The 142463-nt window shown below is 43.2% G+C and overlaps 8 protein-coding genes and 1 long non-coding RNA gene across 11 annotated transcripts in view; 3 read left to right on the top strand and 6 right to left on the bottom strand.

The window, feature by feature from the left end:
* Positions 1–17264, bottom strand: part of LOC306977304 (1-phosphatidylinositol 4,5-bisphosphate phosphodiesterase gamma-1-like) — a 24113-nt gene extending 6849 nt beyond the window's left edge. Inside the window, exons 1-17 of one of the 2 annotated variants that reach the window (XM_079575567.1) lie at positions 16933–17264; positions 8874–9023; positions 8258–8351; positions 6638–6685; positions 5528–5612; positions 5349–5429; positions 3459–3493; positions 3250–3322; positions 2989–3084; positions 2791–2909; positions 2590–2675; positions 2384–2504; positions 2038–2206; positions 1746–1865; positions 1546–1659; positions 1278–1459; positions 143–343 (exon numbers count right to left, since the gene is read on the bottom strand). In XM_079575567.1, coding sequence (XP_079431693.1) covers positions 143–343; positions 1278–1459; positions 1546–1659; positions 1746–1865; positions 2038–2206; positions 2384–2504; positions 2590–2675; positions 2791–2909; positions 2989–3084; positions 3250–3322; positions 3459–3493; positions 5349–5429; positions 5528–5612; positions 6638–6685; positions 8258–8351; positions 8874–9023; positions 16933–17200 — 2042 coding nt within the window. In that variant the 5' untranslated portion in view covers positions 17201–17264. Of the gene's footprint in view, positions 1–142; positions 344–1277; positions 1463–1545; positions 1660–1745; positions 1866–2037; positions 2207–2383; positions 2505–2589; positions 2676–2790; positions 2910–2988; positions 3085–3249; positions 3323–3458; positions 3494–5348; positions 5430–5527; positions 5613–6637; positions 6686–8257; positions 8352–8873; positions 9024–16932 lie in introns of both variants that reach the window. The other variant, XM_079575568.1, reaches the window with a different exon arrangement.
* Positions 17265–18188: 924 nt separating this feature from the next.
* Positions 18189–24466, bottom strand: naprt (nicotinate phosphoribosyltransferase). The gene is made up of 13 exons (XM_079575605.1): positions 24109–24466; positions 23224–23351; positions 23068–23150; positions 22832–22962; positions 22646–22761; positions 21540–21730; positions 21261–21401; positions 21081–21165; positions 20937–21017; positions 20761–20863; positions 20536–20690; positions 18721–18828; positions 18189–18604 (listed from the first exon to the last, which is right to left on the bottom strand). The coding sequence occupies exons 1-13, from the start codon at positions 24353–24355 to the stop codon at positions 18518–18520; spliced, it is 1656 nt and encodes a 551-aa protein (XP_079431731.1). The 5' UTR covers positions 24356–24466; the 3' UTR covers positions 18189–18517.
* A 693-nt stretch (positions 24467–25159) lies between these two features.
* cUnh8orf82 (chromosome Un C8orf82 homolog) lies at positions 25160–27595 on the bottom strand. The gene is made up of 3 exons (XM_079574807.1): positions 27374–27595; positions 27214–27262; positions 25160–25682 (listed from the first exon to the last, which is right to left on the bottom strand). Exons 1-3 carry the CDS (start codon positions 27536–27538, stop codon positions 25216–25218), a joined length of 681 nt encoding a protein of 226 aa, XP_079430933.1. The 5' UTR covers positions 27539–27595; the 3' UTR covers positions 25160–25215.
* Positions 27596–28234: 639 nt separating this feature from the next.
* Positions 28235–30761, top strand: LOC306977097 (MARVEL domain-containing protein 3). Its single transcript, XM_079575267.1, has 4 exons — positions 28235–28261; positions 28576–28667; positions 28926–29050; positions 30011–30761. The coding sequence occupies exons 2-4, from the start codon at positions 28579–28581 to the stop codon at positions 30667–30669; spliced, it is 873 nt and encodes a 290-aa protein (XP_079431393.1). The 5' UTR covers positions 28235–28261; positions 28576–28578; the 3' UTR covers positions 30670–30761.
* Positions 30762–31562: 801 nt separating this feature from the next.
* LOC306976955 (PH domain leucine-rich repeat protein phosphatase 1-like) lies at positions 31563–46520 on the bottom strand. The gene is made up of 17 exons (XM_079575100.1): positions 44553–46520; positions 40549–40745; positions 40129–40254; positions 39894–40042; positions 38929–39075; positions 38171–38398; positions 37774–37976; positions 37640–37700; positions 37456–37551; positions 35231–35386; positions 34885–35085; positions 34600–34762; positions 34323–34453; positions 34127–34243; positions 33777–33971; positions 33449–33686; positions 31563–33362 (listed from the first exon to the last, which is right to left on the bottom strand). The coding sequence occupies exons 1-17, from the start codon at positions 46156–46158 to the stop codon at positions 32247–32249; spliced, it is 5130 nt and encodes a 1709-aa protein (XP_079431226.1). The 5' UTR covers positions 46159–46520; the 3' UTR covers positions 31563–32246.
* Positions 46521–50621: 4101 nt separating this feature from the next.
* Positions 50622–86005, top strand: tns3.2 (tensin 3, tandem duplicate 2). Its single transcript, XM_079574615.1, has 26 exons — positions 50622–50805; positions 51843–51893; positions 51983–52105; positions 52181–52245; positions 52971–53054; positions 53136–53248; positions 53638–53698; positions 54627–54702; positions 54898–55027; positions 55280–55345; positions 57305–57409; positions 63145–64005; positions 68621–68745; positions 69379–69487; positions 69580–69648; positions 82580–82715; positions 82910–83346; positions 83548–83631; positions 83777–83908; positions 84005–84100; positions 84419–84496; positions 84570–84647; positions 84741–84909; positions 84993–85061; positions 85225–85254; positions 85366–86005. Exons 1-26 carry the CDS (start codon positions 50656–50658, stop codon positions 85505–85507), a joined length of 3639 nt encoding a protein of 1212 aa, XP_079430741.1. The 5' UTR covers positions 50622–50655; the 3' UTR covers positions 85508–86005.
* LOC306976637 lies at positions 60722–114783 on the bottom strand. Of its 2 annotated transcripts, XR_013793780.1 has the most exons (5): positions 114653–114783; positions 105073–105138; positions 97367–97421; positions 78177–78281; positions 60722–60985 (listed from the first exon to the last, which is right to left on the bottom strand). It is a non-coding gene; the product is annotated as an uncharacterized lncRNA (long non-coding RNA). The 2 variants fall into 2 exon arrangements; XR_013793781.1 differs by lacking the exons at positions 105073–105138; positions 114653–114783 and having other exon boundaries at positions 97367–97477.
* On the top strand, positions 114648–127461 carry igfbp3 (insulin-like growth factor binding protein 3). Its single transcript, XM_079574627.1, has 4 exons — positions 114648–115099; positions 117386–117627; positions 119289–119408; positions 124515–127461. Exons 1-4 carry the CDS (start codon positions 114736–114738, stop codon positions 124638–124640), a joined length of 852 nt encoding a protein of 283 aa, XP_079430753.1. The 5' UTR covers positions 114648–114735; the 3' UTR covers positions 124641–127461.
* A 1387-nt stretch (positions 127462–128848) lies between these two features.
* igfbp1a (insulin-like growth factor binding protein 1a) lies at positions 128849–131374 on the bottom strand. The gene is made up of 4 exons (XM_079574628.1): positions 130853–131374; positions 130326–130495; positions 129949–130077; positions 128849–129796 (listed from the first exon to the last, which is right to left on the bottom strand). Exons 1-4 carry the CDS (start codon positions 131235–131237, stop codon positions 129686–129688), a joined length of 795 nt encoding a protein of 264 aa, XP_079430754.1. The 5' UTR covers positions 131238–131374; the 3' UTR covers positions 128849–129685.
* Positions 131375–142463: the final 11089 nt, after the last annotated feature.

Here is a 142463-nt window from a genome sequence, read left to right as displayed (position 1 = left end):
CTCGCTATTTTGATGCTTTTCTGTTTAGCTTAGCTTTTCTGGTTAGTTTAGCTTTAGCTTCTGTTTAGTTTAATGGACATATGGCCAGTCCGCCCCTGGTCAAAAAAGGATTAGAATATGAATAGGTGGTGGATGGACTCACTCTCTGCTCTCGTGAGCGTTGGGCTGCGGTACCGGGTTCCCCAGCCTCATCTCAAACTCGTTGCAGCGCAGCGGAGTGTCCCTGTAGTGGCAGATGAGGCGGTACAGGCTGTCGAACACCAGGTTGTCTGTCAGGTAGAAGCGCGTACAGCCCGACTCCTGACGAGAGTGGATCCTGCAGTGCTGCACACGACCCAGTCTCCTACCACAGAAAAAAAAAAATACTGCTTTTATATGTTACTGACTGGGTACAGTTAGGCAAAACATTTTTTTTAGGTAATACTGGCAAAATAAAAGTCGAAAGCAGGTACTGAAATACAATTACAGTTTTTACGCTGTTGGTCCAGGGACACCATTAAAGGAAGTGACTTGATTGGTTCAGCTCAAATAAATGATTTTTCTCCCCCATTTTTTTAAATGAATGTTTTCCCTATTTTTGTTTTTTCACATTTTTCCTTATTTTTTCCCATCATTTTTGGAAATTTTGATTACTAATATTTACCCTATTATCTCTCCATTTCCCCCTAATATTTCCCCAATTTTTGCCCCATTTTCTGATTTCTTTAACACAGTTTTTCCTAATTTCTTGCCACAATGTCTCACAATTTTGTCCTATTTTTTTCCAAAATTAATCTCTATTTTTCACACATTTCTTGACATTGGAGATGTACCTGATATTGAAAATTAGTATATCTTCCAAACAGTATTGTTCTGTTTTCTGGTTCTAGATTTTGGTATATCTAGGTATCGCTCCGGTATCGGTATCATAAACAAAGTATCATCAAGGTACTGGTATCGAAAAATATTTAACGGTACCCAGCCCTACCGACAGGTGAATAGAAATTTGAGTTTTGAGTATTATTTTAGCATCAGACACAAACATTCCATGGTGCACTTTAGAGAAGAACTAAGTAACTTGTTAACCTTAATCAATCTTTTTCGTAGTCCCTCTGGGGGTAATACAGTGTTAATGGGATGATTAGGCCTGGTGTCTCTAGACAGAAAACCAGAAAAAACAGAAAACCTGCAGTGGCGCTTATGGCCTCTAGGGGCATGAGTTGCTTTAAATAACAAAATTGCAACATTTTATCTCCCAATAATGACACTAAACTGTGACATCCCTGAATGTTACTGACCAGAAGGAGAGGGTGTAGTCCCCTACGAAGGTCTCGCTCTCTCGGACCAGGAAGGTGCCGTCTTTGCCCCCTCCCTCACAGTAGTCCTGCAGCAGCTTCTCCGCCACCTGCCGCCCGTCTCTCCCCCCGCCCAGCTTCCCGTGGAACCAGCGCTCGGCACAGTGCTGCTCATTGTTGTTGCACTCCTGCCGAGTCAAAAAAGAAAGGGACACTTGAACCTGCTGATGTCCTTTGACTTCAGCGATGAGCAAAAGCACCGTTGGACAACCAATACCTCTTTCCCTTCGTCCTCCTCCTCTTCATCAGTTGTCTGGTAGTGGGATGTCTCCTCTGAATAGTAGATCTTGTGTGTGGTCAGGACAAAATAGTGCGGAGTCCATGTCTGCGAACAAACACACGCAAAAGAAGTGAATCTGACACTGCTCCAATGGAGAAATATCACTAATCGGAGTCATTTCTAAATCTTACGTGATCAACCGGGTCCTCCAGGTAAAGAATGCCGTTTTTCAGTGAGTTGCTGATGTCATTCTCAGAGTAACTGGCCGTGGACACTTCTTCATACACTGTGCCCTCCACCAGTTTCTTGTGCTGTCAAAAGAAACAAATGTCAACATTTAACAGGAAAAATGTAACCAATCACAATCATCTTTTGCGAACTATTCACATTTTTGTTTCATGTTATTATAGTTTCTTACTGTGCATATATCAAATGAAGTGGAACAGTGGTTTATATCTTGTGAATAGTATAATGAAACAATACCTTTATGAGGATCTTGCGTCGGAGCTGGTGCGGTGAGGGCAGCTCCTCTGCGTTGTTGTCCACAGGCTTAGTGAGGAGCAAATCCCCAAAGACCTTCTTAAAGTGAGTCGCCATGTTCCTCTGCTGGACAACACTGCAGTGGTCTTCTATGGACAAGATGACCGGATACCTGCGCGGGCATTTTCAGAGATCACCTCACAGACAGCACCGTACAATATGCGTGTTTGTCGGATTCTTTTACTTTCTTCAATCCCCGGCATTTCTTTCCGAAGCAGCGACTCACCCGTACACTTGTGTTGTACCTCCATTTATATAGATCATGAGTTTATATTAACGTATGTCTTACTCGGATGTGACAAAGGCGTGTTCTTTGATGGTGTGCAGCACATCCAGGAACTTGATCTTTGAGGTGAGTGTGTGTCCGTGGTAGATGATGGGCAGGTCGTCCGGTCCGTCCCAGCAGTCCACTAACATCAACACAGAAAAAACAATCATTGATCATTGAGACGACAAGCATTTATGTAAGCTCGAATATTGCTTTCTGCGACGTACGCTCGATGCAGCGGCAGCCCATCCTCAGGCAGCGCGCGTAGGCCTCCAGAGACGACTCGCTCGAAAACTGGTCACCCGTCAGGTAGCTGGAGGACGAAACAAGGCAAGGGAACTTGGCAAAACCGCAACGCAGACGTTTTGTTGACAACTACGCGCTTGCAGAAGAACTGTGGGTTATTATGAAGTGTTGCCATGACATACGTGTTGTGGGATGATGAGATCCAGTATTGGGACAGCGGCCTTTTCATGTCATCGGCGACAAGGGGAGAAAGTCGAGGGTCGCACACTGAGTTTTCTTTAGAGAACAGGTACGTCAGAAACTACCCAAAAAAAAAAGCAACAACGTGGTTATGAAAAGTCTTCACAATTCGTTTGGATCCACACTTGCGTCGGACTGACCTCATCCAGCTGTAGCAGGGGCTCAAGCGTCGGACTGCCCCTCATGTAGCCCATCAGGAACTCTCTCACGCGACCCAAGTCACACGCCCAGGACTCCTGCGTGGAATCCAATCAACAGCCTGTCAAACAATGTGACCTCTTCGATTCGCTTCCCCAACAGGCACCACTTTACTATGAATGCCGGACTGACATTTATGGTGTGCTCATCTTATTATGAATACATTATAATTTTTCCATCTCTCATTTGGTCAGTCGCTGTACCTTTTGGTCCATCTGTAGAAACTTCTGAAAGTCGTACAGCGAGATCTGGCAGAGCTCGGGTCGGTCAACATTCCTATTGACAAAGCGCGAGACGTCAGAACCTAGAGCTTTTCTCAAAACTGTGTGGCTTATCAGTGCGGTGGCTTCACGGTGAATACAGGAAGGCAAAGGACCAGACGTGAGGGAGGAGAGAGGTGCAGGGGACTCACCGGAGAGGAAAGGAGAGGTCCAGCTGCTCAATAATCTGGGAACACAGGGGGTGACGGAGGGGTGTGAGAGTGGAGGGGAGAGGGGGGGGGGGGGTGAAGCATAAAGGTTCCAGTGAGCGCAGTGAGGGGAGCAGTGTCGACATCACACATGACCCACTGAGTGCATGTTTATCTACATTTCCAACAGAAGTCAAATATAGCAGGCACGTTACCGGTTGGCTGATTTTAAGTGTGGGGCGAGGCTGGCCACAAGCATGCGCGACCGGCTATAAAGCTAAATAATGTGACTTCAGTGAGCAAAACTAGTACAGTATAAAACATGCAGTCCTATACCTTATCGTCATCATAATATGTGAACATTATTCTTTAGATAAGGGGTGCCCAACCTTTTTCGACCCAAGATCTACTTTTCATGGAGCCGACCTCGCGAGATCTACCAGTTCAGGGTCAGCATCGCAAACCCGCACACATCGTTTCCAGCCGGCAGTAACTAACCGTACAACAAGTTTTCTTATTGTCACAAAACCACTAGACGTCACATCACAAACCCTTCCTCTCTCAAAAAACAAAATTCCCCTCCGGGTCAGTGTTAATTTCGTCGACTGAAATATTTAGTCTTAATTTTAGTCAATGTGATATTTTTGACGACTAAAATTGGGCTAAAACTAAATTAAAAGTTTTTCGTGAGACTAAAACTATGACTAAAATGTCCAGATATTTTAGTCGACTAAAATAAGACTAAATAAAAATGAAAAGGAGAGACTAAAATCATCCAAACTTCTATTAACCGTCTGAAAGAGCCTAAGATCATGCAAATCCCCTGCTAAAGGAACAGCTCTGAGCTTTGTTCATGTGGAGCAGCTCCATGAAGCAGAGGACCTGGATTTAATATCAATTATAATGAATATTATAAATACCAAGTCGACTAAATTCGTCTTAAATTTAGTCGACTAAATTGACATGCAATTTTAGTCGACTAAAACTAGACTAAAATTGAAAAGATTTTTCGACTAAATCTCGACTAAAATTAAATTAAATTTTAGCCAAAAGACTAAGACTAAAACTAAATTAAAATATGTTGTCAAAATTAACACTGCTCCGGGTAGCCAGTTTGCAGAGTTTGCTGTAAAGCGCAAATTCACACACACCTATCTGCATGATGGGCAACAGCCATAACTGTCCTTAATATGAACCACACAGAAAAATAAATCAACACATTAATATTGACACTTTTCTTTTCACTTTACAGCAATAGAGGGAATATGAAAAGAACTCAAGTGGGAGTCGTTTTTAAGTAGTTGTATCATCTGTAAAATAGATCTGTGCCTTTCTTCTGTCTCCGCTCAGCTGTGAAAAGTGGGCGGAGCAAACAGGCAACTGTCGCTACAAAACTAAAAGTGGAAAAGAAAGCACCTCACAAGCACCTCATGAACGCGAGCCATGTCACAAGAGAAAAGAAGCGATTTGAATGCATATTTATTCTATGCAAAAATGGTCATATTATTTCAACTGTAACTATTTTTCTATTCTTTATCTATTTCGAATGGATGTCAAAATATATTAAGTCCTGAAGGGACAAAACTATACAGAAAGTCAGCATCATTATTTACACACATCTTCTTCTTCTGAGCTCTGTAACAAGCACTTCGCGACCACTCAAATACAAATAATTTCCAATACAAAGGTTTTATAGTCAATGTTCTGGACTAAGCAATCTAAAGCAAATGTCGTAACTCAAAGTGGACACTCATTTGGCTTCTGTTGCCGTGTTGTTGCCGTGCTGTGACACCAACAGCATGGGCTCTACATAGAAAAGCTGCTATACTGATCCAATCTGCTGCCAAAGAAATTCAAATTCAAAGCTTTTGTGAGCATATTTAGACTACTCACACTCCTCTGTGCATCAAACATCAGCGTTCGGTACAGCTGTGCAAAGTTGGAATATGACAAGTCGTTCCTGGCCTCCACCTCCTGAAAAAGAAGCAACAAATTGAGAAAACACGTATGTTAGAATTTCTTTGGAAACATGATTATTAAATATCTGGAGAAAACGTTTGCTCAAGTCTGACCTGCAGTTTGTCTTTGAGAAAGCGTGTGTTTGGGACTCTGTAGTTGATTTGAGGCAGGAGAGTCTTCACATCCTTCACTGTAATGCTGGAAAAAGAACATTTCCTGCATCACCAAAAGGGGGAGCTATAGAGGTTGAAAGAAGTGTATTTGAATGGTGCTAGTTGACAGATGTTTGTACAGATTCATTGTCTTTTTCCCTGGAGCTGTGCCTCTCTAGCGCCTGAGGTAGCACATGACAGGTGTTCAATGCGTTGGCTTTTGAGTTGACATCGGTCTCTCCTGTGGACCAACGGATCACACAGTGTCCAATCAGCTCATGGGTCTTCCTGCTTCCTCCTGACACTCTTCCACTGCCACTGTTACTATTTTCAAAGGAGACAGGAAGATACTTTGTCCGAGCTGTTTGCATCATGTCCTGTCTGTTATCAGGGGCTGTTTGTCCTTGAGTGAACGATATCCCAGAATGACCCAGTGCAGAGCGGCGTGATACAGTGAATGAATGGGATGGGAAAATCAATGGTCTAATTAATGTAATCTCATGAAATGTTCCTTTTTTTTTTACTCAATGACATAATTGGATTTATGAATGTTTTGTTTAACACCTTTTATTGTCTATTCTCTTTCACTTTTCTATATCTTGCTGCTAAACCTCAGGGAATTAATTATCTATCTATTTCATTCACTTATTTATCTTTGTACTGAAAGGCCATTTGGTAATAAAAAAAAAAAGGTGAATACTGTGCCCTTAAGTGGTGTTTACTCTCACCAGTCTGGCTGCCCCATCCCTCAGACGTCTGTGTCTCATAATAAGTGAGGTCGCCCGTCTAGTTTTTGGGCCCCAAATAGAACATGCAAATATACATTTTATGTCATGGTTAATGTTCTTATCAACCCCAACAGTGAATTTTGTTTTGGTTATGGATGCATGGACATATTTCACATGTGAAATAAGCGATGAGAATTCGGAGGGGTCAAAGGTTGTGGCACTCTTTGATCACATCTGGATCTGATTCACCCCCACCCCGCCCCCGCAGAGGCGCCCGGCCAATCAGCTGCTGCTGTGTAAGTGAGTGAGGGGCTGATGACATGTTTGTTAGCACAGCACTCACCTGCCTTCACGATTCCTGTCCATCATCTCAAACTGCTTCCTCAGCCACCTACGCACACAGGAAACGGCTCAGGTCAAAAATCTGTCATTTGATTTAAAAAGCAGCTGGTGCAGGTTAAATAATGTAATTTAGAGGGAAAATGAAATTCTTTGCTGCGTAAAGAAAAAAAAAACTGTGCTATTGGTTTATGATATCCCACTTAACATCTTTAGCTTTAGTTTCTCTGTTGTCTTTGAGCTAAATTTGCATCCGCACAGGTTTTCGTCCTCTGTCTAGAGTCTTGGAGACACATCCCCAGTCAGAGGTTTGATGAGCATTAATAACTCTCAACTTATAGCCATATGCAAAGTTTTCCCCCCAATGAATAGAATAAACTGCTTTTCATTTTGGGTGACACTGTTTTAGTCTTTCTTGTGAGCGAGTTTTTCTCTGTTTTGGAAACTTTGCTGGGAGAGGGAAATCACCAGATGTTGCTGCTTTGCTTTGACAACAGGGAGCCAAATTCAAGATTTAAATATGTTTTCTGCTCCTCTTGATAACCCTTGCAAAAACGCATTCCCCCACCTTTCAGTTTTTCAGGGTTAAGGATCCGGGAAATATTTGATCTGATATAATTGTGTTTGATAAGTGTGTTCCGGCAATTGTTTTGGCCTGTACCCCGAATGCATCACATCCAAAAGTGTCCCTGAAACTACTAATTTACAAAATAACCCTTTAATAGATTGCTCAACCGTTTGGCAGAGCAAACTTTATTGGATCTTTACTGAATCTTTCTTTATTAAATCTTTCACTTTATTGAATCATGTGCCGTTTCTAATTCTGCCTATCACTACTATTTGGTTCAAGTGTGGAATACTCAAAATATCCAGTTTGGACTAGTTTAGATCGGGGTTGTACTAGTTAGGACTGATTCATGTGGGTTTGGACGGGTTTAGATCAGGTTTGGACTGGTTTATTTGGGTTTGGACTGGTTTATTCTGGTTTTGACTGGTTTAGACCAGGTTTGGACTGGTTTATTTGGGTTTGGACTGGTTTATTTGGGTTTGGACTGGTTTAGATCAAGTTTGGACTGGTTTATTCGGGTTTGGACTGGTTTAGATCAGGTTTGGACTGGTTTATTCTGGTTTTCACTGGTTTAGACCAGGTTTGGACTGGTTTATTTGGGTTTGGACTGGTTTATTTGGGTTTGGACTGGTTTAGATCAAGTTTGGACTGGTTTATTCGGGTTTGGACTGGTTTAGATCAGGTTTGAACTGTTTTTTCGGGTTTGGACTGGTTTTGATCAGGCAACTAAGAGGTCTATTTCTGTATTTCTAAGAGGTCTGTTTGTCCCCCAAATGGTTAGAAAATACTAAAAAGGTGTGGGGGTAAAAGGGTTAAGCAATGGTTGGAATCATTGATAAAAAATAGGTTATATAAATATTTTGAGGCAACACAAATTCAATATTTGTACAATGCAAATCTAAGTGTCAAAAACTTGCCCCATATTTACTCAGATCAAGGACACATTTACTTATGTCAAGAAATTTTACTTATTTCAAGATTCCTTTTTTTGCAGTGTATAAAACAGAAGTGTGATAAGCAAGACATGTTTCCATAACAGCATGCATAAACCGGCACCTGTCTGTCTGCTGCGGGGCTGGAGCTCTCTGACTGTCAGTCATGAGCCAGTTCAAACCAGTGATCCACATGTTCACCTCCTCTTCACTAAAGGCTGCAGCAGAAACACAAAGACAAGTGTCAGGCCTTGGACTCACAACACAATATGTGCACTTAAAAGATTAGATACAAGAATCACGGTACATGGTGAGACAGTGGGTCTGGTGAAAATACACATTGTTTGAAATTGTACTGACGATGAATGGCATATGTTTGTTTGTTTATTTATTTGCAGACTTTATGAGGGACATTAATAAGGAACATTTGTCCTCTCGGTACAGGGACTGAGGTCCGGTGCGATCTGGGTCAGTAGTACCAATGGAGGATTATCCTGTCTCTCTGTGTGTTTCATTGTATTTGGCTCATGTGAATAATGAAATATAGGTTTATGGAAATTCTTTGAAAAACTTGACACTGTTAATCAATTGAAAAAACAGATTATTCCCGACATTCCCAAACTTAGCAAAGATGCAATATATTTCCAGCCGTGCAGCAGTGTAGTGAGAAGATATACGAGGATAAAAATGTGCCCATGAATTTGATCTGTTAAGGCCACATGTGCGGTGCATGCACTGACCGGCCACGCTGAGAGTGCGCAGGCGGAACTCCAGGCCGTACAGGACGATGAAGCAGTGGGCGGAGTCCATTTTACGAGCCTCCTCCGGGTAGCGCTCAAAATCCCGGGATCCCTTCCCCAACCGCAGCTCCCAGATTTCTCGAATGTCGACTGGAAGAGACACACACACACACACAAAATGGGAAGGCTCAAGTTGCGTGAAGACAAACATGCATGGACCATAAATCACAGCTTTTTCCTCTGAAACATATGCGTTCAAGAGTGTGCAGACTGAGACACCCACGTACACACACACACAAGCCTATAGGTTTGAGCAGGTCTAATACTTTCAATAGTGTGTCCCAATGCCCAGAGAAGAAATGTTTGGTTGATTTTGAATTTAGAAATAAAGGCATTTTAACCAAAACAGTGATATGTGTCCACAATGGAGAAAAAAAAACATCTGTTTGTAACTCTTATACCTCTGAAATTGACATATCTTAATTTTCTTAGAACTACTGTAGATAGCTAGATTATGATGGTATTTGACAGGGACTTAATCGTGTAGTATCGATACAACATTGAAGTCACTGCACAGCCAACTGTGGACCACACTGTGATGATGTCAACTTTGGACTCCACTTCTAACAGTTGCAGCCGAAGTCCAATCTGAGACACACCCACAAAGAAACCAGGGCTTATATTGACACAGCAGATGTCCTCAGCAAATACTGACACTGTACATGTCTGCTGTAACTGTGGGACACATAACTGCATATCCAGCCTCTACTGGCACAGGGACGGGACAGGGATCCTAAAACATGGACAAATCCATGTTAAAACATGTACAACAGGGTTCTAATTATGCCACACTTGAACCATTCGGTTCAAGTGTGGCATACTCAAAATATCCAGTTTGGACTAGTTTAGATCGGGGTTGTACTAGTTTGTACTGGTTTGACTGGTTTAGACCAGGTTTGGATTGATTCATGTGGGGTGGGACGGGTTTAGATCAGGTTTGGACTGGTTTATTTGGGTTTGTACTGGTTTATTCTGGTTTTTACTGGTTTATAGACCAGATTTGGACTGATTCATGTGGGTTTGGACGGGTTTAGACCAGGTTTGGACTGGTTTATTCGGGTTTGGACTGGTTTATTCTGGTTTTCACTGGTTTAGGCCAGGTTGGGACTTGTTTATACTGGTTTTTTGCTCATTTAGACCAGGTTTGGACTGGTTTATTTATTTAATAGGGTCCACTCTGGGGCCAGAACTCTGCTGAAAAAGAGGTTCTGGATCTCAGTGGGACTTTCCTGTTTAAGTTAATCATAGTAAAGACAGAACGAACAAACTTGTGTAAAATTGTTCCCACCTCGGCAGAAAAACAATCAGCCACCTCAGATTGCCCACCTCTGTTCCTTCACCTCTTCCTGTCTATCACTAAAACTCATCTGTCTGTGCATTGTGAGTTTGAGTCCTGGTTCCGACACAATGATGAATATCTGTACTCACTCACATAAGCACTAGTATGACAGTTGAGTATAGTCAAAAGTAGCATAAAATGGTTTAAAATGAGAAAAGTCTGGGCACAGTCTTGTACATGTGGAGCCATCCCAGAGTTTGGAACGAGATTAAAGACAGCCGTAAATCGACTTATGACAAAAGCCTAGTTCGAATGAAAATAATGTTTCATCCTTTTTGATCCATTACTCTGTGTTACAATGCGTCTTGCCAGTAACTTTTGTTATTTGATTAGCTAATTATTCACTAATGGGACGCCCGATAGCTTTTGCACTGTTCCACATTCTTCAGGGCAGGACACTCAGCCCGGCCCACCGCGGCCTTTAATCCCAGTCCAGGTTGTAAACATGGTTATGATAAAGCTCGAACAAAATGAGAACTGGAGCCACTTCACAGTCAGAAGCTGTCACCGCGGGAATAAAAAGTAAAGTATGGTACACAGATTAAACGGCATTAAGCACTATGAACAAAAATGAGTTGAAGATGCCAGGCATGAAAATCCTTTTTTTATTTTTCACATGCATCGCTGCTTGTGGAGACATCTGTGTGAGTGAAGTCACCAGCTGTATGAGGAGAATTTAGCTGGAAGTCCATGGTGATTATGGGCAGCTGCCGGTTTCAGGTCAGTAGCAAAAACGAAAAAAAGAAAGAGCGTGCCGAGGGCAGACGGAGATGGTAAACACGTTAGCTTACGCATTTCTGTATGCTGATGTGGCAGGATATAAACAACAGACTGGCGTGCTATCAAACGTTTAGTCACTTACATGTACATCTAAGGTTCATTGGGGTGTTGTCAGATGAGCCACACCATGTAGAATTTTACCCAAAAAATCAAATTGAAATATAAATATTCATCATTGAAAAATACCTCATGAATGTACAAACAAACATGAGCCTTTGATATAGATATAGATATATATAGATATATAAGAGAAAAAAGTATTTTTCTCTTACAACCGGTCTTCATAAAGTAATATGATCATGGGGATAAAGTATTGAGCATGACAAGTAATAATATAATATAATAATACAGTATAAACAGCAGGGCTGGGACAAAATATCGGATCGGATCCCAATACTTTGTGCTGCAATACCGATACTTTATCAAGTATCGCAATACTTTCAATACTTGTGTTTGGAGGCATTTTTATCCTGCACTTGTTTGTTTTCCAGTAACAGCACATTTTGTGTTAATGCACTTTTCAATCTTAAAGGGACTATGCAGAGTTTAAAAATGTTCAAATTATGTATTTCCCCCCCCCCCTACATGTCCCAGCAATGTCCTAATGTGTAGAATGAGCTCAGACCTGTTCACCGCAACTGCCTCTAAAATCCTGCACTGTCACTCAAAAGGTTTTACTGGGGTCCGAATTGCCGTCATGCACAAGCTTAATATAGAAGCTGCAGTTACACACGTGACCTGAGGTGGCAGTAGTGAGTATAAAATGGCTAACTTGCATCTAGCCCCTTTAACCCTTCAATACATGTCAAATGGCATTTGACTCTCTAGACACTGTAGACTCAGATGTTTGCTGACTGTGGAGTACGCTCTTGTCCTGATGCACTTAGTCAATGTTATTTTAAATGTATGTGCAGACTAAGCAACTCTCAGAATGCCATTATAAGATCAGCTCAATGAGATTCACGTCAAAAATGTGGAATCACTGGCGCTCATGTCTTTATGTGAGTGGCAGTTAGAGTACTGCTGGTACCTTGTTTTGTTACAGTAATTATTTGGAGTATTTTGTTTTTCTACCTTCTTTTTTTGTACATAAGTATGGATCATGTGTCCGCACTTGTGTCCTTAATAAAGATTAAATGAATGAATAACCACATTATGTATCATAATTACTTACAGTATCGCAATACGTATCGGCCCCTGAGTATCGTGATAAGTATCGGATTTTGACAAAAGTGGATCATTCCAGCCCTAATAAATAGCAATAATATCTATTTGTGGACTTTGTATCACAGATTTCTACAGTTCCTAAACCTAACAGGTTAAGTTCACGTTGTAGAATTGGATGATGTTATGATCTCTAAAGGACGGCAAATATTGATGTAACTTTATGTAAGAGGTGCAGTTTTTTAAAGAAATTTCAGAATAGAAAGTCCACAAATGCTGGGCCTGATGATTACAAACCTGCCATATTAACGGTCCAAAATCAAGCACTTTTTTTTATATTGTCACCGTTATAAGATTATTATTTGACCATGGTTATTTGACAGGGCACACAATGAGCTTTGTGTCAGTTTCTGTTTCAAGTAGATAGGATCAGAAATTACAGATATTTTAGATAAACCAAGTCAGAAAATGTACTTTACTCTACGTTACTCTTCCCTGCCCACCATCTCAGAGTTAAACAATCCTTAGAAATGTGCTCTACTAACCATCATAAAAAACATCCTATTTTTCTCAAAGTGGAGCAGCCCCAGTGCTTATTGCGCCTAATTTGCCATCCACGAGTGCGCTTCCTCATCAAGATGTTGAATGTTTTGTTTGCCTGGAGCCAGCCAGTGCTACAGACAGGAAGAGGCCCTCCCTGATAACCCCTCGCTTCCTCCGCCTCAGGATTTAATACCCCCGGTGTGTGCCAGCGCTCATCCCAAAGAACAACACTCACTTCTTTTGCCTCACAGGGAAAAAAGAAAACACCAACCCCGGTGCACAACAAAAGCTGGGATTACACTCAAAAGACAAGAATCGGACAAATAAAAGAAAAAAGGCGGTCAACTGCAGATCCGAAAAAAGAAAAGAAAAAACAAGTGAAAGGGTTTGAAACAGGAGAGGAGTGAGTGGGCTGTGAGGTGGGAGAGGAGAGCTGGAGGACAGTGGAGAGATAAAGTCAGGGGAGAAGCAGAGTTCCAGGAATGTACTGAGGGGGTGGGATGGAAGGGAGGGAGGGGGGTTATGAAAGCGCATTGGTGTTTTTTTTTATATCCAATGTCCCAGGAGACTATGATATGCTGTATAACTGACCAGAGTATTAGCCATGGCACCGTTTATGTGTTTTATGATTATGTGCTAGCATAAAAAATTAACACTAGCACATAAGGACACAGTGTGTGGTGGCCACTCTACTCTAAAGGCCCAGAGTAGAGGAGGTAGGGTGTTGTTAGGATAAATTAATGAGAGACTTCCTCATATAAAACAGACGAATTGTTCTGATAGACTTGCAATATACTCCAATAATAGCCGGCTTTGTAAAGTAATTTTAGATGTCATATAATATCAATAAACATCTGTCTTGGAGCTTGTCCTTGTTTATTCGCTAATCATTGTGGGGACACTTTATATTGCCGTCTGTTATAAGGTCATGTAAATGCATAAAGAAGTGGTGTGCCACCAAATCAGAAAATACCAAGGTCTCTGACTAAAGAATTCATTTAATAATGTGGCAACATAATAAAAACATTGAAAGGAAATGTCTGGATAAAGAGACATTTAGGTCATGTTAATCACATAGGGGCCAATATGGAACTGTCAGTAAAATGGCAGAGGGATGTTTTATTATTACATTTAGTTTTGCCCTTCAGTGTGGTGACCTTTGTGCGCTGCAACTCTATAAAGATGAACAAGCAGCTAGTTGTTGGAAAGTTGTGAAAATGTACCTATATACTCATACCTTTGAAAAATATGGATACTAGAAATGCATTAGGAAATGAATAAGTTTCAAATTTAAGAATGACTTTGGAGCTCAACAAACAATTTAAAATATACAACAAAAAGGATATTGCACTCCTTTGATTGTTCTTAACTGTCTGAACTGTCATCTGCTCTTCAGCTCAAATAAATAACTTAATGTGATGAATATCTGCCAAAACAAATCTCTACAAGTTGTGCGAAAACAACCACATCTCAGATTGTTTTGTGAACAATGCACAATAAAAACGGATTTAGTATAACACGCAGCAGACAGAAGGGAAACTCTATCGTGCCAGTTGTGAAATGTTTCTTGGTTCTAGCAGACGCTGTAACAAATCCTCCCTTAGGCCACAGAATCCAGGACACGGTTAAACAATAGGCTCCACACCCAGGACCAGACAAGCAGCGCAGTCCGGAGTATAGAAACCCAGGAGCCAAGAGCCCAAAGCCTAACGTGCTGCTTTTAAATGCACCACTGCCACTTGACTGGGCTCCAGCAGTGGCCGCAGAAGCCCACAGTGGGTTGAGTTAGTGAGGCGGCACGGCAGGAAGCTCCAAGGCTGGGGGAAAGGCTGGACGCTCCATCTAGCAGTAGTGTGTAGTCGACTGTCTGAGCTATGTGGATGGGGGTGGGTATAGTGAACTATATTCAGGGAGGAGAGGGGTCACTGGGGTAATATAAACCAGCCTGTAAAAAAATGAATGTAAACTGTAACCACAGTTCATTTCAATGTTGGGCTAAATGCTGTCATTTTTGTTCTTTGACTTGATTTTATTCTTATAAAATGAGATCCAGAGACGAGAGCAAAGTTTGTGGGTGCATTGACATACGGTTAATTCTTTGCATCACGCAGGTTTAAAGTTATGTCTTGGCCTCGATCACAACTTCGATTTGTGTTATTGTTGTCAGTTAGGGCTGGGACGATCCACTTTTTCACGATCTGATACATATCACGATACTCAGGGGGCGATCTGATAAGTATCACGATACTCAGGGGGCGATCTGATAAGTATCACGATACTCAGGGGGCGATCTGATAAGTATCACGATACTCAGGGGGCGATCTGATAAGTATCACGATACTCAGGGGGCGATCTGATAAGTATCACGATACTCAGGGCCCGATCTGATACGTGTCACGATACTCAGGGGGCGATCTGATAAGTATCACGATACTCAGGGGGCGATCTGATAAGTATCATGATACTCAGGGGGCGATCTGATAAGTATCACGATACTCAGGGGGCGATCCAATTCGTATCCCGATACTCAGGGGCTGATTACTTTAAAATGTGTAAAAACATTCATGTGTCTAAAGTTTACAAACCAAATTGCATTTGACATTTATTGAAGTGTTAAGATTAAAAAGTGCATTAACACAAAACATAACAAAGCGCTGCTACTGGTAAACAAAGGAGTGCATGATGAAAATGCCTCCAAACACAAGTATTGAAAGTGATACTTGATAAAGTATTGATTCTTGGTATTGCAGCAAAAATTATTGCGATCCAATCCAATGAGATATTTTGTCCCAGCCCTATTGTCAACATCAATGGATTGAGAGAAACAAATATTCATATTCTCTACATGTGTGTTGCGTGCTGCATAATTCACAATAAAGCTGATTGAATTGAATTATTGCCTTTTAGAAACAGCTTAATCCAACTGCTTATTCTGAAAGTTCACACATTACTGTGACTGCTTTAATCCCCTCTTGCTCACTCAGAGATTGACTAGGTTTTTGAAGGAGATCTGAAACAGATTTATGCTGTGTTTTTGTATTGACCATAGACCATTATTTAAACTACAAGCTAACTCTATAGAGTCATTTGTCAGCCACTTCTCCGAGAGCTGAGGGACGTATCATTTTCCCCCACATATGATCATCCATATCATCCAATACAATATTGCAAAACACACTCTGAGCAGGAGCATATGTGTTTGTACAGCAAAGCTTTTGTTGCGTGATGTCAGGTTACCATAGTGACTAACTCTTACAATACCACCAACAATTCACTTTTCTGTTGACCCTATCTTCTTATTGTGAAGGGGAGTGAGAAATGCATTTTAAAATTCAGGAAACCCATTCTTGCTTCACTTTCCCTGCTAAAGTCATTATTGAAAGTATTTCCTAAACAAGGAGTAATACCCAAGAGATTTCAGCACACAAATCAGATTCCCATTCAGCTCCATGTTGGCCATGGCAACCTTCAACCTTAGACAGGACTAGAACAACAGCACAATTGTTGTGAACTGGTAGAATACATAAGGGTGAGACCAACTCCTAAGTCAACACAGATAAGTAATGGAAACGACCTATTTTGAAATATTGCCTTAGAGAGGACCAAACACTGCCTCAGGGACTAAAAACTGTCCGCAGTGTTTTGGTTCTGCATAGCTCAGCAGCTCATGGATTGTTTAGCTTGTGCTGGCACTTCTGCACCTCTGGAAACAAAGTATTACCGGTCCCTTTATTTACTCTAAGTGATGAAAAAAAAAAAGTGAACGTGAACTTAAATTATAACTGTAGACAAATATCGTGAAGAGTGCTGGCTGTTCAATAATACATCTAAGTTTTTGCAACCTACATTGTCCCTGAACACCAGTATTGACACATGCTGTTAATAGTGTCTGTCTAGTCACTGGTGCTGTTTAAGGTGAAGCGTGATGTGTGGTTCTGACAGAGTAACATGTATGTTATAAGCCCTTTGCGCACACACAAACATGTGTAACAGCTTTATTGTGTGTTGGCCTTTGTGCATTGATGGAAGAGGTGAAAGTTATGTCAACTTTTGCTGCACTTTTGACCCTGTAGGCAGTGACATTGTATCTTCACAGCAGTGTTAGCATTGTTTTAATGACGTTTGCATCTGTAATAAGGCGATGTTCATGTGGTTTGAAGATAAAACACTCACTTTCTCCCTCTATTTTGTCTGGGCTCCGACTCCACACTATCTGCCGGGTGTCCTGTTTGATCTGGAACGTCCTCCTCTCTGGGCGCTGAGATTTCTTCTGGTAGAACAGGGTCATGACTGTGCCCATCTCCAGGCTGTGGAGGATGCGGGAACCAGCCTCAGCCCAGTCCAGCATCCTGGAGGCCACGAGCGGGCCAGCTGCTCCCCCAGCCGCCCCTGTGGCCCCGGCCTCTTCAGCACACCCGTTTAGGAACCTGGCCGCGCACATCCTTCACTGGCACCGCATAGCTGGCACAGGAGCTCGACAACTAATGTGGGATGCTTCCACCTAAAGCCACAGGCGCAGAGGGGGGGTGGAAATGATGCCGATCCAAAGCGGGGCTGTCAAAGCAGACTGACAATAAGGCACGCTCTAAAGGACATGACTGAGCTGAGGTCCTCTGAAGTGCGAGTTATCCTTTCCAGATGCTTCTGGCAGCGCACCAGTGAAATCCACCACTGCTCTCGGTCTCCTGCTCATCACAGCTGGACTTTCCACCCTCAGTCCACGACAGCGCGCGGCCAGCTCGGCTCCCAGTCCGTGCTGCCTCTCCTCTAGTGCCACGAAGCGAAGCCTGTATGTCAGTCAAAAGCGCTGTCAAGAAGCGACGGAGACGCCAAGTTATGTAATGACTCTCCTGACGGACGCCCGGGTGCAGCAGCGCGGAGGAGAGGCGCGCGGACGAGAGCGCCAGTGAGCCCCCATCAGCCAGACCATTTTGTCCCGCAATAGGTTCCTTAGCACATCACACCGTCTGGGCTACACACTCGTCCCGACACCAGGGAATGCCGTGCGCAGTCTCTCGTGTTCGTGGTGAAAGCCGCGGAGAGGAAAATGCAGGCGCTGCGCTGTCCAGCTGTCCAGGATTTGCGTCTTCCTCCTCGTCCCTCCTTGCCCCCAAAATCTGTGGCTCTCCCCCTTCAGCCCCAGTGCCAGAGGTCTTGGGAGGAAATTGGGGCTAGCAGACCGGAAAAGCTTGATCTGATTTTTTTTCCTTCCCTTCCCAGTGCTGGCTGTAGTAGTGAGAGGCGAGACGGGAGTAATGGAGAGTTGGAAAAAGGCGACCTCCAATGGATTCAGACAAAAAGTGCAACGAAAGCCTCTGACTTGGGGTTAAAAAAAAAAGAAGAAAAAAAGAAATCTAGAGTAGGTCTGTTCTTTCATCATGATCCAGTACATTTACTTTGCACGAGTGTTGATATAATATCTTTATTACACGGCCAAACTGACATGACACAGATGGAGGCAGACTGTTGCTCTGCTCCATTTTACACTTGGTTTGATGATCTTGTTCACATAGTACACCTCAAATAATTGAACATTTCAGAAAATTACTGGTAACAGACGTGTATGTGAAACCCCTGGTTAAAACTAGCAGGATTTAAAAAAAATACGGAGGTGCTTGGAAATATGCCATAACAGCTTGTATCCGATACATGCTCCCGGGCTCTTGGTACATAATCTCCAGGACTTCTTCTGAATTAGTATGAAGAAAAAGTACTTTAAGGCACATTAGATAAATAGAACCACATTACAGAGGCAAAATTAATTGGATAAAAGAAAGTTGGAGTTAGTGGAGTTGCCTCTTCTGATTTCAGCAACCAGCTTGTAGACTTTCTCTGACACTGCCACCTGAAGACACACACACACACACACACACACACACACACACACACACACACACACACACACACACACATGGTTAGACATGGACAGCATGTTGGGGGACAATTGAAAGGTCGACCTACCGTGTACGTGTCTGGGTCCTGCAGCCTCTTGTGTTTAGGGTCAAGTGTTTGAAGGGAACTCTGCGCCTTTTCTCTGCTTTCTTTAGCGTTGCACAGAGAATATGTGACCTGCAAATTGACAGAGGTGTTATTTGTTTTTACTGCGACACGACACGACAGACTTCTTAAGTTGGGGAGACCGGAGGTATTTGTCACACTTTTTTTTCTGGAGTTCACTGCTCAACAGAGAATCGGGAAAAGAGTCAGACCTGCATTAAATGAAAGCTTGAACCCTTGACTTAAAGTAGGCCTCGCTCTCTTTCTTCGATCATATTGCGATAAATAGTTATTAACCATCAAACACAACAAAATCCACAGTGACAATGTGCCCCATGTGCGGTGCAAGTTGTCACAATGCGCGGGGTTGGTTGTCACTGCTGTTTTTAATGGAGTTTTTGATGTTAACTTGACATTTGTGAGAAAGGACAAAATCAAATTCACTCAAATTACCCAAATGTACAGCCTCTATAAAAGCTAATGTTAAAATAAAGTGATCATAAAAACATATTTGAGACAAAAGAAAAAAAATATCCCACCATGTTATACCCATGTGACAAATAACCCCTCACTCTTGTGTCATACTAACCCAGAGTGTCCACTTTACGAACAATGTAAGCTAACAAATAGCTTTAGCATGTTAGCTCTAAAACGGCTCGAATCAAACCTAACATCTCAGTGTCTTTTGTTTATGGCACTGACAAAAGGAAAGCTCTTACTACAAAAATAACCCAGACATTAAAGTTTGGGAAATGGCATAAAAACAATTCAGATTTGCCCTGTCCTCATGTCTTCAGTACAAAGGAGAAAATAATTATTGGAAGGAAAATAATTATTGGATTAAGAAGAATACCAATACATATATTATATATCAGTACCAGCGTACAGCGCCCTCAAGTGTGGCTATAAAAAACAATGTAACAAATTACCCCGTATGACAAATAGCCCCGGTCTCCCCTAAATAAAGGCTATTAGAATAGGGTTAAACCAATGGGCGAGGAAAGCGCTGCTATTTGGTCCTCATGGCCGGGAGCTGACATTGCTGTGCTGCGAAAGGCACTTGGTAATCAGCGTTTCTATGAAGACTTGGACTTTGTTTGCCCTGCTTAAAACCCTGGCTCTGAAGAGTTTTTGTTTTTCTAAAAATTGCTGTGACCCATGTGACAACGCTGGGGCAGGGAGGATGTTTTTAACCACGCTGTTTTTTGTACATAAGCAATAAAAGTAGAAGCCTAAGTCTATGATTAACAGGCTCTGAAGCTCTGTGGAGGCTCGTAGCCGGCCCGCCCCGCAAGGCTGTTCATTTCACAGACCACTCAGGATCATTAATATGAAACACCAGATCTCTTCTATCTTAAATCTATGGGCTAAACTATAAATAGCCAAAATCCCAATGTGAATGGCTGAACTTAGGTAAATCGCAGACTGCAAAAATTGGCAATACTATACTCTTTGCAAGCAACATTACATCCCTTCTCCATGGAGTCTGGTTATCTTTAACACCTGTTAACCCTGTAGTTTAGAGCTCAACAAACATTTTCTGAAATCTATTTGTTTATTATATTTCTTTACTACTTACTACAGTTTGTATTTCAGTCTTCTCTCAAATATAAATGTCTTGGATATGTTTAAGATCTGCAACGTGAGCTGAATATAGATTTCAATACATTCATCTTTCAAAATTATTTCTAAAATCATGGCCCTCCTCTGGATGAGCAAATAGATCCAATGTTGTTGGCCATTGTTGTAAATATTCAAATGTGTATGTATGCTAGTCACCTGTCCTTTGGTGAACACTTCCTGGCGCAGACACGTGACCTGAGTTGGCGTAACAGATCGGGACGAGTCCTCTCCTCTGAGGTAGTAGATCAAGGGGTGTCCAGCCGTGGGGGCAGGTTCCACTGCCAGACAAACCACATCCAAAAATGGATGACCTAAAGAGAGGGATGGGGGTTCATTGTTTCTCTCCAAAGATACCAGATAGAGCAAATCCCTCCTCCATACCCTCTGTGTCCATCAGGCGGTACACAGCCTTCTTTCCTGGGACTGTACTCTTCTCTGGGTCCTCGCTGAACTTCATCCTCGGACTTCCTCTGACCTCCACCAGCTAAATGTACAGATATAGGTAAGTAATACAGATTGCTAAAATGAAAGAATGGGTTTGATGTACACCATAATACCTTGTAAACACAACCCAGAGAAGGCTGCTTAGTACAGGTTACCAGATGTGTTCCAACACCAACCACGTCGATCTCATTCTCCTGCAATTTAAAAGTGTCGGTAACTTAGGTACAACAGCCAACATGTTTTCTTTGCCATACTACCTTCTTATTGAGCTCAGACATGGTGCTCTCTGAGAAGTTATTGGTCCCAACTATTATTAGGGAATCAAATGAGGACATGGAGAAACTAGACAACAACAAAAAGCATTTATAAATACAAATCCCAGTTTAAACGTGTTTTATACGTTTGAAAAAAGTGTGGGACATACACAGGTCACTCACTGCTGGCTGCAGAGTCTGAAGACATGCCGCACTTCCACTGACTGTCTGCAGAGGTCGCCACTGTCCAGGCGCACCCCAACCGGCCTGTATCCCAGCTCACTTAAGGCCAGCGCCACAGCACAGAAGTTAAGAAGGCCACTACTGTGATGAAAAACAAGACACAAGTTAACCAAAGACCTTACTTAAACACTTCTATATATACTAAACTCTATACCAAAATGAGGCATAACAGACTTTTGCTGAAAAATTTGCGTTGAAATAAATATTGATTTTGCGTACCAGGCAACACTGTAGCTGTCAATCACAGGCAGGAAGTTTTGTGGGTAGGCAATTGCGTAGGTGAGAAATGCAGCCAGTTCTCCCTCATGGATCTTCTTAGATTCTGCTTCAAGCCGTGCACAGACACGGCTGAGCCAGCCTTTGGCCAGAGAGATGAAGTCAACTTGGTCGCCATTTGCAGCCTTCAATGTCTGGTAATCATTCAGCACAAAGTAAATAGTAATATTCTTGCATGGGGTTGACCAAAAAGAAGCAATCCAGCTACTATAGACTCACAAACATTGCTGCTTTAGTAATAGGGTAAGGTACTACTGTAGTGGGGTGGACTGACTGAAGTTAGGAGACAATCTGTACCATTGGCACCTCTGACCACCACCAACCACTAAGTCGCACACTACATTCACACAGGCAAGGTTGGTGAAGTGTCTTGCCCAAGGAGTGGGACAAAAATACAGACCACATCACAAAAAAGGGTCGACAGAGACTATACTTTATGAAGAAACTGGTGTCCTTTCACAATGCTGAAAATGTTTTACAATGCTTTTGGGGAGAGTGCGCTGCCTTTTTATATCATATGTTGGTACAGGGCCATGACTGAGGTGCAAAAGAACTCTCTTAGGAAAATAGATACAGTCGCAAGTAAAATCCTCGGTGTTCCTATGAAGGGTCTGCAGGACATTTATTTTGCTCGAGCTCTACATAAAACACAAAATATTATTGGACTCAAAACATCCTCTGTTTAGAGAGTTTGAGTTGCTTCCCTCAGGTCGAAGGTACAGGTGCCCCGCCCTGTCTAAAAACAGGACCAGGCAGTCATTTGTGCCACAAGCCATTTTACAATTAAACAAACAAAGATGATTTAAGACGATGAACCAACTGCAATTTTTCTTTTCTATTCTGTAAAGCTGGTCTGTCAGAGAAGGTTTTAAAGAATGTATGTAATGATTTTAACATAATTTAAACTGAAACATTTAAAGAAAAAAAACTTGATCTTTTGAAATCCTTAATACAGTCTGATCAAAGGTAAACTACAATCCATGGAATGAAAACGTGTGAGATTCTTCTGTGGCTTATAAAACCACCTCATTCTTTAGACAGAAACTCACCTGAGGCCACACCTCCTCCAGGGAAGTGAAAGAGGTTACATATGAATGTGCCATGGTCCCTGCCACTGGGATACCAAACAGGAAGCCAGCCTGAACATTACTTGTCATATCAAAGCCTAAAGAAACACATGATATCAGACTGTGAAAGTAACAGTAAAAGTAGAGACAAGAGATGGGAGAGCTCACCTCCGATGTAACTGTATCTAGAGGCAGTGAGTCCTCCATCTGGTCCCTGAGCCCGACGCAGACCCATCTCCAGCAGTCTCCTCCTGGGGCCAGCTGCCAGGCGGAACCGAGCAGCATTACTGCATACAAGACTAAGAAAAAAGATTTCCAACATTTCACATGTTTTATATCTCTCCGCATAGTGTGTGTACACTGCATAGGTCTAATCGGCTCTGCGCAGACAGTTTATCTTTTACCTGGCGTAGTTGACCAGGCAGAGTAAACTGGTCTCCAGCAGTTGGACAACAGCCAGTGGACCGGCCACTTCCATCACTGGGACCTGCAGATGTGAAAGGTGAACCCATTGCTCACTATATACAGGAGATATACTTTTGACATTCATTTGAACTTACCCTGGCAAATACCACAGTGCCCTCTGGCACTGAGCGTACAGTGACACTAGAGCAGTCCAAGCCCCTCAGAAAGGTGAAGAAGGCAGGGTCAGTGGCAGGGGGCAGCACAGAGCGCAGAAACTCCACATCTGGAGACAGTGAGAAATAGTCTTCACAGCTGTAAAACATGCTCAGATCACTACACGGGTGTTAAAAACATGTGTCCTACAGGCTTCTGTCTCACATGTCTCCACACAACTACTGCGACTGGGACTATAATCTCATCATCCGCTGTCTGCCTGAAGACTTTCTATCAGCACAATACATTCTGCTAAGTGTTTCCAAAATGAAGCTTATAGTTATTGATTTCTCCACATAAACTCTGAAATCCAAATCTGGCCAATGCTGCTTTGTTCAGTGATCTTGACTGCATCAGTGTGCGGTGTCTGTCATGCAGTAGGTGTATATCATGTAAATCATAAAACAGGCCCATCTATGAGCTTTACAGTTTAGAAGAGGGCATGCACTTGCATAATACACAGTCTTCACAGTACCCTCATTATTTCAGAGTTAGTCTCAATGTTGACTCTCACTCTGCACATCCTCTAGAAAGCATTACGGCCCTGAATCCTATTGATGAATATAAATTGGACTTAAGTTTAAAATAACCAGTTAATAAGCTGTGGTACATTCCTATGGTCCGCATGCTTATGTGCTAAAGTTCATGCGCCTCAAAGGGCACAGTAGTCCGCGCACTCGGAGAGTTGCGCAACAGGATGAAGGAGAGTCATGAGACCCTGTCATGATGAGGTTATTACTGTATCAATAAAGGATGGCTGCCTTTGGAACAGAGAATGAAACATTCTAGTTGATTAGTAACTACATGGGCTGCACGGCCTTCCTCACCTTCATCTGTGAAACGAAAGCTTTGAAGGAACTGCAGACAGTCATGTAATCCTGCGAACAGCGAGAAGCCGCCGCTGAAAGGATTGTCCCGGAAAAAGAGCTCGAAGACGGCAGGCTCCTGGTGGCGTCCGGCCCGCCAGTACGCGTACGCCATCGTGAACTGATACAGGTCCGTGAGCAGTGGAGGGACCCGCTCCCGGATCGAGCGCTCCATAGCTCCGCGTGTGTCGCTGCACGGAGCTGCCATGTTCGCTGTGCGGTTCACTGAAGCCGAGCAGTCTGGGACTTGCAGTCCGTCCAACAGAGCCTCCTGTGGAGGAGGAATGAAGGCGGACTGACGAGGCGCACACAGAAACTGGAGGCAGCCTCGATGTTATGGACTCACGTGAAGCTTCAGAAACGATAGGCTAATGAATTGTAAGAAAAAACAAAATCTACACTTTAATACATTGTTTTAATTTGTGGTAACAATTCAGTGTAAAGTGTAAATGTAAAGTGCTGTGTATCAATGTGTAATAAGTTAGCCTATACCTATGGGTTAGATACACGAAGGAATAATATGTATTTGTAGTTTGACCCTGACCCTATACATTATGTACCTCCAAAGTACTAAAACACATTGTTCCATTAAATTTAGTTAGGTACAATGTATCAAGGTTGTGTAAAATAAAGTAACCAAATTGTAGAAACAAATAAAAAAATCTGAACTGTAAAATAGAAATGGACCAGAGTAACATATTTCTATTCTATTTCTATATCCTATTCAGTATTTGGCACTCATTATAACATAATAAACTGTAGACTTTTGACACCCTAACCTCCTTTTGACATAAAACGCTTCTCCACATCTCCTCCAAATGGTCAGTATAGCCTTATCACAATAATAACTCAGCAACATGTCAAATAATGAACATAGTCTATGACTCACAATAAGAACTAAACCAACACATCATTTTTGTGCAGAAAAGAGTGTTTTATTTGGCTGCAAGTAAAAGATAAACAAACCTAAGGACACTTCTCATGCTTTTGGGATGTAATGACAGTGACAGCCTTTTCAACAGAAATATGTAGTCATCACAGGCCCACAGCTTCAGACAATATGCAGCTTTATCCATCTCCTCCACGGCATCCACTACCATCCTCCTCTGATGATGTGAAATGTTCTGCCAGTTCATTGGTCAGGCTGTGTTGTTTGCCACTCCAGATAAAATGTGTGGGTTGTCCTGAATGGCTCCCATCAGTTTCATAAACAAAGTGGGGGCTCAGTTCAATGGCCAGAGCAGAGCGGACCAGTCCTACTCCCCCTGCCCTCTGTGTGCAGGGGTGGTACAGTCGGCCGCTGTCCGGGTGCATATACAGGGACTCGGGACGGAATGGGACAGTGAGCTTCTCAGCCCCCCCGCAGTATGACAGCAGCTCTGCCTCTTGTATGAGGTGTGTGAAGACAACAGGCCGGTCATCACACCTCAGGAAGTTTCTCTCCCTGCCACAAAGGGACAGGTATGGGAAGTCTTCATAACGTCCACTCTGGTTAGACCGGAGCCGGCTGAAGAAGAATATCAGGAACTGTTTATCTGCGCACAGAACCAAACATTAAGCTGGGCGTGCGATATAGCATTATATAGATTTTTTAAACTTTTTTTTTTTTTTTCATTTAATCCAAAAATGCAATAAGCCTATGATGGTGTCCAGTTGATAAATTGTGGTTGGGCAGCTGAATATGGAATAAGGCCGTAATTTCCCCTTTTTTATCCATGAGATCATACAGTATGCCTTTAAGAATTGACTACATTTTGGGGCCTCTGAAAAACTATTGTGTGTATTCGGCAGACCATAGAACAATCTCAACCTGCATTATGCAACTTTTTGTGTGGTCTATTTTTGCCTGTTCAACATGTCCCCAATTGTGAAGTGTACCCTAGAATATTTTAGAGCACGATTATTATGAAATTTAAAGGTGACTTAAGCAACTTTTTATGTGAAAACACATGTTGATATTTGTGTGTATTTGATCTTTTAGTGACCCAGCGAGTGGGCAGCAGGCCCCCCTTACTTTCAATCATGGAGATTTCTAGGAAGCTCTAAAATCAATTGTTCGGAAGGTTTTTCACTGCTGACGGACGCCCTCACCAGAAAACAAATGATCCTGGAGCGTTGTAGAGACCACCATGATCGAAAGTAAAGGTGCCATGCTGACCACTCATACAGCCGCTGGGTCACTAAAAGGTCATATGCACAAAAATATAACCTTTTTTTTTTCCCATATAAAATGTTGCAGATTAGTATCTATGGACGGATGGAGCGTGAGATGGACAGACGGATCGGTGCGGCGTCAGCAGTGACGCGGTCGCTGTATCGGTCTGTCGTGGTGAAGAGGGAGCTGAGTCGGAGGCAAAGCTCTCGATTTACCGATCGATCTACGTTCCCACCCTCACTTATGGTCATGAGATTTGGGTCATGACCGAAAGGACAAGATTGCGAATATACAAGCGGCCGAAATGAGTTTCCTTCGCAGGGTGGCTGGGCGCACCCTCCGAGATCGGGTGAGGAGCTCAGTTACCCGGGAGGAGCTCGGAGTAGAGTCGCTGCTCCTTCACGTCGAAAGGAGCAGCTGAGGTGGCTCGGGCATCTGTTCCGGATGCCTCCTGGTCGCCTCCCACGGGAGGTGTTCCAGGCATGTCCTAGTGGGACAAGGCCTCGTGGAAGACCCAGGACACGGTGGTGGGACTATGTCTCCGAGCTGGCCTGGTGTCGCCTCGGGGTCCCCCCAGAACAGCTGGAGGAGGTGTGTGTGGATCGGGAAGTTTGGGCATCTCTGCTGAGACTGCTGCCCCCGCGACCCGGCCCCGGATAAAGCGGAAGAAAATGGATGGATGGAAAATGTTGCAGAATGCGCCTTAAAGTTCAGAATAATCATGCTCTAAAATAGTATAGGATATACTTTACACTTGAGAGACATGGCCCCCACATCCTCGATATCACATAATGATTTTTTTTTTTTTTAATTTTCAGCCAGACATTTGGAGGTGAGAATTTTGAAACCATGCGAAAAGCAAGTTGATCGCATCATCACACACAGAAGTCTAAAACAATCATTAATTTAACCTTTGAAGCAGGTTACGAAGTTCTTCACTTTAGTGTCGTCAAGGAAAAGCTGAAAACAAAGACATGATGAGAAACTCCATTGAACGGCCTGTACACTGTATACTGTATACTGTATACTGTATACTGTACACTGTGAGCGTGCAGCATGTGGCAAAGTCACCTGGCCCTGGTGGTCGATGTAGTAGAAGTACTCGCGGATCCGGGGCTCGGGGCTCTGGCCCTGGGTGTAGGTAGCGGTGTTTCTGCAGGCGGTGTGGCCGGTGCACAGGCCGCGCACAGCGGCCACTGACCTGCAGGTGACCGCCGCGGTGCGAAGGAGGAACATTTCTGCTCAGCTTCTGCCGCTCAATGATCAGGCATGTTTACATCTGACCAAAGACCAGCACCCGGAAGAGCTTTAGCGCACAGGGGCTTGTTGCTGCCCCCGTGTGGGACATTTGTGGAACAGCATGGGTTATCTTTAGGTCTTAACTTATTAAACTGAGTCACGTCATCATCACAATAAACAATGTTACTGTTGTTCAAAAGAAAAAGAAAGAAAAAGAAAATTATATATATATATATATAGCCTATATATATATATATATATTATATATACAGATACACATCAATAACTGCTAGCATTATGCCCAAGACAATATAAAATACCATAAGCAAATAATGCAATTTGAGGAATTCATGCACACGGTAAAAAAAATAAAAAAATTACAACACCTCGCCATTGGCCTATCAACACACTATACACGCTATATCGGCCCTCTCCATCTTACAAACAGTCAGAGCAGAAGCAAACAAGTGCATTCCTGATGGGCACAGGCTGCACAGCAGCAACACAGTCTCACTCAGCCTAAAGGCCATTGTGCCATCCCTCAAACAGAGGCGTCGTTGGCCCACACAAAGCTGCAGTTCTGTATCACATTTGACGATTCTACAAAGAGCCACTTCTTATGTCTTGAGCAGAGCCTTAGACCCGGGTCCCTCTGGGAGTGAGCGCCGCTCTTGCACTTCTCACCTGATCAGAGCCTGCCTTTTCCGCTCTTCCTCTGCGGTGGGTGGGGTTGTTTTTGTCCTATACCTGTCGATCGATTTTACTCAACAATGGCGGAATTTTAAGAAAAATCACAAAATCAATTCACAGTAAGTTTTCTTAGTTATACTGGATTTAATTCACTGTTTGTTTTGTACTTATGTTTCTAAGCTTCCTTTGAATGTGAAAAGTTTGGCATCGCGTCTGCGCAATCATGGCGACGACAGAAAAAACAATCTGACAATGTGATTAAAGAAACGATTTAAACACCGACCAAGTAAATGTTCCGTCAAAGGAGGTCAGCGTTCATCGTGACAAAGAATGATCTTTTGCAGATTATGAGCAGTCAGCCGCGCTCCAACCGGGGGCACCGGGACAGGAATGGAGACGGACGATACTACGAGGACAGGCGCTCATCACCAGACAGGTGTGTACGAATCATAGTCTTAATGCCCCACTGCCTGAATACTAGTGTTGACCTACTCGGAGTATGTGTGGTGACAAAGTAGTCTATGTGGCAGTCAAACGTTTTTGATTTAAATACGCATTTCATATTCAATCATCATTTCCATTTGAGCCATCAGCCTGTGGTCAGTATTGTGCTCTCATACTTTCTGTAGTACTTCCTGAAAAGTTCATTTACTTTGTCTGTGTTCATGGTTTCCATGGTTTCTCTGTTGTTTAGGTCTTCATCTCAACCCCCCTACCAGCCCAGAGAGGCAGCCCACTCTCCTCGGAATGGCAGGGACGTCCCACGAGTGGATCACCGTGAATCCGACTCCAAATGCACTCACATATGTTCCAGGAGAGGTAGAGTCACAGATCCCAATAAAAGCACAGCTTTATCTTTGGCAGTGCAGTCACTGAGGACTTTGGTTTCATTCTCACTCCCTCCTCTTTCGGAGAATACTTTCTGGGTAAACCGGTTTTCTACTGTTCAGTTCTCTCTCTCTTTCCTAAACTAATCTGACCCCATTATTGGAGAAAACTGATAACCTTTAATCTCAGTGGATTAGGTCAGTGGATTAATGACATGTTCTGAAGAATGCATTTTTTACCTGTTTGCTCCGAAACTGATTGCAGTGCATTGTCATTTCAGTTAATCCTTTGTCTCTCTGTTTGACTGTGGTTTTAATCTTGTAATTTAGGCTTCAATTGATCTTTGTCATTGAATAATTATGTGAATATCAATTTCAAGCAAGTAAGATTTTGTTTTACTTTTACATTCAACTTCAACACTATTCATACGCACAATGAAAGATCGCTAATAAACCGAGTGTGAATTAAAAAGACATTTTAATAGCTACAAAAAGTAAAGCGCTTTCCGGCACACGGTTTGTGCAGTAGAGAGTGCGAGAGCAACAGTGGCTCAGAAGCTAGTGAGGGTCGTCCAATAACCGAGAGGTTGGAGGTTTGAATCCTGATTGTGTCTGTGTTCTTGGGCAAGACACTTCACCTACCGCCTGTATGAATGTCAGAATTACTGTAGAGAGTAGATCAGATGAGCAAATTTGGTCTGTTGTGATGGATTTGTCGGGACAGGCCAAACAATTACTGGAACACTCTTCACCTAATCATCATCTAAAAATCTTTATTCTTCAAAATAGTTCCTGGATCGTTTACCCTGGACAATTTAGAGATGGGGGGAATATATACTCAGGCCATTGGAGGTGTTGAGGAGCTGCCACTATCTAACAATAATACATTTTATACAATTTATACATTTATACATTTTAATAATGTTGTAATGTTTTTTTCCCTGTTTTTTAGGAATTGTCCTCATCTGTGCTGTCCTGACCAATGCCCTGGTGCTGATCTGTGTGGTGGCTGCTCACATGGTGACATCAGGCATGTCCGCCGCAGCTGGATTGGGCGGGTTCAACATCAACTCCAACTTCAACCTCCAGGGCACCGAGCTGCAGAAGGTGCGCGAGCTGGACATGCAGTACAGCCAGATGAGGGCGCCAGGCATCTACGGAGGCATCACATTCAGTCTGGTCTTTGGGGTGATCTCTCTCCTGTTCGTTGTGGCCGGGAACAAACCGGCCCACGTCATGTCCCGGAAGCTTCTGGTTGGAGCGCTGGTTTTCCAAGCAGTTGGAGCAGTAGCCTACGTGGTGGCCGTCGGACTGTTTTTACATTTTATCATAAGGGTGAACTCCACAGACGTGTGCCTGCAGCGTGAGCGGATTTATGCTCGGAATGGCTACACCTGGATGAGCTGTGACGTGAGCGGGGCAGATGCCGCGGTGGCGCTCTTCGGGCTCATCACGGCCATCCTGTACACGGCCGGGACAGTGCTGACCATTCAGACCATCAGAGGGGTCAGGCGCTACCTGCAGGAGAGAAAACGGAGGCACGCTGACAGGGCGGAGGCGCGCTCTCAGCCGCACAATGCTCCACTCAGGGCCGCAACCACCTCTGTATGAGGGGCCACACCAGGACATGCTTTCTACTGTCATTTTTAACTCTGTGAAGTTTTAAGTTTGTTTGACTGTACTGAGAGACAAATCCTGTCACTCTGTTTTTACCTTAACATGAATAATTTTTATTAAATTTAAGTTAAAAAATAATGTTTGTTATTCATTGTTCCTTTGGGCACATTAAAACAAGACATACAACCACTAAGCCATTACCAAGTGGAGAACATTCTAGGGGTCAACCCACAAGGGGGTACAAGCAGAGGGTCGTTATTTGAGAGGATTTGTCCTTAAACCTATTTTTAAATTTACGTCTTTAACTGCAGAGTTGCACATTCACTGACTAAAACGTCAGATACAGTATCCTGCAGAAGTAGACATAATTTGATTCGGGGGCTTTAGCCAGAAAAACATAAGACCCCTGACCAAAATAATCCTGTTAAACTATTCTATTCTTAGCTGTTCAAATTGCTACGTAAAATTTAAAGCACAAACAGCAAATAACGGTATATTTAGGCCTATTCAGTAACATGTTTTTGTAATAATTTAAACCACATGCAGGGGGCTCTGTCCTGTCACGTTGTCCCCTCCAGAGGTTTCCTGCCAGCGATGACCTCACTGCTGTGTCCTCTGTCAGACAATGGGCCACACATGCACAAAGGACGCCACAGTGATGGGACTGTTGAACTGTTCAGTCGAGACATAATTACTAACAAGAGAAATTCTCCAGAGGGATTCACTAAAGCCACGGCTAAACGTACCATCCCAGAGAATACAATGCCAGTATTGTAGTACACAGGCTCGAACATCACAACATGTGCACACCTTGTTACGCTGCGATTAGTTAAAAACACAAACGTGTACATTTCAGGCTCCTCTGCAATAAAGAAGAAAAACAAGTGTACAAATGCATCAGAAATCTTAATTTATTTGTCATTTTATAGCAAAAGTAGCTCTCTTGTGCGATTTTGCTATTGCCTGTAGGCTGTAACACTGTTCTGAGAACATTCATTGAGCTGGTTTTCACTGTGGGTTTGTCCCGTTCAGCTTTGACTTGCACTGCAGCACCACTCTCCACTCCAGCCCCGATAACATAAATGTGGAATATCAGTCTATGAAATAATCATCCTTTCTCTTAGAGAATATTAGTACACTCCAGTGACTATGTCACTTTAAAGTATTAAACATCTATGAGTTAGTTCTAAAGCTCACCAACTCTGGCAACAGTAAGGCCAACGTCATAATCCAAAACATTTTCTCAACACAATGGAATGGTCCATTCATAAGTACCATTTGACAATACAATTGTTGAATGAAGATCATTCAAAGTGCTTCTCTCATGAATGATATGATAAAAAACTCACTTGACAATTTAACCAACACAAATTATTATAAAATTGCATTGTGTTTTTGGGGCATACAGTAACATTAGAAAAATAAGAAAATAAAAAACTAAAAGTAATTTAGTAAAGCGTGCTCAGAACACTCTGAGGTTTAGGAGGAAGTAACAGCTTACTACAGTCACATCTTAAATGCTGAATTAGAGACAGTGGTGCTTTTAGGAATGGGGCATTTATTAATCAGAGTTAGAGGGGAGTCACAAAATAGTCCGCAGGTTTCTGGAAGGGGTGTGCTTGCTGGTTGTGTGCCTGCATTTGCTCTTGCTGCTGCTGTTGGATGATCTGGCGCACCTCCTCCTCCAGCTCAGGGGGAATAATGAGCTGGTCATCGGGGTCTGGCTGTGCAGGTGCATTGAAGTAACCTCCCTGCTTCCTGACAGGGGCGTCTGCTGCCTCCTCGATCACATCCTGGCTCCGTGCCTGACAGGCCACAGAGCCATTGGCCCGGGCCCTGCGCCCCAGAGTGCCCGTGCAGGGAGAGGAAGGGGGCACAGGGGAGGGCACGGCTTGTACAGGCTCCTGAAGTAATGTGCTGGAGGGGTGGGTGTTACTCTTTTGTGTTTGGGCACCAATGTGCGCAGAGTGACGTTCCCGGCCGTTAAGACAGTGAACATCAGCTTCTACTTCCACTCGACTGCCATTAGAGAAAACCCCTGCGATGGGCTCCTCATCCTCACTGTCCAGTCCATTGTCCGACAAAGCTCCAGAGAACTGCCTCTGGAAGCTGCCTCCTCCGACAGGCCTGCGTGACCCTGGACGCCCAGGCAGGTTTAAGAGTGGCGCCATGTGTTCGGCCTGTGGAGGAGGCTCTTCAGAGGAGGCAGTCGAGCCCACCTCACTGCTCATCTCAGACAGGCTCAACTCGCTGCTCAGCTCACTCACCGTCCCAGAGGAGGTGGGGGGTAAGGGAATGCTTCCATCGCAGGTAGGATAGGGGTGAGTACTGGTGTGTGCCCCAGGCCCAGGGCTGGGCGGAGGGGGTGGGGGCTCACAGAAACAGCAGCAGTCTTCGCTCACACTCAGTTTTACAACAACAGCACTTAAACTGTCCGCACAGCCGTAGCTCTGAGCCAGAGTTACCAGCTTCTTTGCAGCAGCCAGGGCATCCGGAACATTCCTGACAGCCTCCACTGCTTCACTGGGAGACAGCATTTCCCACAAACCCCTGCTGCCCAAGAGGAAGAACTCATCCTGTGGGGTGAGCGTAACAGTGGACACGTGAGGACGAGGGGTGACAGATGGACAAAGGAATGAGTAGCCCATAATCCGGGTACAGTCAGTCACACCACTGACTTTGTTATCCTACAGATAAAATCAAATGCAGCAAGTTATCTTACAAATCATGACAATGATCATCATTTCATTGAAATATTTTGTTATTGTAGTACCTCTGTGATGATGGCATTATGCTGCCGTACCCTCTGATACTCCACTTCCTCCTTCACAGTGTGCACAGTGGAAAGTTGCATAGCTTTGCCATCTCGACACAGCACGGCCTGGCAGCGGCCCACATTGGCTGTCTTGAGAGTGAAGCAGCCACTGTGCTCCCCAGGTGCCACAGGGTCGTGTCTAATATGACACAAAGCTGCTGAGCCGCCCATCCTCTGTCCTGCTGTGCCCAGCTTCCTGCCAAGCAGCACGTTGAGACAATGATCAGAACATTCATCACCCTCAATGAGCTTTCAGACTTCATCCGAGTGGCACAGTAATGCTTACCTCTGCATTGTCAGAAAAGTGCTGGTCATGTAGTCTTCTTGTCTTTGTGGCCTGTGAAGCTCTTCTGCCAAGACATCTCCCATTGTGCACTGCAGCAAATAAGGGATGTCCACGTTTTTGTCTCCATCAAACACTCCATACAATGCCTCTCGAATCCCACAGAAGCTGTCCAGAGCTAGAGCTGCCACACACAGCCTGAAAGAAAAAATACAATTCTTATATGTTGACAAAACCAACACCTACATAAAGTTTGTCTTATGTCAGTTCATTTTATTTACTTAACAAATGCATAGAGTTTAGAATATACAATGTTTAGCCTGCACTGGACATCATTCCACATGAAAACGCACTTGTTTTTGACTCCGGACGCCTCTGTGTAACTGTGGCTCCAGACAGAAGGGGCCCCATGACTCTCACTGGCACAAGGCGCCGAGGGAGATGGATCGACCCGGAAACAGCGGATGTTACTACACAAAGAAGAAGTAACATGAAATATCTTTAAAAACGCCCAATTCTCAGTCAAATCATACAATAAAAAACACATACTTAAGAAGCTCTAAACTCTTGTGGTCCAGGTTGAGGCGGGGATTTCCTGTTAGATCGAGTTCCTGGAGTTTTGAAGGGAGGCTCTCAGGGAGGGACACCTCTGTGAGCTCATTGCAGCTCAGGTCCACACACTGCAAGAATGAGACACAGCGAGGAGTGACAAACACTAACTAGATGTTTATTACAGATTTGAGGCAACACAGGGTAGGAGAGCACTCTGGTAAAAGCGCTTGAGTGGATTACTGGCCTCTCTTGCCCCATGTTTGGAGACACTGACCTTGATGTCGGGCAGCTGCAGGACCTCGGGGAAGGCGTTGATGCAGTTTGAGTGGGCCGCGAGTGTGTGCAGGCGCTGGCAGCTCAGGATGGTAGTAGGTACAGTCCTCAGCCTGTTCCCGCTCAGGTCCAGCTCCTCCAGCTGCTCCAGCCGGGCTAGTTTACTGCCGTAACCACCAAGTCAGGGGACAAAAATGGAACATGGAAGATACATTGGGTTAATCACACTATTCAAATCCCTTTCAGTAACTTTCTTTTCAGCCCACTGTTTGGCCGGAAGATCTACCTGGCCGTGAAGGTTTGCAGCAGGTTGTAGGCGAGGTGGAGCACTCTCAGATGGCTGTGTCCAGTCAGGAGGGGGACGCACTTGTCAGTCAGGCTGTTGTTGGTCACGTAAAGCTCCTCCAGGAGGGTAAAGCCATCTTCCGACAGGCTGGCAGGGGGGAGGTTTTCCAGTTTGTTGGCCGACACATTAAGGTATCGCAAACTAGGACAAAAAGAAGAGTCGGGGTAAAGTTGAGGTTTTCAGAACTCCTTCGATTACGTCTTTTTTATTATGCTGCAAAGTAGTTTGCAATCTAAAGAACAGTGAAATAAGAACTAAAATAACTTTGGGGTCATGTACTGTATACCTTTGTGCTTTGATGAATAAGTTGCTCGGAAGTTCAGAGAGATGATTGTGCTGCAGATCCAGCACCTCCAGCTGTGATCTCTCGAGCCTCTCCGCCAGCCGGCACACATTGTTCCAGCCAACGAGCAGTTTTCTCAAACTCCCAGAGGACAGCAGCCTGCACCGCACAAACATCCAGAGGAATGAGAAGAGGCTCTAAAAATAAACACATTTTTGACCTGCCCAACACTACTTCCTGAGACCTACGATCGACACCATGAGCAGAGACGGTACAATGTGGAGTTCGTGCTCAGGGTTATAAGGTTTAAACAAATAGACATAACACTCTACCATGTGAGCCGCCGTCACCCCAACATCACCATCATTGTAGGAGCTTTTGGTATGAATGTCTTATTTTTGCCAGAATTACTTGGTCCTGATGTGTGGTTTATGACAACAATTGGTAAATTTGGTATTGTGAAGAGCTTAGTGGTGGGACTCGATAACATTTTTAATCAACATAATTATGGCCTTAATTCAGCGCATTTAGGCATAATTTATTTAGGGGTTGTATTTCTTGTTTAGGGGTATAACTGAGATGCTTCTTTGTATCTTCCTACATTTTGACTTATTTTAAGCGGTGATGTGAGGCTTGTGTGATCATGTCAAACACTTCAAGGACAATAGCAGTTTGATTGATTTTGTCCTGCCCTAAGACATTGGAGAATGATCTTTTTAAATAAGTTTATGTGGCTTAAAGCAGTAACTCATGCCCCTTTATTTATTCATTAATTGTCCGTAAGAGTAAATACTACGCTGACAGAAAAGACAAAGGGAGAGAGGGATATTGCACATCCAATTTATACAATGGAGATAATTTTTTTCACTCAGTGGCGCTAGCCTGCAGTTAGCTTTGCCCGTTAGCCTGTTAGCGTCGTCTTCTTTTTCTTGATTCTATTAGTGTGTATTGTGCCTCCAACCCAGAGGCAGGAAAGTTGCAATTCTGGTTTTCTGGCCAGAGACACAAGGGGGAGATGAAAGACCCTCCAATCATCCCATTAACACTTGTATTACTCCCAGGGGATTAAGAAAAGGATTTATTAAGGTAAACAAGTTACTTAGTACTGATTGAACTGTGTGAATAAACAAGTTTGACAGTAAAATTATTTTTGGCTTTTTTTCCCGTCTCGAAGCAAAGTCTTGCAGGAAAAAGTGTGCCACTAAAGTCAAGTGTGATTAACTGCAATTAATATTTTTAATTGCATTAAATCTTATGTAACTAATGGGAATTAATAAAAAAAAGTCCTGGCCCTTGTATGGTTATGTTATTTTGAGCTAAAATTACTGATTATATTGAATAATGTTCATAATTTTGTAATTTAGTTTCATTGGTTACTTGAATGCATTTGGTTTATTTACATCTTGGTCCTCCCCAATGTGGGGCTGTTTTGTATTTTTGTCCATGTCTTATTCTCGCTTAAGCGTTTTTACCTGCACTTTGTTCTCCATAGATTTCTATTGATGATGGGATTTGGAGTTGAACAGTAAATGCAAAGGCTCCAGCGAGTCAAGCTGGCTTAATTACTTTGTGTAGGCCTAAACTACAAACACAAACATGAAATAGAAAGAGCCTAAGCTGCAATAGATACGTATGCACAAAACCTGCCAAAGTACTAAAAGTAAACGTGCTACTTGCCAAAATGGAATTAATCGTAATTAATCGTAATTAATTCGTATTCATTATTAGTGAAAAGCCACAGCAGGTGTGTAACACTTTAGGGTTGGTCATCATGATGGACGATATCATCGCTTCAAAAACGTAGGCTACGACGCAAATTTCAAAATATTGTCCTGCTTCTTAAACATTACGTTAAAACTGAGCAAATGCAAATAATAAGCTCCGATGTACATTTGTATTAGTGCGATAAGAGCCTTGATATTGAGGAGGAGTTGACGCTCTGAATACGTCGTTCTCCTCTCAGACTTTTCCGCATGAGTTTAACACTTTCTTTTGCAAAATTTGTGTTCCGTGACTCTGTTCAGATCATGTTTAGTTTAGATCCATTTATCCTGCAATCTCACATTTTTCCTAACATAAATAATATGCAGCATATATATAGGCTATGTAAATGTCTTTAAAAATGCTTATAATGAGAGATGGACAATTTCATCGACCATCACGATGGTTCACTGTAAACATCGTCAACTGCCAATTAAGGGGACATCGCCCAACCCTAGAACACTTACTGTATTGGTAGCTCAGTCACACAGTTATGGTTCAGGTCCAACATCTCGAGTTTACTGCTCTCACAAAGCCAGTCAGGCACAGAGCACAGCATGTTCCTTCAAGAAAAGAGTCCGTTCAATTTGGGGTGAAGCATATAGACACAAACAAACTGAAACAAAAAGAAAAGTTGAATGTGCTGCTTACCAAGATAAATCCGCAACAGTAAGATTCTCTGGGACAGGTGCCACATCCAGCAGCTTTAGCTCTACAAAAACATTAACTCAGTTCAGAGTCGCACATCACTGGTAAATATCCCGTTACGATGGATAGATTTGTACCATTATGCGCAGCGTGCAGGCTCTTGAGGGCCTGGCCACTGACTCGGAGGACACACAGGGAGTTTCTGTCACAGCGGAGGACTTCCAGCTTGGACAAACACCGAACGTCCAGATCGCGCAGGCCTGTGTCTCTCAGGTCAAGCTGGACAATGTGAACCAGCTGCTCTGGGTCCCCTGCTGTGACTGTGTGGAGCTGGTTGAGCCTGTGGAACAACCATAGTGCATGAAGAGATAAAGAGATAGTGCAGTTGAAATGATCATCATCGCTATGAATTCTATGCTCTGATCATAATGACAAAAAGGCAAAAAGGAAAGCACAAGGAACAGGTAAGTTTGTCAGGTATGTCGGATTAGGCGTTCTTCCGGTATGACTTCTATAAAAAGCAGACTTGTTTACCTCAGATCTACGTGGCGTGCAGGCAGCCACTGCAGGCCAGGCGTATCCAGGACAGAGAGTTGGTTTCCTGCCAAACACAGCCTCTCCAGGCCCCGGAGCTTTTCCAACACTGACGGGATGGAGCTGAAGCGGTTGAAGGATAAACCCAGGTATGTGAGGCTGTCCAGAGACCCCAGTTCAGCCGACAGAGAGCTCAGACAGTTCCCATCCAGGAGAAGAGTCTGCAGACTGCGCAGCAAACACACAGGATCATTAGTGCCTTCGAGCAATTGCTCCCACATGTGACTATGGCCCACAAAGACTCTTTAAAGCGGAAAACATCCACTATAGAAAATCACACAATAGTAGTCTTTCTGAAAATGTACTGCTGTTGTAATGTGTTCACTTTTTAATACCACTTAAGACGCCACAAATACGCAAACTCTCAGAACATAAGGAGCTCTAGTCAGAAAACTCTCCTACAAAAAACCTCCAGGTGAACGAACCAGTGACCTACCGGGGACAGCATGACTGTGCACTAGGGTTCTCTGAGGCTTCATGCATCAGGATTCTGGGGCCGCGCCAGCCTTTCATTGAATGCACAGAGAAACTAATCTGCTTTGTTGGAATCAAAACACAACGCCTGCCTGAAGCCAATGTCAGCAGCGAGTAGGTCACTGAGGACGCGCACAGCTCTTAGGCGTGAACTGAGGAAATGATCATCACCATCGATGAAAGCGGCTCAACGGTCTTTATTTAGGATTTCAGGGATCACCTACTTGTGCATAGTTCCGACTTCAGGGGGCAGGCATGAGAGCTGGTTTCCAGACACGTTCAGCTCCGTGAGAGAAGTGATATCGCACAAGGCCAGCGGGAATTCAGTCAAAGTGTTATTTGACAGACTGAGGCTTCGCAGCTTGCAGAACCTAAGAGCAGAAAATGTATTCATCAATGTATGTGACAATAAATGCCACAAATCCCAAGAGAACACACAAAACAAATAACAAATACATGACCGACATGGACAATGAAAAGAAGCAAACATATTCTAAACAAGAAGTAGCTTCACTATTTTAAGTTTCATGTTTACACAGTTTTCCTAAACAATACGGCAAAGGTTTTAGGTAAGAGAAGTGTGTGATAATCCACTTCAGAGGGGCCGGAGAGAGGGGCCAGGCCCACTGTGTCCTTTTGAGGAAAAGACACAAGCACAGCTCGGAAAAACATGTTCTTCAAAAGCTCAGCCTGGAAGTCCCTGTTTATAAAGGAACAAAGGCAGTATTTACCGAGTGCGTTTATTTCCATCAGACTGAATTAAGTACAACAAAAACAGAAGTAGACAATGATCTATGACTGTCTAATGTGTATTTTTGTCAATTAGAAAAAAGTAAGCTGCTCAAATAAACTAAACTAAACTATGATCAGTGGACAACACACACGTCGTTATGATTTACTGTAGCAAATGACTCATTTGACACTTATGATTTAATAAAATGGAAGAGAAAGGAAAAGCCCAGTGCCCCCGGGTCAGCCAGATGAATGTCCAATATCTCATTACAATGCCAGCTCGCTTTTAATCATTTAAACCACAGCTACCCCACACAGACATGTCATGTGTAACTCGATCTCAGCTGCTTCCTCTTTAGACCATATGGTGGCAAGTCACAATGGGACGTTCCATGACTCGCATGACAACAAAAAAAGACCGACGAAAAAATGTTTGTCCTGAACAAGCGTGGTTTACCTGGTGAGGGCCGGAACACCTTTGTGCAGGGACAGGAAGTTGTTTTTCAGATTGAGGTGTGTTAGGTCCTGGCTGTAAAAGAGCTGTGAGGGCAGCTCCTCCAGGCTGCAGCACGATAGGTCCACAGAGTTCACCCTCTGAGACGCAATCTGACACAGCAAAAACACAATGGCATGGTATGAATGAGGAAGAGAAAGGTACATTTAAACTCAGACATCGGAACATGTCCTTGTACCTTGGCTGCAGTGCGATGCCAGCGCAGGTGCTCTGTGTACGACTCATAGCTGATGTAGTAGGTCTGGCTCTGGGGACCAGCGGAACTGAACGCGAGACAGTGACTGTGTCTTTTTATCTCCTCCACCTGTGAATCAAGTTAGGTTTATATAAGCTTAGTTTCCTCTGTAAGAAGAACAAAGGTTATAGTTTAGGCTTTCTGCTCCTGCAAGTGTGCAAACTGCGCTGTTAACTGACACATTTGCATTTCTCAGTCTCAGTGTTTTTTTTAAATGTGCAGCTTCTAATATTAACACAACCTAGTGAGTGTGAACATCTTAGTATTTCTTTGAAGTATTTCCCGGATTCTACTGTACTTCCTGCCATTATAGTGTGTGCCTCTCCCCCTCTGCAAAACCAAACACACCGCTTTAGTTCATACCTTTCCTCCGATGAGTGGGAGGATGTGCATCTTGCCCGTGTGGGCGTGTTTCACAGACGAGACGATCAGGCAGGTTCCACTCAGCATGACCTGTCGTTTGGACCAGCGGTTCACCGGCAGAGCCAGCTTCCCTTTCCTCACGTTGAACACCCCGGAGAGCTGCACGCGCTCAGAGCCGCCGACGCTGCGAGGTTTACCTGAGGCATGAGCAGGACATATTGGCACGTGGTCACACTGATTATTTTTAGTAACATTTCTGCACAGTGGAGGGTTATTTTTAGGACTTTATGAATCACCATCACACTAGGCTCCTCTTTCACAAACTGAGAGGGATGTAACACAACGGTTATGCAAGTGAATGGAAGTTAACAGCCCGTGGGCAAAGAGAGTGAGCAGCCACTCAGGCGTGATTTGTTACATTAACCCCTCACTTACACGGAGCTGTGACAGTCACCATTGAGGCTGTGGACTGGGCGATCTCAGTCCAATGTGAAGAAACTATGACTTACAGCAGTTAAGACTTGTTCTCTTGCCCTACCAAAAACTGGAAAATCTATTCTAAATCCTTCCGTTTTGGGCGTTCAGGCTTTTGTCGTCTGGTGGGAGGATCACATTCACGCGACGACGACAACATGGGAAAGGGAGACACATGGAGAGTGGAATCACAAAGAGGCTTGAAATCAGATTAGCCTGTTATGTAATGCTTTAGAACGCCGGCCCCAGATCCTCTCCGCTGCCTTCTCTGGTGACTTAAACAAAACGGCACTTAGGTTTCACTGCGACTGAGCAACTCCTCCCGACTGTGACTGACCGACGGCATCACCTTTACAAGAACGGACTCCTCGTTTTGGACTTGACTCATCGATGAGCCCATGTGTTCTGCTCCTAAAGGCAGTTGACGGGCTATACAGGACGGAGGAATGTGTAAATGCACCGGCCCACCCTTCCCTGGGCTGATCCGCTCACATCAGGGTTAAAACATAGCCTTTCCTTCCGTCCATTACGCTCAACATCCTGTCGCTCATCACGTCACCACAAGACATTTCCTGTTCAGTGTCACGTGTGTGCGTCAAACTTGTCAAACACAAATAATCTGTGGGTGAAAAGTTTAAAATGCTGCATTGTAACAAGTCATGAATGTCTCATCCTGAGCCCAAACCAAATTGTTAGAAATGTGTTCATCAAATCTACGGTCAATCTCAGTTATAGCCATGGGGCCAATTAGGATTGTTCTGATCATTTTTGTTTTGTTTGATCACTTCGGCAGTTCAAAGACGCTAACCCCAAGAGCGTACAGCTAATTACACTCTAAAGACTAGGTGAAGAAAAAAAAAAAAAAAAGATGAAGGCAACAAAGAAGTACTGAATACTTCCCCTCCACAGCCCGTGTTTAAAGCTGATCTAGGTTTGAATATCACTCAGTATCAAAACAAGAGCCTGCGTTATTGTGAAGCAAGTTTACTAAATGTTGTTGACCTTCTGAAGCGCAGTGACCCCTGGAGCTGCTCTGACCACTGTCTCAGTCTGAAACACTGAGGAGGTGAAATCTGAGGTCCACCCAGCTCACTTTTCTTTACAGTCAGCATTGTGTGTGTGTGTGTGTGTGTGTACGTGTGTGTGTGTGTGTGTGTGTGTGTGACAGAGGGGATACCTGGCTATCTGCACTTTGTCAAATGTGGCATGCTGCTGAGCGAGGCGAGACTCACTTAGGTGTTAAATCTTCTTGCATCTGCGTAAAGTAGAGGACTAGGGGTGGACAGTTTTGCAGAAATATAATTTGTGTTTTTTTTCCTGATGAGTATTGGGATTAAATTTAAAACTTATGTTTAAAAATTAAGAATCAGTTCACAGAGAGCATTTAAAAAGGCCCAGGAGCATTATTTTATTGATATATTTTACAAAATCAAAGTCATGCCAATCATAAGCACCGTGTTTTTTTTCATCCGATTGCTTCAAAACAAGTCTGAGTATTGTGAAAAGCGCTGAGGTTTAGGATTGCACTGCTCTTCTCTCCCATCTTGGCAGAATTCGAGACCCCTTTTGGACCAACGACAGTTAAAACAGTGGAGTACAGCAGTGAGTCTTAACATGCAGGATGCCACTTAGGTATTGCAATGTGGGGTTTTGATGCAATAGTGCTGGTGATGTCTGCGAGCTTACATGATTTACAAATTTAATAGCTTGCATATAATTGGCGTTGTAAACATAATGAACTATTTTGCATAAAAAGGAGTGGGAAGAAGATTACTTATTTAATCCCACCCACAATTCTCAATAAATAAGTTGCTCACTTTGCTGATCTGAGACGCTAATGAGAATCCCCAGTGCCATCACTTTGGATTCTCAGGAGGGGAGGGAGCCTTAACGTGAACTTCTGTAATGTTGTTCTCACTCTCTCGCGGGGAACTTGATTGTTTACTTGATTAAAATTTCAGTCTCCTCATTTTGGAATCCGTCAGACCATCTCTTTAAATGCGTGCAGCCCTGGTGTAAAGTTATGAATTGGAAAAAGACTGAGCCGTTTTTTAAAGTCCAGTCATGAGTGAGTTTGTGGGGTGGGTTAATATTAGAAACTTCATTGTGCACATGTCAAAATAGATTTTCTAAATGAACACACCCGTGTCACAGCCAATGATACGCCTGTTTGTGAAACGCTGAACGTCTGAGTAACCAAAATGGAAGTTGTGTAATCCATCATTCCATTTACAATTTGTGTTTTTGGGCTGATGTATATTTTTGTTTTAGGTTTTGTGGGCATTCAGAGCCTCTCCCAACGTGACAGTACAGAAGTGTTTCGGCAAAGTCCTTTTGTCTTACACAACAACCTCTCATAAATCTGAAATTCATCTGCAGCTCCATCTCCAGCGTTTCCTGCCACATTCCTTTGGGCCATTTTACCCAGGGATCCCTTAGCTAGAGGGTAGAGAGGAAATAGGGGCACATCACACGCCCATTTCTATTCGGCCTGTGGAGGACAGGCTATTGTTGTGCAACTGTTGTCGGTGTGCTATGACAGAGGGAGTAACACTTTGTGTTTACACTATTCAATATGGTCAATATGTTACAGATGATACTTCTAACAGCTTTCTTGTTTACCACAGTACAATCAGCATAGTAAATACTAGGCTCACTTTCTACTGATTCAATGCTAAAATCTTGCACCCTAGTTTCTTTCTGTTGAGAATTTGTTCAGATTTTTTTCAGGTCACAATATAGTCTATTTACCACTGAATTTTGATCTGTTCTACATCTTAACTTTAACATATTATTGTTTTGGTGTTACAAAGTGAAAAGTGCCCTCGTTTAGGATATGAACACAATGCAGTAAGGCTGGTGCATTGTTAATTGATGGCTCATATGCGTGTGGAGAATTTGATACATTTGGCAGATGCACAGATATCGAACAATGAAACCAATACCATCTAAACTGATCTGCCAGAATGTATTAATAGGCCTGTGCTTGAACTGCTGGTTAAAAAAAACCCAAACAAGGTCAAAAACAGTACTTCGGCACTGTGCTAATCCGAGATCAAGCCGGTTTTCCATCCTCTTACAATAAAGCATGTCAGCGAACACAGGCTTGTGTCAATAACAACAACACAAAAGAGCACTAACCAGATTTTGGTCTTTGGCTAACCTAAAGAGCGCACCTGTTACCCCCAGATCGCCCGCACACACAGGACTGTTAGACAGGGAGGGGCGGCGCGCGAGGCTTCAGAGGCATAACACATGGGCTTTGTGTCAGCGGGACAATCGAATGTACTTGTTGAACAGTCTGACGAACCAAACACAATGACTACTTATGGTACATTGAAGGAGTGGAAAGCCGTGCACAGCGAGAGCGTGACTGTCAGCTACTAGATTAATAACATAGATAGCATTAAGTGTCAGCAATCTTACAGTAATATCATGCACATTTTGTTTTACACATTCATTTGCTACTTGAGAACGTAGAATGGGGCACAGTGTTACAGTCACCATATGTTATGTCTATTTACACTCACCGAAATAAAAGCGAATGAGACAGCCGATCTCAGGATTCATGCCCTCCTCCTGCACCCTCCCCGGGTCGTCGAAGCCAAGGTTGGTCAGATACTCGTTCAGGATCTGCAGAGGCTTTTCCTCATCCTCCAGCCGCCGCACCGCTCCACCGTGCAGCTGGAGGAACAGGGCCGGGGTGGGACTGGTATTGATGGGTTCTGGCCATGCCCTGCTCCCCCTGGGGATGTCTGGGTCAGCCTGGACAGATGCTTGGCTTGTGAGGGGCCGAGTCTGGGAGCTGCTGGGACACTTGGATGGAGGTGTGATTAATTTGTCCGTGTTATCACCCGCTGCAGTGCTATTGTCCGAGGTGCTTTTCTCCGGCGTGGTGCTGCAGGGGCCTGTTGCAGAAGGCAGGTGGTCAGCAGCAGAGGTGTCGGGCGTGTGTGTTGGAGAAGACACCAGGTCAACTTCATCCGAGGAGCTCTCAAATGGGTCTGGGTCCTCTGGAGCGCTGTCACAGTTTGTGCTCTGCACTGAGGAGTCTGTGCCCAAAACGCCTTCACTAAGCGAGTCCCTGTGTTCTGTACTCCTTGGTCCACTTGGACTGAAATCCTCACAAGTGCTGCTCTCTATGTCAGAACCAGAGTAGACGTAACAGTCTGTCGCACTCAGACTTAAATCCATGCCTATGTCATTCAAACACACCTCTGAAGAGGAATTACTTGCATTCTTGTCATCCAACAATAGGCTGGAAGACGGTTTTGCATCATAACAGTGTTTTGAGCCCTTACTATAGTGTAAATCTTCATTATTGTCAACCTTAAGGTGTTTGATATCCAAAGCCTCTGTAAGACTTCCGCTGTCACTTCCTTGTCCATCCTGGTCTTTGTCATTGGAAACAGCCAAAGTACTAGCTTTACAAGTTATTCTCAGAAGAGCTCCAGACTTGCTCCCTGCTACTTTCAGAGCCACCTCCTGAGCAGTAGTGTCCTCGATGCACAGCACGGGCCGGGGGTAGGAGGGCGTGAGCCAGTCGTGCACATGTATACAGCCACGCCGGAGGTCCGACCTCACCCAAGCCTTATCAGAAGCCTGAAGCTGCTTGGTCTGCTTCTGCCGGAGGAAAGTCTTCCTGTCCAGGCTGAGGGTGCTGAGCGGCGAGGCGGCGGGAGCGGGACTGGCCGCCTCGGTGGAGGACACACCGGGCGTGCTCGTAGTTGGCGAAGCTCCGAGTGATAAATTCCTCTTGTGCCGCTGCCGTCGTCTCCCCAGCAAAGAGTTGACAGAAGTGGTGTTATTGGCAGACGTTAGATTATAGATATTGGCGGTTTTCGCGGTCGACATGTTAATGTTTTTGGCCGAACCGCCGAGAGCGTTGGCAACTTGGTTTTGGTAGATCCCATTCCTTATCGCGATCTGGAGAAGGGAGGTGGCCGCCAGCCCTTTGCCGAAGAGTTTCGCCTCTGCGCCGCCACCCTCATCCTCTGCAATGGAGGGTCTCTTCCCAGCGGACAGCGGCGGTGATCCACTTATCTTGGCCGATGTTAAGTCACTTTTAGAGTCGGGTGACCCCTGTGAAGTCAGAGTTAAATGATCACCAACCTCTTTTTCCTTCCCACTTTCCATCCCGTAGATCCACAGCGGGGCTTGTTAGCAGTGCAGCTCGCAGGTGAACGCTAGCCTGCGTTAGCTCACAGCCGCTAGCTCGGTTTGGTTAACAGACAGATTACTCCTGCCAAAATATGTACGGGTCCACGTTAGCCTAGCATGCTAAAGGACTGCGCAGTTCTTCCACAGACTTATTCCGCTACATCATCCCATGTCAGTGTTGGCCCGTTAGCTCGCACACAGGAGCTAACCGGCGGGTCTCTCTCGATGTGGAAAATGCCTCTCTAGCTCATCGTCTCGGAGCTAGCTGAGGAAGGCGCGTCTGGAGCTGCCACTGTACACACAGATGAGAGAGACGCGGTCAGCGGTCCAACGTGGACAGGGCGGGGTCTCATTGGATATGAATTATGACGCGTTCAGGGGGCGCTTCCACACTCGAAAATTAGAAACTGTACTCGTCCCCATGTGGTTTGAGCCACTGTTAATTTTGACAACATATTTTAATTTAGTTTTAGTCTTAGTCTTTTGACATTTTAGTCGAGATTTAGTATTAAAAAAAAACTTTTCAATTTTAGTCTAGTTTTAGTCGACTAAAATTGCATGTCAATTTAGTCGACTAAATTTAAGACTAATTTAGTCGACTTTGCATTGATAATATTCATTATAATCATATTTAATCAAGGTCTTCTGCCTCGTGGAGCTGCTCCACATGAACAAAGCTCAGAGCTGATTATTTGGCAGAGAATTTACATGATCTGAGGCTCTTTCAGACGCTCAATAGAAGTTTGGATGATTTTAGTCTCTCCCTTTCATTTTTATTTAGTATTATTTTCGTCGACTAAAATATCTGGACATTTTAGTCATAGTTTTAGTCTCATGAAAAACTTTTAATTTAGTTTTAGCTAAAATTAAGACTACATATTTTAGTCGACGAAATTAACACTGGTTTGAGCAGATCGAACAAAGCAGCTTGTATTATTTCATTACCCAATTCCATGTTTTCTACTGAACATATAATTGATAATAAATGAATCACTGTAAACAAAACAAAAACATTTAATTTACATTGAATCTTTAAATATCGAATTAAAAGACAAAGTATTTATTTTTGTTGGTAACCTTTTTTTGCCCCTACTCTCTTATACAGTATGTCTTCCTCGTGTTTTACTGTGACACTGTTTAATTGATTGTTGGATTAAAAGGGGAAAAAAAATCCAACTTTAAACGTGACAGTGAAGGCAACACACGCTCAGAAATATAATAATAAAACAATGCAACAAAGTTTCTTGCGGGTAACTTCATAAGAGTCCATGTTTGGATTTGGATTTAAAAGGAAGGAGGAAGAAGAAGAAGAAGAAGAAAAAAGAAAAAAGAAAAATAACAAACACTGTTTACTCTTGCTCAGACTCAGACCTCCTCACCTCACTCTGGTGTAATCTGTCTCCTGGCGCCTCCTTCAGGTACAACGGGCACATTACCAATAAATTAAGTCTGCAGGGCAACAGGGATCGAGCGTTTGAATAGTTACTTTGCTGATTGACAAACGTCGTCCAGAGAGTAAAATCCCCTGCCTTTCGAGAGTAGGACGCCTCTGCAAGTTTGTTCATGTTTATGTTTGTGTACTGAACTCTGAACTGCAAACTTTGTTGTACACATTGTCTGCACTTTGTTGTTAGCTATGGAAGAATGAGAATGACCTTACCAACACTAGGCTATCTCCTCAACTTAGTTTACAGAGCTAAATCAATCACTTTCTTCCACAAGATAGTGATGACGTGGTGTAAATACTTTTTTTCTCGGTCGGTATGTCATTAGGTAACATTGCCTATCTGTAATTGCAGTTGACTGGGGGCAAAGTGCGCACAGGGCTGGATCAGCAACGTACTGTTGATCATGCTCCCTCTATGCACTCCTTCTCTCTCCCACCCACTGTCAAGTCTCCACCTCATTTCCTATAGCAGTCACACACAGACTTTCACTCATCTGGCTTCACGTTGCTGTGATTTCCACTTCTGCAAAAGGTAGGCCCTTTCTTTTATTTCCCTCCTTTAAGTTGCATTGCAGTTAAGTTTCACTCCTTTAAAACGTCCTTGCCATTCAACTGGAAGTGACCATTTCCTCCCTTCGCTTTCAATAGGGCAATGTTATTGAATGGGCATGTGCTGGATGGGACTTCTCTTCAGGGGATTACCAGGGAAATGTACCCCCTGGATGCTCTGAGTGGGAGATTAGTCTACTATTAAGGAACTGGAGCCTGTGAGGTGTGTTTTCTATGGGTTTTCTAGTGTCTTGAGAGCGCGTTTAATCCCTCATTAATTCATGAAAGACCACTGTTCTTATGAGAAGTGAAAAACATTGCCAGTTGGGGGAACTTTGTTGTTTCCAGTAATGCAGGAAACACTATTATCCTTAAACAATTACTGGACAAACAGATTAGTGTTCCCCAAGTTTAGAAAGTTCCCCTCAGTTCAAATATCTGAATTAATGAAGTTGAATGCTGTCAAAGGGACCAGCTGATTTCTCTTGTTCAATTCACCATGCACGTTTGTCACTGCATGTCAACCTGTGCCAATACGAAAGCAAAGACACAAAGATGGCTAATCCGTTGTGGAATGCTTTCTTTTCGAATGGGAAATAGACTATAATTAGATGTGGGCAGCTCAAGGACTTTTCTGAGCGGCAGTAAGGAACATGGGTGTATATATGTGTATGTATGTGTGGTTTAGGGGCACACACTTCCGTTTGTTTTGGTTCCTCAGGCCGCGGAACACTGGCAAATTTAGATTACAGCAGTCCCGAAAATGCAGAAAAAACACAACCCAAAATACATAATTGGGGACAAGGCGCTCATTAAAACGGAGCAGCTGCAGTTTCTGCAGTCTGTTTCAGCGATGACAAGCTGCGTATTGGATTGCAGATCAGTGTTTGGGGTAATTAGAGTTGAATTTAGAATAGCTGAAACGCAGAACAAGAAGACACTCATACTGGTTACTTTTTTAGTCTTAACTGCATGCACATTGATTGCACTTATGCAAAATGTATAATGAAAAATACATTTTAGGTCTCACGGGGTAGGACAATGAACAGTAAAACAAAATAAGACAGAACATTATGAGTATGACACACTGTAGGTCAATGATGGCAAGAAAATGACAGTATATAATGGTGGGATAATACAAAATAATAATTTACAGCCGCATCTAGAGTCTGACTGACTTTGGAGAAAGGACAATAATCTGCCTCTACAATATGAGCATACTACCATTTGGATAATCAATACCACACACACTGACAAGAACACAACTGATATGCAGGTCAGTTACACCAGTCAAACCGAAGCAGAGCTTTTCTTGAAACCGAAAGGCGCTTTACATAACATGTAAATTCATCGTGTGGTGGTAAGCTACTGTTGTAGTCACAGCTGCCCTGAGGTAGACTGCTGGAAGCGAGGCTGCCAATCTGTGCCATCATTGGCCCTTCCGACCACCACCAGCCATTCACAGACAGACACATACACAGTGTCATGCTCAAGGACACAATGGCAGTCTGCACCAGCGGGAGACAGGACCACCGATCAGGCTTTACCTTAGACGACTGGCAACCCATCAGAGCCACTGTCGTCTTGTGTTCTCACTTTGACGAAAAGGAAAATAGTATTAAATCAAACACAAGTCTTTGAAAAATAATATAATTATTGGAGAATTACAGATACATACTGCAACTTGCAAATTAACACAACGTTCAAGAGTGATTTATATCGCCTGAAAGTACCTGCCGTAACTGTAGCAGGGAAAGTGCATGCACCCCTATTATGCCAACTGTACAATCATGTTTTAACCCATATTGATGCTGACTGACATTTATACTGTGAGTAAATATCAGCTAAGATGGTGTAACCCTGGCTCGTATCCCTGTTTACTCTGCTGTGGTCACATGGTCAGGGTGAAGGCGAGGTTAACCATGTGTACACCCATGGACCAGGCAGTAACCAGACCGCTTCAGCAGCACTGCACAACCTGCCCACACCGGACAATTCAGGCTTTCCATGGTTTTGCTCAGGAATGTGGGAGTTTTCACTTTCTGGGGATCCCTAAAATAAATCCTGGGAAAATGTCAGAGGGATAAAAACTGGCAGGGGCAAATGTAGTTGAGTTTGAAGAAGAGATGGATAAAACAAAAAAAAACATGTCAGAATGTGTTCAGTGCCTTATATCAATTATGGTGTTAGGAATGCAAGTCTGATATGTGATTTAGTAAAAAATCATCTTGGTTTTGTCCCAAGGTCCCAAATGCTAACTTTTTTCCATAAAATTGCCCCGTCACTGATGTTATTACTACAGGCAATATGGCAAATAATTTCTCCATGTTCCTATTTACTCCACACAACTGTATTTAATTCAGGTTGTTGTTTTGGCACATTCTACATCTAAAAATACGTCGACCTGCAGTCAGATGCTCCGTGACTTATCTCCTTCACTTTTGTCTCCCCTCAGCCCCATGTGACTTGAGTCGGCCATGGAGGAGGCGCTGCCAATTGATTTGACCTACATCACAGAACGGATCATCACCGTGGTGTGTCCCAACCAGTGCTCCGAGGACTCCTACCTGCACAACCTGAGTCAGATCACGCACATGCTGCATTCCAAACATGGACACGACTACATGGTAAGCTCTGACGCCTATAAGCAAATATGATCCACCAAACCACAGGGCTTTCGCGGCGCATTTAAAGTCATTAAAAAGAATTATGTCAAAATCAAGGCCTTAAAAGTCATTCAAAAGAATTGTGTCAAAATCAAGGCCTTAAAAGTCGTTCAAAAGAATTATGTCAAAATCAAGGCCTTAAAAGTCTTTAAACTGTCACAGAAAATGCCGAAAGTATGGTCAAAAACATGTTGCAGTGGCCCATTTTGACCATTTCTCTCTCCTCTGTTGAATCTTAAAGGCACACTGTGTAACATTTTGGATCATACTGATACAAAACATGCTCCTAATGACCAGCTCAACACACAAATGGCTATCTTTGCAGTGGACAATCAAAGAATGGGTCTAGATGAGGACCTCACCTATTTAAATCTCATATTTGGTTGCCATTAGTCAACATCTCCATGGAAATGAGCTGAAGACGTCCCACTCCCAGTAAAGTTACAATCATGTCTGAGGAGAGGTGAAGCGCTCAGAGCAAACACAAATGTTTGTTTGTGGATTTATTAGGCATTTTACAACGATAAAATATCTGTAATAAAATAAATGAGTGAAATGTTGCACGGTGTTGCTTTAAGAAATTCACTGCGCAGAGTTTTTCTTCATTTGTGGCATTAGAATTGCATTAAAAACATTCATTTGACTGTATAAACTCTGAATCAAATGCTACATAATTTTGTAGGGTATGTGTCAAATAAATGTTAAATGCATTTTAATATATTCTAAATCATAATATATTTTATGAAGCAATAAAACTTACCAGGAAACATGGTTAGTGTTCACTTAGATAATAAGGATGCAAAATACTTAATTCCCAGCAATCCAGACCATGCTATTTCCTTCCTTTTACCATGTTATTATTATGTCATGTACTCTGAAGTAAACTGCAGCCAAAACGTGTAACATTACCATATGATATCCTTCGAAACAGTTCCCTGCACTGTGCGATCTCAATTGATGTCAATGTACATACTCACGTTCTTCTTTGACTCTTCCAGTTCATTAATCTCTCAAAGATGAACGATGCTCTCTGCAGATTGCCCCAAAAGGTAATATTTGGTTTTCCACCTATAGTAACACTGAGATATATTCAGTACATAACGTGAGCAGTGAATGGATTTCTGTATTTTTGCGTCAGGTTGTGGACACTGGCTGGACGGACCAATTGGCTCCGAACCTGGACCAGATCATCAATGTGTGCACAGCGATGGAGAACTGGCTGCACCGGCACCACAAGCACGTCCTAGTTCTTCACTGTCGGGTAAAAAGAAACACGTCGTCGCACACTATTCTAAAAGTTCTTTTTGTCATCATGATATTTCTCTGTCAACATCAGGGAGGGAAAGGCCTGATTGGAGTGTTGTTGGCTTCCTACATCCATTTCAGCAACTTGTCCTCCAGGTAATGCCACTAATGCAGTATTAATGACCAGTGGCAGGGAGTTTTAAGGAAGGCGAGTCAGGCGTTTTTTTTTAAATATATATACTTTATTGATTGTGCCAACAACTATCCTTTTGCTGAAGCATTTTGTACGCCGCAAATGATCCAAAAGTGATGGATTTTCAATCGGCTTAACAGAAAAGCAGGCTTGTACAGCAAGTCAACAGAGAGTCTTGATAGAGTCTTATTGTGCTTCTGTTATCCCTCTCATTCTTCATTGATGTCAGGGGCACCTTATTTTGTTAAACTCAGCTCAGCCGACAGACATTTGCTGTTGGACATTCTTCAGTCAGAGACAAAGGAGGCCTTTTCAGGGGAAGGGCAGCCGAGGAGACTTTGAACTTAAGGCCGTTATTTTATTTTCAGCCTCGGCTCCTGCTGTTGCCACCTGCAAATGTATTTACTTTCAATTTCGCTGCAGACCGAGTGCAGTGTTTTTAAAAGTTCATGTGAGATGTCATAGTTGAAGGAGTTGTTGGGTAAATAGAAATGCACTAGGCTGTGCTCAGGTAATGTCTTGGTGTTAATATGTATTTAATCGCTTTTCTTATCACAATAGAAAGAAGGAAAATATCTCCAGCTGCTTCCTATAACTTCGAATAACATCTGAAATCGTATTATACTGTATTTGGCATGTTATTAACAGAATGGAATACCAGCAAAATGAGAAATTCCCTCTCTCTCAGTGCAGACCTTTCTCTGGACCACTTCGCCATGAGGAGATTCTTTCAGGACAAACTGGCCTCGCTCATGACCCCGTCTCAGAAGCGGTAAGTCTCTGGCCGACCTCTGCCGCGGTCAGCTGACTATAATGACTCCAGCGCCGTCAGCTGACACACTCTGCCCCTCAGGTATGTGTGGATGCTGGGGAGCATGCTCAAAGGGGGCTTAAGGATGAGTCCCAATCCGTCCTTCCTCCTCTGCGTGGTTCTGCACAGCCTGCCCAGCATAAGACGTGATGGAGGTGAGTGCAGAAACAACTCCACTGTAGGTTTTTCACACTGACAAATTGTATTTACATTTGATTTAAACTTAATTCTTGCTTCTTTGTTAAAGTGACTTGTGCTTGTATCCGTTTTCATTCTGATCTTAAAGCTACGGTATGTTGCGTAATTTTTACATTTGATCTAGTAAAACACAATAAAACACGATCATTTTTATCCTTATGGGTGACACGACTTGTACATTGAACATCAACAGCTTGTCTCCCTGCTGCTTCCTTTTATTTAATTTCAGTTGTGAGAATTGTGTTTGCATGCATCCATCTGTTCTTTATAAAAAGCTGCTTGACCAAATGAGTAAATGTCCATGTTGTCTGATCCATCTGAATCTAGTATGTGTTACACTTTACAGGATGCTGTCTCTTTCTGCGAGTTTACCAGAGTCTGCAGGCTGTGTGCACGTCTGCTGTCTAGTAAGTCAAAGCAATTGTACGTATATAACTTCTTAATTAAGCAATGGCTTGTTTGCATAATTGTTTTCTTTTTAGATGAAAATGTGCACGTGTTCAGTTCACCCCCCCCCCCCCTGAACCAAGCACATTTCCTCCAGTTTCTCCAAAATATAACATAAAAGCGACACACGAGCGACAAGAAAGCAACAAGAAAAGCGTCAAAAACATGACAAAAGGGTCGACAAAAATCGGGCCGGAAAAGCGACAAAAACCCTCAAAAACATGACAAAAAAAAGAGACGAAAAAGAGGCGAATATGTGTGGGCTGGCCAGCAGGGGGCAGGTGTGAAACAGAGACCTCTCCTTAATCGAGGCATACTTTAAATCATTTGTACTTTTATGACTGTTCAGAAAACAGAAAATATTCAGCATAGTTTTTTTTAATTTATAAATATATAAATAAAATAAGCCTTTTTTTTTTTTAAAGGCAACAAATAATCGTTTGAATAATCGTGATTTCAACATGATAAAAATAATAAATGACAAAAATAATCGTGATTATTTTTTTTTTTCAATAATCGAGCAGCCCTATGTAAATGTAAAGTAAACATAATGCATAACTGTAAAATCATGAATAGCAAATGTAATTTACATGAACAAGAGGTAGTCACTTATAAGCTTTTCGCTTCAGTCGACTCCCTTTGAGCTTCCATTAACTGCATGATTGTGAAACCTTGGAGAAAGAGAAAATGTTAACTGCTCAAATAAACTATACTACTGCTACTACAATCAGTTTTGTAGGTCTTGGCGTTCAGATAAGGCGCTACACTATTGCTCCCCAGTTGAGGAGCTTTTAGATTTAGGTAAAGCCGAACTGGAGAAAATGCGCTCGGTTAAAAACGCCGCCTTCTGTAAATGCTGTCAAGTATTGTGTGACGTCTATTTTTCAGTCATGTAAATGCGGCACAGACTGACCGGCTTTACTTTGTGCTCCAGCCCGCTCAGCTGCTTAAAGGGGACATTATGGTAAGTGTCAGTTTGAAGGAACAAAAATAATATCCTTTATTCATCCAAATCCAATGCAAACATACTGTACGTGTAAGTGCTGGAAGTATTTAAAGGTAATGTTTGTAGAATGAGCTCTCATGTGTTTAAAAAAAGCTGCATACTTGGACACTTGCACTATGTTTCTTTCTTTTTTTTTGTTTCATCCTGTTTTAGGTGGTTTGCTACGACAAAGACAGCAGGTCGTCCAGCCGGCAGGTCGTCTTCCGCCTGCAGTTTCACACGGGCCTGGTTCACGGGCACTCTCTCACTTTCTTTAAAGCCGACTTGGACTGCGCCAGTGAAGGTATTTATGACCCGCTGCTGCCTTCTTCTTTAACGTGCTGCCAGCTCCACTGTATTGAATTATCAGCGTGTAACAGATAGCATAAATCTCCTTCCCGGCTCCTCCGTCTGTGCAAATACCTGGCCTAACCTTGGCGCCTTATCGCTGCGCTGCAGTCCAGGTGTGAGGCGCACTTGGATACAGCACCACTACCGCCGTGCACGTAGTAACTATCTTTGTGCGTATGTGTGTGTGTGTGTGTTTTAATTCCAGATCCCAGATTCCCGGAAAATGGAAAAGTGGAGATGTTCTTTTCAGACAGCCCGGAGAAGATTGCAGGTACATTCAGATCCACCAAAAGCACCTTTAAATGATCGCGTTGTTATAAAGTGGTGGTAGGAATGCATCGTTGGTATGTAGCAAAAGTCACTGCTGGAATGAGAGAGAGGAAGAGAAATATCAGAGATGAATGTGTTTCAGCTGTTGGACCAGGAGCCAGACATTGCTGCTTTTTTTTTGTTTTGTTTTCATAATTTCCAAATGTGGAGATGCCTGCATTCTCCTTTTAGTGGTTTGTGTTGGATGTGCATGTGACAGGACATACAAGAAGTTCAATCCGATTTCACATATAATAAATCACCAACCTTTGACAAATATGGGGTAGTGGCAAAAATAAGCACCATTTCAATCAGATGAATTTGCCAGGATCTACCCAATGAGAGATCGATGGTAAAATACTACTGTATATACTTTTTGCTCTATGTCGTCGTAAGTAGGGCGGCACGATATTGAAGTTACTTGCGATATGCGATACCGCTGTGCAATATCGTGATAATGATATTATTGCGATATTTCACCAAACCATTTCAATACGATATGTTCCATTCTAATTAAACACAAACAAGACTTAAAGGAATAGGTCACCGTTTTTACACACTGAGATATGTTCTTACCTGAGCTTTGACGAGTTCTTTAGGACCCGTCTGATCTTCACCCGTACCTTCAGTCATGTAAACACAGCACAGACGGCGTTAGCATTTAGCCTCTCCCCCTCTCCTCTATAGCTCCAAAACAGGTCAAGATAGAAGCTACCAAGCTCTTCCACGTTTTCCCTATTTAAATATGGTTACGTGAAGTGTTACACTACAAAGTATAATTACACAAAATTAAACAATGTGGATTTTTTAAGTGGATAAAAGGGGGAACTATATTGTAAGGCGTAATAATACCAGGAGTAATTTGGCATCCGCACAGTAAAGTGAAGATTACTGCGCAGTAAAGTGAAGATTACTGCGCGGATTTCGAATTTAATTTAATTTTGTGTAATTATACTTTGTAGTGGAACACTTCACGTAACCATATTTAAATAGGGAAAACGTGGAAGAGCTTGGTAGCTTCTATCTTGACCAGTTTTGGAGCTATAGTGGAGAGGGGGAGAGGCTAAATGCTAACGTCGTCTGCGCTGTGTTTACGTGACTGAAGGCACGGGTGAAGATCAGACAGGTCCTAAAGAACTCGTCAAAGCTAAGGTAAGAACATATATAAGTATGTAAAAACGGTGGCCTATTCCTTTAAAAAGCACAACATCAGCTCACAACGAGATTAAAATATACTTGAACAAAAAATGTATCGAGGCTTTAGTGATGTTGCGATATATATTGTGGCTTCTCGCTATACGGATATTGCATCACCTAATATCGCGATACAATATTTTTGTGATATATTGTGCTGCCCTAGTCATTAGCTGGGGGAATGGGACAATTCTATATACCCCATAGGTACAGTCTGGTTGAACAGCAGTTATGAAAAAGGTTTACATCTTGTGGACGTTTTCCAATACGTAAATTGCACAATACAAATCACAGAAAAGTCCAAATATATAGTGCTCTTCAAGTGTATAAATTTATCTTAGTGTGGCCTCGTAAAAATACTAGTGTATGAATGACTGCATTAACCCAGAAGGGGGCAGTCTTGCCGAGCCAGTTCTGTCCACACTTCTGCACGCTCGCTCCTTAACAGCCCATGCATGCTCCCAACAGGAAGTCATTTGAGACTTTATCTCACAAACTTATCTGACAAGAATCCAGATTGCGGACACTGCAGACAGGGAAGCACACACGCACACACACGCGCTGCACGGACACACGCTTTTTGTAACAACTTCTAGACTTCTGCCTTCATCCTTTAAGTGACTGAGGTAATTAATGATTTACTACAGTTTCGTCACCTCTAGGATACAATCAGATACACAGGGTCTGTATTGAAAACTGAATAAAGAATTCCATCTGTTTGGCACAGGCAGAGAGCTGTGGCACAATGGGCGCAGTGTGACAGTGGACTATGACACACTGGACCCTGTGGTCAGACGAGACTCCTATCAAGACTGCTCCAGTTTGGGAACGGGTAAGGTTGTTTTCAATCTGTGTGAAGTGAATATTGCTTTCTCAGTGTATTCTCAGTGTTATCAGCCTGGAATGGACAGGAAAGGCAGGTAGAGATAAAAAAAAAAAAAAACCCAGACACAATGGGGTATAAATAAACGGCTCAGGTGACCTTTCATGCCTTTCAAGTTAAAATGCCAATGTTCTGCTGCTTGGAGATGTAACTTTTAGATTGTTGTGGCCTTTTCTAACTGTTTAACCGCATGAAAAATAGTCCAATTTATCTGAGCGCGTTTACCTGTGTCAGTAACGGTTTTGACTGCAGCTTTTAGTTAGAGCTAAAATATTCATACAAATCACACTGTAATACTTTATACTTGAACTTTTGGGGGGAAAAAGGTTGTAGGAGTAATAGAGATGGTATGCAGATGATGTCACATAATGGCAACAATAGCTAAATGTCAATGTTGAGTGGTGACATTTTTAGTTGCCTTTTCCACATGATAACTACCACAACAGACTCTACTTGGCTGTGTCACTTTCAAAAGTCGACTGGTGTTCAATTCCTGCTCCAGCCAGTGCGCACTGTTGTTGTGTGCTTGGGCAGGGCACGTTACCTACCTAGATTGATTTGTGACTGTGATGTTGTTGGTGGTCGGAGGAGGCATACAGTAGATGCAGATTGGCAGCCACACTTTCTGTCTTTCTTCTGCCTTAGTTAAGCTTACCAGAGAGTGGATGGACGATGCATGAAATGGTAGAGCTGAGTGGAAAAGAGCTGCGACTGATGCATTATTGTTACCTGAATGAGAACCATCTGTCCCAGCAAAACATCGGGGCAAGATGACTGCATAGAAGACAGATAGGACGGAGTTCCATTGGTCATAGTCTGCTTTGTTTGACTGCTGCAGATCTCTAAAACTAATGTTGTCATGGGCCTGTTGTTTAAACTCCGAAATAGACCGCCAAGCTTTACAAACGCGATTGGATTTATTTGTCTCTTCAGACAAGATTTCACTGTGTGTATCATTCAGTCCAGCAGCAGCATGCAGCTGTTCTCTGTAAATCCTTAGATGGAGAGAGAAGAAGCTAGAGAGATTTTCTTTTCTTTTTTTCCCAGAAAAATTATATCAGGAACCATAAGGAGCTGGATTACTGTTATCTGGTGTGGCTTTGTTTTTGGTGAATGCAGCTGTTATATGCATTGAGGACTTTATGAAGTGTTAATATGTAAAATGTGTTTCCGGTGTTCTGGTAGATGTATTGAGTTTTTTCTATCTATAATATAATAGTAGATGCCTTGTACTTGATCTGGTGTTTTTATATCACGTTTGGCCTGTGGTCAGCTTCGTGGTCATCCTCCCGACTGTCGCAGGCTCCAAATGCCTCTTGCAGGAATGGCACAATGACAGTGATCTCCACAGAAGCCAGACCTATACATTTCGGGAGGCGGCTGTTATTCAGGCGTCTGTCCTCACTTTGAATAAACACACAAAGACACACATGAAGACGGAGGAGACAATCACACTAAAGCAGGGGTCTGGAGGCGGCAGTTCCAGCTGTTTTATGCCGTTGCTAAATCTGCACCATCCTGCCGTGTAATTTGGATAGACCGACCTTCGGGGAGAGACATGCCGCAAAAAGTGCCATGTAGACACACATAGAGGCACCACCATTATGCTAACCGCCCACACTCACGCATGCATTTGAAATGAACGTGCCAGCCCCCTGAGCAACTATTTTAATGCTGTTGTTGTTTTGGGTTTTTGATGAAAATGCTGTTTAAAAGTTTTGGGTTTTTTTTCATCCAAATTCATTTTTCTTTTTTTTTAATCTATAATACATTTAATCAACTATACATTTTTTCCGTACGGCCTTGACAATTTTTACATGTTGCCTATAACACTTTTCACAAATGAGCAACAAGTGCTTCAAAAGGAACAATTACTTATTCCCTCGTTGCTTTCCTGTGGTAAGGTATGTAAGTAGCTATAGCTGCCATGGGGTAGACCAGGGGTGTCAAACTCATTTTGGGTCGCGGGCCGAAATTCAGCTCCCACGGCGGGTCGCGGGCCACATATAATAGAGAAAATGTTTCCAATAAATGAATAATAATAAGTTGTGATTTGATCAAAGCCCCAACTTGACTGAAGCTTCATTAATGACAACGGCTCACACTTGTATTGCACTTTACAAGCCTGTGTCACAAGTTCCTGAAAGTGCAGTAGTCATTATTCATTCACTTGGTGCTGGTAAACTGTTATTGAAGCCACAGCCGCCCTGGGGCAGACTGTCCATTTACCACATGGCTCTATAATGTGTTGTTCATATCCTGAGCTCTTATTTTGTCAGTGCCCTCTGCTGGCACGTGTGGAACTCTATCCTTTTTTTTATTTATTTAATGCCCTCTAGTGGCTAGAATGAGCATTCTGGTTACTCTTTAAAAATTCATAACTCCACACAGGACTGGGCTAGAGACTTATTTTTTTTTTTTTACATACTCTGGAATTTATGCTCTACAGGGCAGGGGCCGGATTAAATCATCTTGCCGGCCTGATCCGGCCCGCGGGCCGTATGTTTGACACCCATGGGGTAGACTGACACAAGCGTGGCTGCCAATCTGCGCCACTGGACATTTCTCTTTCATTTTGACCTGCTGAAATGAACTCCTCCTGCCCGATTCACGGCACACGCTCGGCCGCTTATCGCTCCATCTCCTGTTTCCTCTTCTTTGCTTTATCTCCTTCCAAGCTTCCAGGTTCAAGTTGGTCAGGTTGCGCACCCATCCCCCCAAGCACCCGCACGCACCCACACCGAAAAAAATCCCCGCCTCCATGTTTACATTCCCCGCTCCATAATTGGCCGGCTCAAGGTCCTCTTGTGCTTTGTGTTTTTTTTGCTGCGAAAGTGCACCCAAGTCTTTCTCACCTGCCCGTCGCGCCTGCTGGCTGGTGAATGATCCACCTCTCTCTCCCTCTTTTTCCTTCACAAATTCTTTCTCCCTTCCTTCTCCCCTCAAGGCATAAGAGCCCCCACCCCCCCTCCTCCTCCCCCCCCCCCTCCTCCTCCTCCTGCGCTTGCTCCACGCTCTGTTACCTGTGTCAGTGCGATGGTGGGACAGGATGCGGGAGGGAGGTAGGGGAAGGGGGCATGCGCAGCCAGGAGAGAGGGGGGGGGGGCAGAGGAGTTTCAAAAGTGACTATGGAGGCGGGGATTGCAAACAGTTGAAGCTGTGACAGAGACGCAGAGGCAAAAACAGAGCTGCGTGAGTGAGTAAATGTGCGCAGGGGGTGAGAGAGGGAGAGATTTCTTTTGGGGGTGGGTGGGGGGGGGGGGTTGTTAGCACCTTAAGAGGAGGAATGTTCTTTGCTTGTCTTCTGGTGGCAGCCCGAGCAGCGCAGCGACGGACTCCCAGGGCGCAGGAGGAGACTCATTAGAAGCCACTTTTCCCACTTTTTTTTTTTTGTGGAGCTAAAGTTTAGATACCTTGACTTTATCTGTCCTTGTCCTTGCTTCCTTTCGGCCGGTCATCTGTTTCGCCTTCCTCTTTTTGCGACTCCCACCGGGACTTCTCCGAGCCAGCATCCTGTTTCTAAGGCTGCAAAACAGTGAAAGTGCAGTCATGGTAAAGTTACTCGTATTTCTCTTTGTATTTTTTAGATTCGACTTTCTCAGGTTAACAGTGTTTCCCGAATGTGCTCCTCAATGCCTGTGCGTATGTGACCAGCTGTGAGGTTTTTACCATGCGTGTCTGGTATTTGAATTTTATTGCCTCTCTGGACCTAAGGGGATGCACGCTGCTGTGGTATGCGCTGTACGTATTGTAGTAGCAAACATAATGGCTTCGTGTCTGTTCTTAAGAGGCAACCTTCCTTGTAAGATACAGTGGGTTCAGGAAGTATTTGTTCCCCTATAGGTGGTTCCTTAGTGGATATGCAATATTGGGTCTGAATGCTTATGTGTTAATACAGGGGATGGTGTCTTGGCGAAACAACTCACATGGAAGTCACATTTATAGATTTGTTTGATCATTTTTGAACCAAATAAAGAGCCAAGAACTTGTGGAACACAGTTTGCAAATAAATAAGAGAAAAAACAAACAATTTATTACACGTCTAAATGGGCAAGCACAGCCATAGGAGCTATGTTTGGCCATTTAGACATAAAAGATAAATGCATTCTAACTTTAAACAGTGTGTTTTCCCATTTTTTTCATAACTTTTCCTGCCCCTAAGAGCACCTCTGGTGTTTAATCATACTCCTTGGAGGTCCAGGGAGAAGCTCATCTTTTTCTCTTTTTAACAAACTTTACTTTACTTAATTTGTTTATTTGAAGAGGACAGTGCACATTAATGAACACTCAGTACAGTAACTTTGTGTAAATGTGCCAGATTTAGCCATGGGCTACTTTCCATCCGTAGTCCTTGTACATTTAAGACAATAAATGTTTAAAACAAACAAACAAACATGGACATAAAGTATTTACACTATTTACAACACAATGTTTGTAATAAAGTATTCAGAGAAAAGGAAACTATATCTGTTGCCTGTTGAAATATCATCTTTGCTACAAGTCCATTTCTTACGAAGGTTAAATATCACTCGTCGAACAGAAAATGTATTTGGTTTTGCTCTCAGAGGTTTTTCATAGTGTCACCTTGTCAGTACAGTCAGAGTGGAAAAAAACTGTGTAATCAGCTCCTGACCTCAGTGACACTGACAGACATGTCCTTTGCGTGACGTGTATACACAGACACACGCACATATGCACAACTGTTATATACATGCATCCGCCAGCGCCTCACAATGTTCCCCTGTGTTATCAGGCCAGAAATACGTCTGATGCGATGGCAGGGCTCCAAACAGGTATTGTTTGTGCATTTGTGTCATCATAACTCAAAGAGACGCTGGCAGAGGCACAGATAATGTTACTACCCCGTACATTGTCCACTCAGTGTAAAGGAGGAAAGGGTGTCATTCATGTTATGGAAGTCGACGAGAGAAATAACATGTTTCAACAGTTGGTTTGATGCAGGTTCTGTGTTTCATGACTTTGGCTTTTTCAGAATCAATTCCCATATGAAACATTTTTACTATTCAAGGAAAAGTAGAAATGTCAGTACTGTGTAATTGAAGTCTTGGGATATTAACACTGTGCCAGTCACATGGTGAATATCTAGTATCCCACAGGCACGAAGGCAACAACAGTAAAATGTCAGATTAAGCCAGATTTGTCATCAGTCAACATGAACTATGAATGTGTTGTGATATGGGGAATACAGTATGAGCGTGAGAGACGACGCCTCCTCAGCTCAAACAACACAGTCCAGTTGACGGCTTTTAAAACTTTTGGAGCTTTAACAGGTTCTGGAGCTACCAGTCCAGTGGTTCTCCAGCATTTTGGTGTATTTCCACAAAGATGTCATTTCCTTTTCCTGTTGAATTATGAGTGAATCAAAGTCTTTGAAGCAAAAATATCTCTTTTTTATTTCCAGATTAGAGGAGGACTAAAGCTGGTCTAAACCAGGATTTACATCAGATCACCTTCAGATCACAGTTTGCCAAAGAGCTGCTCTAAAACCATAGACCAGTGGGGTTTAAGCACATACAATATGCTGCGTGTGCGCTTTCTCAGCATCAGTGTTTTCAGAGTTTGATTCTCAGTTCTCCGCTTTAATATTGTTGAATGTCATTGGCATTTGGGAAGTGGCACTAACTTTTATGTATAATTTAATGAAAATGTTTTCCTTTTCCTAGGTTCTCCATTGAATGACGGTGTATACGCCAAAGTGAGGAAGACTAGCTCTAAAGAGGTGGCCCCGTTCAGCCTGTCCCACAGTCCTCCCAGCAGTAGTGAGCGCTTCCCCTCCGGCAGCACGGACTCGGGCCTATCAGTGGCCTCCCAGGGCCCAACCAGGACTTTTCAGGGAAGAGCAACTGCACAGGACTATAAACCTGGAAAGGTGGGATCTCATTTTCCTGATTTGGAGGTGGTGCAGTCTTATGCAAGGGTGATGACTGAACTGACATTGTCCAGCGAGGGGGAGATCGCCGGTGACGAGTCCGGCTTGGGGCACACTGTCAACGGGGAGACGTCGTCCACCGAGCGGGAGACTGACATTTTGGATGATGAAGAGGAGCTGCGATCTGCTTTGGAGAGGCCGAGCTCGAGTAGCCTGTGCTCCCTGTCGTCCGAGGAGCAGCCCGTTCAGTGCAAAGAGGACTCAACCCAATCGTGGGTCCAGCGACACCAGAAAGTTGTCAATGCCGTCGATGCAACTGGCTCTGAAATAGTGGGACAGCGCATTGAGGGAAGGGGTGACGGGCCTGGTGCTGCGGGCGCTCCTGATGCGCCTTTGAGAGGGTCCAGCAGCAGGCAGGCGGTGCAGAGGGGTTTACTGGAGGACGGGACAGACACGCAGTCCCCGTCGCCCTGCCAAGACGAGGAACTGGCAACGCTGGCTACAGATATCGATGAGTCCATAGAGCAGTTGAATCAACTCATCCTGGATTTAGACCCCACTTTTGTCCCTGTTCCGACCCGATGCGCCCCCCTGTCCCGGTCCGCGTCGCTCCACAGCAACGGCCTGAGCCACAAAGGACTCACCCATCTGTCAGGTAACAGATTTTTTTTTTTTTAAATGTCTTACTTGGTTAGCCTTAACAAATAGTAACCAAATAACAAGATGATCTTCAATAACATATTTTGTAGACGAAAGACCTATATTTGTTCTTACTCTGTTGGTTCTTCAATAGCACCTGCTTCTCTGCTGGAAAGAATATTTGCAGCCTTACTTGCGTGAACCCTGCATTACAAAACGACATCACCAATAACTAATGGACATAAAAACGGTTGATCCCTAACCGCTAACATTGCTAAAGCTAACCATATTTAATTAAATTTCGGCTGACACATGAGCTCACCACAGAAACAGAGTGCACAGGTGCTGACAGATGCAACACTGTATGAGTTTTAATGAAAGACCATTAAAGTGAGGTTCGTTTATGAGCCATTTACAGAATAAAACTCTTCTACTGCCGAAATCTGAGTGCACAAAACAATACATCAATGTAGATTGTGTTTGCTGAAAGGGTGGAAGTGTTTTATAAACAATCTGACTTGCTATGTACAGTGTGTACTGGGTGCACCAGTGCTGTGATCTTTGCGGGCTGTGTTGTACAATAATGGAAATGTACTGAAGGCGTAATGTGAGGTGTGTAAGAGTTATTTGTCTCATCATAAAGAGCGTTAAGCAGGAATATTGACCGTAGAGGTTTAGCATTAAAAGTTATTATTTGGCTTGGGTGACCAGATTTCCCTACTAAAAAACTGGGACACATTTCGGGACTATTACGCAGTGGTTCCAAATGGTCCAAGTCTTCTCCCACGCTGAATGGTAAAACTATTAACCTCTCATGACATGCACCAATCCCTATTGAGAAGGTGTTCGAATTGAGACTTTTAATTGGTTAATACTTGGTGATTAATATTCACAGGGGCCAAAAACATGAATTTTAAAGTGAAGTGTGTTATTTCGGAGACTATAAAAAACCGAGACAACTGGGACAAATCAGTGGTTTTGGAGGATCTATTGGGACGTGGGACAAAGTACTCAAACAGGGACTGTCACGGGTAAACTGGGACTTCTGGTCACCTTATATTTGACTCATGTCGTTACAGTAGCTTTTTAGGATTGATCCTACACTTGCTATAGAAAGACCAATGAATGACGTTTTGCAAACTCTACAAACAGTAGCAGTTAAATTAGTCAATAGCCTGTATTTACGCTCATGCTAACACGGCCACACATGGTTTCGGCATGCCTTTTCTCGGGTCATGTCCGTTTATTTGCTTCACCACACCGTCTCTGTTTACGCCTGGGTGGAAATGCAAACACAGTTCTTGTGGTTTAAGGACATGCGTGACCTGAACGTGAGCATCCCCGTGACCTCTGTCTCCCAGCTCTGTTTCTGCTCACAAAAGACAGATTTACGAGCGCTCACATCCACTGGGACGGGGCCTGGAGGCAGGAGCCACATTTCTGAGGCGACCCGCTCCATCCTGCTGTGTTCTATCCTCCAGCACTGAGGGTCATAGGTGCTATAGGCTTACACCATGCTGTTCCTCTCCAGCTGTCCCATCAAAGCTAACCTCGCAGTGGCCCGTGAGGCGCGTAGGGACCACTATGTGCCTAATCAAGGCCAGGGTGACAGCTCCTGAGCAACGTTTGTCATAGTCTGGGGGCATTTAACCCTTGACTCTCTCCGTGTCAGGTCCCTTGACACTATATCTTGGTTGTATTGTATTCGAATGGCAACAAAATAATATGACGCATTGAATTGAAACTGAAAAGTAACGCCCCTAAGTTACCTAAATCATTTGGATGCAAAGTTATGTTGAGCTTCCTGTATCCCCGCCCCTCCAGTTAGGATTCTTCCCTTGTTGCCCGATCACTCTGCGGCATTCGGAGCGCAGGAAATGAAACATGTGCGCTTGTATTTACATAGGTCAGCAAGTTTTTACGTTTCCCGCAGGTCCAATTTCAGAAGTAATATGTCACCGAGTGGTTAGACACTGACAGAGGCCGCCCGTAACATGTTTTGGTGGGCATGTTTTGCACAGTTTGTAAGGCGTCTGGAATGCTTTTGAAGTTTGACATAGCACTTTTCGCGGGCCCCGGCGTCCTGCGCGCCGCTTGCATCATGCTCTCTCATCACCGGCAAGACAACAGGGCTCTCTCAGATTGTGCAGCTGGTGTCAAGTGACCGTCCGCACACCAGACGGGCTCGGTGGAAGTTCCCCTTTGCCGGGCCGCTGGTGTAAGTGGATTAGTTTCACTTGGACAGGTCGGGGTTTTTTTTCATGTGATTTCAAGGTTGATGGATCAGGCCAGTGAAACCGAAGCACGCTCTCTCTCCTCTGACCTCCGCGTCACTGTTTGGACTTGGATATGCACGACTGACTGTAACTCCTTTTATAGTAAATCACATCGCAGTGATAGACGGTTGCCCGCTTTTTGCTTATGGTGTGTTTTCGGACTGTTTGGGTGGGCAGCGCTCCCGGACTTGGCCGACCATAACACCACATGCAGCTTACAGTACAGAAACAATAGGGCCTGCCAAAAAATAAAAAGATATTCGAAACCACGTCCCAAATAGATTTTACATGATGTATAGCAAAATGTTAAAGTGGCTTAGGCTACCACATGTTGAACAAATTCCCTGACCTTGCAGAGAGATAAGCATAATATAGCCTTACAGTCAATTTGTAAAAACATTGTAGGTTAGTATCAATCATTTTTTTCTTTCTCTATGATGCTACGAGTATTTTTGATACAGTGAACTCATCCCTTTGACGCAAGACAGGTCAAATTGTCCATACAGCTCGTACAGTAATGGGCCTTCAAAACGTTTCCCCCCGTGATCTGGTTGTACAAAATAAAAGATGCAGGGAGGTACTTGCTTGGATCCGGGATTGTGTAGTAGATGTATATCTAAATGGTAAATGGTCTCAACTTACATAGCGCTTTTCCACCTACATTAGGCACTCAAAGCGCTTTACAGCAAGAACCCACTCACCCATTCATACTCTCATTCATACACCAATGTACGCAGACACTGGGGGCAATGTGGGTGAAGTGTCTTGCCCAAGGACACAACGACAATGTGCACTTTCAGGAGGGGGGATTTGAACCCCTGACCTTCCGATCATGAGACGACCCGCTCTACCATCTGCGCCACTGTCGCCCCTAACAATAAATCTTCAACACTTACGACAACTGCTACTATCGAAATGTAGTTGTGGTATTACTAATTGTAGGCATTAAAATAAAATCCATCTGAATAAACAGCATTATTGAATAAGAGATATTTATATATTTCATAAACAAAAGGGCGGCACGGTAGCACAGCTAGAAGGTCCCGGGTTCGATTCCCACCAAGACCGGGCCTTTCAGTGCATGTTCTACCCGTGCCTGCGTAGGTTTCCTCCGGGTACTCTGGTTTCCCCTACCTATAAAAACATGTGCAATAGGTGAATCCTCCAGCCAGGTGATTCTGACCATCAGCCTGGCTCCACATCATGGAGATGGGTCTCCGGGCGCGGCACTGCCGTCGACCACTGCTCCTTACGGGTCGCCCCAGCGGCATCGAAGGATGGGTTAAATGCAGAGGACAAATTTCCCTACGGGGACAATAAAGTATACAAACAAATAAACCAGTCATGCATTATTATTATTTTTTTCTTTCTTTATTGGCATTTTAGCATTGGCATTTACAGTTTATAACTTAAAGGCCCTATACTTGATTTTGTAATTATTATTATTATTATTATTATTATTATTATTATTATTATTATTATTATTATTATAAACAATGAAAGAGGAAGCCACGAAATTAAAATGTTTATATACACTATATCCAAACTTGTTCCCACTTTCCTTACATATTTGTAGCATTCCAATTCTTCATAGGGACAAGTTTATCGACACATTTCACAACTTGCCAGGTCAATTTCAGGGAACTGCTAGAAAATTAGCCTGTAAGTTCATGATATTCAGTCTTGATGGAGCTGTATCGACATAAAAACAGAGGACGCAGAAGAGCATCATGAGGGGATGAATAAAAACAAAATATTTCTCAATTTATTTTTATACATTTTGTTATCTTCATGTTTTTGAACAGTGCCGTCTATTGAAGTTAGCGCTACAGCTTCTGAAACGAGCCCCTGATTGTTCAGACAGATGTTTTTCAGATAAGACACCGTGATGTTCCGCCATCTGTTCACGCTAAAGTCTACCTTAGTCACAGGGCACTGCCCTGATGGGAGCTATATACGCCTCTGCTGATGAACTTAGTGATAGACGCTTTTGTCTGAGGCACTGCATGACAAACACAGCCTCCACCTGATCAGTCAGCTTAATGTACGTTCACTAGACATAACTTTTTGCCTTTGTAGTGTGGTGTGTCACTGGTTAGATTACAGCTCAGATTAGAGCTTTAAATTGAATTACAATAGAATCAAAATTGCAATTTCAATAGTTGCACACAGAAAAAAATGCATACATAGTATCCTGTGTCAATGGGACTTATTTATTATATGTAAAACATGCTCACCATGTAGACATTTGTGTCAGTGAACCTCGAGTTGAAAACATTTCACAAAATATTGGTTTGAGAAAAGGCAATCATTTGTCAGAATTGTTGAGCCACTATTGGATCTATGTGTTTGCAGGATGGAAACAGCAAAAGCAGTTCAGTGATATGACAGATAACAGTGGAGCCTACAGTCCTGAGTGGAGAGCCCAGAGTCTGAGGAACTCCCCCGCTCCGCTTTGCAGTCCCTCATTCACATCACAGGTAAATAACAACCTCTCCAAAATGTTAGAAAATCAGACTTGGACATTAGAAGTTTGCTCTCATTTTAGTAAACTTAATAGTAATGGCATGTTGGATTGAGTGATAAAAATAAACTTGAGTAAAGATTGGCGAAGCTGACTGACTCACAAAAAAGCTAACATGCAGTTTATAAAGTGGCTGAACCTAATACAATGTGATCTAAAACAGGGTATGGCAGTTGTAAATTCTTACACAGTGTAAAAATATGCTGTGAAGAATCATGTTTTCCCATTCCCTCAACTGTCATTTTAAAGTGCAGACGCTAAACAACTTGACATGTCAATGGATAACATTGTAGGTGATGTGACCAATTGACTGTCACAGGTTTATGTTATAAAAACAAGCAGGGACTTAACACTTTAATATACAGTATTTTTCCCTTTCCTTCCGTGCTTTACTTGCCTTCATAATCGCTTTAGTTCTACTCCTCGCAGCAATGTGGCATGAATAGTCCGATTGTTTACACCAAAACACAGGCTGTGGCCATGTACAGATCACAAGATGTCTGCTGGTGTGTGTCTATGTGTGGGCTTGTCACCTCACAACACTACATTTTACTCATTGTGTTTCTGACTTTTTCTCTATTTTTCACAGCATGGGAACCTCTACAAAACCAACAGTGTGGACTATGCTGGACAAACACTAAGTGCTGACCTGGTCCCACCAACGCCGGCCTTCCCAGTGTCCCCAACAACGCCCTATGGTAAGATACACACATCTCACCCCTTCTAAAAATAATGGGTGTTAATGTTTAGTTTGCTGTGTATCTTATCATTGCTTTCCTGTTCTTTCCAGTGAAACATTTCTCAGAGTTTTCCCAGATTCGGAGCGGTGGGCAGTGGGAGCAACACAGCTGGGCTCAAGGTACATGTTTCCAAGAGCTTGTTTGTGCCTCTCTGGCCATAGCAGTGAATGTTGAACCCAAACACTCGGCCTAATTGCTGCCAGACAGGGGTTGACTGTAGGGCACTTAGCTTTGAGTCCAAAACTCAAGTAACTTTATTTTATGCATGCTTCATTTTCCTGCAGTGAACTTGCTTCTGTTTTTGTGACTGCTCTGTTGAACTCAAAACTTGTGTTTCGAAACACAGACTATAGCAAAACATTCTATAGATCTTGCAGCTCTTGACTTACCGCATTTAAGTGGGAAGTACGTGGTGTGGAGAAACACCCATGGCCAATAGCGGTGTTATGTACAACAGCCTTTTCCTCCAACCAGACTCCGCGGCCTGGAAGTGGCAAGGGTGGGTTGTGGGTGGGTTGTGGGGTAGTGAGGGGTGAACATGTGCTTTTGTTTTGGGTTTGATTACAGCTGAGCGATTGCCGATCCACGTCACAGCGGGACCGACTAAGGCTTTCTCTTTTCCTCGAGACACGAACATTGATTAGCTCACAATGGGTTAATGAAGTTTTTAGTTTGACCTATGAGAGCCTGTAATGCTTAAGGAAGAACAGAAGGCAGCGTGACGCAAATGAGGAAATGAATGTGAGGCTGCCATCAAGGCCGATAAATATTACCTCCCCAAAAACGCTTTCCTTTTTCGCCAGTGGTGCAGGCACACAGTGCAACAGCAGCGCCACTCAGAAGATAGCCATGGAGTTAGAGTTGGTGCTGTCCTTGCACCAGGCACAAGATCTGGCCCATAGTGCCAAAAGAAGTTTACTCTAATACAAGAAAATGTATCGATTTCCACAGTTTTAAGTCATGGATTAGTCCAGTTATAGACCAGATTTAGCCCTAATTTGTCCGTGCCTGGAAAAATCCAGACTCACTGTACCAGTGACCGAGTCTGGAAACAGCATTTCCCCAAGACTGCAGCGGCTGCATGGCCCCGTGCATGTTGGGAAAACGCCCACCTGTCAGCAGCTCACGCTCAGGTGTTTGGATGAGTCTGCTGTGATCCGAAACATGCTCCCTTCTCCTCACGGCAACACTTTAGATCTGAACAAATAAAATGACAGAAACTACTGTATTAAAGTTGTGTATTGTCCCCTAAAAATAGACCTCACGTTTGGTGCTTTTCAGAACAAACCCGTGATCTAAAGGAAATATTTTATCTCACAAACTTGAACAAACTAACAAATGGAAACGTATATTCTGATCATGGATGATGAAAGGAAACAGAGAAGGAGGGTAAATTACTTTTGTTTATATCTGAATAAGACGCTGAGTGGTCTGAGGCCGCCCTCGCTGTTCTCTGGAGCAGCAGGAGACTTTTTTCTCTGCTCCCGTTGCACTCGTTTACTCTCGGCGATCATCCAGGTGAGCTACGCAGCCGTATCTCCAACAAGCCTATTGAGGGGAACAACACGTGGCGATAAAAAAAAGATTCTGATTGCACGGATCCGTTTGAGTTTGGCACCTGTTACACAGCACATATTGCGACACTTGGAAAGCTAAGTATTTTCTTAAGTGGTAGGTGGAGTGAAAAGTCTGAGAACCATTGCTTTTTGGAATGTATCTGACAGCAACATTGGCTCAATTAAATGAATTCTAAATAATTCCTATTTGAAAATAGCAGAATAAAAATGTTCGTATTGTTCATGCAACTATGTAAACCACTACAAACATATTGACTGTCAAATGCATAACATTTAAAATTGTGCCATTTGAGTCAAATTGACCACTGGGAGGACTATAACTACAGCTGCAGTATGGACGGTTGCAGGTTATTGTAAAGGGAGTGTAACTAATTCACAAGTGATTATATTTGGAATTATAAATCACTCCAAATCATAATGTAAAGGCATTGTTATACCTTTATTTACTTGCCCAAACTTTTCAAAATGTGTATTGGCTGTCCTGCCAGGCCCAGGACAGCTGACTCGGGAGGCCTGCTAATAATAGTGGACGGTTACAGAGGAAGAGACCACTGCTGGCAGGATGTCCTCTCACGTCCTGCTCAGGGAGGGGACAGGGGAGAGGGGAGGGTCCTTTGTTTGCGGGGCTATCCGGAGGGAACTGTGCCTGAGAAGATACGGAGCCCACAGCTGCACAAAGAATTCAGTCTGGTGTTAAAGGAGAACTTTGAGAGCCACTTTTGCACATCTTATCTCAGTGGTTGTTTCCTGGGATCTCGCTTGTTGATTTCTGAAGAGATAGCATGATTTAAGGGGAAAAGATGCCTTTCTAAAAGAGACTTGCACGAGACCGTGATTGTCCTGATGACTCGCTCCACCCAGTTCACCCAGGGCCAAAAGGAGCAGTTCCGGATTTGACTTTTTAATGTTGTAAAATAGGAAATTGCAAAATATTTGAATTACAATTCCAATTTGTATTGTTGTTACCTGCACAAAACGGAAGGCAATGTAATTCTGACAGGGATTTTGAGTGAAATGACTAACTTCACATGATGATCACGTACTGTGTGCTTGAGAAGCTTTTACTGCAAGTGATACGTGAGATGGTGCAAGTGAAAGTTAACAAGACATCAGACGGATTTTCAAAGCGACACAGAGCATTACCGCGCTGGGATTAGAGGCCACGGGGCTCAGAGAGTTGTGGGAAACTAACCTTTAATACTTGGAGCACTACACCAGCGGTTCTCAAACTGTTTAAGTGCTACTTGGTCACTGTGCAAAGCAAGCGAAGACAAAGAGGAAAAATAGATGAAAGGCGATGAAATTATAACTGAAAAAAAAAAGACTCTTTCTTCTTTCGGCGGGATGGGCTGAAGAATTGACAAAAGACATATCTTTACTCAGTCTGGGCGGCGGACAGGGGCTTCCTGTTTCCCACGTTAGACAAATCACAGTCTGGACAGTTGGGCCACTACGCAAATCACTTGTTTTTTATTTACTGATTTTTTTTATTTTTTTTTATGAAATAAGTAGTCAGCTGGGTGGAACATCCAAATAACAGACAGTACTACAGACCCGTTTTTGTTTTGTTTGTGTTATGATTTACCTCAATCTCAGGTCAAATTCTCTGCACTGGTTTCCCTCTTGATTCCAAAACATGCTCAACAGGCTAACCTTCCACCTGATTGCACCAGACCTATATAGCTCAAGACCTGCAGATTGTCATTGTCCCCAGTAGCGTTGCATGTAACAGCACAGTAATGTCGCCAGTGTGGAGGAATGCATATCAATTTCCTTTTTCCTCCCACATTTTTAGACTGCTCTAAACGTCAAAGATACCTGCTGTCTTGTCCAGTGCATAAACTTTCATTTCCTCATGCGGCCGACATGTGGCCCTGAAATGTTACATAAGTCTGTGTATCCTGTGTGTACATGTGGTGCAGGGGGAAGAAAACAAACAGGCGTGCAGTATATATACAGTACAGGAGTGGCCCATGCCGGAGGAAGTGGGCTTCAGCCAGAGGAATGTCCATGTTATGAGCTGCTCTTCAGCTCCGGCAGATGGACCGCAGACAAACACTTGACTGTCTCAACCTCGGAGGTCACAGGTCAGGAGAAAGTACCAGGGGGCGGCTGCAGAAGCACTTCTCACATCGTAAAAAAGAAAAAAAAGAGTGGGAGAGCTGAGGATTGTAAATGTGTTTCTGGAATTCTAATCTACAGTAAGACAAGTTTTTTTTAGTCTGTGGTCTGTTTTAAATAAATAGGAATACTTAAGATGTATTGTAACAGAGCAGTAGCCGGTAAGTGCGGAGGCATTGTGGGTGCAAAGTGTGCACCTGCGGGGGTATAATAAGACAAACCCGCACTACCATCTGAGCCACTAGTATTGTTACATTTTTGGTTTGTTTTGCATTCAAAAAATTTGAACTCACAAGGGTTATTTTGTTCTATAGTTAATTAAATCTGTGTAACGACTTACTCAGATGGCCCTACGCTGTCCCACTCGGACCATTTTCCAGCATCTCGAGGGGCAACAACTTGGCTTGTGGTCTGAAAACAAAAAGTCCACTCGAGACTATTCGATCATCAGCTTCTCCGCCGTGATTTATGAAGTGGCTGGGATAGATGAAACACATGGGCAAGGAGACGCGGCCGCCCCGTGTTGTGTGTGTGTGTGTCCGCGTGCCTTTGTGGCGTTTGCGGTGACCAGATGGTGGGTAGAGGAGAGACGCATGGCCCTGACAGAGAAGCCATAGAAAGCGGAGCCACCCGCCCCCCCTCTCCTTCCCTGATCGCCCCACTACCCACCATTGCCTCTCAGCGGCCCATAAAAGGCCACATGTCACCCCTGACCCCCGCTGGAACCCGTTCTGATTGGGTGAAATTCGCCGGCAGTAGCTGGGTAGGAACAATGCTCAGTGGTCAGCGAGGAGGAGAGGAAACGGGAGTTAAAGGGGAGGGGGGGGGGGGGTGACATTCCCTACCTCTCTCCTTCTCCTCCTCTGCCTCTGTCCCACCCTCCATACAAATCCAGCTAGTGTCAAAACAAGTCGCGAACGGCACCGGGGAGAAAGAGCCGGCCATGGGGGCACACTTTTAACAAGCAAAACACCCGTTTGTTTGTTTGTTTGTTTCTTTGTTTGTTTGTTTGTTTTTGTGGGAGAGTGTGGGAAAGTTTCACTTGTGGAAGAGGTGGAATCAGAACGCACCGGGAGACTTGTCGGAGGGAGCAGCATCATGACCGCATCCCTCGGTATGTACATGCGTTTTAGTCATGCTCCAAAGAATGCACGCGTTTGCTCAAGTTAACATTCCTGTCTGTTGAATTGGTTACAGTAAATCATGCCGGTAAACTCCATGACACATGCTATGAACTGTTTGTCGCAGATACTGTGTAGGCATTGTATGAGAGAGCTGTGATTTTCCTATACGTCGTTCATGATTATAGAAAAGCTACATGTGAAAATTATGAAGTAAAAAAAAGACTTGCACAGCTACAAAGCTTAACTCCATGCCTGTATCTATCGCATACAATGGTGGTCTTTGTCCAAACCTTTTTAAACGTTTAACACCTTCTCTGCTTGTTGCTTATGGCTTCCTCCTCTCGCCATGTGATTTCCTAAGTTTCCCCTGTTGTTTACGCAGTGTCACTCCCGGGAGTTTTAATGAGGGCGCGCTGGTCTCCCCCTCCAGGACGATGGTATTTGCAGTCATTTTCAGGAATGTTTTCTGCCATCCCCGTGGGTTGTACACCTCTGCCTTTGTCCTCCCTCTGACAGTGTTTAAAGGGCTTTTTGTTGTTGATCTAGTGCGGAGCGTAAGCCCCTCTGCTGGGGAGATGAGGCGGTTTGTTCCACTGCCACATGCATGACCTCACTCTGTTTAAAAGGCAGTTTCGGCTTGAATCATGACGTCAGGAACAGCGCATGTATTAGTGGTTAACCGAGGCCCGTTTTCCTGTTCCTTTTTCAGCGAATTTAACAGAGAGTGTGTGCGGAGTGTGTGAGTTCTCAATCACCCACCAAGCAACAAACGGGACAACAGGGAGGTCGAGCGATTGCCTCTTGCTCAGAAGGTGAGGCATTGGGCTCACATTGCTTGCACAAATGTGTTGTTGGATAGATGGTGGTGGTTGAAGAAGTCATAGGATGGGCTCTACTGCAGTCTTCCCATTCGGCATTGAGGGATCGGTGGATGAATTTCCCTTAAGGGACAATAAACTACACCTTAAGAGAGTCTTTCCACCATTGAGTGTTTGATGATGTTTTTTAGGACAGGTCATTCTGTTTAATTACGAAGCATAGTTGTACAAATATATTCACTTCGCCAGTTCTCCGGGAAACGAAGGGCAAAGAGTCAAAAAACACTCAAACCGCAGTGGATGGAAAATGTTGACTACACAGTGGACAGAAGGCCAGTTTATCTTCAAAGGGCTTGGAAAGAGAATCATTAACTCCTCATTTAAAAACAGGGATGGAAAAAGCAAAAAAAAGTCTCTAGTCTCTCTGAATAGATTTCCAATAACTGATGTGGCAGTTATTGGTGACAGAATGAAGCGTTGCAATAGCCGGCATGTTCGTCAGAAGCGAATATGGCGCGAAGATTGGACGAGTTATGAGTAAGTAAGTAGGAAAAAGATGCATCAAAGGGAATTGCTGAGCACACTTCTATTTCTCACACAGACACCAATGGTTGTTATATGCCCAAGTGCAAAACTGGCACTTTATTCCATTCATTATAATACACAAACGCACCAGGAGAACCACTTACAGCTTGATCACTTCTCCAGACAGGCGAGGGAATGAGGAACTTTTTTAGGTCGGCTTCAAAACATGATCCGATTTCTGGAATATTTTTGCAGCTCAGACCGTCTTTATATGTGGAAAACGTCTTTTCATTATTCTTCAGACAAAGTGATGCGTGCCGCTTTGCTGACAACAAAAGAGGCCAGCGCCGATTTCTGGCTCCTCCGTCTCAGGCAAAACCTTGGCCCCAAGCATTGACTTTATAAATAGTTCCATTCTTTCATTTTTGACAGTCAGGACTATTTTACACTTGCCCTTCGCCCCCCGTCCCTCCCTTGGCCACTTGTCTCAAAGTGTTTTTCTTCACTCCCTCTTCAGCATACTCATAATAACTTGGCCACTCCGCCGCTCTGCCACTCTGCTGAAGTCGATAAAGCTGTCCGTCTGAAAAGCCGGAGGGATCAGGGGGCTGGCTGATTTACAGACGGACGCCTGCTAGCTCGCCCTCTCTGATCGAGGCTTGACGTGAGCGGAGGGGGAGAGACACACAGCAGGGCAGGGGCCTGATTGATACTTACCGAGGCCAGCTGCTGGAGAAACGAGCCCTTTAGCCTTACATTCATTAACCAATGGGAAAAGTGGGTGGGTGTGTTTCTAATCCTGTCCGTCAAGATTCAGGTGGACTCAAGAGGTTGGCGGCTGTGGCTCATTTGCCCACAAACTCACTTCCAATCTCTGCCATTGTGTCGTGAGGCAAGACACTGCACTCACCCTGCATGTAGGATGTAATCATTGTTGATGATCGGATGCCTCAGACTGGCATGCACACTCAGTCTACCATAGAGCTGTGACCGGAGAGTACAGTCGCTCACCACCGTCAAGTGTGCGGATTGAATGAAGGGCTTGACTTTTAGTAAGCACATATCGACCACATGGTTTGATCTTTCGTTGGGTTGCCTTTAGCTTCGATCACAGCATGCTTTTGCTTCACATCATGAAGGTCCTGGGTTCGATTTCTGTGTGGAGGTTGCATGTTCTCCCCATATCTGCGTAGGTCTCCTCCGGGTACTCTGGACTCTGGACTTTCTCCATGTGAGCCCAATGAATCCTGGTGTTGTCCTCTTGGAATATGCCCGTGCCATCAGGGAAGAAGAAATCCATTGATGGAATAACCCGGTCATTCGGGATGTTCAGGTCGTCAGCTGATCTCATTCTTCGACCCTCAGCCTGACCGACTGCAGCAACCCCAGATCAAAACACAGTTACTCAAACGGTGTAAGAAGGAAGACAAATGAGCCCGTTGTGAGTCCTATTTTTTCATTTGGAAGATTTTATTCTAGATGCCTGATCCTTACAGTCTTTTTGTTTGTTTTTGTTTTTGGAGTATAGGCCGATAAACCACATCCTTAATGGTATTATGGCTTTACTTTAAATGACGTGTTATCTTCAAGCTCATTCTACAAAAACATCTGAAGTTCATACATTTTGCAAGAAAAGATGAATATTGTTTAGTCCTACCTTTTTTTCCTGGTATAGCTTGTGCTTTCTGCTGAGTACCCCTGGTTGTTAAGCACTGGGATAGGTAAGAGCACTTGAACTTTTACCCTTCAGAATGTAATCCTTGTGGGTGTGTAATGCGGGCCGTATGGTGACAGCAGGTGTCTTCCTCCCTCTTAGGGCTGCTCTTTTCCCCCATCCTCCACCACTCTCTGTCCACAGCTGGAACATACCACAGACTGGGAGACCTTATTTTTCACAGCAACTTATACTACAATTAAAGGTTACATTTTTCTATATTCACGTTTGATAAGTTTCCCCAAAGTTTCTCGAAGTAATAATATTTTGAGGTATACGTTACATCAAAACAGTTCAGCTTATGCACCTCACTGTATTTCTTTCCTCTGAAGGCCCACGACCTGCTGAAAATGTCCTTTTTAGTTCTGTTCTACGACCTTTATAATATGCACAGACACAAATTCAAAGTCAAAGTATTCAAAGTCATTAAAAAGTACAGTCCTTATTTTTACTCAGAAGATATTTGAATCACTATTGGAATATGTATGTTAATGATACAGCTGGGATTGCATAACGACGCGCTCCCCACTGTCAGACGCTACACAGGACTTCTGTTTCTCATCACTTTGTATTTCTGCTGTCATTCTTTCATTCCAACCTGCTTATGCAACTGCCAACCTGGCCTTTGGGGGAATATGGAAAACATTACCCTCATATGAAAAAGCTCATGGCAGTTTCATTGATTTATCACGTTGCATTTTGAGCCCAGAATAGAAGTGAGGGAAGTTGAATCTGTTGCTTTGTTGATGATGGTGTGATGGGGGTTACCAGTACACGATGGCAGTGGTGCCCACATGGTTCGGTGCCATCTGGAACTGGTTTGGCCTGGTCCGACCTGAACTGAGGAGGCTTTGTGCTCACACAACGCTCTGCCTGAGAGAGAGAGAGAGAGAAAAGGGGGACAGAAGCACCGTTGATAAAGTTAATGTGGAAAAACTCTAATTATTCAGCACTAACTCGTGTGTTTTCAGACGCAAGGAGTTAATGTTGTTGTTGGCAAATGAAACGTGTAAAGTCAGATTTCCAAAATAGCATACGTACGTATTTTTTATTTGTTTAAATAGTTTCCTTAATAAGTCTAAATTGCCGCTGTTTGGTGGATTTTCTGTGGCGACTTGCTGCCTCCCATCAGCAACGAGACAACATTATGCAAAAACAGACCTACACACGCTTGTTCTTTTGTCTTTGTGAAGCAGGATTTTCAATGACCAAATCTATTTCTACTGAAGTCCCTTCTTCTTCATCAAAACAGATGAGTAGACTCAAATGAAGCTTCTAGACTTTTGGTTTGAACTGTTCTATCACTTCATTACCACATTACCAAGTTAAAGGGGCTAGATACAAGTTAGCCATTTTATACTCACTACTGCCACCTCAGGTCATACATGTAACTGCACCTCCTATATGAAGCTCGTGCATGACGGCAATTCGGACCGGAAGTAACACCGTTTTGAGTGACAGTGCAGGATTTTAGAGGCAGTTGTGGTGAACAGGTCTGAGCTCATTCTACACATTAGGACATTGTTGGAACATGTAGGGGGAGGAAAATACATATTTTTAACATTTTTAAACTCTTTATAGTCCATTTGTCCATTTCATTATTTGGTTGGGACAGTGCATGTTAATGAACATACATGGGACTCAAGCATGTAAACACACCACGCCGGATTGTAGCCTTGGGCTAATTTGCATCTATTGTCCCACACTCACTCTCTCAAACACACTCTCATTCATCCAATATTCATGTTTGGTAAGTTTTTAGTGGAAGGGGAAACCGGAGTGCCTGGAAGGAACCTACGCAGACACGGGGAGAACATGCAAACTGCACACAGAAAAGCCCTGTCCAGGTGGGAATCAAACCCGGGACCTTCTAGCTGTGAAGCACAAGCACTAACCACTGTGCTGCCATGCCACCCTTTTTACTTGCGTTGGTTCCCCATCAAATGTCAGATTCCCAAAATCGCTTTAAAACACATAGATATTTGAACATTGGGATAGCAATAATTTGGCGATGTAATCTGCAGTGTGTTATTGGATTACAGTTTCAGACTCATAGTGACCTGTCATTCACTTGCAATAGTCTGGATGGTTGTGGGAGCTGCTGACTTAGAAAGTAAACTCCTTCTATTCTCATGACATTTCACTCACTTGCAGCTCGATGTAAGTTGCCATGGATACACTGGCAACTGCAGGTCGACCAGCGTGCCAAAGGTGCATTAACGAGTAGGGGAGTCTGGCCGAAGGTCAAGGGTGGCCCTGGGGTCACCCTGCTGTTGCCGCGGTGATGACTGTTCTGTAATTATGAGCTGAAGCGAGTGGTTGAGCGGCGGACCACAGTGAGGAGAATCAGCCGTGGGAACACTTCAGCTGCTTTCTACGAGTCCTCCCCAGAGAAAACTGTCTGCAAGTGTGGGAAAATCAGAGGATCCACCAAAAGTGCATTCCCCTCTGTTTGTATTTACATCCTGCACAACTCTAAACTATTTGAACTACAACTGCATAATATATTGCCGAAGTATTGCTGTAATTTACAATAATATATCACAATTTTCTCCCCCCTCTCATATTTTGTAACCCTAATCTAAACTAAGGACACTCTATGTATTGACTTTCTTCAATGACATACCAGCTTGGAGGCTGCTGTGTGTAACCTGCTCGAGGCGCTTGGCCTTTGAACCCAGAAAGTTCAAGTTGAGGGCAACCAGTCGTTCGTTGTGACACAGTATTAGCCCAACATTGACAAGTCCGTACAAATAGGACGCCCAGTTGAGTTGTGCTTTAACAACGTGTGCTGTCAGAATACACTCATATTGAAATTTACTATCAATATATATGTTTAATAATACAACAAAACAAAAGAAACTAAGACCGAAGTCAAATCAGAACAGCACCTATAACATACATTTTCAGTCTGTGGTCAAGTCCAGCCTTGGTCAAATAAATCTAAGTCAGTTCAACCTCACTTGGTTTCCTCTGATAGAGAAAAAACACGGGCAAGAAGATATTAGTTTGTTCATCCACTGTCCCTGGCTTAGGGATACATGGTTTGGCTGAAGTTGCCGCCAGCAATACAAAATGTTTCTTATTAGAAATCAGTTTCAATGGAGCAACATCTCCGAGTCTCAAAGTTTTGGGATCAGCATCAAGGGTTATTCCTAGTGCCTCTGAAGTTGTTGTGACTGCATAGCTCCAGTAGGACTTTCTCATATTGAAATTGCAGCGAGGTCTGCAATGCTCGATAGAACCTCCACACACCATTTTTTTTTATCAAAGAAATGTGGAATGGATACATGACCTGAAGACTGTGTGCAGGCAGTTTAGATCCAGTGTTTATGCTTTATGTTGTCAGAGCTTTACAACAGCTGCCTCGGACCTCACACTTAAAGACATGTGATACACCGTGCATAATGTACGTGGGATGAGTCTGGCGGTGGGAAAAATCCGAGCCAAATTGTGTTCTTTTAAAACACACATATCTCTGTGTAAAGTTGCTTAAAACTCTGTAACAAATTTGCACCCCATTCATTGCACACAAAGAACTGCTTAATAAATCTCTCTCTGTAGGCTTTTATTCTCGGAATTATGGCATAACCTGTAGAATGACTTTCAACCATTTGTGTCGCTCATTGCTCGAACCTTAGCCATTTATCTACCCCTTAAATGAGCTGATCCAGGATAGGGCTGGGCTTTTTTTTACCATATCGCCCACCCCTAATCCAGGTCTAGATTAAGATACAATTTAAATCTCAGCAGAAACAGGTAACTTATTCCAAACCAACCATAAAATTGTCCCGAAGTAGGTCTCAGGACTTTTTCACTGTAAATGTCGGTATCTGACCTACTCTATTACATCAATGCGTTGCTGGAGAGAGTTCCTTCATCCCGGTGTCCTTGAAGGGTTGTTGAGCAGGAAAGGCGGATGGAAAGGAACTATAGCACAAGGAGCCCTTTATAATAGTTGACTGCTCAGTGTTCACAGTGACTCAGGGCACTTCACAGTCTGTCGGGGGCCGGCCCTCGTGTTTGCTGAATGACACACACTGTTGTCAGAATGTCAGGATGTCATGTCGGGGATGTTTGGGCCATTCTACGCTCCCTCTACCCCCACACACAACCCACCTTCACCTCCCCCCGCGCGCTGATGCAGTGCCCCTGGGCGTGTAATTGAGCAAACTGTCGTAGAATGTTTCGAAACACTATGTTTGCTACTGAAATGATTGCAACAAGTGATAACATTGAACACTGTATGCCACTGAAACAATCATCTGCATTTGGACATCGTTCTTAAAGCAGTATTAAGCAACTTGTTTACCTTAATAAATCCTTTCCGTTTTCCCTCTGGGGGTAATACAAGTGTTAATGGGATGATTGGGGGGTCTTTCATCTCCCTCTGGTGTCTCTGGCCAGAAAACCGCAATTGCAACTTCCCCTCCTCTGGGTCGGAGGCCCCAATACACACTAATGGAATCACAAAGAAGAAGCTAACATGCTGGCGGGCAAGGCTAACTTTGAGTAACTTTAAGTTTGAGTGAAAAAAAGTGATCTCCATTGTGTAACTGGATGTACAATATCCCTCTCTCCCTTTATCTTTTCTGTCAGCGTAGTATTTACTCTCACGGACAAATAATGAGTTAAAAAAAAACGCAACATGCTACGACGCCTGCATTGGCACTTATAGCCTCTCGGGGCATGAGTTACTTAGTACTGCTTTGGAACATTCCAGGCGACAATTTGCTATGCCACAAGATCAAGTGAACTGTCATAAAACCCTGATAGATAAACATGACATACTTGTTTACACCAACGAGCAAATTTCCGAATCAGGTCTGAGGAGAGGCAATCCCACCGTAAAGATGCTTATTCTTTAAAGGCATTCCTCTTCATTGACAAAAGCACCTGTATTGTGTTGTATCCCATTTATCAGTTGAAATGTTACACAGCGTGGCTTTAAAATCAGCTCTAAAAAGGTTGACAGGGCAGGTGTGTTTCCTCTTAAAGATAACAGGAGAATGGCACCAACGAAAACAAACATAAGAACCTGGTTTGCAAGCAGTTATTATAGTTTATGTTAAAGGCCGAGTCATATCCTGGGAATTTACGCTACACCTGGTGGCTGGAATTGACATATCGTAGACCTACCGTTGTATTAAGTCTGTTTTTTTACTCATCAGATTCCCGGAGTTTCCTGGACAGTGTGAACCATGCCAGCGGCTCAACAGAAGGAGACGCCACCTCTGCTTCCTGTCAGAGGATTTTCGGTTCCATGTACTCGGTGTCGTCAAATAGCCCCCTCCCGCACACAGACAGGTATGTGCCGGTACACGAGGCGATGCTGCATAATGTAGGTTTGTCGTACAATTGTCTGTATGGTGCATTTCTACTGGTAGAACTTTTGAACCATCAAGAAAGTGCAGAAATGTAGAAAGCCTTTTGGGGGAGCTACTTGGAAACTGGTAATTGTGTATATCCTATCTGACAGTGCTTTGTTCTTGCCCTTGCAGCTCGACTCCTCCTTCCGGGTGGCACGACCGAAGTCCAAACTCCTTAAACTCTCCTGGTCCCTCCCAGCCCTCGCCCCCGCTTTCCCTCAGCTCCCCGAAAGCACACAGTTCTCCCCGGGGCGCGCTGAAGTTCCTGGGTGGCACACAGACAGACAGCACAGACTTCTCCGCACTGTTGGGGAATGGCGGTCTTGAGCACAGCTTGTTAGAGGCCATGGAGGGCCTGGGTGGGCTGGGTCTGATTGGGGATGGAGGCTTACCCCCTCTCCTGCCTGAGAAGAGGCGGGGAGGAGAGATGGGGGACCTGGGGTCACACTCTCCTTCCATAAGTGGCTTCTCCAGCCCTCACAGCGGCAGCAGCCTCAGTATACCTTTCTCTGCATCCATGAGTCCAGACCCGCTCAGGGGGTACGGAGGGGCCCCATCACCAGGACCTGGTACGTTCAATCACATTCGCTTTAGAGCCAAACAGTGAACACAGATTACAATAGCTGAATGAATGCTTGTTTTTTCAAGGTTGCATCTCAAAATCTTTAATTGTGGTATTTTTGAAACTCTGACTAGGCCCACTCAAGCTTTTACAGTATACCTTAAAAGTAAAAGTCGATTGTCATACAGGCATTATATTTGTTTTGCAGAGTTCGGCAATAAGCAAGACACTGTGAAGTTTGTTCAGGACACGTCCAAGTTTTGGTATAAGCCTGACATCTCCAGAGACCAGGGTAAATATTGGCCTTGGACAGCAAGCCTCAACAAAGAACTAATAATAGACACTGTTGTGCAAATGTTTTCTTTTTCACAAACCAAACATGATATTCTTCTAACTGTTGCTTATCTCTGTTTCCCCTGGTGTTGACCCCTGAGCAGCTATCACTGTTCTGAAGGACAAAGAACCAGGTTCTTTCATCGTCAGAGACAGTCATTCATTTCGTGGGGCATATGGGTTGGCTATGAAGGTGGCCACGCCTCCTCCGTCTGTGATACAGCAAACTAAGAAAGGTGTGTATTGGACATATGGAGACACTCATGTTTTGAAAATAAAAATGTTTTGTTACTTGTTTTTTATGAGCTTCTTTGATGTGTGTTTGTCTGCAGTGGGAGACATGTCCAATGAGCTGGTCAGACACTTCCTGATTGAGTGCACACAGAAAGGAGTGCGTCTCAAGGGTTGTCCAAACGAGCCCTACTTTGGTATGAGCGCTCACATTAAAAACTCACATTTATGTTATAATTGTGTACTTTAACTGTAACTGTACTGGAAAACTATTTTTAATACTCTTGGGCCACATTTTTATGCACAACAAACAAGGGTCTATTGTGCATTTGCTCAGTGCATTAAATGCACTTAAAAGACATTTGAAAGTGCAGGCTTCTGCATTGTTCTAATGGTTCACCAGGACAGTCACAGTTCGAAAAACTTTTCTGGAATTGAAAGTTTCCTCTGCCTCCACCTACTGGTGACCATGCTACAGTGCAAATCTCTTTGTGATGGTCTCAATATCATTACAGGAAGCCTAACCGCTCTTGTCTGTCAGCACTCCATCACCCCTTTGGCTCTGCCATGCAAACTCATCCTGCCCGACAGAGGTACAACTCTTTTTATGGTGCTATTGTACATCTTTAATATCATTTTAATATATTACGCTCTCAATGATTTCAGACCCAATGGAAGAGATGAATGACTCCAATGCACAGACGGCAACAAATTCAGCCGCTGAACTTCTAAAACAAGGAGCAGGTAACACATTATTACTAATGACGACCGGTGCTCCAGTTATTTAGGCTTTTTGCTGATGTCAAATACATGTAACTTTGCTGTATCCCTGTTCAGCCTGTAACGTGTGGTACTTGGGCTCTGTGGAGCTGGAGTCTCTGACCGGACTACAGGCTGTTCAGAAAGCGACTACTGTGACCCTGGCTAAGGACCCTCCTGCTCCTTGCACTGTGGTCCACTTCAAAGTGTCCGCGCAGGGCATCACGCTCACGGACAACCAGAGGAAGTGAGTCGTCACACAAGCCGTGAGACGGGTCAGTGTATGTCAAGTGATCAAGGTTTCTAAGCTTGCTCTTTTTGTGTTGGCAGGTTGTTCTTCAGGAGACATTATGCTGTCAATACAGTCATCTTCTGTTCACTTGACCCACAGGGCAGGAAGTGAGTGATTTCATCCACACAAGAAACTCAAAATTTGCCTACATTTGTTTTTAAAAATGTATATTCTATATTAACGTTGCATTCTTAACTCCAAGAAAAACTCTCTGTGCAGTAACTATTATGATTTCTGCCGCGAATAACATACCTTTTCTTTTTTAAACAGGTGGAAACGAGAAAGTGGGTCTATGGCAAAGTAAGTTGCTCAAATCACTTCTGTACAAGTCTGCTCATATAATTCAATAATATTATAACAAACTTAAGCTATCCATAATGTGTTTTAAGTCTCTTTTTGCATATTTTGCAGGATTTTCGGGTTTGTAGCGAGAAAGTCCCAGAGCGAGACCGAAAATATTTGCCATCTGTTTGCTGAGCATGACCCTGAGCAGCCGGCGAGCGCAATCGTCAACTTTGTTTCCAAGGTCATGATCGGCTCACACAAAAAATAAAGCACAGCAAAAGAGGATGTGCTTCCAAATTGACAAAAAAGAGAACTTGCACACTCCAGCACTTCATCCTGCAGAATCCCGTTTTCTACTGACTACATTGCAGGATTCTGCCACTAGAGGGAGCTAAGACTGTCACAATAAAGTCCCACAGGCGGTGAAACACTTTTGATACTTCCAAGATTTGTTTGTTTTATTTTTTAAATGAAAAGCATGTAAGATACTTATTTGAAAAATGTCTATTCTGTGTATTGTTGTCATACTTATCCTACTTTTTTTTATTTGAACATATTCTGAATATATGTGAGGACAAAACGTATAATTCCAAAGACTTAATGTATAAAATGAGACTTTCTTTATTGTACAACAGACACTTTTTCAAAATGTCGCTACAAGACAAATCCAGTGCCTTGTAGAAGAACTGACTTGTGTGATGTATTTATCTCTTTTACAAAGATGTGAAAGTCTTCCCTACATTTATCTATTATATATATTGTATATTAACAAATGTACAATATTAATAAAGTCAGTTATTCTACTCTGCCCCACTGTTATGCTTTGGTATGTTACTTTCATGACTGTCTTGCAAAGCCTCAGAGGTTACATATCTCTGAAAAAAACAAAAAAAAAGCAGCATACAGTTACACTTTATTTTACACTAGATACATTGTGCATAACTAAATGTGTTACAATGTAATCTTTGTAACAGTCTGTGACCTTCTACCAACGTAGTACACACACAATGGGATCATGTGTATTAGTAGTTTAGGGGAACATAATGTAATAAGACATAGTTAGAGTTAGGGTCTTATGTCTTAATACATACTTAATACTTTGGTACACAGCATATTACACTGTACTAAATTTGGCGGGTATAATGAATCAAGCATAGGGAAAAATAAAGTGTTACAAACATATACGTTTATTGCTAGAAATTGGATGAACCCCATAACTGTGTGGTAAAATGTATATCCCTAAAACAGTGGTAATAGCCTACGCCATCACTAAATGTTTCATCACCAATGTACCAACAGGCTTTGATCAAAATCATTTTAGAAGGAAACCTAAAATAGAACTCATTTGGACGATGTCAGAAACAAATATAAATGCATTGCTTAAATCTAAAATACAAATATCTCTTAATTACAATGAGTAAAGTCTAAAGTTTCAGATGACATCCTACAGAAGCTCAATTGCCATAGGTCAGTGGGACACACACCACAGTGTGAGAACCACAGCCCTTTAACAAACATGTGGCTTGTGCTGTTGCCAATAGATGGCAGTAAGAAGCCACCCAATATCCCATTGGAACCAGACAATAAAGTGAGGGTAAATTTGCCTCAGTTCTATTGAAAAATCACCTTCACTGTGATTCTGTTGTTTTTGCTCTAGTTTATGCGATTAACCAGTGATGACCAATGTAAATGTTTGTTAAAGTTCGATAAATTATTTTGAAGCCTTATGTTTAAAATAAATAAATAAGTGAAACATGACCGAGTAGATGAAGTTGATTCTGAACAAATGTGTCTACGTTGGGAGTCCTGGGGAACCGTCTGAGAGGCAGATCACTCACAGATAGCGTGTCAGAATGGGGCTCTATTCAGAACCCTCTGTGGATACGAGTGAGGAGCTGAAAGTGGGGCAGAGATGGAGAGATGCATGACAGTGCTGTAGTCCAGCAGCACAGAGGGACCACATGAGAGTTGGTAGAGAGGAGGAGGGTGGTGGGGGGTACATGGGGGGTGTGGGTGATGGAGGATGACCTCACCATTACGCCAAACTTTCCCACAGCCGGCACACAAAGCAGGCCATCAAAAAGTAAAAAGGACAAGAGAGAACGCGGCTTAAACACACTGTGTAAAAGGAGATGTGGGAAGAATGTTTTAAACAGATGGTCATGGTCATGTCAATAAAAGCGGCGTGTCTGCCCAAACTGATAGTCACTCATTCTGCTGAGTCACCTGGTGCCATTTTGTCCTCTGCTTGCACTTCCTGCTGCACTTCCTGTCAGGCAGCCCATCAGAGGCACCTGGTGCTTTTCACAGTGGCCGCTTCTGCTGCTGCGGGACATAACATTCCTGGCATTTCTCACTGCGAATGGTGTTTGGACATCCAAATGCCAGCTTCCGTTCGGGAATGCCTCCCTGACAGAGTCCCACTCAGCCTCTGATCCCCGGCCTCCTCTCACTTTATTTGAGTTAGCTATTTAAAGCCCAGGCTGCTAAGTGCGCTGCTCCTGCTGCTCTGGCTGCACAAGGGGGCAAACACCCTCCAAATCACACTCTAGAACCACCCTCACCCGCAAATAATGCCTCTCCTATTTTTAATTTGGGGCCTGACAGCCGTCTGCCAATTGATACCCCTGACCATTGATTTCATATAAAGGAGACTCACTTTTTCCCCTCAAGCATTTAAAAGTACCCCACTTTTTACTGCTTTTCAGTAAACTCTGTGTTTTTCACCAGATCAATGGAGGTTGTGTCGGGAACGCTGAACACAAGTCTGTTGTTTGGAGTGGAAACTCTGGAAAGGTTTAGTGGATTCTACAAGTGTCATACAGCGAACAAAATAGTTGAGAAAAGCAAAAAGCATTAATAGTTGCCACCCTTTTTTATTAGACTTCAATTATGCAAAGTTTGCATCTGCCAAGGGAGAGAATTCACAAGTCTATGATTTACCTAATTCTATGCCATGCTGTTTCTCAGTGTGGGACAGTGTTCTCAGCATGTGACAGTCTTCTCAGTGTGGGACTAAGGGATCAGTTTGGGACAGTGTTCTCAGTCTGGGACAGTGGCTACTTTTACTTTAAATTCTGATCATAATCTGATTTCTGGAATTCTCAGATTATTGAAGAGACATGTAAACAGCATAATCTGATATAAAGCGGGAACCATATGTTTACATATACTTTATTATTATTACTATATTACTTTACTTTATACTTTATTTGCAGAATTAACACTTACTTTTATAGGTAAATTAGAATTTAAAAAAAAATGTATTTGCTAAATGCCAGAAGAATGAGATAGAATTTTCTACACAATTTTTTATTACTTTTTAAAACCCTAAAGTTTCCATACATTTCATTAATGTTTGGTAGCATGGCCTTTAAACTGTAAAACTTGGGTCAAATGATTTGGATTTCCTTCCACAAGCTTCTCACAATAGTTGACAAACTTGTAGGCCACCTTGAGTGCACATGCCTTTTCAGCTCTGCCCATACATTTTTAACTGGACTGAGATCAGGACTTTGTGATGACCCCTTCAAAACATCAACTTTGTTTTCCTTAAGCCACTTTGTAACCAGTATTGGCCACATGCTTTGAGAATTGTCCATCTGGAAGACCCATCTGTGCCCAAGCTTTAACTTCCTGGCTGATGTCTTGAGATGTTGCTCCAATATTTCCACATAGAGTTATTACTTTATGATGTCATCTATTTTGTGAAGTGCACCAGTCCCTCCCGCAGCAAAACAACCCCGCAGCATGATGCTGCCACCCCCGTATTTCAAAGTCGGGATGGAGTTCTCAGGCTTGCCCCCTTTTTCCTCCGAACGTGACAATGGTCATTATGGACAAACGATTCAATAAATATTTCATCAGACCACAGGTTAATGTCTTGTGTGCATTTGCAAACTCCATCCATCCATCCATCCATTTTCTTCCGCTTTATCCGGGGCCGGGTCGCGGGGGCAGCAGTCTCAGCAGACTCCAATCTGGCTTTTTGATGTTTCTTTAAAGGCTTCTTCCTGGCAGAGTTCCCTCTCAGCCCTCTGGTACAGTTGTGGGACAGTGTTCTTAGTGCGGGACAGAGGTCTCAGTGTGGGACAGTGTTCTCAGTGTGGGACAGAGGTCTCAGTGTGGGACAGTGTTCTCAGTGTGGGACAGAGGTCTCAGTGTGGGACAGATGTCTCAGTGTGGGACAGATGTCTCAGTGTGGGACAGTGTTCTCAGTGTGGGACAGATGTCTCAGTGTGGGACAGTGTTCTCAGTGTGGGACAGTGTTCTCAGTGTGGGACAGATGTCTCAGTGTGGGACAGTGTTCTCAGTGTGGGACAGAGGTCTCAGTGTGGGACAGATGTCTCAGTGTGGGACAGTGTTCTCAGTGTGGGACAGAGGTCTCAGTGTGGGACAGTGTTCTCAGTGTGGGACAGAGGTCTCAGTGTGGAACAGTGTTCTCAGTGTGGGACAGTGTTCTCATTGCGGGACAGAGGTCTCAGTGAGGGACAGTGTTCTCAGTGTGGGACAGTGTTCTCAGTGTGGGACAGTGTTCTCAGTGTGGGACAGAGGTCTCAGTGTGGGACAGTGTTCTCAATGTGTGGGACAGGGGTCTCAATGTGGGACAGAGGTCTCAGTGTGTGGGACAGAGGTCTCAGTGTCGGGCAGAGGTCTCAGTGTGGGACACTGTTCTCAGTGTCGGACAGAGGTCTCAGTGCAGGACAGAGGTCTCTGTGTGGGACAGGGTTCTCAAAGTGGGACAGTGTTCTCAGTGTCTGGACAGAAATCTGAGTGCAGGACAGAGGTCTCTGTGTGGGACAGTGTTCTCAGTGTGGGACAGTGTTCTCAGTGTGGGACAGTGTTCTCAGTGCGGGGCAGTGTTCTCAGTGTGCAGGACAGAGGTCTCTGTGTGGGACAGTGTTCTCTGTGTGGGACAGTGTTCTTAGTGTGGGACAGTGTTCTCAGTGTGGGACAGAGGTCTCAGTGTGGGACAGTGTTCTCGGTGTCGGGCAGAGGTCTCACTGCAGGACAGAGGTCTCAGTGCGGGACAAAGGTCTCAGTTTGGGACAGAGGTCTCAGAGGCGCCTGTTTGGCCCTGAGACAATGAATGCAGACTTCTATTTCAAATAGAAACATCATAGCCTGATACATGCATTACATCTTGGATGGAAAGATCATTTTAAAACGTCACTTTGGTAAAGGGTGCTCTTCACACAGAGCCCAGGGCAGGGAGGGGCTCTTAAGTGTTCAGTGCTTAAACCCAGACAACATGCAATAGGAGCCCACTAAGATGGTTTGTACTTAGGGCCCAATTTCAAGCTACGCCTCAGTATCTGTTACTCATGTTTAGTAAAAAGCCTCTGGGAATGTTGAGCTCATTGATATTGACTTAATCATCAAACGTTTCTGTATTGTGACATTAAAGACATAAATAAGAAATCTCAGCAAACGCCTCCCTTGTCAATCAAGATCCAGGGCGTACGTGATCTGTGGCACTCACTCTAGAATTTTCTCATAACTGAGTGAAACACAATCATTCACGCACCCACATAGTCACAGACCCCGATGACAAAGGGCTGCACCACTTGGGTATCAGCGTCAGTCTGAATGAACCTGTCCCCAGGGGGCGGGGCTGGGCTAATGTCCCACACAATGAGCTCCCGCTGGGCCGCCAAGCCAACCAGAGGCCAACAGATTAACTTGCATTACATCAGCATCCCCACAATACACCTAATGAGGGAGGCCTTCTGCACAGGGTGAGAGCCCTGCCATTGCATCACTAATTAAATGTCACGACTCACTTTTGCTGATTCATGTTGGACACCGAGATTAACCTGCGACTATGTTCATTTCTATCCACAAATCATTTTAATACAAAATGATATACTAGGCCTCAACTATTTGTTTTTAAGACGTCTCCCAGAGTTCTCTAATTACACCAACAAAGAACTACTTGTCACAATGGAAACACTCACTTGTATATATATCGCAGTGGTGAAAAGTACCGAAAAAACAGTATTGATTACAAAATGTATGTAGATTTCATAATGCATACTTTTACTTGAATCTGTGCTTCCTGATGTGACGCGCTGAAGCTGCCGTTCTGATCAGGAACATCACAAATATTTAAGTCAGAAAACACCAGCAACAAATTCAGTCCCTCCTGTTTGACCTGGTTTTATAACACTATTCTTCATAAAACGTAGATCAACAAAGTCAGTCTTAAGTTATCTCGATGATAAGATATGTTTCTGTCTTTATATGCTCGTCTGCTACATGTTTGCCCGTAGGAAAAGTGGTTATCACTCTTGCCCCATGACAAGAAGTCCCTGGGTTGTAGGTTCTGTTCCCTGTTCGGACTGTGTGTGGCCCTTTCTGGTCTAGTTTGCCAAATGAACCCAAAACATGCGCAAAAGTCTAATCCTCCTGGTACTCCTGACCACGATCTTTACTCCAGATCTAGAGAAAGATCCCAGGCAGCGCCGTGGCCACAGAGAAGCAATGTGGAGACACTCTGAGTCGGAGCCACATACAAGCACAACAGAGGCTGAAGTTTTAATGAAACTGCATCAGCATGACTGCTTTTTACTAAATCATGTTATATGACTCGTTCAACACGGACTGTTTATGACTTCTTTGAATGAAATATGAAACACGTGGGCCGTTATTACTTTTTTGTGAAGTTGTGTGTACAGAGACATTAAATATTCCCATAAGAATCGTAAAATAATTCTTAAGACATTAAAGTATATGGACAGTGAACTTTCCAGACCACCCCAACATGTCGTTTAATGCTCCGGGTTAGAGCCAATGTCAGATGTACCTATCCCTGCTGACTCAAAAGGTTCAAACATTTATTTCATCTCATCCCCTGCTGTTTGACCAGCTTTATTTTATTACTGATATTTATGTTTTTATTCAGAATTTATGGGCTTTTATGTTTTATCTTTGAAAAGAAATACAATCTAGGTTTTTTTTCAAACCATTGGTCAGCTAAAACTTCCTTTGGTTACCTACTGCTCACATGCTTGTTTCTAAACTTAAATTTAGAAGGGCTAATTATAGAGCAGCTAAAGTTAGCGTTACTAAATTATCAGGATAATCTTGCTAAAGAAAACATAAAAGCCCTGAAATTCACCTCCTCTGAAGTTAAAATAGCTCCTCTGGCTGCATTTATCCAGCTAACTTAATAAAGGCGCCTTGTGAGCCTGGCCTGATTCACATCAAAGAAAACAAACTCAAGGCGTGAGTGCGGCTGTTTCTGCAGGCATCTGCTCCAGTCGACACGACTTCACTGTGATAATCACCAGATGTGTTCTTCAAATTGGCTAATTTGTCTCACAAAGTCAAACGCTACTGGATTTAATCTCATCTCTCTGCGGCATGTGCTCCGAGCTGAGCGTTTACTTTCTGACCTGGAACAGTTAATTGTGTTAGACCTGGCTGATGCAATCTCCCACAGACAGACTTTTTCAGAAGTGAACAGCAGAGGTGGTCAGTAACGAAGTAACTTTACTCGAACTCTGTACTTAGGAGCGCAAAGTTGTGATTCAAAACACTCATTTAAACAGACTTGCACTTTCTACTTTGAATACTACAGCAAAAGCTTTAGCACTTTCATCTAAGTAATAATTTGACAGAGTAATTAAAACTTTAATGGAATAACATTTTGTCAGTAGAATTTGCACTTTTACTAATGAAATCCAGTACTTTGAGCAGCACTGGTGAACAGAGCCTGTATTCATCAAGTGTCAGCTGTGCCCAGGCCTCCTCCAGACTCTGTCTGGGACAAGATGATGTCAGCTCTCTCTGGGGGTGTGTCGGGGGTGTGTTTGGGGTATTCGGGGGTGGAGGGCATGGGACAAGGTAACAATGATGGCTGAACCCTTAACCTTCTGATTGTGACCTTCTAGTGCCGAGTCACCAGCCTATTTGTAGCAGCGGGGGCAGGTGCTCACGTGGCGACTTGCTTGCTGTTAGCATTAGCATGGGCTAAACATAGGCTTAGTGGTTGTGACCTCAGGGTCAGAAGGTCAAGGGAAGATCCCGTGCGAACCCCTTCTTTTTGCACTGGAATCATTTTTTCTCCACAAACCAAAGTGAGCCGGAAAAACACAGGTAGCTTCATGCACATTCACACACTTCTGCTCATACACTCGTTGAAACACAAATGGAGGAATGCATGAAACACACAATGCAGTGCAGGTAGAGTTACCTCTAACATAAACATCTACACCCAAAGAAAGCAACCCTCCCTCCTGTATCCTGAGCCCACACTGATAAGTGTCTACTGTGACCGGCACATGGGCTGAGTTTGGGCTAATTCAGCACCTGGGAACCCCTGCGCTCTGGTCCTCCGCACGGCTAACTCCCTCTTTGGGAACAAACCCAGCCTTGTGCTGCTCCCAACAATGTCAGTGACACTCTACACTGCCCCATTGCCACTAATTGTTAGCTCACAAAGCTTCCTGGTATTGTATTGAACAATGCCCACTCTGAATAGAGAGTCTAACCTACTTGTATTGTCACTAATTGGTTTCTTAAGAGGAAAAGAAAATGGAGAGAGAAGAAGTTGGTAATGGACTGCAGTTTCATTGGCGTCGGCAGTAAATAGAGTTCACAAAGGGCTTTGTGGGGTCGTGGGCCGAGGGTCGGAGGTGAAAAAGAAGAGGTGCACCTGCACTCTCCACAAGACGACAATGAGCATATTCAGCTGCTTTGCCTCGCAGGACAAGGACCGCAGAGGCACTGGCACATGCAGAACACACACTTAACCAGTCTGAATATGGGAAGGTGCTACAAGAATCTGAGGTGGACAAATTGGCAAAAAAAAAATCCAATTATGACTTTCTTGACCAAAAATATTAGATTTATATTTTACAGTCTATTTAGCTTTAAAATTTCAACAACCAGCCACCAACCAAAATGGGAAGACAGCAATATTACAAACTAGGTATTTAGGCTAACAAGCTTACAAGTGATGAAGCAACTCTGAAGCAAATAAAAAATAACAAGTAGCCCAATGTCTGCAGCCTGAAACAGCATCTACCATATTAGAAAAACTGTTTCTTCCCTTTTCACTTAAACCATTTTCAAGTCAAATTGACTTACATTTCATGACTCCCTGACCTACTTGTTGTCTTTATCGAATTATCTTTCTTTCTAGGAACAACAACTAGAGTTCCTAGAGTTGTTAACCTCTACGAACGACTCTTCCAGTCAGAGTTCACTCACAAACACACCAATAAACATGCACACAGTCGAGACACACATGCTGAGCCACACTTCTGCGTTAGATACTGCCCCGAAGTCCCAAGGCCATGTTTTTGTTTCCGTTGTAAATGCAGCCACTGCTGACAGAGACTGCTCCCAGAATGTAAAGCCTCCAGAGCAGCGTGGCTCGATGGGGCTAATGTTACACTGTCTATCATATATCTCCCCTATACTGTTAGTGTGGGAGAGAGAGAGAGAGAGAGAGGGAGAGAGTCTGTGTATGTGCGACATGTTTGATATGCCAAATGTGTACAAACATTCGCATATGCAGAGAGGAAAAAGTGATGGAGCAGCTGCTGTGAGAACCATTGCATCATGTCGACTAGAACAACAACAAAAAACCCTTTACTGTGCAGCCGATAGTCTAGTGCTTAAGACCTAACATTGCTCTGTTCTCACTTCTTAGCGTTGTGGTTTTGGGTCCCAGCTTCAACAGTTTCACCCTGCACTATACTGTTTTTAAAAAAAAAAGAAAAATCCTTAAAAAGCACACACATTATTGTATAACTTCATGATCTTCAGCAGTGATGTTGCATGCACTTTCAAATATTTACACGTTTTACTATATTAACCTCAAAACATTTAGAGTTTGGGACCAGAAACTCTTGGTTTAAAGAGTGTGGTCGACCCTCTTGAGTTTGACGTAAATGTTTAAACCTCTGAGTGCAACCTTCTAACAAGATGCAGAGATATGTTTGAACTATGAGGGAGACTCATTAACCAATCGTCAGACATTTTTCTGACTGCATTAGGCTGGACGAATAATTCCCCTGTCAATCACGAGCCTTTCCAACATGTATCATATCAGAGCCTGAGCGTGTGCAGAAGCCCAATGAAACTGCCATGTGACAGCCACGCAGTTGACCCTCAGCCCATGTATTCCACACATAATGCTTGGTTCATCACATACGTATGGATGGTTGAAGCAAGATGAACACGATGAAACGGTGAAGGTTATTATCCTCATGTTATTATTACGGTTTTATAAAAGTAATCATGGCACGTGTACGGATGCACAAAGCCTGTAGCTTAGTACTATATTCCCATACAGTAATAAGAATATACATGCCAAGATAGATGTCAACCCAAAGCTGTGCAGAGAAAAAAAATATGAAGCAATGATGGGGGAAGGGATGGCAGGAGGCGGTGTGGTGGAATGGGTGAGGGGTCCATAATGTGGTGTTGAGAGAGTCAGCGCAAAGATAGTGAAACAGTGAGTGAACGGAGGAGGGGGGGGGGCTTTTTAAATAGCCTACGTGGAACACCAAATCCCCTCAGCAACACAAATCAGCTGACTGACTGCCACTTGCCAGGGCGAGGGGGGGGGGGGGGGGGCGGAGGGAGCGAGGGCCGGGCTTATAACTCTCTCCACTGACACATTCGGCATGCAGAAGCGGTGAGCTTTATCCACGCTGCCCGGGAGAACTCTATCCTGTCTAAACATAGACCTCCTGGTGCACGGAGGGACCGGAGCGGAGAGAGCGCTGCCGGGCGCAGGGGGAGAGAGGGGACTGTTTCTGAGAGGCGCTGTGTCTCTTTTGCAGACGTTTTCTGGTAACGTGTGCGAGCTGCAGCGTCTCACTCAGACACGATTCAGGCCGTTTACTCGAAAGGATGTGATGCCAAACCATTTCAGCGCAATTATGAGCGAACGTTAAAATGAAGGGGGAAAAAAAGCTAAATGTGGAAAGTGTGTTATTTTGAGTTTACAGGGGCATTGTAATGGAAATCCCACATCAGGGGGGTTACAAATAAACTCTAATCTTGATATGTTGGGTTTAGTGTTAGGAGTCACTGTTCATTTCAAACTATACATTTCCCTGACTAAACATTGCATGTACTTCTTGCAGTGGGACAGAAAGCCAGAGTAGTAAGTTAACCCCGTTAAAACATGCAGACGGCTCTCGGACAGAGGTCACAGTTTTCCTGGCTCCGGGATCAAACCCATAACTTCCTCACTGGGAGCGCCGGTGACTCTACCCTCAGTTACTGATATTACCATAACACGCTCACCTATGAATCAGAATAGTGTTGCATGCCATGTGTGCCTCATCTAGTTGTAGTACGTTTATGATTATCACAAATTGTTGCAATGAGTGGACTCTTGTAAGTTTAGTGGGTGCTAATGTAGTGCACTAAATGTTTCCACATTGGAAAAAAACGCAGTTTAATTGTCAATTAACTGTAATAAAACAAGTTTTACGCAATTGTCTTATTTTTAGACGTGAGTTCATAACCGAGGGAACTCTAACTTGGCTTCAGTTTAGTCAAAAAAAAAACACAGTGAAAAAAATAAAATCATACACAGGCTGCAACTCTGCACATCAACACAAAGATGTTTTTGTTTTAAAAGCAGTTAAAAACCTTGGCCCACTCAATAGCCTCCACAGTGGACAAAGAAGAAAAGGCCAAAAGCTATATATACAGTACATTTTATCTGTGAGTGCCTCCCTCGCTCCTTAAGTCCGTTTCCTGCGTTCCCGGAATAATGCACAGTTTATGAGTGCGGCAGGGAGCCAGTCTTTAAAAATGGCACTGTCTAAAGCCCTGGTCTCTCTCGCTCAGCCGTCACTCCCTCTCACTCCGTCACCCTCCTCCACTCCTCTCGCGGGTCAAGGCTTAAGGGCACGGCTAGTGTGCGAGCGCATGCCTCCAATTGTGCTCATACACTGGGAGGAATTTGTACTTGAGACTTCTTCACCCTACTTTTCCTAGTGTCTTCATTTGCCACAATTCCTTTCGCCCGCCCCCCCCCCCGTGCACCTCATAAAAGGTGACCCACAAATTGTCACCCACGCTTCTAGACACACTTCTCTGAAGGCGCAGCGCACTTCTAGGAGCTGTTGGTAAATCTTCATCCGTATCGACTTACCGCTCTGTAACTCATCGCAAGCTGCTGTCTTCTCTGTCCTATGTCCCTGGTTTGCCTCCGTCCAAGATCAGCCAGATCAGCAAATAAAAGACAAAAAAAATGCACTTAATGAAAACCACAAAGGGGTGATTAGATCCATATGTGCTGCTCCGATGTCGTCAATCGTACCTCAAATCAGAACGTAATCAAACATATCAGCGTGATTTATCTAACAATTAAAAATAAAACTAGTCGCAAAAGCAAATGTGTTAATGATAGCGAAGATTTTCATACTTCCGCTGCACTTATTAATTAATATTGGTTTGATATTATGATTTTAGGGAGAACAGAAAGGTTAGTGCTCCTGCAACAAACCGATAAATAAGACAGCACAGTCCACAATGTGTTCCTCTGCCCGACTCGCCCGCCAACAGGCTCAACCTCAAAATAGCAGATCACTTCCATCAGTGTCTTTGAACATTATTGCACACTGGCTTGTAAACTTTGTTCCTTTAATCAAGTAAAAATAAATTGTCAGATGATGACCTTGTATCACTTTTAATTACAAATGTTTTTATCAGTTAATGGCTGTATCAAATGACAGGAAGTAAAACCAATGTGTGCTCTTAGTCTACTGCATCTTTTCATCTTTTGGAGAGGATTTTAGCTAAATATAAACAGTATATTCAAATGAAAACTATATCTGATGCCTCCAAATGTCGATTTATTGAACTTTGTTTACACTATATCTATCTGGATGTCTGATCATTTCTGATCAATTGAACCACATTTTTGCAAATTTTTTCATTTTACCAGGCAAGTTACTTAAAAATGTTAATATATTAGTAGTTACAGCTCTAAAAATGTAATATGTGTGTATTACATATTACTGTTAAAAAAATGTAGCTGAGTTACACTACTTTGAGTTACTTTTGGCTAAATATAAACTGAATATAGTAATAATGCCAGAGAGTAAAGTCCCCATACTCTTGGGTTTTGTTTTGAGGACACTAAGTTCATACAATTGCAGATGTTATACACCAGTGTCCAACTTGATTTGATACTTTTAAATGCACGTGTAACTCGAGTTACTTGAAATGCAATGACTAATATATTCCCGTATTTTGTGTAAGTAATATGTTATATTCCTTAGCTACGGAAAAAAGTTATATATTTTTGTAACTCGTTACTTTTGTAATAGGTTAAAACCCAACACTGGTTATCACACACATTATAACTGTCTTTAAAAGCAGAAGCTGCTGCTCTTGATGAAATGTAAACTTTCCTCAAGAACACAGTGAAATACCTCCTGATTATGACAAGTGACAGTCCAGACATTCTTTCCCTGAAAGGCCATTCAAAGGCATGCAGGCATGCCGCACACACATGCAGTGAACAGGGAGAATGTGTGCGCTCCACATCTCCATACAGTGACTGGGTGGGGTGACGTGTCCGGCCCGGCTCAACTGTCCCGTGGCCAACATAATAAAACACTCTTTGATTACATTCCTGCGTGACCCACTGGCTCCACTTTCCATTGGGCTCGTGAGTGCTTTATGTATGGAGTTTTCGTGATGTGAAGCAGTGATCTGAGCTTGTGGGGGTGACTCACCCGTGTAGCATCCTTTTGATGTCCTGGACTCGAGACCTCCCAACATTTTATGTCCCACCTGCCACTTGGGTTAGAGGTGGGGGTTGTGGCGTTCGCTGCTACAAAGGAGAAAAATGAAGAAAAAAAATAGGCTTTAGGATTAGGTGTGCTGGGGGTGGTGTGGTAAATGTGTGCGTGGCAAATGCATTGTGCTTAATGACCTGTGCATTACTATATGCACTGTATAGGGCCTAGCTTCAGGGCTTTAACCCTTCAGTGGCCAGGGCTCAGGTAGGCCCTGCTCTTGCAGCAAGAGTATCTGTGAGTTGCATCATCCTATATACTGGAGAGACAGGAGGACCTAATCCAAGCTATTGCCCAAATGTGTGTCAGATAATACAGCAATGCATGAAACAATGAACACTTCTATCAAATGCCTTCCACATGACGTTTTCCATCCAAGCCATTACTCTCTGTTTTCTTTCCTTTGATAGGTTAAGGTGACTCTATCCAACCGGGAGTGCTCATCAACCTACCTACCCAGTGATCTTTATAACTGCTGAGCTGCTTCTGTTGCTATACAAGATGTGCTTTATTTACTTTAACCCTTTGCTTGCCTGGAGCTGGGCAGGCAGAGCTTAAGCTGCGAGAAGTTCCGTGCCATTGGTCGCCATGAAACGAGCGACAGTTCCCTGCGCTGCGCTCTGATAGGCTGCTGAAACCTCCTGATCTGTCTCCACCAGTCGTCCGTGATCAGGTGACTGTGACGCACCGGCAAATCAATGTTATCAATCTGTCCTCGCAATCAGCAGGACCGCCACTAATGACGCTTAAAAACGAATATGAGCCATAAACACGGCCGGCTTCTCCTGGCCTCGTAACTATTATTATGTCACGTCAATGCTAATGTTAGTTTACTGCAGGTAATTGTGCTTTTATTTATTTTTCTATGAGAGTTCTGGGGGGGCTTTATAGGCTTGATTGTAAACGCCAGCCAAGGAAACATTGAATTGTTGGTATTATTATAGGACAGCGGTGGTCATTACGGCTAGAGGCGAACTGGCCAGACTCTCCACAGCCGTCAGTGCTTTCAATCCAATGGTTCGCCGTCATTGGGTTGACTTTATTTGCAGCAGGGCTGTGATGTAATGTCTGAATGGTCGCAGTTACAATATCGCAATGAAGTAAAGATCCAATTATCCCTTCCAAGCGGTGTCTTATTACAGGGTTTCTACAGGTGTCAGCAAGTCAAATTCAAAGCTTTAATATTTCATTTCTTATGATTTGAAAACATTCATTCAAACAGAGGAATGATGGGCAATTTTGATATTCAAAACCAAATTGGACACACATACTGTACGCAGTAAAAACTGATGAGCAATATAATTGAGTGGGGTCTGTCTCGACTAATCGACAACTAATCCATCCATCCATCCATCCATCCATCCATCCATCCATCCATCCATCCATCCATCCATCCATCCATTCATCCATTTTCTTCCACTTGTCCGTTGCCGGGTCGTGGGGGCAGCTGTTGGAGTTGCCCAAATCACATTGCACCAGCCAGCCCCGAATGGTTCCTCCTGCGGGTGGTGGGTCCACAGAAGGACGGCCTCACAATTAACCGGGCCCTTTGGTCTCTCATAAGGGGCTTCTGAACTGCTCTGTCTGACCTTTGTCCTAGGTCACCTAGGACCTGTTTGCCATGGGAGACCCTACCAGGGGCACGAAACCCCCGACAACAGAGCTCCAGGATCATTTGGGTGCTCAAACCCCTCCACCACGTTAAGGTGGCGGTTCCAGGAGGGCGACAACTAATCGATTATTGAAATAGTCAACAACTATTTTAGTAATCGATGAATCGTTTTTTAGTAAACACAGTTTCAATTAGAGCAAAAATTAAATGAAAATTGTGTATTTTCTATGAAAATATACTTTTACTGTTTTTAAAGTTCGGGTCTGTTGTGTTTTGTACATTGAAAATTTAATCAATATCCGTCTGTGTCTCATCCAATCAGAAGCAGAATTAGCGCCAAGAGCCTCCAACAAACATTCACCTTAAGTTTACTCCATCAACATGTCCTCAAGCGATGCCACTTTAGCTTAATGTGATTAAAAAAAAAAAAATAACATTTTCCTCCATTCACAGCCAGGAAATTAATCGTGAAAATAATTGGTGGATTAATCGATTACCAAATAATCGCTAGTTGCAGCCCTATCTCGAAGTAATTTAGCTTTAACCTCTTAAGCCCCCTTTTAACCCAGTGCATTTTCTCCAGTTCAGCTGTATCCAAATCTAAAACAGCCTATAGGCCAGTGTAACGCCTCATTTGAAAGCTCAGACCCACAAAACTCATCTTAATGGATATTTTGCGTTTTTGTCACTTTTCTGTTGCTCTTTTTTGGCTTTTTTCTTGCGTTTCTCCACACATTTTTGTCACTTTTTCATCTCGTTTTCCTCGCCCTATTGAACACTTGTTCAATAAGTTTTTGGATTTGGGTAAAGCCAAACTGAAGAAAATGTGCTCAGTTCAGGCGGGGGGTTAAGAAGTTAATGTCAGCTTAAATCTAATTTAATGCTTTTTTCTGAACTTCTTCCTACTCCCTTTGAGCAGCACTACCTCTTATGTTGTGAAAAATTCTGTATGTTATATGCATACTATACCTGTATGCATCTGTTGCTCAAATAAACTAAACTAAACTAAACTAAACTTTTTAAATCAAATGTAATGACTTTTAAGCCCTTAATTCTGCCATAGTTCATTTAATGACTTGTAATGCCTATTAATGCCCCATGGAAACTGCTAACTCTCAAATGCAATCCTCCTGGGCCTTTTAAAAAAAGAAAATCCAACCAGTATCTTAAATTGCTAATCGAATCGCAATACTTAGGGGTTAAAAAAAATTTCATAATTTGATATTTTCCTTCATCTAAAATAAAGCCGCTTGAGAAGAATGTTGTTTTGACACGACCTGACATTTAAAAAAAAAAAGAAGCACCACCGACCGCACAGTGACTGCACCTGAAGGCAGATGTTTTGTGGGATCTGATCAAATTTTGTGTGTGATTGTCTGGAGGAGCGAAGAACAGCCTGGACCACATCCTGGCTCCGCAGACGCCGCAGTGGTTTCTTGCACAACAGAGAAGATGTTCTATCATGCTCAGACATCGGCATTAGTCACAGCTGATGGACTGTTTGCCTCCTCCCGTTTCCACATTACCTCAGTGCGGGCAATTACTGCACTATAATGTTGTCAATCGTAATTATCAGCTGTGTATGTTGACTTTTACGGAACATTACTGAAGGGTAATGGCTCCCCCGTGTTTTTATATAATTATGTGTGCGAGTTTGGGAAAGCATATTTGAGGACGTGCCCCTGAATAAGAAGTGGTATGTTTTAAATGAGCCAGTGCATCGTGTAAGATGTAAGAGTTGACTTTGCACATGTGAGAAGCGCTTTGTCAACCTTTATTCTTTCAGTTTTTCCCCAACACCTGTTTTGACTGATGATTCAAAACAGGCTAAAGACGCCACAAAATATGAGCGTGTACTTTTGTGGGGACCTCTGGAAAGTTCCGCGCTCAGAAACTCTATCAAACTGGCTCATTAAAATCCAGGTCAGTGGATATTTGGCGACAGAAGAAATTACACACATTATTCTGTTTGCATCTATTTTTACAGGGTTTTACACCTTTGCCAAACCATTACAACGCTACTTGTGTGACTTTTGGCCCCATAAGAGTTCCGATTGTAACACGTAATAGAAATTGTAAGCATCAAAAACAACAAGGAAAATCCCTCGCTGACAGCGTAGGGAAAAGTTTGCAGAATTACATCTTTGGTCTCGCAGGGAAGACAGATTATTGCACATGCACACCTACAACACTCAGGTATGTTAGTCATGTCGCCGGCCTCTTCATGTCAAAACTGAGTACTGTGAAGACTATTCAGGAACTTCCCTCCCACTTCACCACAATGTACTGGACAATGTGATCACTTCTGCATTGCCCTGCTGTATTATACCTGAGACTGATATTTCTGCTCAGACTGCTGCCTCCTCGACCCGGCCTCAGATAAAGTGGAAAAAGATTAATGGGTTATGGCAGTTTTCGCTGAGATACATTTTTATGTCTGGAAATGTTCACTTTTTTCTTGCTTGTGGTATTGTCTGTAACAAGAATAATTTTTGCTTGGGGACCAGAAAAGTAATTCTGACTGATCCAATCAGGAATACGGCTGTGTTTTTCCTATTTCGTCTTCTCCAAACGCCATGTTGCAGGCAACTAAAGCAGACTGTGTCATTAGAAATCACTTGGCTGAGAGGAGTGATTTCTCCATTATTGGGAGAAATTTCTTTGCAATTTCATAATCCCTGCAACAAATTCTGAAGCAATTTGATTTGTGCCAAGGCCCCAGTAAATTCCATTCCGTCTGACCTCTACATATTAGTGCCATTCATCATACTGTGTATCTGCCCACAATTCAGCACATCAACTGAGTCGCATAGGAACAATCCTGTTAATATGAAGACAAATCCTTCATTCATATTCAATTTCATTGAAATCAAAAGTGAGTGTTGTTGTTTTTGGTTTTTTTTTGGTAAAAGTGTTCATTTTACAAAAAGAAAACCAAAATTCAAACTGTTTCATTCGCACATCTCTTGTCTGGAGCAGGTGCGTAAGAAAAGGCACGCATAGGCCAAACTCTCTCTAACACCATGTTCCTTTATTCAATGCAATGTTTCGGCCGGCGGCCTAGCATTTTGTCTGACAAAGGCCACTGGCCTAAACGTTGCATTGAATAAAAAACATTGGTGTTACAAACAAAACCGTGTGTGAAAAACATTTTCCTGTTGTAGAGGAAGAAAACAAGAAATAGGGGAGAGCAGAAAGAGACACTAATTGTGTGCATATGTGCTGCCACCTACCCTCTAACCCTCTAAGGCTCCCAAAGCGGGTCCAAGGCCTGTCGTCAAAACATGTACAGTACATTGAGTATTATTGAAATGTATTATTAAGTCATTGATTCAATGGAGTGAATTATTTTTATTTTTATTTTTTTATTACTATTATTATTGGGGACATCTCCGTATCGATAAGGGGGGCTCCTAATCAAACATGAACTGCTGAGTGTGGCGTTTTAATACTTGGATCATTTTGATTGTGCATTGTTGTTAATTATTTCCTCTAATCAGGGACAGCAAAAAATATTGCAATAGTTATAGAAATTAGCCTTGATTCATCCATGTGTTTCTCAATTAGCCCCTGTACATTCTCCCTTTTCATAAAATAAAGTTTATACACTAAAATCCAATAATCATTAGATCATTTCTGCCTATCTTCTACTTCCTCATTCGGACCGCAGTGATGGACAATGGCCAGGACCACATGACTGAGAGAAGAAGAAGAAAAAAAAAGGAGTGTGAACTGCTGCTCCTCTGTGACCTGTTAAAGTCACCGCGTGAGCTATAGGGGTCAGGGAGGACGAGGGAGGGGAGGACAGTCAATTGTCTCTCCGATCAGCAGGGGGGTGGCCTGCGCTTACTAACTTTGCGGATCCCCACGGAGCTAATCTATATGCTCTTTCTTCCCACTGTGTCCCTCGCTCTAAAAGTGTGTCAAAGCCGATCATTGCGTTTTGTTGCGGATATCATTGACCTGTGTGTGCATGTGTTTAGCAACCGGGAGAGACCTTCAGGCGATTTTCACGCATCAACTGTTAGCCGTCGCATCCAAAGCCCTCTATAGCCCTCTCCCTCTCTTTCAGATCGTAATTACACACAAGCAAAGACTTTGGAGAGTCAAGGACAGGCTCTGTAAATCACATGTAAAAAAAAACGTGCAACTTGGACTGAAATGGTTGTATCCCTGCTTGCAGAAAAGAATGGCATTCACATTCATAAGCTATTCAGTGTTTGTTTTTTACTCTGAAACCCTGGTTATAATGAGTTCTAACTAGTGGTCTTCCAAGAAAGGATATGCGAACAAGCACAAAGTGTGTTTTCTGTCCGGCACTTCGTCATGTCAAGTAGCTCCCAAATATTTTGTGTCAGAAATAAAGTTTGCATGAGGAATTTCACAGGCACTCGTGGCAAAGATACATTAGACTATATGGTCAGAAAATATGAATCTTACTTCTTACTCCGCTGGTTTCGAAGAGACGCCGGATGTCATCACTCCAGGTAGATCGTTCCTCAAACTCTGGAAACAAGAAAAACAAAAGTTGTAATGTTCAGATCCCCGATTGAAGGCCAGTTCTCCAAATACTGCTTGCTACTACTCGCATCTTTGTGTTATTACTTTGAACTGTCTAGCCTCACGCTGCTCGTGCACTACATTGTGGCATGGGTGTGGAGATGCCTGAGAGAAGCTTCTACTGAGTCCCAACAAAACTAGCTATGGCCCTCTAGGCTCCAGGTGCACTGGCCTTAAAATAATAATGCAATTAAATTCCTCTTTTACAGATGCCCCTAGTCGCATTACATGATTGGTCATTATTCATTCACCACTCACTCTGTAGTGGGAAGTTAAGTTTGTAGCCACAGCTGTCCTGGACAGATGACAATATATGATAATTGAAAATATGTATGTAATTATGTAATATATATGATAATTGTAAAATTGTGAAAACTTTTTTTCTCTCATGGTCAGTGATGTTATGAAGCCATTTATTGTGAAAAACATGTGTGAACTAATTTCAAATCACCATAACAACATAAAATACCAAAATGATCCTCAACAAGATAAAGATGAGTGGGTCCAGAGTAGTTAAAAAAGTTCTGGTGCTCTTCGAGGACAAAAAAACGTGAAAACATGGCTTGAGAGGACCTTCTAACCCTACATGGTATTAGGAACTGGGGTGTAGAAACTTTTTAACAGGGTAATTTTTTGAAAAATTGAAGTGTCCGAGGCATTCTGTATAAAATCTAATGGTAATACACCCCATTCTTCTTGGCAAACAGCCTGCAGTTCCTGTAAGTTCCTAGGCTGTCTTACATGAACAGCAAGTTTGCGCTCTCCCCACAATGGTTCAATGATATTGAGGTCAGGAGACTGAGATGGCCACTCCAGAATCTTTACTTCTATTCTGCTGGAGCCAGTGGCATCAGCGAACCACCTCGATATTTCACAGTTGGCATGGTGCACTTTTCACAATTTAATAATTGTGATAGGACATGTTGTTGCTAGATATTACTTGACCTAATGGAAGCATGTACAAATTGAACAAAACAAGAGGGGCCCCAGAATCGACCCCTGCGGAAACCCACAGGTCAATGCTATTTGGTCTGAGACACAGGTTCCCATCGCGACATAATAAATTTGGTCCTCAATATAGGATCTGAACCACTCGAAGACCTTTCCAGAGATTCCCACATAGGATTACCTCTCTAGTAAGATCCCATGGTCCACTGTGTCAAACACAGCGCTAAGGTCCAGCAGAACTAAAACTGTGACCTTGCCTGCATCAGTATTTAGCCTGAACATGATTTACAAGAATTAAGTCTTCTTATCATCAATACAACAACCTAAATGTTTATAGTACGTCCGAAAACGTACAAATTGTGAAAAATTGTGATTCCCTTTACTAGCTAATTCCTTCCCCCTCGGCTAGGCCACGCCCCAATGTGTGATGCGTTGCCATCTGTTTCTGTTGGGTGCCCCAATAGCCTTGCTACCCGCAAAGCTGATGCGTGCTGTTTCAGTCCCAATGCCATTAGTTTGAGGTCCGGCTCTGACAATTTGCCAGAGACCAGACCCCTCTATATTTTTTTTACAGAGGGATGTCAGTCTTGGACCCACGCCCTCGTTGGCGGCATCAGAAAACTCAAACGAGACCATGCAATCAGATTAGTTTATTTAGGGTCACATGTTATTTTTGGTGGCGAGCAGCATCACTCACGGGACGCGAAAGTCCCCTCAATAGCAACATACGAACAGCGCGAGAGAGCTTTTTTTCCCATCAGTGCTAAATATTAATGCAGAACCGCCAATAACACAATATCAACGGCAGATGCCCGCTTTTTGATGATTGGTTTACTCCGCTTGCTGTTTGCTTGCATATGTAGCGCTGTGGAAATGTAGTTGAAGCCACGGTCAGAGGCAAGAATGTCTCTTCCCAATAACGCCTACAGGTCAACAATTGAGGTCACCCACGTAGACAAGAAAATAGGGATGACTGAAAGTAAAAGGATGGAAACCAATTTGCCTAAAGCGAATGAAATTTCAGCACGGCATTTATCCAGACGCACAAGATGACATTGTCCTGAAATGTACAAGTACGTACAAACAACTTTACAACTTTATTTGGTTTCCTCTTTCTTTCTACAAGCAATAAGAAAGTCCCCTGGTCAGTCATAGCACCTCTGATTTGTGTAAACATCTAATGTGTCCAAGAAGCATGTCATTCCTTGTGTGTGTTCGCTTTGATAGTCTCTGTATCAGGCTTAAATGTTGTTAATTGGTTTCTCAGCCTCCTGGTGAAATCTATCTTTTTGCTGCGCCGTTCATGGGCCGTGTGAGGCAGACTCTCCTGTCAGCAGCTCTTCTAATGCAGAGCAGGTGGCGTGGAAACATAACCTGCAGGAAGTTTTCGGCGAGATGGCAGCTTGTAGACGCCGATGCCGCTTGCACCCTGGGAACCTCTATTATCAACCCCTCCACCCCCCACGTCTAAAATCGGATGATACTATGCTCACAGAGAACTAAACGTCCTGGTTTTTCCGCTGTCATCCCTCCCCCCACCACTCTCCCATGTAGTCTTCCCAGCACAGCGCTACGCCCGGGAGGTCACTGTGCATGGGTTTTGACCAGATTAATCACCTGTTTGATGGGAAATGTGGCGGTACTCAAGGTCTCGCAGTGGGGACAGATTTAAAAACGGGGGACGAGATTACGTCTTCATTCCTCGGACCAACCTACACAGACAGACAGTATTTACTTTAGCAACCTTTTAGGAGCACTCCCCCGGCCAGCCCACACTGCGGTGATAAGGCTAGGAACTTGTTAATTCCAACCACAGACATTTACTGCTGAACTTCACCAGGTTGTGCACAGTGACAAATCATTTACTCCAAGGCCATGGATGTCATTAAAGGGACTAGATGGAAGCTGTCAGTTTTATACTCACTATTGCCACCTCAGGTTTTATGCATAACTGCAGTTTCTGTATTAAGCTCGTGCATGACAGTACTTCGGGCCTGAGTAGCAACTTTTTGAGTGACTGTGCAAGATTTTAGCGGCAGTTGTGGTGAAAAGGTCTGGGCTCATTCTACATTAGGACATTGATGGAGCAAGTAGGGGGTAGATGTGTAAACTCCGCCTCGTCCCTTTAAAGTATGAATGAAATTATCTCTAATCAAGAATGAATAAAGTCTAAAATTGCAGATGACCTTGAGTACCACAAAAGCCGTCGTTCCACATAGTGCGACCCGATCGCGCACGTCACAATCTACGTTCACGTATCGATTCTACCCCGCACACACCTCTGTTTCCACCACATACACACCCGCAGCTGTTGTGGGCGGTGCCCCCACAGAGGAGCATGCTATACAGATCGTCACTTAAAGTTTTGTAAGCCGCGATGAGAACAATGTGGACAAATGCTGCCTACTGGTGGGAGTTATGGAATCACTCAGAGGTGCCAAGCTGTACTAAAACAGAAAAGAAACCGCTAAATACAACTATGAAGGTAAGCTACATGTTTTGTTATGCTAACACCAGCTAAAGCTGCACTTCGTGCACTAACAGCGGCTATATGCTAATATCGGCAAAATCCCCTTTTAGCACAGTGGAATGATGTTGTAAAATATTAAATCCGCATGACCTGAGTGTCAATAGTGAGCGCTGTCCACTCTCTCGTTGGCAATCACAGACCAGCGTCTGTTCACGTCACGGACTAGTGCGCTTTGGCCACAGCCAGAGGTCGGTCCCAAAACCTATACCTGGTCAGACTGGTTTGGCACTGGCCTCTGTTATGGAAAAGCTCAACAAAGCGGGTGAAACAGCCATTCAGCTGATTTGCGCCTGCATGTGGAAAGACACCTTAAAGGCCCCCAAGAACCACTGTGTTGCACTGTCTTAAAGTCAAAACATAAACAAACCTGCTCGTGATGTCAAACATGCTCCTAGTAATTAGCTGGAACACAACCATGCATTTTTGCAGTGGGTAAATTTTAACAAAATAAAGCATCTAGAAGAGGACCTAATGTATTTAAACCTTGTGTTTAGCTACCTGTAATCAAAGCAAAGCTGCAACATCTCCTTGGAGACGAGCTGGTGATGTCCCGCTCCCAGCAAAGTTATGAGTCAGGTCTGAGGAGAGGCGAGCTGGAAAGACAATTTTTTTTTTAATCAACAAAAACACCCATGATATATTTTGTCCTATTTTTGGCTTTATTATTTGGTGGCTTCTAATTGACAAGAGATAATCATTTAACAGCTAGACTTGAAAGAGCACTTATATAAAAGCTAAATAAAAAATCTGTTCAACCATACTCGGTGAAGTTTACATTCGATATCAACTCAAATCTGTAAAATCAGTAAGTATCTTTGAAACATAGTTTTTATTTACATTTAACTTTGCGTCACCTTAATTTACACTATATTACATATTCTCTCACCTGCCTGACTCGCATATGAACTTAAATGACATCCCATTCTTATTCCATAGGGTTTAATATAATGTCAGTCCATCCTTTGCAGCTATAACCGCTTCAACTCTTTGAGGAGGGCTGTCCACTGTGTTTAGGAGGGTGTTTATGGGATTTTTTGACCATTCTTTCAGAAGCACATTTCTCATCCAACATCAGTTGGACGAGATGGCCTGGCTCTCAGTCTGTGCTCCATAGGTGTTGGACTCTGCACATGCCAATCAAGTTCATCCACACCGAACACTCATCCATGTTTTTTATGAAGCTGGCTTAGTGCACTGGTGCCAAACTGTTCTTACAAAGTTGGGAGCATGGAATTGTCCAAAATCACTTGGTAGGATGAAGCATTCCTTTGCCACTGGTGTGTATCTGTTGTACACTAAATGACTATATTTGATACCATGACCAGTAAAAGGCTTTCTTTGGATCAGCACAGAGCAAAGAAAGAAATGGCCCTCTCTCTCCAGAGATGACATCATGTGATCTGCGCAGTGCAGGCCTCTGCGCTCTCGAGGAGCCAAGATTAGACTCCTCTTGATGTCTCCCTTTATATATTCTAGATCCTGCAGTTCTGCTTAACTCTTAAGAGGTTATTTTCCATGACTCATTAACTGAATTGAATTAGAAACATAATAAATACCAAAGACAAGTCTTGGTCTGCTGTGCCACCATGTTGAAATTGGAGACTAAAGAGTGAGATTTAAGATCTCAATCCTCTTAGTGAGGACTTTGCTGTCAGACACTGATCCCAGGCACTGTGCTGCACTGTGTAGCTTTTAAAAAGTGCACTGGAGCACTAGCTGTTGCACTGCACTGTAGGACGAGAGCCTGTGAGTGGCAATAGCTGAGTATGTGTGTCAGGATGAGGAAGAGGAAACTGATCCTCTTAGTAGCCTAGAATTGGCACATACTCAGGAAAGTGTCACTTGAGTTGGTCAACCTGAGAGCTCCAGAGCAGATTGTCTTCTCTCATGTGCGTTGCAGAGCCTCCTGCTCCTGCAGAGCCCAGAGTGTGCATAGCACTGTGATCTTTCTGCGGTATGTGGCTAAGTGCACCGTACCTGACCTCCAGGCATGAGTACAATCTAAGGTGCCACAGTGCCTGCCTGACCAATTAGAGTGTGCCTCTGCTGGGCAGGACCAGGACCTCCTGTGGGGAGCTGCCAGGCATATCTGGAGCTAACTGCAGCCCAAACAAACAGCAAAGCCTCACCACAAACACATCGTAACAATTGCTGCACCCAAACCTCCTGCGTCTCTCTGCTCCCACATGTAGCTGCCATGATTAAAAACCTTCAGCTAGTTAACTCTCACTGTGGACATGCCCAGCCATTCAAGCAGCACATATGCATCTCATTCAAATTTGACTCATTTTAGACGTCCGTGTTGAGTTCATCCATTAATTGAAAGAAGACCTGACAATTAGAGTATTTTAATCAATGAAGATTTTCAAAGCAATAGCAAGATCCTAACAGCAGCCATGAAGACACGTTAATGAATTCCACTATTAGCTCCAGAGAACATAATCAAGTCCTTTTGATGGCAATGTTGTAAATGTGGAAAACCTTTTGAATGGAAAACTCATAAAAGCCAAACAGGAATGTACTGACACAGTTGTACCTGTTTTCTTTTCTTTTTTTTAAAATCCACTTGGACTCCCTAGATGCAATCCAAATCTTCAGTCGTTAGCAAACACCAAACTTTAGCAATGAAAAGTGAACATCAGCAGTGAATGTCGATAAGTCTGTGTAAAGTGGATGCCGTACCTTGTGATTTATTGTGAGACTGAGAGCATCCACATACAGCACATATTTGGTGAGAACAACACGCTGGTCTTGATTAACTGGTCTTGAGGATGATCTTCACTGTCAGCATTCAGCTGAGCCAAATCAAATCCTTGACACAGACTTGGCTGTTTTTGTGGTTGCGCCTTTCTCTATAACTCACAGTAAACATGATGCAAAGTTATAACATCTTTATCAATTATCGCTTAAAGGGAAAGCAGCTCAAGAGTGACAGAAAATAGAGGGTTCAGATTCAAAGATGCAGACCAGCGCACTCAACAAAGTCTGAAATGAAACTAACTATTGTTTGGATTGCAGAGATATTTACTATGTCTGAAAAGTGTTTTGTTTTATATTATATACAGTAAGAGGCTGTGTTGTTAAGAGTATTTAATAAAAACATTTATTAACTTAAACAGCTTAAACATGTTAAAACTAAGTATTTTCTATCCTTATAAACCACACCCACTGCTTTCTGCGTGAAAGAAGGTGGGTGTGGCCATACACAGTAAACAAGTTGCTGATTGGCGGCTAAGGCTGAACCAATCAAGACCGTCACAGGGAAATGACATCACTCGCTGCACCATTATGTTGTTAGTTCAAATAACATTAACATTAGCCAAAACTAATCATAGTAGTCAAGGATTTTGCCTCCGCGTTCTCCGCGTGAGATTATATTCAGTTCATATTTTGTGGATTGGACTCATTGCTAATTGGTTAATTTCACTGGCAATCTGTGCACGTTAGGCCCACCCTTTAACCTGGCTAACGCCATGCTGCTGTGTGCGCTCGAATTATTTCGAACTGCACAACAGCCTGGGGACCATGGCCCAAATTTTCCGGTGAATTTGGGAACCAATCACAGAGCGAGGAGGGACGCAAGACGATGACGCGCTATTCGATATACGGAAGCTTGTAGTTTATTTACGGATAAATAAATAAAACGTTTATTTACGGATCCAACATGACAGCAGCAGACGCGACGCTATTTTTCGATCAAGCTTTAGACCTTGTTTTAAATAATTTAGCTCAAAAGTTTACAGCGGGTACGTCATACGTCATCTCATACGATGATACGATTGGCCATGGCTACGTGCAGACGCATGATAGACTTTTTTTTTTTTTTCGTATCGCCCAATAAACGACTATGGACGATCGTAAACCACACCTCTCCTATGAGAAAATGAATTGGTGATCCCCAGACTAAATATCACTTGTGATTTTAGTCTGGTGTTAGCCAGGCTACCCACCCTTTCAAACTGCTACAATTTCTCCGTGACCAGACTAATTCCCTGCATGGAATGGACAGGGAATAATCTGGCAGAGCCAGGCAAAGTATTTTCATCCCCCTACATGTTCCAGCCATGTCCTAAAGTGTAGAATGAGCTCAGACCTATTTACAACAACTGCCTCTAAAATCCCGCAAAAAGGTGTTACTTCGGGTCCGAAATGCTGTCATGCACGAGCTTCATATAGAAGCTGCAGTTACGCAAAAGACCTTAGATGGCAGTAGTGAGTATAAAATGATCAACTTGCATCTAGTCTCTTTAAGTAAGCAGCACTTTTCCTTTTGCTGAATGGACAGGCTCTTGTTCTGGTAAGGGTTGCGAGACATCTGAAGCCTTTTTTCTTCTCTTATAATGACATCACGATAAATTAACATTTTCGCTGACTTCTCACAATGTGTGTTGTGTTTTAACTTTGTTGAGGCTTTATGGTGAATGTGGCAGATGCATTACTGCAGCACATAAAATGCTTTGCATTGTGGGAATGTAATGGAGGAATGTGGTCCGATACACTGTAAGAAAAAGGAGATTAATAGCTAAAGACTATCAAATTCCATGAGGCTGAGAAGACAATGGTGCTGAGATGTATTGTGTAAAACAAACATTGATTGCCAGTGGTTGAAACTGACTGCAGCAGAGACACCGAGCTTATGGTTTAGTAAATGATTTAGCTCATTGTCAGCACATATTATTATTTTTTTACTTTCCATATTTTGTATATCAGTCAATAAAACAGTAATAATTTAATTGTCTTGGGTTCATTTTGTAAGAGCACACAAACACGATCAAGTTGGGGAACATTGAGCACGGCCATATCAATAGGACACTAACATGAATTTAAAATGGAATAAAACAGCAATCTTACGTGGCTATTTTAATATGAGCGTGGTTACAGTATATTTGCCTTTATTATACACTTATAATAAGCCAGAAGGGAGATTACATATGAAAACAAAGTGAGAACATGCTGTATTAAAGCCGACATCAGCCAACAATAAACACACCAAAGGTCAGACGCTAAATATTATAGAAAACGCAGGGCTAAAAAAATCAAGTAATAAGAAACAAGACATTTCTTGCTGTTCTGGGGCTGATTCTTTACCCGCTGCTTGTTTTTTCATAATGCAGTCTCAACACTTTTTCTGCTTCTGTGGTAGAAATCACACAATGGCCAATACTGATTGCTTTATTTTCTCAAAGTGCGCCCCCCTCATGCGCTTGTTATTGCAGAACATGAGGATATGCCTAAAGGGGATGCTGAGCGTGCACTACCGAACAATGTCTCATATTTAAAATTCTGGAGCATGGCTTGAAGGATGCTGTAGTGAAAGAATGACTGGCCACCTGGTCCATACAGTATGGTACAGGATCTCCGGCTCTGTAAAAGTGAACTTGAGAAGCAAGCCCATGTGTTCACGTGCTCAGAGTCAGTCTGAAAGACAAGCAGTATCCACAGTCCAGCAGTCCATTACGCAGCGCAATACCTCTCTGTCTGCACCCACCACCACCACTAAGAATGCGGCCACACGCGCAGAGCTTATATGCAAAGACATGATTGTTTTCGAAGGCCACCTACACACCTGCCCAAAGGCATGTTATATCAGTAAGAGCACGTGGGGGGTAATGCCAATGAGAATTCACTCAGTGATGCCAGTGGGAATGTGGTCAGTGCGAAACTCCAAGGTTTTTTTCTTTTCTTTTTTTGAAGGAAGTGAAGGAAAACAGCATTCTCTGGGTATATTAGCCTACCTGAAAAATGAATTGAACATCTATCAACTATTTGATCTGAATGTGCACCCCATTATTCTTAAACAACATCTTGTGAAATGTCTATAGGACTTCGGTCCTCTGCTCTCAGACTTGATGTCGCGGTCCCTCATAACGGAACTCCGTTTACATTATTCATACGGAGGAGGGTGTGACTTGTTGGCTCTTTTTTCCGCCTGTATAAAACGAGAAGTTGGTGTAAAAGAAATTACAGATGGAGAAGGCTCACCAGCACGCTGTGTCACAGAAAGTCCCCTTAAGCCTGTGTGACAGCTCACATACTGTCCCTTTGTGACCAGCTTTAAAGACAGAATGCCCGCTCTATGTTTGCTTTGTCTGGCCGCAGCACTGGCTGCGTTCACGCGGCTCGCCGGTTCCGTGGGGCCGGTGATTCGGTGTGAGCGGTGCGATGCTGTGGCGCTCCTCCAGTGCAAACCCCTGCCCAAAGACTGCGCGGAGCAGGTCAGGGAGCCAGGCTGCGGCTGCTGCATGACGTGCGCCCTGGGCGAGGGACATGCATGTGGAGTGTACACGGCGAGGTGCGGCTCCGGCTTGAGCTGCCAGTACCAACCTGGGGAAAGCAAACCACTTCAGGCTCTACTGGAGGGACGGGGGCTGTGCTCCCCTGCCGCTTCTAAAAAACTCAACAGTATTCTCATTCCGGCTTCAAAAACAGGTAAGCGCTTATGCTTCAGACAACAGTCAGCTCCTTGTGGCGCAATAGGACAGTCTTGAGTTTCACATTGGTCGGAAAAAAATGTTTGTGGATGAAGAAACATCATAAAACGTGTGCCTGTCACATGTCACGTGTGCAGTAGGCTGAGGTATTCTGGCAGCGAATAATTCTGCTAAACTATCACCTGCCCATATTGGACAACTTTTTAGTCAGCAACCTTAACAAAGTGCACTTGGTGTTAAGCAGACGAGGTCCAGAGGCAAGACATCAACACAAATAGCTGCATGAGTAAACGTATTTACGGATTCTACTCACATTGTCATTTTATTCCTATACGCATGTTCTCACACTCAATTGTTCAAGAATGCAACTACATCCTTCAGCACTCCTATATGGGCACACCTGCGCTTCTTTTGCAACTTTGGGATATAGGCCTATGGTAACATACTTGATCTCCAAATTGATCAAATAATAATAATACAAAAACAAACACGTGAGTAGGGCCTAGGCCAATGTCACATTGATCCAGAAATTGAAACCTGAGTTGTAAGAAACGATTTCTTCACATTAAGACGTATGCAGCCTACATCATAGCCACGTCCTGGTGATTTGTCTTGGTTCCATGAGTTGTTACCACGAAGGTGCACATACAGGCTGTAGAGTGAATGGATGTTGTCTGCTGCTCACACTCACGCGGGAAACGGCACACATAACACCTGTTCGCGAGCACACACTGCATGTGTGTTTAGGGACGGCTGATGTCAGACCTCTGGGAGCCCCATATTACCTTCTTCCTGGCGATTCAGTTTAGCCATATACATTCAGAGCTGGCATGATTCACAAATGCATAGTTCTTCGACACTGCAATGCAGAAACACATGCAGATCATTTAATATCGTCCGATTCAGAAAAAAAATATGTTGTGTCCACTAATTCAATGGAACCAAATTACAAGAGGAAGTGAATAATCTAAAAAGAGCATATTTATCAAATGAAATTGATCTATAGCACCCCTGCTGGTCGCATGTTATAGGCTACTTGCAGTCTAGTGGTTTTCACCACCATCAGTCCCTAGCGCCAGCACAGCCTCTCCCCACAGACATTAACAAGCTCCCTGACCACAGTTTGTGCTGTTTACCCTCGTACATTATGCAAACAAATTGTGTAATGTGTTTATCTAAAAGCTTTGACTTCCTTGGTTGTATAAAAGTCAAGATGGACTATAAAATGGATGTCAGCAAGCATCTTTAACATATTTGAGTGTCTGGGCTGATTGGTTGGTAGTGTGTTTGAGTGAGTGTAGGACTCAGGGGGCCCAGCATGTCTCTAATTGATCAGGTGGTTGGCGCTGCATTGGTGGGCTGCCAGTCTACCATGCTCACATGTGCTACATCCCCAACAAGCCGCCCGCTGCTCCACCACAGCTCTATCTGCTTTGAGTTATAGTAAATCTATGTTTGTGTGTGTGAGCCACTGCATGTGTGTTCCCCAGAATTCTGCAGTCTCCCAGAGCTGCTTCTAAGCTGGCATGGCAAAAGTATAGGGCCCCACAACCACTAAAGGGCCGACCGAGGCTGGATGTTTAATCTCATTGGAACACAAATTAGGTTATTTTGCAGATGTCTGCTGATCCTTGAAGAGTTACCAGCATACATCAATTGTATGTATGTATATATATATATGTATATATATATATATATATATATATATATATATATATATATGTATATATATATATATATATATATATATATATATATATATATATATATATATATATATATATATATATATATATAATGTTTATTATTCAAATGTCTGTCATAAAGGTAGACATGGCCCTCTGTCTTCCCTCCTCTCCATGTTTGTGGTCATGTGGCCGAGATCTGCCACATGCTTGCTCTAACACTCTAATTCTCCCCTATGTGTTTGTTGATATTGACATAATAAGCTGTTATTGCTATGATTAACTATCTTTTATTTGCACTGCCAAATGCCTCAGAAGTGTCCTTAAAGATCTTGTTTACCCGAAGTTGAGTCTATCCTTTGGTCTGCATACTGTGGAAATTTGTGGATTTTAAATTGTCATGTTTCTGTTTATGACTTGGTTTCATCTGCGGTTCCAAAAAGCAGTTCAGAGGGCACAATCCATTTTGTGTGCTTTATGCATAGCTACCAATCATTCAGCCATACTTGCATGGCACTGCAGTCAAATGCATCCCTTTTATTATAAAGAGTTTACAATATATATTGAAAAACAAACTGGATTTCTGGATTTACTTACAGAGAACATTGGAAATCAAATTGAAGACGGCTCAGCAAATGCCACTGCCTCCATGACTGTGCTGCCCAGCTTGGTGAAAGGCGGTCACAGTCGTGTACCGACAGACACCAGACCATCAGTGCACAAGCTGTTCCAAAAAGATCTGAATAAGAAGACCCAAAGCTACAAGGTGGAGTCAGTGTCCGGTGGGGCCAATATGGATATGCACAACTTCTCCCTGGAGAACAAGAGGGAGACTGAGTATGTAAGTCAGAATACTGACTGTGTCTAAAATAGGAATAGCTTTATAGATAACAGTGTCCAATAGGCGGTCTGGAGGCCAAATCAAATGTCTTGGAGCGGAAATAGAACTATTATCTTTTTTTTTTTTAAATGTTTTTAGAACCATTATCTTCTTGAGAATATGCAAAACAAAATTTGTAGTACTTACCGTATATCCAACAGAGCCACCCCCTGGCTTGATTGAATTGTATATGATGTATGATGCTGCAGTGTATCAGTAATAGCTGATATGAATGGCACTGAATTGCCGACTTTGCCAAATCTATACTGTAGTTTTGTTCACGTGGTAAGCTTAAGGAATTTAGCTCAGCTTCAGCTTAATGGAAGGCTACCTTTTCGCAACACATTTCCACGCATTATCTATAAAAATATGTAGAGTGTTCTTGTTCATTATTCCTTAATTATAATTTGTGGTTTCGAGCTACAGCTACTACTTTCTATCTGTTTGCATCGTTTCAATGAAAGATACACTGCATCTTTCATTGAAACAATGCAATAATTTAGCCTACTGAAAGGCTAGCTTAACAGACATCAGTCCTTACCTTTGTTAAAACTTTGCTCCTATCTAAAAAGCACAATTTGGGAGGTCTCAGTAACATTTTCGCCATCTCGTTTAAGTAAATGTTGCCATCGCTGATCTCTCCATGTGAGCACGCCGTACGTGTTGGATGAGCTCAAAAAGTTTGTGCAATTCGAACTGCTCTTTTACAAGCAATTCGAATTTTAATTTTTCACTTTGTTGCAGGATTTACTTTTCTAAAATGTAATTATTTCTTTCTTTCACACATTTGCAACAGTAAAAGGAACTGGCCACCGTTCTTCCATACTGAGATATGTTCTTACCTGAGCTTAGACGAGTTGATGCGTACCTGACTGGTCTTTACGCTTGCGCTCAGTCACGCAAAAAGACCAAAGATGTTGTTGGCATTTAGCCTCTCCTCCTCTCCTCTATGGGGCCAAACGGAGGTGAAGTTAGAAGCGACCAAGCTCTACCACGATTCCCCTATTTAAATACGGTTGCGTGAGTACTTACACAATCCAAGTCTAGTCACACAAAATTAAACATGTCGATTTTCTAAGCGGATTAAAAGGGGTACTATATTGTAAGGCGTAATAACACCTTAGGAGCACTTCAACTTTTTATCCGCTCAGAAAATTGACATGTTTAATTTTGTGTGACTAGACTTGGATCGTGTAACTTTTCACGTTTCGAGCTATAACTACAATAATATTATTATTATTAAATGTATACATGTACCCTTGTCACCACCTTACACTATGGCGTACATCTGTGTTTCCATCTGTATTGGGGGGTAATAGGCTAGAGATTTATGATGTCACTCCTATAGTTTTCAAAAAGCTTACTACAATCTGAAAAAAATGATATGCTATATTTATCAATGTTGATTTTTTTCTTGAATAATTGTTTGGGTCATTTGGTTAATCACAAAGCATCTGTATCTGCATCAAGGAATGTCCAGCTGGCCCGATTGATCAGACCGTGCTTATTTGGTACCTGGATATCTGAGAATTCATGTTCAATTGACTTCAGTAAAATCATTTCAAATTGACGCTACTCTTACTTGAGTCAATAGTTTGGGTACTCTCCATGCTCTGTTCCAGGGTCCTTGTCGGCGAGAGATGGAGAGCATCCTGAACGGCCTTAAAATCAGCAACGTGCTCATCCCAGGAGGCTTCCGCATACCCAACTGTGACAGAAAAGGTTTCTACAAGAAAAAACAGGTACATTCATCTCCACTGTTTCCATGTCCCTTTTGGTTGATGACAAAGGGGACACACACACCTGCAGACATGCAAAAAAGATCCACCGCATGCCTGAACACTTCCTCGGAACCTCAGAGATTCATCCTACCCACCCACCCACACAATACACATGCTTTTTGCCTGCATAGGTTGCCTTGACAGCCACATCAACACTATATTATCAGAATGGCTAATAACTATGTATTACTGGGGTAAATGCACTGCAGCCGGCTGACTCATGGCGCACAGGAAATGAGGTGGGTCAGGTGTGTTTGTGGGAGCGTGTGGGGGGTAGGGATGTAAGAATGTGGTCTGGGAGTGTGTGTGGCACTGTCGATGTGGCCGCAGGGAAGTGTATGCATGGCGCTTGTTTGATGGCGGTAGTTTTGGTGAGGCTCTAGGTGTGGGGAGCTGTTGGTGAGGTAAAAAAAACAAACAGGCTGTCACTGGTTTAGTTTTTCTTGTCCGCGGTGCCGACTTGGGCCACCCATAGCTTGCTCATTTGGATAGAGGAGGGAAATGGAGCTTAGACCTGTTGAAGTGCCGATGATAAAGAGGCCCAATGGACACGGCCGACGTGCGCAGGTGTCGAACTGCGGGCCGTTTTTGTTTTTTTGGTTGTGTCGAGAAAACGATAATCATCCCTATCCCATTTCCGGATGTGAGGAATCTTATCGACCCCATTCTGAGAAACGCGTGAGTCACAGAAGTCTGCAGCCAAAAATGCTCTGACTCACTTCTAACCCATCTCAAGCAGGAGCAACCTCCAAAGTGATGCTTGCAGTAGTTAATTGTTTCCCAGAATGTCCAAATGTCTGAAACGCTCATTTTCTGTTCTCATTTCCAATTCAACGCCCCTGTTATGTGCGTGTGTGTGTGCGTTTATGTGTGTGTGTGTGTGTGTGTGTGTGTGTTGTGCAGTGTGTGCCAGCACTCTTCGCCCTTGTCTTAAAGACCTAGCAGCGGGATGTGGGGGTGTTGCGTTAAATCCATCCGTGGGGATATGCCTTCACGGTGTGTTGCAGAGATTTATGACCGGAAACAGTGCGAAGAGGAGACCGTGTGAACCGTCTAGTGACAATGCTGTGAAAAGAAGGAACAGGGGGAGGAGGAGGAGGGGGGTCGAGGACAAGGAACTACCAGCATCTTTTTTAAGTGGTCTCTTATCTTCAAACTCCTAACAGTACCAACTTTGTGATTGCATACTTTTACTGACACTGCTAAGTAAGTAGTGTCAGGAAGATAGTGTGAACTAAGACCTGTGGAGTGAATCAGTACTTTGGCAGTAATCCAAAATGCTACAATGATGTCACATTAGAGGTTTTATTTTACATATGACTCACTGACAAGGTTGTTAGAAAGACAAGCATAGTCAAAAACTGAATCTTAACAAAAAATCTCTGCAAAAGTCACATAGAGTTTTGGTCCTGCTATGATACACATCAGCAAGGCAGTTTATAGCAAGTGAAGGAGATTGAGTGGGTTAGGTTTGTTGTAACTAAGACGGAAAAGTGACTGTGGTCGGACTTTAATGAATAGCAATGCTGACAAGTTTTCACAGCGGAGAATGACCACAGAAACATCGGAAAATACTGTCAAGTCAGCCACTAACAAATCTCTTATCGAGCGCTTTATCTTTCTACACACTTTGTGGAAACATTTGCAAAGCAGCTTTTATAGCACCGATAGATTAAAGTTGCTTCCACTCTATTCCTGTAACAAATGAAATTGACCAACCTAAACATTGACTTGCTGCAGTTGTGAAGGTTGAAATTTAAACATGATGTGACATTTCGTTGCTGGTAACATAAGTGACTGTGCCTTAGCTACAGAGCAACCTATTTTTAGCATCTGTTATATGAATTGGCTCAGTATACCAGTGCAGGCCGTGCATGCCCAACACTGACCCACTCATTACGCCCTTGACTAGGTCTCTCTCTCTCCCTTATTCATCATGTCACCCGCCATCACTGCCCCCATTGTGCCCAGCCTACAGTCATGCGCTGGGTCTTTGTTTTCCATGCACGCTCCGTTGTCCATCCTGCCCTTCCTCCCACCTGGCTTTTCCTTCTATGTTTGGCCAGGAATCACCCCACAGAGGCCTGTGAATGGGACAGCAGTGTGTCTGCTGTGTGTATTTGTGTGTGCTCAGAGGAAGAGGGTTAAGGATGTGAGCCAGGTGCCTGAGAACTCTAATCCGCCCTCCTTCCCTTGGTCCTGCCAGTGCCAGGCCCATAAGGACTGACTTATTGAGCGGGACTCACAAAGATCTTTGGAAACGTACAGACTGACCACAATGGCTTTATAATAACTGGACAACCTTGGAGGACCCAGACAGCTATTTTCTCTCTGTCTCTTTTCCTCGCTGGATTTCTAATCCGCTGCCATGCCTCTCTCTGGAGCTCGTTTTTAATTTGCCTGTTGCATAACAAGCTACGTATCATCTATTCCTTAGTACCAATGAGAGGCTCGAGCTTTACCATAAAGCTCAAGTAAGACTGCAAAAAGAGAGAGCAGCCATTTACGCAAACTTCATTTTAAACTCGATCATCTTAAACAGGGATGTCCAAAGTGTGGCGCACTTAGAGCGGGTCGCATCATGATCAGAAGGTCATGGGTTTGAATCCCAGCTCTCGGAAATGCACACTGTCGTTGTGTCCCTGGGCAAGACACTCTAGTTGCCTCCTGTGTACATTGGTGTATGAATGAGAGAGTGAATGGGTGCCTGGTTACTTACTGTAAAGCGCTTTGGGCCTGATAAAGGTAGAAAAGCGCTTTACAGGAGTGCACACACCTCATGAAGGTAGCATTATGAATGTTTGCTGAGGATAAAAGCTGTTAAATTTGTCAATGTCTATAACCAAAATGCTGTCTTTCCTTATGAGAGTTCATTTTTACTAAACCCACAACATGAGTCATCATTATATAGCCAGCTTTTTTTGTAAATGGATCCCGGTGCCTGATGAAGTTAGAAAAAATTGTCAATACTCAACCAAAATGGCGTTGGCCTTTGTCCCACATAATGTACGTAGCACAATAGTAGAAATGTTCAAATATGAACGACTGGACTGGGTGGATTTATTTGAGGAGAGGTCAACATGTAAGACTGGTTAAACACTTACAAGCTTTGTGTTTAATCATTCTTACATCTTGAATGCAAAAATGAGAAGAAGCTTCTGAGGATGAAATGAATCAACCCAGACCAGTTCAGATTTCAAATCTCTACCATAATGGATCATTCCTGGATGACTGAGAGCCTGGACAGAAGCTGTAAGGAAAATATAGCTTAAGATTATGCCTAATAGTTTGCAGATGAAAGAGAGACTGAGTGGAAATTCAAAGGTAGCCAAGCAACAGGGGGAATGCACACATGCCCATTTTGCTCTTCCTCTCCCTTCCGCTTTTCCTTTTGGCTTTTCAGCCTCCCCATACAAGCACACAGTGACACACACACACCAGGCAGGCAGGCGCATACAGGACTCTGTCATCATTAACCAGAGCAGGAACACAATGTTAAGCTCCTACCCAGGCCTATCCGCTGAGCTATTATAGAAGCTGTTCACAGACGATGATTCTGCAAAGGGGAAGGAGAGAGGCATAGCGGACAAGAAAAGGAAGGAGAAAAAGTTCCTCAAGAATCCCTTGATGATGTTGAGTATGTGAGAACAAGGTGTGCTGCGATGCCCCCAGACTGCTGCAGTAGTTGTTGGCAAGGTATTTTAATAGGCCTGTGTCTCTATAAAGCTGCCTTTGATCATGCGCCCAGGCTGCACGTGGAGGCTGAGCACCAGAGCAGACACCTGGCCACAGTCTAAAGCTGGCCTGTCTGCCTCTCACCAATACGGTCATGAGCATATATTCATTATGTTGTTGAATTGTGTTAGTAGGGTTAGGTGCCCAAGAATGATGAAGAATAACAACTATATCCTCTGTATGTTTTCAGTTTTTGCCGTCTGCATTTAATAAAAGGAGTTTTATCTGGTCTTGCATTGCAGGGTCAACATTAGAGACCGCGTAATAACCCATGAGCTTGGATGAAGGGAGTTGTGGAGACTTGTTATGGATTTTCAGCAAATCTATGGCCGTATATAGCAGATCCTCATTCCCTATAATCATTGTTTTGGCAATCAGCTTGCATTTGCACAGAGGCGAGGTCGCGGTTCACTTCACTGCCAACATTGCTGTATGTTGGACTGTCAATATTTGAGAACTCTCAATGTTGTAACCTGACCATAATTTGTATTTATTTGTTTATTTGGCCGGGACAGTGCATGGTAATGAACATACATGGGCCTCATGCATGTAGTTTTTATCATGCCACGGAGTAAAATAGTTTTTTGACAGTGTTAAATAGTTTGAGTAAATATGGTAACTATGCCACAGCCACTGTCTGGGAGGTTGTGACAGACTGTAACTGTTATGAGCTTGCATTGGTCTCAGTTTCATATACCTTAAATAGGCTCATAAAGTTGCCACTTTACAAAGGCCGCCCCCCGGTGAGATATTGAATAGTACTGCATACGTGTGAGCAGGTGGGAGGTATGGTCTGTGTACATATGGAACATACAAGTCCTGTTTGTGTCTGGCAATATGTTTGCTGATGCTTGTTTATGTATGCTCATGTGCACGCTCACATGCACGCTACCGCCATAATCAGCTCCAGATGATTTTGTATGTCTGCCAGTTTCCCAGAATAGAAGCACTGGTTTCCCTGCAGCCCTCCAACTGGCCTTGGCAAATATTTTAGCAACTCTATGTTTACCTTCACACTCACTCAGTGCGTCGCTCATTCGCTGTCACGCTACTCAGAAAAGATTGAGTGTATTTAAATCCAGTATTTTATATTGATCAAAGGGATCACATGGCACACCAAAGAGAGAAGTAGCTCTGGTGTTTTGTCTTGAGGTGGATTGTGAATGATTACTTTTGAGCACTTTGTTCCTTCTAATATCACAAACACACTCACACATTCATGCCTCACTGTGTGCTGACACTGTGGCTCTGAGGGGAATGTCTTGTCCATGGACAGGACTTTACGCATTGCCAGTTGCAGGACTGTGACACTTTGTCTGACTTTCTTCCTAGTGCCGTCCATCCAAAGGACGAAGGAGGGGCTACTGCTGGTGTGTGGACAAATATGGGCAGCCACTACCTGGATTTGACCGAAGAGAGCGAGGTGAGACCCAGTGTTACAACCTGGAGAGCAAGTGAGAGCGAAGAGGATCTCCGAGAAGAGGGTTGAGGACAGAGGAAGGAACAAGAGCCTGCTTTGCTCTTGCACGTAGATTTCTGTAAACATTTGAAGGAGCTCTGGACCTTTCAGGTCCAATTTCTATCGGCAAAGGAGGGAAGGGGAAAGGGGTGGAACCTTTGTGACTGGCCCCGAGTCTGTCACAGCCATCTGCCTGTGCTTAGGGAGTGCTATCCTGTAATAATAACAATAAAAAATGAACCGAATAAGCTGAAAGTTGAGAGAAGCAAGTGGAGAGTTATATTATCATCTGCACTATTCTTTTAGGAGGAAAGAGGGACTTTTTCCACTCACTTTGAAGAGGACATTTTTGAGACTGTAACCGAAAAATCCACGCCATCTGTGTGTGTGTATCCTCCGTCTGCATGTCTGCACAACTGTATTTGTGTAAATACTAACTGTCCTTAAGCTCAGTTCAGACTTGTTAGACTGCCCTCCCATAGTTTACAATGCTGAAAAATCTTTCTGGCTCAGGGTTCGTTCTGAAGTGAAGGATTACAGCAAAGCTTTGTCTTCCCTTAATTCCTGCCAAGGATTGTGTACCTCTACAGGAGGAAGTGAGCTTGTTGCTATTGTTACAGTGCCTTAAAATGTACGTGTTCTTCTCCATAAACTCCTTGGGACAGGTTAAAGGAATACCCAAACTAAAGCCTTGGTCTGATCATATTCTGTGCAAACATGGACAAACAGTATTTAAAACAAAGAAAAATTACAAACATGAATGACAGTGTGCGGGGGGAAAAAAGCTTGAATTGAGTCAATGTAGCACAATGTACTTATGATGGCAGCTCTTTTAGTGAAAGATTTTCTATAGCCTTTTCTATTCCCTCTCACAGAACAATGCACTGCAATCCCAAAAGATGAATTGACAAATGCACACTTTACCTGAGAAGGTGGTTCTAACAATGTTTAGACACAATTTAACCAGATGTTACATCAAAATGAGATCATCATCAGTGTTGTAGCTGTTCCCAAGTCACAAGTGAGTGCCCTATTTAAGTGCATGACCAATCCTTTGGCAGTGAAGCGTTGACATGTGGGCAGCAGAGAGACTGTTTGTGCGACAGAGCTTTCTGTTGACTTTTTAGTGTTTTTGTGGGTCCCCATGGGAAGACTTTATAACTCATGTGAATCCAACTTTTCCACAGCAAATGAGCAAGAGTGCATTAAGTCATTAAGTGTTCAAAGTCTGCTCTCCTCAAAAACAACTTGTTTTCTTGCAGCTTTCACAGCACAGAATGATGTCTGTCCAAGGCCTGACACTGTCCAGACATTTCATGTTTTTCTAATGGCCAACTAGAGAGGACATTTTTCTAAATATGCCTTAAATCTTTTAAAGGTGTGTCAGCACCATGGATACTAAACTCATTGTTGCAGACTTGTATGCAGCTTTTACTGGCGTAAAAGTAATAAGTAATAAATCATCTATATTTGATCATGAATTTGTAACAAACAATTGCAATTGTTGAATTGTTGGTGAAACATAGACTTAGTACCAGGTCACGTGTTACTGGGTTGAGTATTCCTTTAACATGTCACTATTTAATACTATACTGTCTTACATCCCATTTCTGCTCAGCTTCTCTGCTCACCCCCTTGTCCGCGGGCTGAGGCCCTCCTGACCCTCATGTATGTTCTTAATCTTTGTGCCTGTTCTCCCTGTGTGTTCACTAACCGTCTCTGCACTCCTCTGTCAGTGGTGCCCTGGTGTGTGCTTGTGTCATCAGCCACAGCTGCCCTGATGCTTCAAGCTCAAGCACAAGCACTTAAAGCACTTTAGCTGCGTCGTCCTTGGTCAATTAATGCAGTTAAAGACTGGACCTATCCTTCCTCATAGCTGATGTTAGCTCAAACAGTCCACTTAAACCTGGAGAACTGAAGCCATGCCAGGACAGATAGTGAACGCCCCTTCCACTCAATGCAACTAGTTTACTTTTTTATAGTGTTTCATTTCTTTGAATGATGCCTGTTTGCATATATGCCAACAAGTCTCCACAAGGTGGACACAGCACCAAATATGCATTGACAAAAGAACAAGGGGTCTGAGGAAGGGAGCTCCTTCCTGCTCAGTGCACTCCCTGATCCTGTGTAAAGACTTGAACAGTGGCGAGTGCTTGCCCAGTAGCTTGGTTGTGTACATTTGGCTGTACACTTCTATTGCTAATCACAAGTAAATCCAGCTAATTGGTGCTATATACCATCTGCTCAAAGACTTGATGTACAGGGACGATTAAAAACTCGTGTAAGCTATGCCCTCCTTTATATTTGTAAGTGTCTTTTTGAAATATATTATTAATATTATTTCATGGCCAGCAGTGTGTCTGACTAGACATCATGTACAGTACTTAAAAATGAGATATTTATCTAAGAAAGAGTTATAAGCTGATTCAAACTTGGTTTTCGTCTATGAACAGTTCATCAGTTGCACAGTGGATGATTCAGTGTATTGTGGGGATTATAATCACTAATGAATGTTTTATTATTGAACCTTTTGTTCTATAAGCTTTTGTTCTGAAGTTCAGCCTGTGTCAGTCAGACACATGGCCTCTGTTGTGGCATTAGATTAAAGCCTTCATTTGAGTCTCTCCATGTACACCCAGACATCCAGCCTGTCTCTACAGCACTCATACAGTCACGGCTACAACCTACTATGGTACAATGTTTTCTCCTGATATTATAAACCTCTCTGTTCACGGGTAAATGATTATCCTCAAAAATCTGAGTGAAGCTTTTCACAGTACTAAACTAGAGATCGAAGCAATTATTTTCTCTGAAAATGACTTTGATTCAAAATGTAATTTGTATTTAATGTGCTTTTTATAAAAAATAAAAAGTGATGTGTATAAAACATGTTTGCAGACATTGAACTATTAATATTGAATCATTATTTTGAGATTGTGATCATTTTGTATAACACTTTATGATACCTGTCTATCATCCTCAAAACATATCTTGAGATTTGAATGGCATTGACCAAACATCTAAAAAAAAGGGTGTGTTTTCATGACCTCTGTTGTTATCGGTCAAGACTGTACAAATTAGCTCCTGTTGAAGATCTTGAATGCAATCAGGCTCCTCTCAGTCTTGGAATGTGTCCGTAAGGATAAAGCAAAGGTTCAATATGTAACGAATAAAAATAAATCCAGTGGTGCCAGGCAGGCTGGCAGTGGGCACCAGAGGTTGAAGCAAATTCCTGTAGTCGACCAAGGCAAACAGAGAGGAGCTTAAAAGCAGAGAGCGTGGGATGGCCAGTAGAACGCCACTGTTAGATGATCAAGATAACACACACATTGTCTTCTGTGTGGAAGGTCAGAGCTACACAGGCTAACACAGCATCTTTGCACTTTATGTTATCTCCTTCTGTAGTTAATGTTGTTCAAATTAGTAAAAAGGTTCATAGATTTGAAGCTGTTGTATGAGGGAAAACATTTAGGCAACACCACAAAACACGCTCCCACTAAATTGTGCAAATCATCAATATTTCTAAAATAATTCAAGCAATGACAACATAAGTAATCATATAGTTATAAAGTTAGATCATGTGAGGTCATCAGATTCACCTTGTGCCTTGTAAACTAAATACTGTATAACAGCCACACAGAGTCCAATAGATTGGTTTGATGAATAAAACGTTCATAAATGTACAGATGGTAAACATTTTCCCGGTAATGGTCCATATTTGGGGCAGAGTCTGACAGTTGTGGTGACTTGTTGTCTCTCTCACTCAGATGTGACAGCAAACTGTGCATATTTGGGCTCTGGGGCAAAACAACACAACAAGTCTGTGTACTGTGGGGAAACTATTTGGGGTATTTTTTATGATATTTTGATAAATCTACATGGCCGCAGTTTGGTCATTCAAGAAAGCAGCTATAGAAATATCTGCTGTGGTACAAAAATAAACCATGTTTGTACCACAGTCATATAGAAGTTGAAGGTATTATTGTTTTTACAGTTATGTGATGTCCTCAATTTGATCTTCCAATGCTGACTACTTTTGATCAAGAAGTAGCTAATTGCTGCTTGTATTGTAGATCCCAATTAAAATATGCATTTTAAATAATACTAATTAAACAGATAAAACTGCAACCAAAATATACAGACTTCAACAGTAACAACAGGTGGCCTAATGTTGCCTATATGAATAAAAGGAGGAGCATAGATATGGTCATGACTGTAATGTTTTTATTAAATATATGACTTTCTTCCATTACATGTTACAAAAGTGTACAGTGAGTGAGCATCACTCTCTCTCTCTGACAGCAGCATGTGTGCAGAGCACCTCTCTGAGGAGGTGCTCCTGTGGTCATGTGTTTTTGGTCAGAGAGAAGACACACATGTACAGTCAAATACTAAGTCTTGTTTGGACAAACACAAGTGACAGCAGACACATAAATATCGGAGGTAGGTAAATGTAGAAATACCCGTGTGAGGAATGGTGCAGGATGCACCGTCTCGTGTTAAATCTGCAGCCCCATGGAACCATGGGATATGTTTTCTGAGAAGGAACCCCCACTGGGGGTTTGCATTACTGACAAGAGCTGAGAATGCGTCACATCGGAATCAAAAACAAATAGACATTACATTTGCAACAATGTGAAGTATCAACATTTAGAAATATTTCTAAATGACATTTGGTCACTCAGTGCTTTTTCTGATTTGGTTCATCACCAACCAAATCATAGACAACTCCATCACTATGGAGTTTCTCAGAGCCAAGTTACACATAGACTTTGTACACACTTTAAAATAATATCAGTAAGGCAATAATGATATAAATACTTATAAAATAATTGCAAGTAATAAAAATGCAAAAATAAATAAGGCAGAAATCTCAACACAAAAGCATCAACATACAAATGAAAATAGATTCTCTCTCTTTGGGACGGGGTCTGAAGGGGTTGGGACAGTGTCCCACAATGACAGTGTACCTGAAATCAATAAATAAACAGCTAACATGAACATTAGTGGCTTCTTGGTAGGCGATCACATCACTGTCTGATCTCTAAGGGCACTCAGCGTCAGCAGGCAGGTCTGTTGAACCCAAAAGCTTTTTGCCATTCCAGGAGTTTACACACCAGCACCGACCCCGCTGGCCGTCTAGAGAAGACTCGCACTGAAAGAGAGACAAACCTGTGATTTAGACTGTTGTCCGCCATGCTCAGTCATGCACAACTAACAGTGACATCATCTGTAACATAAACTAGTCTTCACTGTGTGAGAACTAAATAAATAAAAGTGTCAAAACAAAACATCTGATGAACACACCTGTTTGGATTTGTACAGCCCGTGCTTGTCACAGTTTGGCAGGTAAAATCTGGTTAACTTGTCTCCTAATTTCTGTTGGGACCTGGCAATTTTCTCCAAGGCTCTCTGCAGCTCCACATGACAAGGTCCCTGCAGAACATACAACAAGCCACATAATAAGCAACATTATCAAATGCTAACAGTCAACACTTGACTGTTAGTATTATGTTTTAAAGTAATCTAGAGTTGACACTTTCACTTCAATGTCCCAGTTTAGTCCCCATTCTTTTCAGAGCAGCACTTGAGCTCCCCCCGGTGGCTGCTTATGTCTGTGTTCCCAAAACTTTGTGTTCCCTATGATTCACTGTGTTTCAATGTCATAAATAAGAGTGTCTCACCTGCTCCACCAACTTCTTGCGGATGGCGATTAGTTTAGCCTTCATGCTCTCCTGTGCGTCCGCTGCGGCCCGGGGGTCGTAAGGCTTGTTGTGGCCGGAGAGATAGATGCTTGATCCTGGGTCAGAGACGATGGCAGCGTTGTCCATTTCCACTTCTGGCTCCACCTGCTCTGTAAGAGAAAGTTCGAGCACGTGAGTTTGTATGTAGGCTATTGTTGATAGGCTCCCCTTTATTGGATTCAGTAGTAGGCTATTGTTTATGTCCAGATTAAATTTAGTTAATTTCTCTAATTGTCTGGGTGACACAGTATTTAAAATGATATAGCCCGCTTTGATTATGCTACACAAAATCACCTCTACAAAAATAAAAGTAGCAATCTAAAAAACAAAACGAAATCTTAAAATGGCATAACAATAACTGAGGCTGTGCCATTAAAATGCACCATAGCGCGTCATGGTAACAGCTGAAGGCTGTGCATAAGTCATGACAGTCGCTGAGCCTATCTGAGGTAAAGGTCGGCTCTTACCTTGGAGTGGAGGCTGAGATGTGGGCTCTGCTTCGGGGATCTCCGTGCACACTGCCTGTCCCCGGGTGAGGGAGTGTAGCGGTCTGGGGTCGCCGGCTCTAGGGGTGCACCTCAGGCCGGAGCCGCAGGGCGCGGTGTAGATTCCACACAGCTCCCCGGAGCTCAGGGCACAAGCCTCACAGCATCCACAGCCTGGTTCACGAAGCACCTCGGCGCATCCAGGGGCCACCGCGGGACACTGGCTGAGCCTCTCTGGAGTGCAGGGGGCGCAGCGGATTGGCTCTGGCCCCAACACAGGGGACCCCATCACCAGATCGGACAGCACGGAGCACAGTGCGGCCACCAGGACGACATGCCTCTCATTAAATCCTCGCACAGCCGGCATGTCGCTTGTTTCTAACAGGAGAACGTTCAGGAGAATGTGGAGAGAGGAGGCAGCTCAGACCCGTGCTTCTTCAGTTGTCTTTCGTTTGATTAGGGGGAAATGTCTAAGTGTGGTTTGCGCGCAGCCGTATTTATAGCCGGCTCTTCTCTGAGTGGTTGACGCATCGGCGTTATGAATGATTTCTGAAAAGAAGGTGTAATGACACCGACTGCTCTGATTGGCCAGTCCGTGTCCGGTCAGGCGGCTCATTTGAATACAACAACCACGTCAATATTTATTTTGGAACAGCCAGTGCCTGCACGTATAACGTTGAGTGACGACACTGGTGTTTGATGTTGCAAGCGTAGACCCCCCTTTTCTCAACCCCATGTTACACCATTTTAGCCCACAGTGAAAGCACAAGTTTCATCTGAAAATAAGTTCAGCTGATTGAACTGCTTGTGAAGAGATTCATTGTGCCCAAGGGAACAACAAGTTCTGCACTAACAACATTGTTTATTCATGAGTGCTGTCCATTAATTGTTTTTTCTAAACTTGCACAACTTTAGAGGGGAAACTAATAATGAGCGCGCATTAAGCACGCCCACGCTGCAGACACAGGGCGCCTAATTGACACGAGCATGTTTGCAGAGGGATAATAAATACAACTTTCAGAAATAGCAGCGCAAATGAGGGTCACCGTTTACGCCTCTGAGCCGGGGGCTCGTGGGCCCACTGCGGTATGTCAGCCCTCGCCTCCATCGCGCGCACTGAAGCTTGCTTTGGGCCCAGTCCAGGAGTTGTCCCGCTGTAATGATCTGTTTCCTGGTTTAATAATAGAGCACAGCCTAAAGGGGGCCCACGCTGACATGGCTCAAGACACGTCCCTCTATTCTCATGGGGGTATTGATGCTCCCGCCTCTCGCGGCAAGGCCTTCACTTCTGTCCTAAGGCGAAGGTGATGTTGTCCTTTGAGTTTGCAAACGGCTCTTTCCCAACAGCAGGTCACCTTTTCTGATGCAATGTGGCAGTTTATGGCTTCATGCAATTGTCTATAGAATTGCATCATCTGTCAAATGGTGTGAACAGCCGTTCTCACGTGACGCCCAGATTTGTATTCCTGAACGCTCGAGGCTAAATAAAGCGTGCAGTGTAATCTGACGTGGCGTGAGAGCGAGCTGAGACCCAGTGCCCCGGGCCATAATCACATTATTATGTTGTAGTAGGCACATGAATCTCGGCGAATCATGGCTTAAGCATTTAGCCACCGGTGCGCCTGAAACGGACTTCACTTCTGCGCCTGGACTGAAAGTGCAGCTCCTTTATGGGCGATAGTTCCTGGCCTGAGCCCGTGTACAACACATGGTTTAAAGGGTTGTTCATGTCTGTTGTATCGTATGCTGTAAATGTTCTATTGTTTAACCATCAGGACTTTGTATTTCAGGGGGGAAATATTTCAACCCACTTTTAGGGTAGACAGAACAGAATAGGAACATATGGTGGAAATGTTCCATTCCAGCACATTCCCATCCCCAGCATTATACTGCCCCAACAAAAGAGCTGCATCACCATGACGTTGCCTTGAAGCAACAAACTGAAAAAAACAAAACAGTTTAAGTATATAAATATAAAATAAAAAACATATGTAAGCAATATAATAAGCTTCTCAACATATTCATGCACATTCACATTTACATATATAAAAGTGATATTATCTTACCTTGAAGGGCCAGTGTCAGAGCCATAAAGGTGGTTTGTTGCCTGAGGGCACCAGTGTGCCATGAAGGCTTTTTCTGTATACAGCATTTGATCCATTCCATCTTTACTGATGCCCATGCAGCTCTTTAAGGCTAAGGAAGATTTGGGATGTTGTTTATTTAAATCCTTTTGTGAAACTGAACTGGAAATGAAAACGCTACCTTATTGTTTACCTAATGGGATGTTACAGCGGGTCGTCTCATGATCGGAAGGTCGGGGGGTTTGAATCCCGACTCATGAAAGTGCACACTGTTGTTGTGTCCTTGGGCAAGACACTTCATATTGGTGTTTGAATGAGAGTGTGAATGGGTGACTGGTTCCTTGCTGTAAAGCGCTTTGAGTGCCAAATGCAGGTGGAAAAGCACTATGTAAGTTGAGACTATTTACCATTGTGATCTGATTAGGATAATTAGTGTTGCAGTGGCTCAGGGTTTGAAAGTGACAGTGAATTCAATATATTGTTGTGTGTACTTGAGCCTCAAAGAGCTTTGCAGATTTAAAAGAGAGTATTATTGAAATAAATAAATGTCAGGCCAAGACATTTCAAGACTTTCATTCATGGTCATATTTATGACATGTCCTCACAATCAGATGTAGTTTACAGAAAGTATGATTAATATCACAAATAACCGAATGAATCAACATCAGTCTTAGATCGCGGATTTGTGAGGAAGGACATTAGGGCAAATGGCCATGCAAATCAAAAAGGATTAGTGTGGTTGTAACACACCACAAGGGCCTCACAATGTTGGCCCAAAAGAGGACATTTTTGATATGAGTCTTAATTTTGCAGTTTGTTGGCTTATGTGCGAATGCTCGATGTATAGTTGTCCTTTTGTGGTTCACACAGCAGGGAATCTGGCAACAGACTCAAGAACTTTAATATCTATTCTCTGTCATTTAATGAATTACATGTTCTTTCCAATTCATGTCTGAGTGTGCCGCTGTAGCCACTGGGCACGCGCAGCAAAAGTTATTCAGCATTATGTCCCGTCCAAGACACGTTTCGGTGATCCCCTAGTGTTTGTCCTCAGCTGAACCCTCTAAACTCCGTCAGTGGGATAAAGTATAGATCATTCAACTCATGCTCTCGCAGGCTGTCGGTCCTCATTTAGACACTGCGCTCTCCGAGTGTTGCAGCTGCGACAGGAGCCGCGTGACAGGGTTTTTTCTTAAGTATGTATTCAAGAAAAAAAAAACTGGTGATGATTCTTTGCCTTGGAATGAGGGACTACTCAAACAAAAGCAATGCACTGGAGTTATCTGAGGTTAAGGTCAGACCTACACACTGCCTGATCCATCACACAGCCTCATAACTACAAATTCTAGCTTTAGTGCCATCATAGGAAGCGGGGGGTTTCTTCTCTTTCATATGTCCCATGATAGAGATCAAACAGGGCCTGCCGCTGAACGTCCCAAGACAGGAATGTTTACCTTATGACGAGAGCAGTGGGTAAAAAACAGTTAGGTTGTGTGAAGAACTGCTCACACCCACACACACCCACACGCCAGGCTCCATTCACCACAACTTAATCCTTGGACTCTGCACAGGGGCAAAAGAAGGGAAATCTATGAAGGATGAGCGTCGAAAACATGGCTTTGTTTGAGATCACACCCACAGAAAGAATGCACACCTGTAAGAATGCTACACAGGCATCTAGGGAGGTTAATATATAGCCCACTCTATTATAGGCAAATTTGGTGTTGGGTAATCATCCAGATGTTCATAGTACACGAGGAAGTGCAAAAGTGCGTTAGATAAAGGTGTGTGACAGGTTAGCTTGGATGACATCATGCTCTGAGTATGAGTCAAAGAACTAACTGTCAGTGTTTCCCTGAAGTCAAAGGAAAAAGGGCTTTATTGCCAATTTTAACACATGCAGATATTACAGAAATATGTTCTCTCAATAGCTCAGTGCAAACAGTAAAGTAGCAGACAATCTAAAAATATGTATGCAATATAAGTGAAGGGTCAAAGAAAGCAGTGCATGCACCATGCCACACATTGATTCAGCTGGTCAAGCTGGTCCCTCTGTAGAAGGTGCACATGAGGGCTGTGACTCTGGCTCAACATTCAGTGTGTCATGTACAGACTCAACTATAAGACATTTCATAAACATGTTGGCACATCATTCAGCAAGTGTTGCCTCAAGTCTGGAGCTGGTGTGGCAGCCATACTGTGCCAAAGGCCTCTCCTGTCCACTGCCTAACACATGCATGCACACAATAGTATTTAGTTGGGCATTAATGTGTCTTTGCCAGTCAAACAGGGGTGTTTAAAACACTATACTTTTATGTACATTGGATAGTGAAAGTCTACATACCCTTACACTTTTCCAACATTACAGCGTAATTACAAAATTGATTAAATGTGTTTTTTCCCCTTATCAATCTACACACAATACCCCAGTATTTTTTAGAATGTTTTAAAAATGTATTAAAAATAAAAATATTGCATGTAAGTATACACACCCTTTATCATCAGGAGCCTCCTTTATCCACTGATCGTCCTTGAGATGCTTCTACAACTTGACCGTCCACCAGTGCTTAGACAGACAACCATCTCTGCAGCACTCCTAAAGGCCTGATTACGATACGAAGGAAATTCAGTTCATCAGCTGCACAAGCAAGTCACACATAAAAACATTAGATTAACTTAGATTAACAAAAGGAGAAACAATTGGGTGTGTTGGGAGTGCTGCAGAGATGGCCTTATTACAATGTGGATTTGAATGTTTTTTTCCCTCATCAGTCTACACACAATACCCCATAGTCACAAAGTGACACAGGCGGACTCTGATCAGTTTGTAGAAGCATCTCAAGGACCATCAGTGGATTAAGGAGGCTCCTGAGCTCAGTTTTAAGTGTCATGGCAAAGGGTGTGTACTTTTTTAAACCTATTTCACTTTGTCAAAACAAATGTAATTAATTTTGGAATGACGCTGTAGTGGAAAAGTCTAGGGGTGTGCAGACCTTCACCCAAGCTTGCTGCAAACATTATAGGGATATATTTAAGTGTATTTAACTTTTCTAAAATAAATGCTAAGAGACAAAAGCAGTGACTCAGATTTCCCTGAGCCTGAATCTCTTTTTATTTAGTGCATAAGAGCTAATAGCTCCTTGTTTGTATATAATAAGATCTTGCTGAACAGAGGAAAGAGGCGGATGAACATGTTTGGATTGTGCTTGGCCTGGCAGCATGGATGATCCATTTGTTAATATGGTTTACATTCTAAACTCATGTGCGTCATTCTGTGCCTTGTGAGTGTCCTGAAAGTTTTTGTGTTTATACAGGACTCTGAGGACTATTTAGATGGGATGTCCTGATGCAGATCCTGTCCCAGTGCTGAGCAGGGGCTGGGAATCACCATGGGGGCATGTGATGTGAGTGGACTCTGTGACGTTAATCTCTGCAAAGTTATTCTTTTTCTCACAAGATCCTTTTAATCTGATAAACCGTCTTTGTAAACAGTCACATCAGATCTTTGAGTTCGGACTCATCCATGTAGAGAAGAGTAGCTCCTGTAGCTCCCTTATGTTCAAAGTCTTCTTTTCATACCAGGGGGGTATGAAGTTAAAGACATCTCCAGAGATCTCCTAATTGTGTAAGGAATTCTCTAGTGTAGACAAAGGTTCTTGAGACGTCATCTCAAAACTTCAGAATACAGATGACATGCATGCCAAACTGTTGGATTCTAACCCATTTGGATTGCTTTGAAACATACATTGAGAACCATATGTTTACACACACTTCATAAAAAGACACATTTGCATTTTTTTTCTCACTGTGATGACATGAAACCAGAATTAATTGCACGACACCTGAGGGGGGCCAGGTACATTGATTAAAACAATGATGGAAATGACCAGCCATCATACAGATCAGAAAGAGGGCAGGTTCTGTGCCCCAGAGATGAACGTGCTGAGGTCTGAAATGGTAATATCAACCCAAGAACAAATGCAAAAGTCCTGGTGAAGATGCTGAACCTGGTAAGAGATTGTCATTATCCAGAGTGAAACAAGTTCTGTACCGACATGGGCTGAGAGGGGACTCTGCCAGGAAGAAACCCTTACTCCAAAAGAAACATAAAAAAGACAGATCCCAACTGTGAAATACGGGGGTGGCAGCATCATGCAGTGGGGTTGTTTTGCTGCGGGAGGGACTGGTGCACTTCACAAAATAGACAACATCATGAAGAAAGAACTCTATGTGGAAATATTGGAGCAACATCTCAAGACATCAGCCAGGAAGTTAAAGCTTGGGCACAGATGGGTCTTCCAGATGGACAATTCTCAAAGCATGTGGCCAATACTGGTTACAAAGTGGCTTAAGGAGAACAAAGTCAATATTTTGAAGTGGTCATCACAAAGTCTTGATCTCAGTCCAGTTGAAAATGTATGGACAGAGCTGAAAAAGCATGTGTACACAAGGTGGCCTACAAATATGTCTAAGTTACACCAGTTCTGTTTGGAGGAATGGACCAAAACTCCTCTGCCAACTATTGTGAGAAGCTTGTGGAAGGAAATCCAAAACGTTTGACCCAAGTTAAACAGCTTAGAGGCAATGCTACTAAATGTTAATGAAATGTATGTAAACCTTTGGTTTTGTAAAAAGTAATACAAAATTGTGTAGAATATTCTATCTCTCATTCTTCTGGCATTTGATAAATAGAAATATTTTTAGAAAATAAAAATAAATGTTAATTCTAGCTTCATGACAGTGAGAAAAATAATGGAAATGTGTCTTTTTAAGTGTATGTAAACATATGGTTCCCACTGTACACTTTTTGCTAAAAACAAAAATGCCACACGCTCTAATATTTCGTATAATCGCCTTTAGTTTTGATTATTTCACTGTGACATTGTTTCCATAAGCTTCTGCGATATCAAAAGATTTATTTTCATTCAGTGCATTTATTTCCCCCCCCAAGATCTTGTGCTGATGATGGGAGAGTGTGATCACTGCGCAAAGATTCTCACTGATGTTAAGATCTGGACACTGTGGAGGCAAATCCATGTGTGAATATGATGCCTCGTGCTCCTTGAACTACTCTTTTCCAATCTGAGCCCAATTGTCATCAGAATATGCCCATGCCATGAGGGAAGAAGAAATCCATTCAGGGAATAACCTGGTCATTCAAGGTGTTCCGGTCGTCAGCTGATCTCATTCTTTTGGCACATAGTGTTGCTGAACCTAATAATGACCAACTGCAGTGACCCCAGATCAGAACAGTTATTTAAATACAGTTGGTGACCTTTTTGCGGTCGGGCAGTGTGTATACAGTACCTTTAGGATCTTGAGTGTGCTGAGACAACACCTTTCTATTTCAGCAGAGCTTGATTTCCCAAGTTCTTCCATTTAGCAGGTGTGGTCTAGACCAGAGATTCTCAGCTGGTGGGCTAGGACCCAAAAGTGGGTCGCGAGCCTATTCAAGGGTGAAAAAAATTCAATATTGTCCATCTGAAACTGCATGGAAACACTACCGGTTTGATCATAATTTCAGTCTCAAAGGCATTATCAACTGCATGTTCAATAAAAACAGCAATATTTGATATGATATAGGACAAATCACATTTTTATTTGAGTCATGGCTTGTCATCCTAGGACCATGGTAGTGGTGAGTCCCGAAGCCATACCACTTGCGAACCACTGGTCTTGACTCATGGTCCTCTCTCATCAGGTGGACTGAAGGACTCTTGACTTGTTTTTTGATCACCCATGCGTCGCTGCATGTCCGTGTTCTGTTTGTTGGCTTGTGATTGTACTTGATCTTGTGTGTGGGAAACCCAGGAAATCCCAGCTCCCATGCGCCAAAACCCATTGTACTCAGCTTCCTCTTCTTTGGGTCTATCGGAGTGTTTAGCCACACTGCTTCCATCTCTCTCTTCGGCCTCTAATAATGAGAAGTGAGGAGGAGGAGCGAGGGAACTGCACTTGGCAGAAGGAACTGGAAATAATTTCATGAATGGGTCAGAGGAGGTGTGCTGGTGTTTTGTTTTTTTATTGTGTCCTTGTTTAGGACAAAAATAAGATTCCGGTTGAAATGTGGACACACTCCCACCCTCCCCATCCTCTCACCCCACCACCACTGCCGCTGCCGCCCAGTCATTTTCAGTCCAAACGTGAGCGTCCAATTACAAAAGATCAGACTGTTCTGAACATCCACATTAAACTGGCGGAAGTAAACACAAGGCTGAGTACATTTTGAACAGTGAGAGTTCTTCCATTCATTCTCTTTCTTTGTCGGTCAGTATACCGTACCTGCAGTAACTGTTCCTGTTATGCTTTGATCCTGTTTGTTTACTGCATGATTTTAAGATCATGGGCCTGTCCAAACTGTTTTCACTGGGCTGTCCCATCCCAGGATAAGTTAGTGTGTCATTTACTTGTGCAGCACCATACCAATAATTGTTTCTATAATGACAAAAAAAAATAAAAAAAAATGAAGCAGCACTTGCTGGGATCCGGAGTATAGAGAAAACAAGTCTTCACAACTGATTTTTACTGAACAGGTCACCCAATCGACGGTCACTATGATCAGCTCTGTCTTTGGCATAAGGGCATTATGACATTTTCTACGGGTTTTTAGTTGTTATCAGTGGCCTGGTCCCATTCCATTGACATGGTTGCCAAGAGGAGACCAAACAAGCAGGAGAGGTATGAGGAGGTTAGCAAAGTTCACTGCCAGTCTTACACAACATGCAGTTCACTGACCTCTAGTATCTGGACTAAATTGTGGAAAACATGCATGTGGCACAGTGAACAACAGCTCTCGATGGGGGAAATCCTTGATGAGAGACAATCCATCAGAGGATGTTTTTCTTTGTTTTGTGTTTTGTGGCCCTAATCAGACGAGGAGTTGTTGTGTTTTTCACCGCTTATAGGCAAAGTTGTGAAATCAGTATGCTTCGAAGTCTTAGCTCGGTGCACGGTGCGCTGTCTCACTCTTATATAGTGATTTCATTAAAGCAAATTGAAGAGGCTTATGTTTTATCATGTACTTCCTGGACACGCATGCAACCGAGCGTTTAAGTGACCTGTTTTTCTTTAAGATAACTGTCCCCCCATGGTGGGGAAGGATGACGACAAGCGTGGGAGTCCAGGTCTGTTTTCGCATTGAGAGGACAGGTTAATCTTTAAGCGTTGTCGAGACAAGAGCCCATTCGACAAGTTCATTAAAGCTATTGACCCCGTGCTATTGGCTTTTACCCTTGGCTGATTGGATGTTTGTGACATAGGCCACAGCGAGACACTTACAAAACGCACATCCGTCTTGGGGAAAAAACTTGAAAAAGCACCAGGTAAATATAAAGCGTGATTTGGAAATGACACTTTAAAATGAATTGGTGAAGCAGTTTGTGGTCTTGTATCATCTGTCTGTGAATGGTGACATATGAAGTACAGGGGGCAGTATTACTGTAATGATTATGCATACATATACTTACTGGTGGATGCATGAGTATGTTGACATGTAGAGGATATGCATATTAAATTTACTTTCAAACAGAACCTTTAACCTCTTTAATAACATTCATTATGCCTTCATGTTTCAGCAAATGTTTATAAGGTTTTTTCTAGAAAGACACTTAAGGTGTAACAAAGGTTTGTTTAAATACCTGACACGTTTCAACAGAGTGGAAATTTACTTTCTTACACCTCTGAGGAAGACGGAAGTAAATGTCCACTCCGTTGAAACACGTCAGCTATTTAAACAAACTTCTGTTATACCTACAGTATAACAAAAGTCTTTCTAGAAGAACCTTAGAAACATTTGTAGAACCTTCAACCTTCCAGACCAAGTGTCAAAACAAATAACAAATTCCAATGTTGACCATAATTTGGATTCAGCTGCCGTGTCCTTGCTCTGCCCTGACATCACATGCAGGACCCTCTTAAAGCTCCAGCTACCCCCTACCCTTGGCATGAAGGGAACAATCCTTGTGTCTTTACTGATCCACTGATCAGTACACTTTGGTGAAGTCTCTGTTAAGGTGTCATACACGTGTTTGAAACCCTTCTTGTTTATTCCCAGCCTCAGAGCAGGCCGTCCGTTTGCTTTCAGCCCTGTGCTGCAGACGCAACAACTATCTGATGTTTAGCTGCAAGTTGACCATTTGTTTGGCCTCACTCACACTCCAAAAGTCCCCCCCCCCCCCCCCCTCGACCGTGGCTCCAGAGAGTGAGTGAGTGAGTGCGTGCGTACAAGTGCTTGCACATAAATATACAGAGAACGGGGGGACAGTGTGATGCAGATCTGCAGCTGGCCTGTGTCCCTCCCACGCTCCACTGTCCCGGATCCCAGGCACATTTACAGTAAGAGATGCTATGACACAGGGGGGGGGGTTAACAGTTGGGCAGTCAAAAGGAGAAGGGAGTGGGGGCAGTAAAACTCAGGCTAACCACACTGACAGTCTGCTTTTGCCTGGCTGTAAATAATCCCACAAACACTCATTTCCGATGACTTATCTGTGCGCGTGAGTGCTTCTGTCGGCTGCTGCTTGATCAGATCAGAGAAAGCGGCAGGTGGAAACACAGCCCCGGAGATTTATAGCATTATAGTATTGACATCCTCTGTGATGATTGCACACAATCAGCATGAATCACGGGCCTAATAGACTCAGGCATGTGGAGAGGACAGATTGGGGGTGTGGGGATAGCGTTTAGGTCTGTCAAGATAAAACATTTGGAAGTATATAATCTATGAGTGGTTCACTATTTTTGAGAGAATCATCCATATCCACAGGTCTACAGAATTTACCGGTGACAAAACACAAGTTTGTTTTTGCTGCCATGGCGACCTGTCCCACAGCTCACGTTCACAGGAGGAGATGAACGTTGGGCATCACATCCTCCTCTCTGACACAGCGGCACACAGATAAGGCTGTTTGGCAGTTTCCGCCGATCCACTTTCGTTTCTGTTGTGAAAACTGTGCCGTGTTTACATCCTGGAGGATTTCATTCACTAATTTGACCATTGTAAATGTTTGTCTTTTGTGAGTGCGGGATAGATGGTTATGTCAGATGTTTTCACGTAAAGCAATCTAGAGTCATGGCAACAGGTTAAACAGACTCTGGGGGGAGAAGGTTTTGGAAAGCTGTTAATTCGTCCTAAACAGAAACCAACAATTAAGCTGAACACTTTCACTTTGATTTAGTTTGAAGCTACAACAACATTTTAAATTCAACTTTGATCCACTTTATCCTGCTATCGGTCGACCTGTGATGTGAGTTTGTTAATGACAAAAACAATAGAAAACAGTCTACATTTCACAGTTCATGTAAGTCCACGAAAACCCACTGCACTCAGACGGGGACTCGCTCTGATCGCGGGTCAAACATTGTAGCAAGGCTCAAACTTGTGACAACAATGTGGCCTTGTGTCCACATGCTGAATGTACGGCGCCATGGAAAAGAAAATGTAAGTGTGTGTGTTAAAAATAGTAGACATTATCAGTCACACGTGTATGTGAGCACGCTTACTGCCTTCC

Source organism: Gobius niger (assembly GCF_951799975.1).
Source record: "Gobius niger genome assembly, chromosome: 17".
In the NCBI taxonomy this organism is placed as follows: domain Eukaryota; kingdom Metazoa; phylum Chordata; class Actinopteri; order Gobiiformes; family Gobiidae; genus Gobius; species Gobius niger.
This window is presented reverse-complemented; position numbering and strand designations above follow the sequence as displayed.

Bases quoted from the DNA above. Each gene is read 5' to 3' on its own strand.
- naprt (XM_079575605.1), bottom strand. From the start codon at position 24,355: ATGGCAGCTCCGTGCAGCGACACACGCGGAGCTATGGAGCGCTCGATC. The intron at 20,864-20,936 runs GTATTATGGTGT...CTGTACATTTAG, and splicing joins CTCTGGGTTGTGTTTACAAG to CTGGTGGAGGTCAGAGGAAG. The intron at 18,605-18,720 runs GTAGGTCGACCT...GTGTGTCTTCAG, and splicing joins AGGACCCAGACACGTACACG to GTGGCAGTGTCAGAGAAAGT.
- cUnh8orf82 (XM_079574807.1), bottom strand. From the start codon at position 27,538: ATGTTCCTCCTTCGCACCGCGGCGGTCACCTGCAGGTCAGTGGCCGCT. The intron at 27,263-27,373 runs GTGACTTTGCCA...CTTTGTTTTCAG, and splicing joins ACATCGACCACCAGGGCCAG to CTTTTCCTTGACGACACTAA. The intron at 25,683-27,213 runs GTTAAATTAATG...TTCTGTGCGCAG, and splicing joins CTTCGTAACCTGCTTCAAAG to ATAAACAGTTCCTGATATTC.
- LOC306977097 (XM_079575267.1), top strand. From the start codon at position 28,579: ATGAGCAGTCAGCCGCGCTCCAACCGGGGGCACCGGGACAGGAATGGA. The intron at 28,668-28,925 runs GTGTGTACGAAT...TCTGTTGTTTAG, and splicing joins AGGCGCTCATCACCAGACAG to GTCTTCATCTCAACCCCCCT. The intron at 29,051-30,010 runs GTAGAGTCACAG...CCTGTTTTTTAG, and splicing joins TCACATATGTTCCAGGAGAG to GAATTGTCCTCATCTGTGCT.
- LOC306976955 (XM_079575100.1), bottom strand. From the start codon at position 46,158: ATGGAAAGTGGGAAGGAAAAAGAGGTTGGTGATCATTTAACTCTGACT. The intron at 34,763-34,884 runs GTAGATCTTCCG...TGGTTACGGCAG, and splicing joins CTGCAAACCTTCACGGCCAG to TAAACTAGCCCGGCTGGAGC. The intron at 34,244-34,322 runs GTATGTGTTTTT...TTCTTTGTGTAG, and splicing joins AAGAGTTTAGAGCTTCTTAA to TAACATCCGCTGTTTCCGGG.
- tns3.2 (XM_079574615.1), top strand. From the start codon at position 50,656: ATGGAGGAGGCGCTGCCAATTGATTTGACCTACATCACAGAACGGATC. The intron at 52,106-52,180 runs GTAAAAAGAAAC...TGTCAACATCAG, and splicing joins TCCTAGTTCTTCACTGTCGG to GGAGGGAAAGGCCTGATTGG. The intron at 82,716-82,909 runs GTATGTGCCGGT...TTGCCCTTGCAG, and splicing joins CCCCTCCCGCACACAGACAG to CTCGACTCCTCCTTCCGGGT.
- igfbp3 (XM_079574627.1), top strand. From the start codon at position 114,736: ATGCCCGCTCTATGTTTGCTTTGTCTGGCCGCAGCACTGGCTGCGTTC. The intron at 115,100-117,385 runs GTAAGCGCTTAT...ATTTACTTACAG, and splicing joins CATTCCGGCTTCAAAAACAG to AGAACATTGGAAATCAAATT. The intron at 119,409-124,514 runs GTACATTCATCT...CTTTCTTCCTAG, and splicing joins GTTTCTACAAGAAAAAACAG to TGCCGTCCATCCAAAGGACG.
- igfbp1a (XM_079574628.1), bottom strand. From the start codon at position 131,237: ATGCCGGCTGTGCGAGGATTTAATGAGAGGCATGTCGTCCTGGTGGCC. The intron at 130,078-130,325 runs GTGAGACACTCT...TATGTTCTGCAG, and splicing joins GCAAGAAGTTGGTGGAGCAG to GGACCTTGTCATGTGGAGCT. The intron at 129,797-129,948 runs GTGTGTTCATCA...TCTCTCTTTCAG, and splicing joins GGCTGTACAAATCCAAACAG to TGCGAGTCTTCTCTAGACGG.